Source organism: Juglans microcarpa x Juglans regia, chromosome 4D (assembly GCF_004785595.1).
Source record: "Juglans microcarpa x Juglans regia isolate MS1-56 chromosome 4D, Jm3101_v1.0, whole genome shotgun sequence".
Classification (NCBI taxonomy): domain Eukaryota; kingdom Viridiplantae; phylum Streptophyta; class Magnoliopsida; order Fagales; family Juglandaceae; genus Juglans; species Juglans microcarpa x Juglans regia.
In genome coordinates, this window is record NC_054600.1 from 5,905,809 (window position 1) to 6,049,987 (window position 144,179).

Sequence of the window (144,179 nt, forward strand, 5' to 3'; positions counted from 1 at the left end):
ATTTTTTAATCTCAAATAAGTTAAAAAGTACATTTGATGTTTTTCCTCAAACGTGCTTTTTCGGATAATTAGGAATGTAGTTCAAATTTTAAAAAAATTGTCAATGGGTGAAAATACTCATACAACTTTTGGATAATTACAACTTTTAAACTTTTAAAGATATGATCATAATCTTTAAAAAATCAAATTATCATCATTTCTACCTCATAAAATACTTTTTTTAATTTATTTCTAAATAAATGTAACATACTTGAAAGTACTTTAAATATATAATTACCAAAACAATAAATAACTTTTTAATAATAAGATTTATTACTTATAACTAGTTATAAGTTATAAATTCTAATCATTCTGTCATACTGAAGATCACATAAAACATGATATTTTCTGTTGTTTATCTGTTTGTTTCAATTTGCAATCACAATGATGGAGCATATATATAATATATAATGAATCACATATTAATTAGATAGATGTATGTAATATACAAGACTTTCATGTAAAATTTTTATTAACTTTCAATTGCATCCAAAATACTTTTTAGTCGCAAGATGAATTAATCATGGAAATGATGGATTGAATAATGGAAAATGCATTATCTCAAGTTTAAAACCTTGTAATTATTTAAAAAAAAAGCCTTTTAATTAGTATTACTATAACAAATTACGTAATTATTTGCGATGAGTAATTTCGTTCCATACAGGCATATAGTCTTTTTTTTTTTAAAAAAATAATTATTTGTGATGATTTTATTTCATCGCATATATATCATATATACTTTGCAAATGTTCTGATTATAAATAGTAATATTCTTTGCAACGAGATCTTGTCATTTAAAATGATTTTTTTTTTTTTTTTTTGAAAAATAGTTAGTTTGGACGAAAAATTCCTGCAATTTTAATTCACGTAAAAAGGTAGTCTCGTATATAGAAGAAAGCATCTCAAGTATGAACCAAACTTTGAATTTTATATAGGAAAAAAACACCGTCATGGTTAGTAGGCTCATCAGACGTTACAGGTTAATTAAATATGTAAGATTCTATAACATTTTCAAGTTATTGTCCATCATTTTGCAAAATGTGACATTTTTATTATCATTAAATAATTTTTTATTGAATGATTTTTTATTATTCAATAATAATAAATGTGTTAAATCATACATAATAAAATAAAAGTAAGATAAAAGTGCGATGTATATTATTATTGAGAAATATTATACATTAGTTATTATTTATTTTCATATTTTATATTTATAACTTTTTCTTAAAATATAAGATGTATAAATAGAAATTTTTAATATGAACCCACGACTTATATTATGGTAGTGCAGTCATGCTCAGACGTACTTGGTTGTCCAGCGTTTGGTCCCGATATATAGATATAAACAAAGATGAAAAGTCAAAAGTTAGCATGCTTCATGATTTTTTTTTCCTTATATTTCCTCTTTTTAAATCATAAACTTTGTAAAGATAAAAAAAAAAAAAAAAAAAAAAAAAAAAAAAAAAAAAAAGACTTTGTAAAGAATTATAACTAAAAGTGTTAAAGAATATTTATTCAAAGTGTTATACTCCAAAAGATTTTATAAAAATAAGTTTATGAATATATACGTTGTTTTAATGAAAATGTTAGATCTATTTTATAGTAAAAATAATTTTATAATCTGAAATATCATATTAAATTACGTTAATTTATAAATTTATTTTTTTATTATCACTTTGCGGATGAAACATGCTTGTTAATTATATATGTAATATATATGTCGTGAATTATAATTTAATTGTTCCTTAACGAGAGATGGATATGAAAGATGAAAACAATCAAAAGTTGGGAAGGTTGTTGATTTTTTTTTTTTTTGTTAATATTTCATCTTTCTAGGTCACAAGAACTTGAGCAACATTATAAGATGACGACAATCACGACATGATGCTTGTTGATTATATATATATATATATATATATATATGTGTGTGTGTGTGTGTGTGTGTAATATTTATATTGAATTAAGAAAGAAATCAGACAGAAAAAATGGTGAAAAAGAAGACAAAGGGTAGTAATGTCGGAGGCATCTGGTCATGAACCGGCCTGGTGATGCTCTCTCTCATCAGGACAAACTCATCGCTCCCTCCCCATTCTGTTTACAAAAGGATTCGGCCAGTCTTGGGTCGGACGATTTTTTTTTAGTTATTTAGAATTTGTATTATTAAGAATTTGTATATATACTTCTAAACTTACGCCCCTTAGGTGTTCATTGCTTTGTCCTATGCCTTTATAAAAACTTGGTTCTTGTCTCCTCCACAATGCTCAGCCTTTCTCACTCACTTCCTCTCACTAGATTGTATCAGCCATGGCGGCTTCTGGGTCATTTGTCAGAACCAACCAATCTCTTTATTTCCACCTGAACGCTCCAAGATTAAATCATAGTTGCAAAAACCAGGTGAAAATAAATCCTATATGCTTTTCTTTCCATTTATGTTAGCTATTCTAATTACCAAATGGGCTTAATTTCTTTATGCTCTATAAACATAACAGTGGTTCTCATTTTTCTGTTCTCCTTTTCTTTTTCCTTTCAAAGAAAACACTTTTTGGTTGTTTTTTATTGTGGGTATTATGATCTCGAAACCATGATTATCGGGGTGCAATTGGGTTGATGATGTGTTACAACAGTTATGCTTGAGAGCTACAGCAAGTGGCTTAGATGGTGAGGAAAGGAAGATGATATGGAAAGAAAAAGATGGATGGAAGATCAATTTCTCTGGAGAAAAACCTGCCACACCATTGCTGGACACCATCAATTACCCAGTTCACATGAAGAATCTATCCACACAGGTAAACCATATTGTAGTATGCATTATCGTAGTGATCATATTTTTTTCGTTTTCTGTTGCATGGATTTTTTTTTTTTTTCATTTTGGTTACACAGTAAAGTTCATGAATACAAATAGGTTCTGGTTTCCTTTTACACATCCACAGCCGGCTCAGAGTCTCTGTCTTTTGTTTCTTTCCATAGCAGCTTGTTTTAGGTTTTAATTGTTAAAATTATCTTTCTAGGATCTTGAACAGCTATCTGCTGAGCTTAGAGCAGATATTGTATACTCAGTATCAAAGACAGGTGGGCATCTTAGTTCAAGCTTAGGAGTGGTGGAGTTAGCAGTGGCTCTGCATCATGTGTTCAACACCCCTGAAGACAAAATCATATGGGATGTGGGCCATCAGGTGACCAAACTTTATTTTTTGAACGTGAACAGCTGAAAAATTCGATTCGATTTATATAGAATATTAAATTTCATTTTTCAATGTTCCGAGGTACAGTTTCTGAATGTAAGTTTTGCAGGCATACCCACATAAAATTCTTACAGGAAGAAGGTCAAAGATGCACACCATTAGGAAAACTTCTGGACTTGCAGGGTTTCCTAAAAGGGATGAGAGCATCTATGATGCTTTTGGAGTAGGGCACAGTTCGACAAGCATATCTGCTGGCCTTGGTGTGTTTGGCTCTCTCCTGTTATTTTTCCTTCCTTTTCTACAATAAATGAATGTATACATGAGATATATACAAGAAAATCACTAAGTTTAAGTATTCATTTTTTTATAATAAAAAAATAAAAAACGGCAGGTATGGCTGTTGCAAGGGATCTTTTAGGGAACAAGAACAATGTAATCTCCGTGATTGGAGATGGAGCCATGACTGCAGGCCAAGCATATGAGGCCATGAACAATGCTGGATATCTTGATGCTAACATGATAGTTGTGCTAAATGACAATAAGCAAGTCTCTTTACCCACGGCTACTCTTGATGGCCCTACAACTCCAGTCGGAGCCCTCAGCAGTGCTTTGTCAAAGCTCCAAGCAAGCACTAACTTCCGTAAACTTCGCGAAGCAGCTAAAGTAAACATCTAAGCTTAAATATGTTTTTACCCTGTCCAAATTCATTTAATATTTAGAATATTTTCAAAGATAACGACTAAGATAATATATGTTAAAAGAGCATCACAAAGCAAATTGGAGGGCAAACACACCAAGTTGCTGCCAAAGTTGATGAGTATGCAAGGGGTATGATTAGTGCTTCTGGGTCTACTCTCTTTGAGGAGCTCGGACTGTACTACATTGGTCCTGTGGATGGGCATAATGTTGAAGATTTAGTCACCATTTTCGAAAAAGTAAAAGCAATGCCTGCTCCAGGACCAGTCTTGATCCACATCGTGACAGAGAAAGGGAAGGGCTATCCCCCAGCTGAGGTAGCACCTGATAAAATGCATGGTGAGATGAATTTTCATAATTCATGGTCTTGTTGTATGAGTGCTTTAGAATGTTCTTATTAAGTTTGTTGTTTCAGGGGTTGTCAAGTTTGATCCCAGAACAGGCCAGCAATTTAAGACCAAATCTTCAACACTTACATATACTCAGTACTTCGTTGAATCTCTTATCAAAGAAGCTGAAGTAGACAAAAATATTGTAGCCATCCACGCAGCAATGGGCGGTGGGACTGGTCTCAATTATTTCCACAAGAAGTTTCCAGAGCGCTGCTTTGATGTGGGGATCTCTGAGCAGCATGCTGTCACATTTGCGGCTGGCTTAGCCACAGAGGGACTCAAGCCATTCTGTGCTATCTATTCATCGTTCCTGCAACGCGGGTATGACCAGGTAAGGCAAGAACATTAAAAGTAGATAAAAACAGACAAAGATTGGTTTTCCTTCCAGATTTTACTGCGTTTTCGGATTTTCCTACTAACACTTTAAAATGGTTATGAAGGTAATACATGATGTAGATCTCCAAAAATTACCCGTCCGTTTTGCAATGGATCGAGCTGGTTTGGTAGGTGCTGATGGACCCACCCATTGCGGAGCATTTGATATTACATACATGGCCTGCTTGCCTAACATGGTGGTCATGGCTCCATCTGATGAAGGAGAACTGATGCACATGGTTGCCACAGCAGCAGCCATTGATGACAGACCCAGCTGCTTCAGGTTTCCAAGGGGCAATGGTATTGGAGCGGCTCTTCCTCCTAATAACAAAGGGATTCCTCTTGAGGTTAGCACAACTAACTAGATGTAAAATGCACAACTAGAAGAATATATCGGAAACAAATAGATTAAATGCTTGCCCTCTTTCCAAAAATTGTGTAGATTGGGAAGGGAAAAATACTGTTGGAAGGCTGTAGAGTTGCTCTTTTGGGATATGGTTCAATAGTTCAGCAATGTCTGCAAGCAGCAAGCAAGCTGAAAAGCAGAGACATCTTTGTGACAGTAGCCGATGCAAGATTTTGTAAACCTTTGGATACAGAACTCATAAAACGATTAGCCCATGAGCATGAAATCCTAATCACAGTGGAAGAGGGTTCAATTGGAGGTTTCGGATCTCACGTATCACACTACCTAAGCTTAACCGGTATTCTGGATGGACCCCTCAAGGTAATATAGATGCTTCAAACTCCATTTTTAGGAAAGTTTCCATCTGTTCTTGTCTTTTTTATTCTTTTGTTGTCTTGATTCCTTTTGGAGTTCTCTTTGCAGTTGAGAGCAATGGTGCTTCCTGATAGATACATTGACCATGGATCGCCACTAGATCAGATTGAAGAATCCGGGCTCTCTGCTAGGCACATCTCAGCAACAATCTTATCTCTCTTGGGCAGGCCAAAAGAAGCTCTTCAGTTAAAGTGAGCACATGCATGGGAATCAAGTTCCTGCCTTGAGATAGTTGAAAAAGGCACACGCATCTCCATCTTTGGACCATTTTTCTAGCTACAGGAGCAAGTGAGAATCCAACTCAGAGATGCCTGTTTTGGATACTCCCACAAAGTGATCAATAATCTTCCGAGTAAATCTTCACATTCCCATAATCCAAACATCACTTGTTCACTACTCATAGGGTAAAAAAATGAATCAGCAAAGCCATTATTATTATTATATCAAGTACTGACTAATTCTGTCATGCTGAAGATCACATAAAACATGATATTTTCTGTATCTGTTTGTTTCAATTTGCAATCACAATGATGGAACATATGAAGGTGCTTATGGATTATATATTCTCAAAAGGACTTAGTCAATAGTACAATTAAGTTCTATTGAAATCATTAAAAAGAGAAAAAAGATAACAGTAACTAAGGGCGCATCAAACAAAAAATGTAGGTTGCTCCCTTGTTGAATTTAATTAATAGTTGTGGATGGGACTATAACCTAGCCGAGTTGGAGCGGGTAGTGCCTAGTCAAACTCAACCCGATTAAAAATTTGGGCTTGAGCTCGACTCGAACTCAATTTGAGTTAGACATTCTCATGTTCAAATTCGACTAAAAATTAAATCGAGCACTAAATCGAAAATTCAACTCGACTTGACTTGTATATGATTTTATTAAAAATTGAAATTTAAGAAAATTAAAAATAAAATAGCATAATACTCTTACTCATAATATATTATTAGATACAATTTTTTTTTTCCTTTTAATCACAAATATAATCCAACTCTGATCATAATACTTATATAAGATAACATTTATACAATTCTAATCATAAAATAACGAACTAAACATACACACACATGTACACACATATATACCATACAACATATATTATATGTATTCTTCATAACTACTATGTATACCATATATATAAGGTACATATAATATGATGTATTTTTATGTATTAATATATGTGTGTGCTAATATATGAGCAAGTTAATGAGTCGAACCGAGCTTTTACGTGAGCTTTTTCACTAATATTAATCAAGCCGGACAAGTTCTATACAAGTTTGTATCATTTAATAATGAAATTTAACTTTTTATTCAATAACAACTTATTTAATAATCGAATCAAGTAGAATTCGAGTTTAATCGAGCCGAATTTGAATTGCCTATCGGGTATACTTATTTATTTACTGCCCTACTGGCTAACTACAATATTATATATCAATGGCTAACTAGGGGAAAATCCTTTAACCCAAATGTTTAAGTATTCTACCACATATGTCATATGATTCATAAATCTAAAATATTACTTCTAATTTAAATGGTCAATATTATAAAACCTCATTATTTATTACTTCCACCAACCCAACATTTGTCTTCATATTTATCCTGTTGAGCATTGTTTAGAAGTGAAATATTGATATCGCAAAGTCCCAACCATTTAATTCAAAAGCATATGTTGTTATTTAATTTTACTTGATATAAATATCCACGTTCAATTAACTCAACTGATTTACCAAGTAATCGTCCAACCCTTCAAATCAATGAATAATTTAAATAAAGTCACATGGAGTTACTTAAAATGAGCCGCATGTAGGGGGCGTAACGGGTCCAGTTTTTGACATATTTTATAACCGAACCAGTATATACCGATTTTGAGATTTGAAGAACTGATACCGCACCGGTTACACCATCCCTAAACCGATACTTCTAATTTTATCGGTTCCAATCCGATTCTGTCATGAGTGTGCAAGCGTCGTGTAATCACTTTTAAAAAAGTGAATAAATACAAGACCCACATGAAAAAAAAAAAAATTAATTTTGGACCCCACGCTTTTTCAAAACGATTGCACGACGCTTGCTCACTCCACGACTACATATAACATTACTCAATATAGTATATTATAGTACATAATACTATAATGATAATATATAATTATTTATATAGGATTTTAAAATTTAATATTATATTAATTAGTAATTTATCATATAATATAAAATTATTTACATATAATTATATATAAAAACTATATATCATATAAAAAGTACTTTATACAATATAAAAAATTAAAAAATATATATATGAACCGATCTTGTGTTAGAAAAAAGAAAATCGAAATCAGACTAGTTTTAACCGATTTAAGAAAAATGAAATCGATCGGTAACAGACTAAAGCCACCCGTTCAATCTGATCCGGTACGGTTTGCCGGTTCACCCATTTTTTTTTCACCTTTGGCCACATGCTAACAAAATTCAAGATCAAGAAAATATTGTTCATCCTAATTTTTGTCATCACAATCACACGTACTGATATGACACATTTTAGATAATTATTTATTCACGTAGAAAATCAGTGTGACTGGGGATGACACAATTTATAATAAAGAGCAACATTGCTCTTCTTCTTTAAGAAAAATGTTATTTTATCTCAATCACACCTGATGTTTATTTAAATGAGACATGAAGTAATTTAAAATTTGCCTCCAGTATATCTATAGATAACAAAATTTTAAGATGGAAAAGTAACATTACCCTTCTCCTGCATTGATGTTCTCAAGGATGTTCTCATCGAGAGAAATGTTGTTCTTCATCCTAGTTTTTGTTATCCTTAGTCACACAGACTAATTTCACAGTTTAAATGACTGTTTAATTGTTTAAAATATGCCACATCAACAAGTATGACCAAGAAAAAAAATAGAATGAAGTGTAGCATTGCTCTTTCTCTTGAAACATTATAATATAGGCAGCAGCCATAGAGTAAAAGAACATTGGTAAGGTAATTGAGAAAGGCAACCCAATACAAAAGAGAGCAGGGAAGGAAAAAATTAGTGTTGTAATATGACATAAAGTAAATAAGCCAACGGTAAGCCTGTGATTGCAAGTCCCCTCAAAAGCCCCCAAATATACAGAGAACTAAAGATTACAAACATGTTAAGAAGCGCTCGTATGGGTCTGTACCGAACTTTGTTAGTAAAACTTCAGACAAAAAAATTAGTGATTCTAATACACAAGTAACATGTAACTTTACCTTCGCTTTTAAGCATAGTCTACACAGTAAGTATGTGAAATGCACAAGGACCAGCTCATCCTAAGGACAACTAAAGTGAGTAACAAAAGGGTAGCCATGGGTCAATCAATTATATGGTGTTTTCTTTGCAGATTGTATGAAGGCGTGAAGCAAGCTCTGGGCTGCGAAGGTTTTATCAGGTGTCCCTGATATAACGACCCTCCCTTCTCTTTCGCCAGGACGAGGATCATGCACCTTGACTTTTGCTCCAGAAATCTGATTCAGATTACCAAATGACAAACGATACCATGAATTTCTTTGATCAACTCCAGGACAAAACTGAAAGGATAGCAACTGAATAATTACTGGAGGTAAAAGATTTAACTGACTGCAAAGTTAGCACAATGTATAGGCGTGTTCATGCTTGTATGCATGAGTGCTCGGTTTTTCTATTTCCTCTTCGGATCCTAGTGACTTATTTACAGTACCACCTCTGAAGATAAGGTCGTCTTTGGAAGTCACGTCAGCAACTATCTCCAGCTTAGGTCCATAACTTCCAAATATTCTTCCACTGCTTTTGAGATTACGGGTCAGATAAAAGATCTTTCTTTAAACATTTTTTTTATCGCTAAATAAGATTTTATTGACCATAAGGATAGGCCAGAGCCCAAGATCTTTCTTTAAACATTTAAAGTACTTGTTGAAAATTGAAACCACATAATTTACCTAATAATCATTGCATTAATGAGAAATTAACCTAAGACTGCAACAAAGAATATAAATCAACCCAACATTAACAACTACACATTAGTCTAAAGTTTAGATGTAAAATCACCATCTAAATTTGGAACAAGCACAAGACAGTAAACCTTCTCTAATCATTCTGGATAAGCTACCTATTATAAATATTTTAAACTTCCAACTTTCTTTGGTATGCTAATTCATGATATTATTCGCTTGCCTTTTCAGAAAAAAGAAAATAATAATAATAGCCACCAATCGACCAAACCAAGCTATTCACAAGACAATACAACACAAAACATGAATATAAGTAAAACACAGTTCACAAATGACTTGTTTGATAAGGGCACAGTTCAAAAGTGATAATGCCTTTTTCTATAGGTAATTACCTGTTTTATGCGATCCAAGTTACTCCCATCTTCACCGTAAACAGAGCCAAAAACATGTTCAGAGATCTTAATCTCAACAGTTGTCGCTGTCACAGTAGCAAGTTTCTTTCCGCTGCTCAAAAATAAATACGTCTTTTTTAGAAGCTTTGAGGGAAAATTTGCAGTCTTAAGGAATGTTCGAAATGAATTTTTATCAAAGGTGATTAGTTTTTTTTATAACACTTTACATCATTGATGTATTTTTCATAAAATGAAATACATTTGCATCTACAGAAGTCAGGTTAAGAATCCAACAGTTTCGTCATTCCCATTTCACTTTACTAAGGGATACAAATGCAAGTAGATTCTCAGTATAGGAGTAATACAAATCATTGCAGCCCCCAAATTCTCTTCTTTTTTTCCACCTTGAACAAGTCTTAACATGCCTATCTTCTTTTACTTTTTCCTTTACTAGTTTTTTTATAGGTTGCTTTTTCCTTTAATATTATAGAAAGAGATATAGAAAAATCCTCTATTTTATGTAATCCTCACTCGTCTTTTGTTGGAACATTGTACTTTGTCCCCATCTGCTTTTTGCCTGTATTATTTTCAGACCATCATCCTTTGCATAAGGTAGTTGATAAACAGTACGCTGCTATACCTAGATTATTGGAGTATACTGAGCTCCTGCTCACGCCCTAACCAGCTAGGAATATGAAAATATGAAACTTTGAATATCTCGTACAAAAATGTGCATGCATACCAATCTCACCATTCCCTCATATCACTTACATGAAAACAAAATACAGAAAAGATGATAGACAGGGCAGCTTTCTCAATGTTACACAATACTGACCTCCCAAGCTCTGAATCCCCACTAAAGGTTGTGATGCCTCCTTCACTGTCTGAGATTGCCGTTGTTTGTCCTCTTCCTGCAGTCTGCAATTATAGCCACCCCTAAACACTGAGTCTCTTGGAGTGATTAAACATATTTTAAGAATCTGGAGAAAGAAAAGACAACTGCAAAAGAGGGAATTTTAACCTGCGGCAGCTGAAACTTTGGTGAAGAAGGAGCACTTATGTTATGGGGAACAGGCTCATTTCTCAGAGGGCCCTCACTCAATCTTAAATGAGGGGACTTCACAGTCACTTCCCTGAAAACCCCACTGAGTAATAGATGATCCCTGATACTGCCAGTGACTTGAAACAGAGCATTCTGTACACTTCTAAACTCTCCTGTAATCTGCACCCATTACAAGTTCTCTTTTCAGCATAAATTTGGCTAGCAGGCAGCACCATAAGTTTCTTATCAGTTGTAGTTAGAAACAATGACCCATTGCTCTCCCTAAATGCCTGAAAGGCTGTCTGCCAGTTAGGCAATTGCTTAACATCACATTATAACATTTCATTCTTTACAGAAATTAGACATCCAAATTTTGTTCGTATATGGCGACTTGCCAAAAAATAGACTCCAGAAAACTTGCAAGCCAAAAAGATATCATGAATACAAATTTGTATACACGCATGGGAAGTGTCAGTAATAAACATATAATGTTTTCTCTTTTTTATTCCCTATAGCTGGAATTAAGCATATAGATCACATGAGCAAAAATCTTGCAGAGTTATGCTGAAATTTTGAAAAGAAAAAGGAATTATCAAGTATCAACTGATCATTTAATATCTCAAATAAACTGGGAAGAACCAATATGGAAAAAGAAATTACACAAATATACCCTTCATAAACACAAAAAATAAACAAAATTTTCGCAATATAATCCTCAAGACTGAAGGATAAAATCTCACAAAGATACTCTAGTTCAGTCATGCTGACTAATAATATTAATCCCAAGATCCTTCCTAAATCATAATTGAATTCGAATAAATATGAATGGTAATCGCACCTGTACTACTAAATCACTCATTAAAACACAATTTAGAATGTGCTCCCCTTCCAATATCTGTATATCAGCATCCGTGGCTCTTCTCATTTCGGAAAGTAGCTTACCACCATTCCCACTCAAATGACCAACAAAATCTGATGCAACTAGAAGCTTAGCTGTCACTGCTCGACGGTCACCCAAGCCTGACAGGAATCCCTTTTCAATAAAACCCTCAATGATTCTAGCGAAGACACGACCCACAGCATTTTGTGCAGGAGAGTGTGATGATTCAAGGTTCTACAAGAGCTTAAGTCAACATCAGATCAATGATAAAGATCACACATGTTTGTGTCACCATAAAGATAAAGAGATCGAAGGAAATAAATAGAAAAAGAAAAGAGTAGAATATTTCAGAAAAAAAAATAAAAAAAAATAAAAACTACTCTGCTAGCATCATGTAGCATGACAAACCTCACACGCAGAGATGGTGACCACACGCTCACCAGACTCTGTTAAAGGAGCTGCAAATGATATAGAAGCACCAGCTTCATTCTGCAGCGCTCTGACTATGGCCCCTCTTTTGCCAATCACACACCCAGCTGCATGATTCGAACACAGCATTCTGAACACAACTTCTTGTTCTGTACCCTTTTTGTCCTGGCCAGAAACTACTACATCAGCATGTATCGGCAATGATGTATTGTCATTTAAGGCTCTATTTCCTGAATTTCCAGGCAAAGGTGGTAACGGTGAACTAAGATGTTGTAACAGCTCTGCATGTGGATCAGGAGATCCATAAGAAGAGCCCCCAAGAGATCTGGTTAAAGGGGTTGGGGCTTTGTCTATTGGAGAACAATCATGGAGAGAGATAGAAACCTTATTCAGTGCTTTCTTCATAGCTGAAATGCTGCCTGTAATCTGCCCCCATGGTATCAACAAATCAACAGATGAGAAAAAGCGGCCACAATTTTCCTCTGTTTAGATACAAAATTACATACACCAGATTCACCATGATGTGTTGCTAACCAGATTCTGCTCTATGTTCACATAAAATTTTCCCAATAAAATATAAAATGAAGTTCACTAAAAAAGAAAAATCTCAAGTCAAGGATAATAGTAGGACATTGATCATAATTTAGCATTAAAGATTCAACATGCAGTAATCATAGAGATTAACATACCATTTAAGAAGATATTTATGTCATGGGTATTTTTCCAAAAGAAATAACTTTCAGGTCCATTGCTTTTGAAAGAAGGCATTTACTTTTGGATTCATCTACATATTTTTGAAGGATCTGTAGAAACAACTGCAAAATGAGGAGAGGAGAAGGTGGATTTTCACCTGTGGCAGCTGCAACCTCGGTGGTGAAGATATAGCACCTATGTTGCTGGGAACAGTATCAATTGTAAAAGGGTCTTCACTCACTCTTACATAGGGGTACTTTGCTCTCAATTGATTATCCCTCAGACTATAAGTAACTTGAAACAGAGCATTCTCAACACTCTTGTAATCTCCTGTAATCTGCACAAATTATTTCAACATAATTTTGGCAAGCAGGTGGCAACAAATGTTTCCTACACCACTTCAAGTAAGAAAGGACTAATAACTCTCCCTAAATCCCTTAAAGGTGATCTACAAGTTAGACAATCACCCGTCATCATAAGATATGACATTCCATTCTTTATAGCAAAAACATAGAAACATATAAATCTCTCTATATTTTCTTCTTCTTATTTAGCTGGAACTAATCATATAGATGCTTAGTAGAAAAATCTAGCATTCTAAAAAATTTTCAAAATAAAAAGAGATTATTAAATGAATCGATGGATTGTAATGTCTCAAATGAAACGGATAACAGAAGAAAAATACTGGCACCATAAAATATACGGTCTACTATAATGTACACTTCATAAACACCAATTTTTTTTTAAAAAAATAACAACTTAAACAGCTATTAAAATTAAAATATCACAACATTCGCTACTTCGACTGTGTTAGCTAATAAGTATTCTGTAAAATCCTACATAAACCACAGTTGAATTCAGATATAAATAGGAAAGGTAATCCAACCTGTACTACTGTATCATTCACTGAACCACAAGTCAGAATGTGCTCCCCTTCCACTATCCGTATATCAGCACCAGTGACTTCTCTCAATTCTGTAAGTACCTTACCATCATTGCCACCCAAACAACCAACCAAATCTGATACAACTAGAAGCTTAGCCATTACAGGTCTACCTTCACTAGAGCCTGATAGAGATCCCCTTTCAATGACACCCTCAATCATTCTAGTGAAGACAAGAATTACAGCATTTTGTGCAGGAGACTGTGATGATTCAAGGTTCTACAAGAGATTAAGTCAAGCCCAGATCAATGAAAGAACATTTATACACAAATTACTCCACTAGCATGAGAATTAATGGTATAGGTTCCACGAATTATCGTAACAAGACGAACCTCCCAAGCAGAAATGGTGACCACACGCTCGCCGGACTTATTTGTAGGAGCTGCAAACATTATAGATGCACCAGCTTCATTTTGCAGGGCTTTGACAATGGCCCCTCTTTTGCCAATCACCCACCCAGCCGCATGATAAGAACAGAGCATTCTGAACACAACCTCTTGTTGGGGAGAGCCCTTTTTGTCTTTGCCGGAGACTACTCTTTCGGCATATCTCAGCAAGGACAACGGTGACGTATCGCCGTGCGAAGTACTAGTTCCTGAGTTTTCAGGCAAAGGCGGCGGTAACGATGAACTAACATGTATAAGATGTGCCTGTGATTCGGGAGAGGCTCCGTAGGGAGAATCCTCAAGAGGTCTCGTCTTATGGGTTGTGGCTTTATCAAACGGTGGACAATCTTGGAGACTGCTAGAAACATCAACCAGGGCTTTCTTTACGGCCAAAAGGTCACCCGTAATCTGCCCCCACAGCATAAACAAATCCTCAGATGGAGAAAGGAAAAGCAAATTTTTCAACTGTTCAGTAGATTGGCCATTTTTCATTTTTGACAAGTAAGATTGGCCGTGAATATGATGCTAATCTGATTCTAATTTCAATAAAATAAAATGAGGTTCAAAAGACAAAATAATCGAACACAAAGACAACACATCAGATCAGCATAGGGAAAATCAGCTCCTTTTTGTTCTCCAAAAAAAGAGAAAGAAAAATAGAAAAGAAGCAACTGCTAAAAATTATTCATTTCGTAAAGCATGTTCTCTCGCACTTATGCTTGCGATTCTGCAGTTGTCTTTCCCGAGAAGCAAACAGGTGGCTGAATCCTTTGGCCAGAAGAATTATCTCTCTCATCATCTCTCACCTGAATCAATTCGTCGTCCTCAGCCATCCAATGCGGAGCCGGCAAGATCCTAATCTGAGCACCGGTCTCAGTCCTCACTCTTCTGATGTTTTGCCCTCCTCTCCCCATCACCGCACCAACCTGAGACGTGTGCGCTAGCATTTTCCAACAAACAACGTCCCTGCCCCCATCCCCTACCTTTTCCGAAACGCTCTCGAAAACCCTAAGGACGGCCTCCTGAGCACTCGAAACGTCCCGCCCGTCTCTCGACCCAAATCCAACGACGAGGACGACCCGGAGGTTGGAACCGGGATCGACCGCCTCGCAATGGATTCTGGTGGACGTCTCTCGGCGGATACGGGAGACGACGGCGCCGTTGTTGCAGAGGAGTCGGCCAACGTCAGAGACGTGGATGAGGAAGCGGAAGGCAACCTGGCCCGGTAAGAGTTTGATCTGTAGGCGTTTAGGACGATCCCGGTTGTTGAACGAGGCCTTGCGTTCTAGCGTGGAGGAAACGCCGGCGTTCGGTTGGTCTGAAATTGATGAACAGGGACTCGGATCGTCCATAGGTTTCCGTCCGTTGGGAAAGGGAAAAGGGGGGGGGGGGGGGGGGTGGAAGAGAGGGATACTGGGAGATGCTATGCTTGTACGGCAAGGCACGGCACTGAACTGAAACACCTCAAGTTTGGGTCAGACTTCAGAGAGTGACAAGCGAGATGCCGGGAATGCGAGGTTAACCGGAAGGTGGTCGTGTCGAGCAATTACGAGGTTAACCGGAAGACATACTAAATTTTTAATCATTAAAACAAATTAAAAATATATATAATTTTACTAAAAATCATTATCTTAACCATTAACTAAAATTAAAAATAAAATTAAATAAAGATAATAATAAATAGACAGTAGAAAGATAATAATTCTATCATTTTTCTTATTACCAATAACTTATCCGACTAATAATTCTAATTTATAATATAATAATATACAATATAACTAGTTATATGCATGAAATAATATTAACAGACGATATATTTGAACATATAAATATAAATTAATAATTATTTAAATATAAAAGATAGAAATTATATTTGATAAATTTGACTTTATTAAAAACATAATACTTATAAGAATATTAATTCTCAAAATGATTGCATGCAAAGACATGAAAGAAATTTTACACACAGATTATTTCATAAGTGAGAATTGAGAGAAAATAAGGGTTTTATATGAGATTTTATTGAATTCTCTATTTGTTTTAAAACTTCATTTTATAGACACTAAAACAATAATTTTATACTCAGTAATCTAATAATGGACGTTAATAACGATAGACTATAGAAAATAAAATAAAATATATTGAGAGTTTTGTATTGGTAAGTAATGGAAAATCCATTAGTCAGCCCGTTTATGCTAGAAAGCTTTAAAGATGGTCTCAGTGATATTCCTTCAAGATCTTAATCTACTTGTTCTCTTTGAATATAGGAAATCATTGCTTAAAAAATTATGTCTCAATGAATTCTTTATTCAGATTTGGGATACGTTATTGGTTTAAGAGCCATATTGGCTATTGATATTGTTATATTTTATAATGTTGTTCTGGAATATTATTTTCCTCATAGCATTGGTTATGGTGATTTTTATGATTTAAAATGTATAGATTATAATACAAGGCTGAATTAAAAATAATGATGGATAGAGTAAATGATCTTAATAAAAAAAATTAATGAAATAAGATAAGAAAACAATGATTAACAAATATTTAGTTTTTTAAAGTAGATAGACAATAATAGATGAATGGAATGATCATTACAAATTCTTAAGAAACGAGATTAAAAGAATACAAAATCATTTGAGTATCCTTACTTTACAAAAAATAAAAAAAAAAAATGGAGTAAAACTCACTTATACAAGTTTAGCTCCAGTGAATTTTTCATAAGTTTATAATAGATCCTATATATTACAGTTAAAAGATGTGATCCTTTTATCATATGATATCCACTTGTTTTAATATTTAATGTTAAAGCATGCATAATATGAGTATCAAATAATAAAATATAATAATTACAATAACAATGGAAATAAACTAGGCCTTAGAACAGACAAGATTCTACCATACAAAATAATGAGTCATAAAATTTATAATATATTCCATCTCTTAGATAGCGTAGTACTAGGGTATTTAATCAATTTCTAGTGAATAGTTTAATAGCAATTTGTACTAATTCAATATGTATGAAAGAATATTTATATTCGTTGTAATGTTTAATAGCAGCTTTGGTTAATAATTGTAGTGATTCATAATTATTATTTAAACTAATAGTTTTTTCTACAATTTTAATAGTATAATTAGTAAGAAATAATAATTTTGAAGAAAAATTTGATTGTTTATAGATTTTATTTTTTGGGACATTAGGATTTATCCAATCTTGTAAATTTTTTTCTATGTTTAATATATTATAATCTTCTTAGTTGATGTTACCAGGTTCTATAGGTATACTAGCAGAGGATTTGAATGAATCAGATCTAAATAAAGAATTCATTAAGACAAAATTTTTTAAGTAAGGATTTCCTATATTCAAAGAGAATAAGTAGATTAAGATCTTAAAGAAATACCATTAGGACCACCCTTAAAGCTTTCTAGCATAAACCAGCTAACCAACGGATTTTCCATGGCTTACTAATAAAAGACTCTCAATATATTCTATTTTCTTTTCTATAATCTATCATTGTTAAAAACCTGTATCAATGAATTTTACTTTTTTTTTTTTTTTTTTTATAAATCAGTGATACTCGAATGATTTTGTATTCTTTTAATCTTGTTTCTTAAGAAATTGTAATGATCATTCCATTTATCTATTGCTACCTATCTACTTTGAAAGACTAAATATTTGTTAATCATTACTTTCATATCTTGTTTCATTAATTTTTGTTTTTTGTTAAGATCGTTTATTCTATCCATCATTGTTTTTAATTCAAACCTTATATTATAATCTATATATTTTAAATCCTAAAGATCACGATAAGCAATGTTATGAGGAAAATAATATTCCATAACTACAATATAAAATATAACAGTATTAATAGCCAATAGCTCTATACCAATAACATATCCTAGGAAATAATTCTAATTTATAATATAATAATAAGTGGTATAACAAACCATACGCATGATTATTACGATTACCATTAAGAACATAATGGTAGTTTGATGCCATAATTAATAAAATAAACTTATTAACGTACTTTGATATGATATTTATTTTACAAAAAAAAATTAATATATTATATTAAATTAAGTAAATTAAATAGCGTAAGCCAGGAATTAGTGTAATAATATCTAGTTTAATAATAATACTAAGCGATATAACAAGCCATATACATGAAATAATAAACATGAAAAATGGAAATCATAACTTATCGATAAACTTGATTTATTAAAAACAGAATATTTATAAGAAGATTAATTCTCAGAATGATTGGAGATAAAAGACATTAAGGAAATTTTACACAATGAGATTATTTCGAAAGTGGGGATTGAAAGAAAAGAAGTGCTTCAGATGAGATTTTTCTTATTGCCTTCATTTGTTTACAAATTTCCTTTTAAATTTCCTTCATTTGGATTTAGAGATGAGTTGAGATAGGTTGAAATGGTTTGTGAATAGTAAAATAATAGTTGAATTATTTATTATATTTTGTGTGGGAATTTGAAAAAGTTGTTTTGAAATTTTAGTTGAATTGTTTATTATATTTGTGTGGGAATTTGAGAAAGTTGTAATGATAAGATGAGATGAGTTGAGATGAGTCGATGAGGATTTTGAATGCAAACGAGGCCAACAGTAACTTTCTATACAGTAATCTAATAATGGATGAATGACAACAATAATGCTTTTGAGTGGAGTCAAATAGTAATATGATAATGGATTCCTAAAATTGTTTGTCTTCATGTGTTAACGAATAATGACGTGTCTTGTTGAAATCACATCATAATTTGAGGGTCGTACTCTGAAAGATCCCAATCGAACGGATCTTGAGAGTCCATTAGATGGATAGGATGAATGGATGAGTTGGCCTGAGAATGAGAGGCTTATTGCGCTGATGATGATGTGGCCTGTTGTGATGGAGGTAATTTGACTTGATGAAGTGGTGCCTTCTTCATCATTGCTGTCTGAAACTTGTGGCATTACTTCAATTAATTCCTTCAAATCCTTTTTACTGGTAATGGATGCTAATTGGGCATGAAATCTACTCCATGGACTAGAACTTCAGGAACTTTGGTAATCTTTGAAAACATTTTTACGTGATCATAATTATATTTCTCCCACCATTTGACAGAGATTTGGCCAGATAAGAACATAATGATATTGAAAGGGGGTGAGGTTTGATAATATATTTCTACTTCATAATCTAATTTTATTTTATTTTGAGGAAGAAAAGAAAAAGTAGCTGACAATGTTTTAATGCGGGTGGATAATCATTTTGTGATGAGAAAATCATAAAATTTTTTTTAGAGAGGAATAGGAAGAAGAAGAGGTTCAAGTACATAATAATCCCACCATAGTAAAAACCATCACGAGAGTGTTCTGATCTCCTGTAATTTGTCAAATGGAGGAAGCAAGAGTGGTGCAAATTTATGTTTTGTTTTAAAAATATTTTTATTCATGCCTGCTGATAATCGTAATAATTATAAAGATGAGAAACTTTCATTATCATATTAGGATTTTTCCCCCATTGTTTCAAGGTGTGGAATTGTTTAATGGTAACTTTATAAAAAGCAATAATTGGAGATGTAGGTGGAGAATGTTAAGTTTGAAGAGAGTAAGGAATTTCAAAAATAATAATTGAATTTGTATATACTAATATAAATTCATAAAAATGTTGAGTTTTCTTAATATTTTGGGGAATATAATGCCAATCTGGCAAGAGAAAAAATCACGTAATTTTTGGGAATCAGACAGATGCAGAATCTCAGACTCAATTGGGAAGACTAGATGCTAGTGAGTCTTAATAATAGAGGACACAAAAGGTTGAGATAAAAGTAGAGGATTAATAATCTGAGAAGGAGTAGAAGGAGAAAGAGAAACAATTTTTGAATATGTTAGTAATTTTTTAGAGGCTAATTGTGAGAATGAGTTATAGCATGACCTAATCGGCTGTGGTAATGTTCCCAATATCCTGTATGGTTTTAGAGTTGTAGAAGGATAAGGTGAATGATATGGAGGAGATAGTGACTTAGTGATAAAAGGGAAAAAATGCTATTTTAAGTACTCTTATTACACTTGATTAAATAAGTTTTATTTGCAAAAAGAGTATTTAATTAATAATGCATAATCAGTGGGACTATTGGCATATGTAAAGACTGATTACACAAAAAAAATAGACTTGGGCTCAGTTTTTAATTCTTATTGTGTGTATTGTAGGTTGGGGTCACATTTGCAATAAAACTTACTTTATGCATAACATAGAAAAGCAAGAATGAGGCCCATGTTTGCATCAGACTTACTCACACCAAGGATGAGGCCCACGTCTACTAATAGGAGAATAATAGAAGAGTCTAGAGGGTTACGAAAAGCAGGAGAAAGAAAGAAAAGAAAAAAAATAAAAGAAAGAAGGGAAAAACAACGCAGTTACGAGAGCAACGGAGAAGGGAGATTCCGTGGCCAAGAGAGAGAAATAGCAGCTGGAAATGGGTATAAAGGAAGGGAAAAATGCTAGAGAAAGGGAGTGAGTTAGCTTACAATTTCATTTTCTGTTTTTACATTCCAGAGGTTTTCAAGAAATATTAGGGTTTTTCATTTTGGGGAGATTTGATGTTGATGATGGTAAATTTAGGCTAAATCTGTAGCCTGGGTTGTGATAAAACTTCCTTTGCTTCTTGTGATTGTTGGATTTCTATAGATCTTGATTTATATAATTGACTATATCTGAAACCAAGTCTCTGAGAATGAGTTTCTGTTGGATGCTCTCATTCTTATTCCTGTTCTGTTGTTGACACTAGGCACAGTAGAACCTTGAATCAATTGAGGTGTCTCTCAGCCAAGTGTTAAAGTAAAAATTGGTTGATGATTAGTGATAGATCCTTTTAAAGCCTTGGTACATGATCTCTGAGTTTATGTTTTTCAAATTGCATTTTGTTAATATCTTGATTGGATTAATAAAAGGAGAGTAGTACCTAGAAATCTTGGTGATATGTGGAGTTAAAAGAAAATCTAAAATCGCAACACAGGTGATAGACAGATTGTTTTTACAAAATCTCTAATTACTTTATTGTCTTTTTAATTTTCTTTTACATTAGGTGAAGTTTAAATTTCAGTTGGTTGTCATAAGTCGAATAATTTATTTTATTGAAATTTGAATTACTCTGATTTAGTCTATTTCCTTTCCCAAAAATATTCAAAACCAAGGCACTCTAGAAAATCAACCATACATGTCAATAACAACATATCCTCCTTTGTGCATATAACATTTCCTGATTTGTTTACTTATTTTCATACAAAATCTGTTTCTAAGTGACATATCATTCACACTCTTATCAAATCTGAATCTTTGCAATTTCATACTATTAATTGGCTGTAACTCGTCTTGTCCCTGTGGAGATGACCTTGTATTACAACTAGTTCACTTCTGCACTTGGGAGTAACAGTTTGGAAGCCATCAAATTTTTGGTGCCGTTGTCGGGGACAACTGGTATTTTCAGAACATTATCTTATTGCTAAGAAGGTGTTTGTGGAGCTGTGAACCTCTTCACAGCTTGGGTGATATCTTTTCCTCTCATTCCATTTATTTATTTTTATTTTACTTTATCTTTCATTTTATTTTATTTTGCTAAATTTACATGACTGGTTAGGCTAGAGATAGCACATATAGACTTGCTAGGATTGAATCATCAGCGTCATCTTCGGGTTCATCTGTTTCTCATAATTCAGCATTTAAATTATCATTTGACACTCATAGTAACATGGCTGAAAATGATCAAAATGATAGGGAAATAGTAAATTCTAACAGGACACTTAGAGAATATTTGCAGCCTGTTAGGACTAGCCCACCTTCTTGTATCATTCAACTTTTGAATGCAAATAATTTTAACTTCAAACCCGGGATGATTTCATTCCTACCACATTTTCATGGCATGGAATCAGAAAACCCTTATTTGCACATCAAAGAGTTTAAAGAAGTTTGCTCAACTTTCATGGATAGAACATGCATTGAAGAAATCATTAGGTTAAAATTGTTCCCATTTTCTCTAAAGGACAAAGCTAAAACCTGGTCAAACTCCTTAAGGCCAAGGTCTATTGGGACTTGGCAGGAAATGCAAACTGACTTTTAAAATATTTTTTTCCTATACATAGGACCAATGCCTTAAAAAGACAAATTATGAATTTTGATCAAAAGGATGTAGAAACATTTTACCACTGCTGGGAATGTTTTAAAGACTTATTAAATGCATGTCCTCATCATAGATATGAGAATTGGAGGGTTATAAGTTTTTTTATGAGGGTCTACAACAAAAAATGAGATAATTTGTGGAAACCATGTACAATGGTGAATTTTTTAACAAAGAACCCTGGGAAGCATTTGAGTACTTTGATTATTTGTCTAAAAATGCTCAGTCTTGGGATGTTTATGAAGTATATGACAGATTTGAAAATCAAAAATTTTTAAGTGGGGGTGGAAAGTATCATTTGAAAGAATTTGATGATTTACATGCTAGACTTGCATTACTCTATAAGAAGGTAGACTCTATAGAGTTTAAGAAAGTCAATGAGTTGCAAGTCTTACCATCTACTTCTGAAAAATGTAGCAATTGTGAAGATTCATGGCATGTAACTAGTGCATGCCCAACCATTCCTGCTTTTAAAGAAATCTTACTTGACCAATCTAATGCTGTGAATATGATTTCTAAAAATTTTTCTGGACCATATTTTAACACTTATAATTCAGGTTGGAGAAACCATCCCAATTTTGGTTGGAGAAATGAGTAGCCAGCAGCCCCAGGACCTGCTCAATATGCTTCCTATTCAGCACCAACAGCCCCAGGACCTTCACAGTATGCGAATCACACATCTCCAGTGCAAAAGAAGAACCTGGAAGAGACCATACAGCAGCTGTCCGTGAGCCTCCAGCAGTTCACGCAAAGTCAAAATACAATAAACAATTAGAATTCACAAGCAATAAATGGCATCAAAGGAACACTCACAAGAGTGACCATCTCTCTGAGTGCTCAAGAAAAGGGAGAATTTCCTGCTCAGCCTCAACCCAACCCTCAAGGACAGAATCAGCAAATTCAGAGTAATGCTGAATGTGCCAATGTCGAATCTGTCAAGGTCATCACAACTCTAAGGAGTGGTAAGGTTATTGATATTCCTGCACTTGGTGCAACCAACTCAGGTAAAAATTCTAACCTTGCCAAGATAAAGGTGAGCCAAGCATGCTAGAATCTGAAACAAATACATGCCCCACACCTGCCCCATTCCCACATAGATTACTTTCTTTGCATAAGGAAAAACAACATGCTGAAATTCTAGAAATTCTTAGACATGTCAGGATTAATATCCATATTCTTGATGCTATAAAACAAATTCCTGCTTATGCTAAATTTCTAAAGGATTTATGTACTGTAAAACAGAAGTTAAATGTGCAGAAAGGCCTTTCTCATTGAGCAAGTTAGTGCAATAATTCAAAATCACACACCACCCAAGTATAAAGACTCTGGTTCACCAACTATTTCTTGTGTCATTGAAAATTCAAAAATTGGCCAAGCTTTACTTGACTTGTGTTCAGGGGTTAATTTACTGCCTTTTAGTGTGTATGAACAGCTGGGTTTGGGGGAATTAAAGGCCACTTCTATTATTTTACAGCTTGCTGATAGATCCATCAAAATACCCAAGGGTATTGTTGAGGATGTCTTGGTCTAAGTAGATAAATTCTACTATCCAGTAGATTTTGTGGTACTGGACATGACAATAACTGTTCATTCAAATTCTTCAGCCCCTGTGATTTTAGGGAGACCATTTTTAGTAACTTCCAATGCTATAATTAATTGTAGGAGTAGTGTTTTAAAATTAAGTTTTGGGAACATGACTTTAGAATTGAACATTTTCAATTTGTGCATGCAACCTCAAGAATTTGAGGATCTTCAAGAAGTCAATGCAATGGAGTCTCTTCTTTCTGAAAATTCTCTGCTGAATTATGATTGTAATGAACAATGGGAGGAATTAGAGAACTCCCTTGATTTAGTTGAACCTACTAACATTATGTCATCTATGTGTACTGCAAGAAATTCCACTGAGGTGCAGTGGAAGCTCAAATTTGAGACATTACCAGCACTTCCAGCAGCATTAAAGCCTTCCACAGAAAAGATCCCAATGCTAGAATTAAAGCCCTTGCCTTCAGAACTGAAATATGCTCACTTGGGTCCAAAAAATTCATTTCCAGTGGTAATTTCTTCTCAATTAACTCCTGACCAAGAGAGTAAGTTACTGACCATGCTGAAACAACATAAAGCAGCCATTGGTTGGTCCATTGTTGACATAAAATGTATAAGCCCTCTAACTTGCACTCATAGGATATATTTAGAAGAAGACTCAAGACCTTCTAGGAAGATGCAAAGGAGACTAAATCCTACAATGAAGGAAGTATTACAAGCTGAGGTTTTGAAACTTTTAGACATAGGCATCATATATCCCATTGTAGATAGCAAATGGGTTAGTCCAATCCAAGTAGTTCCAAAAATATCTGGGGTGACTGTGATAGAAAATAACAAGGGGGAGTTAGTGCCTACTAGGGTGACCATAGGCTGGAGAATGTGTGTAGACTATAGGAAACTCAATGCAGCATCTAGGAAAGACCATTTTCCCTTGCCCTTCCTTGACCATATTTTAGAAAAAGTGGCTAGGCATGAGTACTACTGCTTCTTAGATGGGTTTTCTGGATACTATCAAATAGAGATAGCCCTTGAGGACCAAGAGAAAACCACATTTACTTACCCCTTTGGCACTTTTACTTTCAAAAAAATGTCATTTGGGTTATGCAATGCCCTGGCTACTTTTCAAAGATGCATGCTAAGCATCTTTAGTGATTTAATTGAGGACGTTGTAGAAGTATTTATGGATGATTTTTCAGTTTTTGAAAAATCATTTGATGCTTGCCTGGCTAACCTACAAGTTGTTCTAACCAGATGTGAGGAAAATCAGCTGCTGTTAAACTAGGAGAAATGTCATTTTATGGTCCAGTAGGGCATAGTTCTTGGACACATTGTGTCCTCACAAGGCATTGAGGTTGATAAGGCTAAAATAGAATTAATTTCAAACTTGTCTGCACCTAGGAATGTAAAGGATGTTAGGTCTTTTTTAGGCCATGCTGGTTTTTATAGAAAATTTATAAAAAAATTTAGTCATATCTCTAGACCTCTTTGTCAACTTCTCATGCATGATGTCAAGTTTGAATGGACCAATGAATTTCAAAACTGTTTCGAGCAATTAAAATCTTTCCTCACCATTGCACCCATTGTTCAACCCCTAATTGGACACTTCCTTTTGAATTAATGTGTAATACTAGTGACTTTGCTGTAGGAGCTGCACTTGGGCAGCGAAAAAATAAGATGTCACATGTCATCTATTATGCTAGTAAGACCTTGAATGCTGCCCAAAGAAACTACTCTATCACAGAAAAAGAACTCCTAGATGTTGTATTTGCTTTGGATAAATTTAGATCTTATTTGCTTGGCTCTTCTATCTCCATATTTACTGACCATACAACACTTAAATTTCCATTATCCAAAAAGGATACAAAACCAAGGCTAATAAGGTAGATTCTCCTACTGCAGGAATTTGATCTCACAATCAAGGATAAAAAGGGGGTGGAAATGTGGTGGTGGACCATTTGTCTCGACTTACATTTGAACATTTTGAACACTCCCTTTTAATCTCTGATTATTTTCCTGATGAACAATTATTTTCAGTTGAAACTTTACCATGGTATGCTGACCTTGTAAATTTTTTAGTCACAGGAAAAACTCCTCCTCATTGGACTGCACAGGACATCAAGAGGCTGAAATCTAAAACTAAGTATTTTTTCTATAATGATCCATACCTCTTTAAGTACTATTCAGATCAGATTATTAGAAAATGTGTACTCAATTCTGAAATTTCTGGTGTGTTGTCCTTCTTTCATTCAAAAGCTTGTGGTGGGCATTTTTCAGCCCATAAAATAGTAGCTAAAATCCTTCAAAGTGGGTTTTATTGGCCTTCTATGTTTAAAGATGCATATAGCTTTTGTAAGGCCTGTGAACCTTGTCAAAAATTATGAAGTATCACTAGGAGAAATATGATGCCCATGCAACCTATATTAGTGATTGAAATTTTTGACTGTTGGAGGATAGATTTTATGAGTCCATTCCCCTATTTGTATGACTATTTTTATATCTTGCTTGTTGTGGATTATGTTTCTAAGTGGGTTGAGGCAATCCCTTGCAAAAACAATAACTATCAAGTGGTTTTAAAATTTTTAAAGGAAAACATTTTTGTAAGGTTTGGCATACCTAAGGTCATTATCAGTGATAATGGTACCCACTTTTGTAATAAGTATTTTTCTGCCTTAATGAAGAAATATGGCATCCATCATAATGTCTTCATACCTTATCATCCTCAAACCAATGACCAAGCTGAATTAGCTAATAGGGAAATAAAAAATATTTTTGAAAAAACAGTTAGCCCTAACAAAAAGGACTGGTCATTGCGTTTAACTGATACTCTTTGGGCTTACAGGGCAGCCTATAAAACCATTTTGGGCATGTCTCCTCATATAGACTAGTGTATGGGAATGCTTACCATCTACCTGTAGAGTTAGAACACAAGGCATATTGGGCCATTAAAAAATTCAATTTCAACACTGACCAGGCTTGTTTTGTAAGAAAATTGCAGATGGCTGAATTAGATGAGTTTAGAATGGATGCCTACAATAATTCCAAGCTGTCCAAAGAGAGGATGGAGAAATTTCATGATAAACATATCCAACGTAAAACCTTTGAGCCTGACCAACAAGTGTTATTGTATAATTCTTGATTACACTTATTTCCTGGCAAATTAAGGTCTCGGTGGAGTGGTCCATATGTGGTCAAAACTGTCTTTTCCCATGGTGCTGTGGAAATCATGAATCCTCAAAATGGTAATATGTTCAAAGTTAATGGACAAAGACTCAAACCTTTCATTTCTAATTTTTTATATAAAGAGTCTACTTTACATTTGTTGGACCCAAATAATAATCCAGTCATAGAATCAACTTGATTTGGTTTCTTGATCTATCACTTATGTTTTTCTTCTCTTATGTTTTTGTAGTCAATTTTTGTTGTTGTTTTATTTCTTCCTTTGATATTCTCTTCACAACTCAATCAGGTACTGTCTTTCACAACCTCTCTGCCGATTCTCTTTTCCTATTGACATTTCACTTTGTTGCTCAGTTTCTTTTAAGTGTTCTTTCTCTCATGCATCTTTAATTCCTTAATATCATTGATGATAATGCTACAATCTATTGGGGGGGGGGGAAGAGAACTTAATTTTTTTCATGCCTTAGACACATTCTAATCCATCTTTGAAAGTGATGTGAATGAGTAAATAACAGATTAATACCCATGTTTCTGAACATATTGCGCTCTGAGTAGATTTGCTGAGGTTATAGAACATTTAAAATTCAATCATATTCAGAAGTTATGTCAAAAGGGAAGTTTATCTAGCATATTTAGTTGCTTAAATCAAGGGATAGTAGGTAAAATCTTGCTGAACACACACACACACATACTCAGAAGAATTAGACAGACTCCAGTGTGCCATTACTTGTTAATTTATATTCCAGTTGTGTGGGGCTCCAATGAACCATATTCTAATGGCTTAGGAAGAAATTTGATAAATGAGAAAATGGACAAGCCAGGGATCAAGAAGAAGAAACCAAAAAAAAAAAAAAAATCTTATGTATTGGAAAAGGCTGCCTATTACTGGGACCCTCCACAAGAAGATGTGCCTTTTAAAGTGTAATAGCGTGAAAGTCAACAGTACAATGATTTTGAATTAGAGTAAGACCATGTGGTCATCTCAGATCTTCTATTGTGATTAAAACTTCTAATGTCTTTTGGTAGTCGATTCTTGAATTCTGACCTTAGCCCCATGCACTGAAAGAAGCAATACTTTATTGTGCTTATCCCTTTTGGTTGATTTTCTAAACAGTGTATAAACCTTTTTGTTGGCACTAAATTTCTGATCAATTTATTTGCAATGTTCTTAAACTCAATGAGTTTTACTCCGTGGCATGAGTCTTTGAAGTTAGAGGAATAAATAGTTGGTAATCTCTTCTAGACAATGCTAGTCATTTTGTTTGCTAGAGACTAGCAAAAATTCAGTTGGGGGGTGTGATAAAAAGGAAATAATGCTATTTTAAATACTCTTATTACACTTGATTAAATAAGTTTCATTTGCAAAAAGAGTATTTAATTAATAATGCATAATCAATGGGACTATTGGCATATGTAAAGACTGATTACACAAAAAAAATAGACTTGGGCTAAGTTTTTAATTCTTATTGTGTGTATTGTAGGTTGGGGCTCACATTTGCAATAAAACTTACTTTATGCATAACATAGAAAAGCAAGAATGAGGCCCATGTTTGCCTCAAACTTACTCACACCAAGGATGAGGCCCACGTCTTCTAATAGGAGAAGAATAGAAGAGTCTAGAGGGTTACGAAAAGCAGGAGAAAGAAAGAAAAGAAAAGAAAGAAAAGAAAGGAGGAAAAAACAAAGCAGTTATGGGAGCAACGGAGAATGGAGATTCCGTGGCCAAGAGAGAGAAATAGCAGCTGGAAATTGGTATAAAGGAAAAGAAAAATGCCAGAGAAAGGGAGTGAGTTAGCTTACAATTTTCATTTTCTGTTTTTACATTCCAGAGGTTTTCGAGAAATATTATGGTTTTTCATTTTGGTGAGATTTGATGTTGATGATGGTAAATTTAGGCTAAATCTGTAGCCTGGGTTGTGATAAAACTTTCCTTTGCTCCTTATGAGTGTTGGATTTCTATAGATCTTGATTTATATATTTGACTATATCTGAAATCAAGTATCTGAGAATGAGTTTCTGTTGGATACTCTCGTTCTTATTCCTGTTCTGTTGTTGACACTAGGCACAGCAAAACCTTAAATCAATCGAGGTGTCTCTCACCCAAGTGTTAAAGTAAAAATTGGTTGATGATTAGTGATAGATTCTTTTAAAGCCTTGGCACATGATCTCTGAGTTTATGTTCTTCAAATTACATTTTGTTAATACCTTTATTGGATTAATAAAAGGAGAGTAGTATCTAGAAATCTTGGTGATATGTGGAGTTAAAAGAAAGTCTAAAATCGTAACCCAGGTGATAGACAGACTGTTTTTACAAAATTCCTAATTACTTTATTATCCTTTTAATTTTCTTTTACATTAGGGTGAAGTTTAAATTTCAGTTGGTTGTCATAAGTCGAATAGTTTATTTTATTGAAATTTGAATTATTCTGATTTAGTCTATTTCCTTTTCCAAAAATATTCAAAACCAAGGCACTCTAGAAAATCAACCATATATGTCAATAGCAACATATCCTCCTTTGTGAATATAACATTTCCTGATTTGTTTACTTATTTTCATACAAAATCTGTTTCCAAGTGACATATCATGCACACTTATCAAATCTGAATCTTTTCAATTTCATACTGTTAATTGGCTGTAACTCCTCTTGTCCCTATGGAGATGACCTTAGGTGCTACCTTGTATTACAACTGGTTCACTTTTGTACTTGGGAGTAATAGTTTGGAAGCCATCACTTAGCATATGAGGATTTAGGCTGCGTTTGGATGTTGAACTGAGTTGAGTTGAGATGATAAAATATTTTTAGAAAATTATTTTTTAGTATTATTATTATTTTAGAATTTGAAAAAGCTGAATTGTTTATTATATTTTGTGTAGAGATTTTAAAAAGTTGTAATGATGAGTTGAGATGAATTAATATGAGTTTATCATCCAAACGTACCGAGTTTAAAAGTGCAGAAACTCATATATTGGGCCGAAAAATGGGCAGAAACACATACACTGGGCCGAAAAGGACAGAAACACATATACTGGGCCGAAAAATGGCCTAGAAACTATTTTTGAATCATTTCAGGCTTAGAAGTTTCGAAAATACAAACTAGAAAAAAATTAGGGTATTACAATAATACAAATTAACAGTCTGTATACTCCTAAGTCATAACTAATAATCCTAAGTAGGTTATTACAATAACACAAATTAAATTTAAACTATTACAAATTAATCTAAAAAGTATTACAAATTGTCAAATAATTTAGTTGAATAATAATATTATTATTACAAATTTTGGAATTGACTTTGACATTGAAATTTGGGGTGGTCAGTGGTCACAATGGTGGAAAAGTCAGTGAGATGTGTTGTGATACTATGAGATCATAAATCATGAAACATTAATAGGGAAACAAATTAGATTTACAAATAAGAAACAAAGATCATAAATACAAACATAAAATAGATATATAAAAATTATAAATTTTAAAAGTACTAACCAAGATTTGATTGAGGTCAAGATGAGAATGAGATCAGATTATAAAAGCTAAACAAATACAAGAAAAATAATTAGAATTATCAAAATTTAAATAAATACAAAAAATAATTAAGGCACAAATTATACAAACCAATGCCAAATGGCAATGGTGGATCCAATACACATGAAGTCATATTGCAGCTGATGTAGACGTAGCCTTATGTATCGAAACAATTAAATTTGAAATTAATACCATCCAAATGCTATGTAAACCACTAACCCTTTCTCTTGTTTGTCTAATCACTCAACGATCATGCCCCAATTAGTGCTATTGATCTTCCGCCAAGGGTGGCAATAAGCCTACCGGATTACAGTTATATTATAAAGTATGAGGTGTTAAAATGAGAAGGGAAGTTAAGTGGGCAAAATAACATTTTTCTATATTGAATAGTTGTCGAGTGACACTTTTGAGATTTGTATACATTAATAAATCCAAAACCAAAAAAGGTATGGAGCATCCGAATGATTGAATGAACTTACTTTATCAGTGGTCCAACTATCAATAATATTGTGTAGTTGTCACGCCCTCTAACTGGTTGAACCTTTTTAATTTAAAATCCATGAAATATAAAAGTTAGATACAATAATCCTAAAAAATAAGCATCTTAACAAAAATTCCTTATATGAGTCATATAATAATTATAGGTTGTCATAATAGTTAGATTAGTTTTGGTACTCAACACTATTACATGTTCTCTAAAATCTCACCAATCCACTTATATCAGCTGTCACTTATATGAGTTATCTCACCCTTTTTTTTAAATCCTGTCACATACCAACGATTCTATCTGTCACAACCATTAACATCAACTGGAAAAAAAATGCTGGAGATATAGGGATAAGTCTACCACCATAGTAAGTAGCGAACTTATACTAGTGTGTAAACTTGATGAACTAGTTACATAATACAAAACAAAATAAAATTTAAAAAATAACAGAGCGATATTCCATCAACATTTATTTATTATAATAATATAGACAAAAAACATTTGGTATAAGCATAACCTAAATAGCAACATAACAAATGCTATGTTTAACCCTGGTTTGTACTATCCCCGACGGCCAATCCGAGTAGAAATAGAAGTATAATCTCCCCTTTTAAACTCGGCGCGTCGAATTGAAAATACCACTCAGAAAGTCATTTTGTCTCCAAAGTGGGTGCACTCAACCAAAAACGTTGTTACCAATATAGTAACAGAGGCCACATTTTTACATCCGTTGTAAGTTCGAGACAAAAGCAGAAACAAGATGTCACGCTAGCAGGTTTTCAAATACGACATCATATCATAACAGAGTACCAAAACTACTCATGTCTTGGCCAGTGATGACTGAAAATTATTTCATTTCCTTATTCAAATACAAAGGATCGTGCGGAAAATGACTGGGGTTTTTTTCATAATAAAATATGCAAGTTTTTCATAAAATCAACCTTAGCCAGTTTTCAGGCAAAGTCTAAAGTACAGTTTACTTGAACTTTTAACATCTCTGAATTTCCTCACAACAGTATCAATTGAATATCAATAGTCACCTATAAAATAGACATGTAACTTGCATCAATTTCCAATCATACATACATAATAATGACTTGGTTTTTCATAAATCCTAAAACCATCATAACCTTAAAATCACATTAACTCTGTAATATTGACGTTAAAACCGTAAACCTTGTATTCATGAATCCAATTTCAACTTCACGATATCCCGTCAATTATCCTCAATTTAGTCTAACATTCATGGGCACAAACTCTCATAAATCCATATACCCCATCAAACCCATAAAACCTACAACTCAAACCCATAAAAATTACATAGCATGTAACCCAAGCCAGGGAGGGAGACAGATACCAAGAGTTAGAGATAGAGATTCACCAAGAAGAACTTAGCTTGGCTACGTGGTGGTGCTCATCTTCGTGGTGCAACGCGGAGTTATGGTGCAAAGGCTTACTAGCCCTGACAGTGGCCTTGCGGTCGCTAGTCTGTGTGGTACAACCTCGGTACACCATGGAGGAGGGGCGGCAGTGCCTAGGTAGAGCTTCACGGCGTGGGAGAGAATGGCTAGGATGATATGTTTCAATTAAGAAAAACTGGGGGTAAGAGGCACCTTGGTAGGTGTTGAAATTGTATCAAAATTTATTCCAGCTAGAAATGTCGGACTTGAGGCATACCACCTATGATAAATTAGCTCGACAAGGAAGTCAGGAGTATAACGCAAATAGATTGTGATACTTTATCCTGATAAGTGATAACGGTTAGTAGTGTATGGGATTTCATGCACATTGTTTGGTAATGAGAAGTTATTGCTCTTTAAATGCTCCAATAAGACTCCAATTGTATAATTAACTAGTCTTTTTAGAGTATAGGTCATTTGGTTTAGATCTTTCATTGGAGCGTTATAAGCGAGCTGTATGCATCACATTTCATCTTATTATACGTTAATTGGTTCGTATTTGGACCCCGATGGTCCCCAATTTGTTGAATGGCTCATGCTTTGCTCTCACAAAGATGGTTGTACTTATGGTGTCTACACATCAATGGCACCTTACTAAAATAATTACAGAGCAGAAAATCGATGAGACATTGTTTTATGTTATTCGACGAGAATCCTACGAAAAACCTAATAAAAATATGTTTAGATCTACATAAGAGTGAAATAAACTAGCAATATTATATATATATATATATATATATATATATATGAATCATTGATTTATATTATTTTCAGACAAAAAAAAAAAAAAATAGAAAGGCACTAGAGAACACATAATAGAGATCAACAAAATTCGCATTATAAAATTCAAATCGTTGGTGACATGATAAAATTATAACGATCACATAGACATTGTATGGTTAATATTGGAAAATAAATAAACAAATATCAATAACTTCTTAGATTTAGGATATGTATTTTGGATTAATTTTTGCAACAAAATATGAATATTATATGGCAAATAACATTAATGCAAGGCCAAAAACACCAGACATGGTGGATTCGGTGTGATTTGGTTTCATAAACATTTCAAATTATCTCATCTCATTTTATTTCATCTCGACATTTAAACACCATTCAAACATAAACATTTTCAAATTTTTAACATTTTCATCTAATCAATACAACTTTTTCAAATTTTCACACAAAACACAAAAAATAATTCAACTTTTTCAAATCACAAAACAAAAATTATATTAAAAAATTATATTTTAACCTTCTTTTATTTAATTTTTTCTCTCTCATTTTTCAAAACTCCATAAAGCATATTAACTCAAACTATTTCATTACTATTCACAAATTATTTCACTACTATTTACAGATTTCTCATCTCATCTGTGTAACCAAACAAGGTCGTAATCTCATGAAGTGGTGTACTGTTAGTTGTGCGAATGAATGCAAGGAAATTGAAGCGATCAAAATAGTATTTGAAGCTTTTGAGTGAGTTTCATTACTATTAGAAGCAAATGATTGTAACATAAAGTGAATTTACATTGTTGCATATGGCAAGTAGATAGAGACCGTCAAGATGTGTATATTTTAATTTGGAGGCAAGAGAACTCTATTTTAAAAAAGCATCTATCATAGCGCAACTCAATACTAGGTTCTCTTTTTCTACAATATATTTATTATTTTCTTTGTTCACTGGTTTACAAAGCATATTGTAGATGTTATTTATCTTTCTATTTTTCAACCCTATTATGGCACCTCACTCAGTTGCAACATCACAAGGACTTGCTCCTCACTCAATTCAAGGCTCTTCAACTCACTTGACAGAATTAGTGCAACACACTACAACCCTATCAAGTTTGTTATATGTATTCTCTATAAATAGTCTGTTGTAATATGATTTCAGTAAATAGAAAAGGATGAGTATTCAAAGGCATTAATGAATCTGTGTTGTTTTAGACTTTTCCTCAAACATTTCATGTCCTTCTTAATTTTTTAATAACTTAGAATAGTATCAAGAGCCTGTGACTAGCATCACTTTACAAATCCTATAGCCAACTCAGAAAAACCCACCTCTCCACCCATCCCTCCTTTCATTATCTCTTCTTCCACAAACTTTATAAATATCAAACTTACTGTCGATAACTTCTTACTCTGGGAAGCACAACTTGTTCCCTTTTTGAAAGGCCATCAACTTTTTGGCTATGTTGATGGTTCTATTCCGTCTCCCACAACCTTCCTTGATGGTAATTTGAACCTTGCTCATGCTAAATGGGTTGTCCAGGATCAACTCCTTATCTCCATCGTTGACTCTTCTCTATCCGATTCTGTCCTAACACAAGTTCTAGACTGTAATACCTCTCATGAAATCTAGACTACTCTTGAAAATCTTTTTTTAACCAAGTCAAATGCCCATGTCATTCAAGCACAATATCAGCTTACCACTTTTCAAAAATGATTGGAATCAATCACTGATTACTATAACAAAGCCAAAAAACTTTCATCATCCTTAAGTGTTGCAAGTCACACCTTGACTAATCAAATATATCTTCTTGCAGGCCTCAGGACAAAATATGAATCACTTATGACTTCATTAACCACTAGACCCGATCCTCTCTCACCCCACCAAATATATAGTTTTCTCATCAATCATGAATCTCGTCTGGCTCACCAGACTCAGTCATTGCTTTTAGGTACTCTTTTTTCTGCTAATACAACTTCTTCTAGATTTCATACAGGACCCAATACTTCCAACAGAGGAAGTTTCTCTCCATTTCGTGGTGGACGTAGAGACCGCGGCAATTGGTGTCACAACTTCAATGGGGGTGCGGCTCAGGTTCATCTCAAATTTATTTCCAACACTGTGCTAAGACACGTCCACTTTGTCAAGTGTGTCATAAGGCAAGACATCATCAGTACAATCAGGCCTACCGGGCCTTTGCCCCACAATCTGTTGCAGCCAACTTCATGACGCTTCCACTTCACACTCAAGCAACCTCCAGCTAGTTTTCTTACTCGGCTGCCACCCACCATTGCACTGCCGATCTTGCCTCCCTCAACCTGGACTCTATCCTGTATCAATGCTCCGACCAAGTGAGCATCGAAGACGGTTCTTCCCTACCCATCTAGCTTGTTGGCGCTGCCCAACTAAACTCTTCCACTAGCAAATTCTTTTTACGAAATCTTCTTCATGTTCCGTCAATTTCTAGGAATCTATTATCTGTTAGACCGTTTTGTGTTGATAATCGAGTTTTCTTTGAATTTCATTCAATTTTTTTTTTTTTTTTTGTGAAGAATTTGGCTTCTTAGGCGGTGCTTCTCAAGGGTAATGTCGAGGAAGGTCTCTATGTTTTGTCATCTCCAACTCCTTCGTCTACCTTCATTTCTCCTTCACCGCAAGCCTTCTTGAGCTGAAGAACTTCTGTGTAGCAATGACACTCTAGGCTAGGATACCCTTCTTCCCAAGTCACCACATACACTCTTCAAAAGTTCAATCTTCCCACCTCTGACCGTGGGCTAATTTTATGTTCATCGTGTATCTCAGCCAAGGCCCATGCCTTGGCCCATCCCCCCTCTCCTACACAGTCAACTAGGCCTTCTAATTTACTGTTTGGTGATGTATGGGGCCCTGTCTTGATTTTATCTAGTAAATCCAATCGATTTTTCTTCTCTATCCTTAATGATTATTCTAAATATTTGTGATTTTTTCTGCTACAATCCAAATCTAATGTGTCCTTCATTATTGTTACTTGTCTTCAATATGTTAAGAATGTTTTTTTTTTTTCAAAACGTCATCACCATACAAACAGATTGGGGCAGAGAATTCCATCCTCTCAATGCTATTTTCAAGTCACATGGAATTATTCATAGGGTCACTTGTCCCTACTCCCATAAACAAAATGGGAGTGTGGAGAGACGCCACGGGCACATTGTGGAAACGGGCCTCTCTCTACTCTCCCATACATCCATGCCCCGAAAATATTGGGCTGAAGGATTCCAAACTATCAAATTCCTTATCAACCGAATGCCCACTCCTATACTTAACCACAAATCTCCTTATGAAATGTTGATGGGCCGTTCACCTGATTATTTATCTCTTCATGTTTTTAGGTCCTCATGTTGGCTCAATTTGCGGCAATTCAATCAACAAAAACTTGATTTACGATCCAAAATGTGTGCTTTCATGGGCTATAGTCCATATCACAAGGGGTATCTTTGCCTTCACATTCCCATGGGCCATACCTATGTCTCACGTGATGTGGTATTCAATGAATCCATTTTCCCCTTTGCACAATAGCCCAACTCTGATATTTCCACAACTACTACCTCATCTCATACCGTGAGTCCATGGCCCACAGCCCAATCTATTGTCCTTCTCCATGACACCACAATCCCACTCTCACCTTTTCATTCTCAACTCCCCATCACAAGCCCACAATCTGATATTGTCACGACCAACATCAACCCAGGCCCTTAACTGCCTCTTCTCACCCTCAGAACCCTAATTCCCCCTACTCACCCAACGTCTTTCCCGATTCCTCAAACCCTAGCTCTGAGCTCACACTGCTCTCTACTTCACCAGATATCGCCTCATCTTATCCACCTTCTGTCTTACCACCCCGTCATCCCATGGTCACTTGTTCCTGTGTTAATACCCACTGTCCCAAAAAATGCATCGACGGTACAATCCCTTGGCCCCCAGCGCAGCCCTTTGCTTCTTTGACCACCACGATTACCCCTTCTTTCTCCTCTTCGAGTGTTATTCTTGAACAGCCTTCCTTGTTTTCTAAAGTCTTAAAGTATCCCGAATGGAGGTCTGCTATGTAGATTGAATTTCAAGCATTAATTCGAAGTCAAACTTGGGAGCTTGTCCCACCTGCCTCTGATCTTAATATACTGGGTTCCAAATGGATCTTGAAGACCAAGAGGCGTGCTGATGGAACCTTGGAATGCCGTAAAGCACGGCTTGTGGCCAAGGGCTTCCATCAGCAGCCAGGGGTAGATTTCTCTAAAACTTTCAGTTCGGTTGTAAAACCCGTAACCGTGTCTCTTCTTCTTTCTCTTGCAGTATCATCCAATTGGCCTCTTGATCAATTAGACATGCAGAATGCATTCCCCCATGGAGACCTTGAGGAAGCTGTTTTTATGAAACAGCCACCTAGATTCATCAATCCAGATCATCAGCACCATGTGTGTAAGTTGCGAAAATCCTTCTATGGATTAAAACGGGCCCAATGGACCTGGTTTGGAAAGCTTACTGATAAATTTTTAGAATTAGGTTTTCATGGTTCACGCTCATATAGCTATATGTTTATTTTGCATAACAAGTAAGGGTGTAAATTTAAATCGGAAAATCGGTCCGGATCGGACCGGTTGGTCCGGTTTTGAACCGGTATGGTCCGAGACCGGTTCCTATATTATGAAAACCGACTGAATCCAGTTTAGTTTTGGTTCCGTAGTTTCTAGGACGGGACTGGACCGATTGGAAAAAAATATATATAAATTAATTTTATATATTATACAAAATATTTATATATATATAAGTTTTATATATAATATATAATTATATATTAAATTTTATATATGATATATAACTATTTTAATTTATAAATTATAACATAAAATGTTAACTTTAAATATGAACATTTGTAATTTGTTTGATCATATGTTATTAATATAATTATATATAAGATAATGTTATTATAATTTATAAAATAGAAGTTTAATCTTAAAGATAAAAATTTAATTGATCATATGTTTTAAACATAATATATATATTAAATTATTCTAACATTTTATCATAAGAAGTAACATTTTATTATATGTTTTTTACATTTTAAAAAAATCAAAAAATCGAACCGAACCGGACTGGAAACTGGTAAAACCAGAAGTACCGGTTTAGGTGGGTAACCAGGGCATAATTGATTTTGAAAGATTTAAAACCGGTACATACCGGTTCGGTTCTAGATTTTGTCCAAAACCGGACCGAACCAGACCGGTTACACCCTTAATAACAAGTCTGATTGTCTTTATATTTTGATATATGTTGATGACATAATTGTCGCTGGTTCCGGTTCTTTTTTAATTTATGATTTTATAGCTTCCTTGAGTTTATTTTTTCCAGTTAAAAATTTAGGAGAGTTACATTACTTTCTAAGGGTTTAAGTTCATCGTATATCATCGGGTCTTTTTCTTTCTCAATCAAAGTATATAGCTGAACTTCTTTTTGGCACAAATGTGCATAAGTCCAAATTTGTGTCCACCCCAATGACCACTTTTGTTAGACTTATAGCTCTTGATGGATCCACTTTTGAAGACCCACAACCATATCAAAGTATAGTTGGGAGTCTTCAATATTTTTCCTTCACTCATCCCGATATATCCTTTATAGTTAACAAGGTTTGCCAGTATATGCATTTCCCTCATCAGTATCATTGGCAAGGGATCAAGTTTGTTATATGTATTCTTTATAAATAGTCTGTTGTAATATGATTTCAGTAAATAGAAAAGGATGAGTATTCCAAGGCATTACTGAATCTGTGTTGTTTCAGACTTTTCCTCAAACACTTCATGTCCTTCCTAATTTTCTAATGACTTAGCAAACCCATTTTACATTTATTTTTTCTTGAAAACTTATTGACACTAGAAGAAAATAGGTTATTTCTAGCAATTTTAAGATTGCCGTAAAAAAAATGCCACAAAAAGTCATTATTTGCAGCGATTTCTAAGTTGCCGCTGAATTCCATAGCAAAAGTTGGAAATGCTGAGGGAGATTTACTGTTTATTTTTTGTGTGACGAATTTTATACCTATTGCAACGATTGTTTTCGTCACAACAAAATATTGTAACTGTAGCGGCTTATTATTTCCGTTGAATTTTATAATCGCTACAATAGATTCTTTTTGCAGCAAATATTATTGCTGTAAAAATCATATTTGGCCAATTTATACTAGTGCCGGCGAATCAAAAGAGCCGAAAAAACTAATAAAATTTAAATCCCTCGCATTTTCCCTCTGTTACTTAAATTCCCTCCAGCGTCTCCTCCGCCCCTTTAGTCTCCCCCCAATCCCTCTTCTCCCCAAATCCTTACTCTTCATGCCTCCCCCGTTGGCCCACCGTCACCGTCCACCTCCACAGTCGCCGACCAACCCAGCCAAGTCCCTCCTTCGCGGCTTCTCTCTCTCCTGCAGATCTCCCTTGCTATTCTCTCTCGAATCCCTTTCTCCCTCGGATTCCCAGTGCCGTTGCGTCCGCAGCCGCAACACCACCTCTAGCTATTGGCGTAGCTACCCCCCCAAAGGTCCCCAACCCTTCCATCGAAGCTCTCCCTCTCTCTCACTGTCGATCTGCTCTCCCCCTCACGGATCTCACTCAAGCTCCTATACCCACCGTGCGCTGCCTTCCTCTACGGCACAACACTGCAGAAATCGCAACCCATTGTATTTTAGAATCTAGAGATTTCCAAAGCAGAGGCTTGCGGTGCCCAAAGCTTCTATCTTTTCCGCAGTTTGATTCTGCCATAAAAAATGTATTGTCTTTGTTTGGTTTCTAAGAAAATTAAATTTAAAAAATTACAACTATTGCAAGATTTTACTTTTGATACCTCAAACGGCGTTTGGTAATGAAAATAAGACGATGAAAGACTCAAATTTGGTTTGGATTAAGTGTTGCATATAACTAAGTTGGGGTTTAAGTAAGTAAATTTAGTTTTGTTGCTGTTGCTGCGAATTAGAGAACTTTGAAATATAGAAATAGAAGGTTTTGTTCATATATGCCTTTTGTTTTAGAGAAACTAACAGAGAACTAATTGAACATATCAATTTCGATGGGTTTTTTGCACTTGGGTTTGGACAGGGACATAGTTTAATGAAGAGGAAGTTGTCAATGTACTGGTAATGGTTTTTCTGCATCCAAACTTTACAATAGCTAGCATAATTTATTACCAATTCTTTTAATCATTGGTTTTTTTTTTCCCTCCTTGTTTGTGAATACTTAACCGTTGGACTGAAATAATTTTTTCCTTCCCCTTTATGGCCATCTTGATGGGTATTTGAAATATCTTTTAGGAATTTTATATTCTATAGGTTGTATTGTGTACATGATAATGTGGGGTCATGTGTTATTTATGCATTAGTTAAGCTACATAATTTCTGAACTTTATGTATTGTTGGAGGCTGCAGTAGTTGGAAGTTCAATTAGAATCTGATTTCTCTGGTACTCTAGCTGGGAATAATGATGTAAATGTTTTTTCCCAAAACATGTTGAGATATATTTCTTGAATATCTTGATGGTCAATCACATGTTGGTTCATAAGTTTGGTTTGACATGTCAATCCTTCTGTTTTTGTAAACTTGTATATGTTTATGTATCGAAGTACATTTTTTCAAAGTTTGGATTTTGTCCTTTATTTTTCCAATTTGTAAACCAATATCATGGCCATATGCATTGGATCAGTTCTAGTCTATATGCAATGGGAATGTGGTCACTTCCCTTCAAGTCCTATATGAGATGTTATATGCCTCAATATTTTAACTAAGTTATGATTATGTTATAGGAAACTTAGCATGGAAAATGTGTTTGTAAAAATGATTTAAAATTTTTTAGTCAAGAAATTGTTAGTGACTGACTTGAAATGGGGTAATCTTAGTAGTGACTTTTTTGTTTCAGCATAAAAAAAATGCTATTGAAACTGTTTAGACAAATTGTTTTTTACTAGAGTTGATGATGCCCCCACTGTAACAGGAAGAGGCTACTGTTTAGACACTCTCACTGTAACAAGATTAGATGTTTTGGGCATGTGCATGTAAAGGTATCAAGGAGGCTAGACCCCTTTTATTGATTCATTGGTATATGCATTACATATGGAGGTAGAAGATCCTAATATGTTGTAGATGACAACCAATACACTAACAAGTTCATTAAAAAGAGAAACTGTGAAATCTGATATCTCCAACGCTTTAAGGCAGATGCTGAAAATCTTCAAATTCTTGATGTAAATCATTGTCTAGCAGCCTCTAATTATCCTAACCTTTTAAATACCATTTCCCTTGAATGTCGATTCGAAATGTTGAGTTGATGGAAGTTAGCAGAACAGAGTTCATTTTGGATGATACTAATCATATATGTATGGTTTCTTTCTATAATTCATGATCAGCAATACCACATGAAATGGTGTTAGCTAAGTGGTAAACACTAAAATATATAGTTTCATAAATTAACTAGGCTGGTCATCATGAATTGATCCATTGCCACTAGCACAAACTTAATATATATGGATTTGGATCAATTTTTAGACACTGATTTAGAATTGATTTGGGGTTTTGGGAGCTTTATTGAATGTTATTAGTGATATACATCTGAGAGTTCATGAAAGTGGGTTTTATTTTATTTTAGTTAAAATGGGGTTGCTCAAACCCATATTATTAAGTTGGATCCTTTTAATATTAACTATCAAAAAGAAATTTGTTGTGTAAATGCCTGTTGGTTTATGTGAAAAAAATGTTTAATTTTTTTAGGTATTCTTACCTATCAATTTTTTTTTCCAGGAATTCTTGATGGTTGATTTCAACCATCAAGAATAGATGTATGAAAAAAAAAAAATCATACATGTATGTGATCACATACATGCATGTTTTAACAATGGAAAAATATAAGAAAGGCTTATGTTTTGCAAGCTTTTGTAAAAAGAATTATGTCTTTCTGGATGAATGGTTGAAGTCATAGTGCACTTTTCCATTTTTGGTTTGGGTGTGCATGGCGTTTGATCAATTAGCAAGACGTCCATTACCTTTGTTGCTATCTTTTTGGCACAAATATTCACACATAAAAGGTGCTTAATTTGAATATAAATTCATTGTTGTCATACCTCCCTTTTTAAAATGAATGGCATTTCAGTTGTGGACTTGTTTGGCATATATGGATCATTGGAATGATATATGCATAATAGCACCCCAATGTAATCTCTTGAATGTTTGATCATATGTTAGGTCTTGCTTTCTTTGGTTTGCCAACTACTAGTTTAACTGGTTTGTGTTAGTTAGGTCTTTGGGTTTTGATGTCCCTCCAGCTCTGCAAAGTTCAAAATCTGTTGGCGTTGTTGCCGGTTCTAATTACTATTGGCATTGTTTTGTTTTTCTTGGCTCAATCTTAATTAGTTATTTTAGTTCTAATTTTGGCAAAGAAACCGCATACTTTATATGCATCCGTTGTGCTTTTGAAATCAGTTTCTTATTGAGTGATTGTTGTCTTAGGAATCAGATAATGGCAAGAACTTGGTTGGCTCAAAGATTAAGGTTTGTTCCTTGACTATAGTTATTTTAAGTTGCTTTGATCAAGTACCAATAAAGTTTTGGTTTTGATCAACTGTTTTTGTACAATGTTATATAAAAAAATGTGTGTTGATCACACATTTTGTATATGCAATTATGCTAAGCAGTAATTTTGTTGATACATGTTAATAAACATTGAAACCAATACTCTAGCAAAATTTTGATTTAGGATGCTAAGAAATAAATATATCCTTCCATAGAATAACATTTGCAGCTGCCCTTTGTTCTAATTGATTAACAACTATGAAAGTTGAGATTTTGAAACATACAGTAAAAGAAGCACGCATTGGGTTGACAGGTTTTGTGTTCTCTCCCTCTCTTTCTCTTCAGTTTCATGTTCTTGGGTGAAATTTGTGTGAATAATTATCTTGCTTAGTTGCTAAAACTTTGTGAGTTGCAAAAATCTATATGTTGTTTTCGGTCTTTTGTTTACTCCAGTAACTGTTGTTTGGACATTTAGGCTATAAAACTAGACCATAAATGAAGTAAGACCTGGTTCAATCTGGATTTGTGGACTATGAATGAGGAAAATACCATATTACCAAGGTTCAATATTGATTGAGTTCTTGTATTTTATTGATTTCTTTTATCTCCCATAGGATATAAATCGGAAACCATTTATATAATTTATTGTCTTGGAAACTCAATCAATACTTCAATACAAAGCCTTTACAGTATACACTACTAATGCTTTCGCATGGACTTGAATTTCTTGGAGATTATTGGTTATAAGGTCTAACTTGCGAGATTACAATGTGATTATAGTTTGCTAATTCTACGATGTTATAAGGTCTAACTTACATATGTAGATATAAGCATATGGAGCAACTTGCTCACACTTCTATCCTAATTTTCAAAATCTTTTTCTTTTATTTTCTACTTAGGTGTTTATAATGTCTTCATGTCTATTAGAGTAGCACCCCTTCGATTTCAACAAATATCTCAATAACTTTATAAAAAGAAAGTATCTCAAAACTATATGTAATATTTTCAGGTTTTGAATTGTGCGCATCACTTTATCTTTATTGAAGTAGCACCATTTTTCTCTGCAAAACACCTCAGGGTAAGATGTTTAATATCCCATGTGTAGTGGGTTCAGTTTGCAAAAAAAAACTCAATCTTTCGTCGTTAAGTTTGTTCACTTTAAAAAATAATATCATTTAAGTAATATTCTTAAGTTTTAATTGAATGTTATATTTTGTTTTTGAGGTTCTTGTAAGGGGTATGAAATGCAGTGTAATTAGGGGTGTAAATTTAAACCAGAAAACTGGTCCGGTCCGAAACCGATTCCTACATTATGAAAACTGGCCGGATCCGGTCCGGTCTTGGTTCTGTAGTTTCCGGGACCGGACTGGACCAAACGGGACTGGTTGGAAAAAATATACATATAAAAATTAATTTTATATATTATACAAAATATTTATATATATAAGTTTTAATTATATATTAAATTGTTATATATAATATATATAATTATACATCATATATGAAATAGTTTCATATTATAATTTATAAATTATAACATAAAATGTTAATTTTCAATATGAACATTTGTAATTTGTTTGATCATATATTATTAATATAATTATATATAAGATAATGTTATTATAATTTATAAAATAAAAATTTAATCTTAAAGATGAAAATTTAATTCGTCATATGCTTTAAACATAATATATATTAAATTATTAATAACATTTTATCATAAGAAGTAACACTTTATTATATATTTTTTACATTTTTAAAAAACAAGAAAATCGAACCGAAAACCGATCAAATTGGAGGTACCGGTTTAGGAGGGTAACCAGGGCGTAATCGGTTTTGAAAAATGTAAAATCAGTACATACCGGTTCGGTCCTAAATTTTGTCCAAACCCGGACAGGTTACACTCCTAAGTGTAATTCACAAGTATATATTAAATATTGATTATGCAGATCACTTAAAACTCCCATGCAATGAGAAGCTGCCACATTCAGTTCTCATGAGAAGTTGTAAGTTGCAAGTTGTAAGTTACCTGGATGAACAATCAGAACTGAACAGTTCTCTTGAGAAATTGGAAGTTGCAAGTCGTAAGTTCTTGTATTTATTCTGTTAATTTTCAGAACAATGAGAACTTTTTGTTTTTAATAAAAATAAGGGAGAATGTTGTTTCTTAAGGGAGTTTTAGTTTTCTAAAATTGTAAGTTGCCTGGATGAAGTAAAATAGCAATCCAAAATATTTGTTCTGCCAAAAAGATCTCTTTTGTATGTTTTGCTTAGGAAGATCATTTTCTGTTTCTAGGATTGGGATTATCAACATCATATATATATATATATATGGCAACATATTTATATATATGAGAGAGAGCTCAAGTAGGATTTCAAGGGTCGCTAATATGAAGTATAGCTTGGGTATTGTTCATCAGGATTAATGTTGTGGATTTTTTTTTTTTTTTTATTTTGAGAAATATCTTTTATGGCGAGTAAAATTCGCTGGAAATATTTTTTCGCAAATTAAACTTATTTCCGGCACTCGTATATCGTTGCAAACATTGTTACCAGGGATTTTATATTATTTACAGCAAGTGTTATTCGCCGCAAATAGTTTTCCCAACGATTTAATTAGGCCGTTGTAATAGATCTTCTCATTAGAAGCGATTATAAACTTTTTGCAACGACTATAATTCACCACAAAAGTTTTTTAGTAATTTAATAGGCAAACCGAATGGGTATTTGCAGTGGTTTATTTGGAATTTATGGCAAAAAAAATCGCTGAAAAAGACAACCTTTTAGTAGTGATTTTTTGCTTCTGTTGGGATTGTAACACCACGTATTTTAGTGTATTTTTAATTGAAGGATTATTTTTATTAATTTAAAAATTGATTCTCTTGTTTTAAGTTTATCAGATTTTTAGTTGGTTTATTTTTATAATTTATAATTTGTTAAAATTAATTTGATATGTTTCCTCAATATTAATTATTATTATGCATTTAAATTGCTCTTCATTTTGAATTAGTTTATTGTTGGATTTAATTATTTTATTTTTATTTAATCACTACGTTTAAATTGTTTTATTTAATTTGTTATTTTGAAATCTTTTTCGTTGGATCATTTTTGTGACCCAAGATGTGAGGATTGGACCTCATTTCTTTCCCTCACTTTTTTCTTTTTCCTCTTTTTCTTTTCTTTTTCTCCTCTCTCTCTCTTCTCTCCCGCGCGCAGCCCCTCCCTTCTCCCGTCCGTGTGTCGTCTTCCAGCCACTGCCGTCGTGCGCCACCGAGTGCCTCACCGCCCCTCCTGTTTGCTTCCCCTCCGACCGGCGACCTCACCCTCCGATTTCTAGCCCCTCTCGCGCCGCCATTCTCCTCCACGCACGGCATCAAGCCGCGGCCTTCTTTGTGTTCCCAACCGCCGTCATGCCACCTCCGGTCACCATCTCTTCACTACATCTTCCTTGACATCCTAGCAACCCAAACCACTCATCTCCAGCTCCGATCCGCTACCGTTGAAGCCCTACCATCAACATTTCCGTTTTGAACATTTTGGCATTCAACCACCCTCTACGCCGCTACCCACGGCCAACCACCGCCATCACTAACTTCACCGACATCCCTAAGCCATTCCCTAACAATCTCAAGTCTTCGTTTGTCCCCATTCGAAATCTTGCATTTTGAGACCCACAGCCACAGTGCATTTTGCATTGTTACGTTACTGTGCTGCCACCTTTTGCACCTCCTTGATCCTTCAAAAATTATAATAAAGCGCTGTAAGTATTTTTCCAATGATCTTTCGTGATTTAAATGTATTTTTGTACTAACTTATTTTTACTGTGAATTGGTTGGTTATGCCGGACTGAGTCTGAGGAGTAAGGGAGTCGGATGGATTGGAGGATGGAGTTGTTTGTGTGTTTTGGATTGTGTTGTGATTTGCTGGTTGTTGGATAATGCGCCGTTTCATGTACATTGTATATTTGCACGCATGATTATGTTTGTAAATGAAAACTGAGTTTTCGCATAATTGCATACATGTTCATGTGTTTATTTGAAAATTAGATTTTCATGTGAGAAATGATTTTGAATATGTTTATAAATGATTGGATTGACTGGTTTGAGAGAAATGAAAAGAGACTATATGGAAGTAAACAGGGATGGTGGTATAGTCCCATCTGTGATTCTCGCCTATAGTGCATACGGTAGGGATGGTGGTAGAGTTCCGCCTACAGTGCTTTGATAAGTACTTCTTGTTTAAAAAGGAACTGTAGGGATAGTGGTAAGCAAGAATGGTGGTGTAGTCTCGCCTATGATTTCCGCCTACGGTGCACGCGGTAGGAATGGTGGTAAGCAGGAATGGTAGTATAGTCCCGCTTGTGATTCCCACCTACGGTGCATGCGGTAGGGATGGTGGTAAGCAGGGATGATGGAAGAGTCCCACCTGTGATTCTCGCCTACAGTGTCCGATAAATGTTTACATTGTCAGTTTATAATTTAATGGTTACGAGTGCATTTTCTGAAAAAATGACAGATATTATTCATAGCGTGTTTTTTTTCAAATCGGATTTTTGGCGTGCGTTGGAAGATAATAATTTGCGAGGAACATGAGGTTTTTGGTGTCATATTTGTGTTTCGTTATGTACTCATGTGTGTTAGCTGCATTAATACATTTTTATCTATTGGGTTACTTGGTTGATTACTTGTTGAGATTCCTAATCTCACGGTATTTGATATCCTGCGGTACCATTTTATAGTATCACAAATTTTGATGCAGAGGAGGACGAAGAACCTTAGGCTTTGGCTCCGCTGGAGGAGTGATATGGGATTGCTCTCATGTATCGAGATTCGTTTTATTACTCGTTTATGTATTTGCCCTTTGTAAAATATTTTGGGATAACTGTATGATTTTTAAAAGAAAATTTATTTTGGATATTTATATTTAAATTTCTAGTACTTAGTTGGTGACTTTTAATTAACCTCTGCGATCTTTGTTATGCACTTTCGCATGTTGCACACACTTGAGCACATTTCGTTGAGACGCGTGATCCATATTGTCATCATCCCGACGTCACGATTCTTGAGTTTCCGTATGTGGGAGCCAAGGCATCAGAGGGATAGATCACAAGTGGAGGGATAATATCGGTGAACATGTAGCAATGTGTGAATCGCTGGAAAAAGTCAATAGTAGCGATTTATAGGACTTTTCCGAACGAAAATAATCTTTGAAAAAGTGACTTCCCTTGTAGCGTTATTAGTAGAGAAACACATGCAAACTGTAATTTTTCCATCTTCTAGGATGAGATTCTACAAAAGAAACTTTCTGAACATGATATATATATATAGAGTACAGACCCGGCTAAATCTTGTATAACGAGCACTGCATTAGCTTCTTTATTTTAAACTTAAAACCAAAGTACAGAAGCAACATCTTCAACTCAATATTGCAGAAAAATCAGAAACTGAAACAAAACAAAAAAAAAAAAAAAAAAGAAAAAAAGGGAAAAAGTTCTTTATTTACTCCTTAATTAAGGGACTTTGAGGCAAATTTTACTGCACTTAAATCACTTTCTAACGACCCTTGGTATTAGCGATCTCCACAAGCCTGTCCATGATTCTCAAGAAACTCAACGAATTTAACTACATATCGGTCTTGGAGTTGCTTGTCTCCAAAAGTTGTCATCATCTCCTTGGCCTTATCCCGGTAAATCTGTCCCTCTACATCCTTCATCACCAACCTTAACGTTTTGGCCACAGACTCCCTGCTAAACGACCCGTCTTGCTCATTTCTGGGTACGTCTGCTCCTGTCTGCATCTCCTCTAAAAGCTTAGCATTCAGTACTTGGTCCCCAAAAATGGGCAACATAATGAGTGGACGTCCAAACTGGAATGCCTCTGTGACTGAACTCCAACCACAATGTGTAAAGTAACCCCCAACTGAATCGTGACCTAATATCTTAACCTGAGGCGCCCAACCCTTCCAAATAACCCCACGATCTCTGGTTCGTTCCTCAAATCCTTCAGGAATCTGATCATCCAAGTCTTCTCCATTTTCTTGGCTATTTTGCTTTCTTAGAACAAGAAAGAAAGGCAAACCCGATTGCTCTAGCCCTAGAGCCAACTCTTTGAAGTCTTCTTGACTTGGTTTAGTCTCACTTCCAAATGCTACGTAAGCCACTGACCCTTTCTCTGGCTTGTCTAACCACTCGACAATCGTTCCCCAAGTGCTATCGTTGTTATCGTCATGTCCGCCTTGATCTTCCGCCGACGGTGGCAATAAGCCCACTGGAATTATTGGTAAATTATAAAGTTTTCCGACAAGTTTCAACCACTCACCTTCGACCTCCATGCAAGCTTTAACAGCCATGAATTCGGAACCTAACACCGTTTTACTGTAACGAAACCAATCGGAAATACCAGAAGCATTTTCTTCATAGAAGCCAAGCACTAGTTGCTTAGCCATAAATAGCGGAAACGCTACTTTCGTTGGAAAGGGAACCCATTTGGGAGGTACAGTTAAACGCTCGGGCTCCATCCTCATGCCCTTTGGATATATAGCATCTTCCATCACACTCGACTGTGCTGGGGGTCCTAAGAAACCTAGACAGGATGCACTGAAAACACTGAAGAACGCCCGTGAGATGCATAACTTAACAGCAATTGGTGGTAACCAATGGGGAGCGAAGTCATATACAATCCAATCGGGAGTGGAGGTTTCTAAGAAACGAGATAAAGGTTCCTGGAGACTATCGTAAGCTATCTTAAGATATGGAATTATGTGATGTGGTACGTCCATGGTGGCCTCTGCGTTTTCTGGGAGGTTCTCTACATGGGACAAGGGCAGCTTGACAAAAGTTATGAAAGATGCTAAATCTAGAGGGATCTTTGGGAGGCGTTCAATATTTTTAGGAGTAGAAATAAATGAAACATGATGACCCTTTCGAGCTATGTGCTTGCTGAGCTCTAAGAACGGGATTATGTGACCGAAGGCCAGCCATGGGAACATGGCTATGTGAAGCTTCTTAGGCAGATCATCAGCCATGGCGTCCATTTTGGTGGTATTCTCCGAGTTCATTATCTTATCTCTCTCTCTTTAAATACAGTCCAAAATGATTTGACGGTGATTTCTTAATTCTTTTCGTAATCGTCATCACACTTGTAGAAAGCACGGTCATCCACCACCACAAAATCCTATAGTCCTGTCACGTGAATTTTGTACAAATGAATTATTAGGAATAAAGGGGCAGTCCCATGAGTTTTTCAAATTAACTTCACTAATAATTATTTTTTTAATTATTAACAAAATAATAAAGAAAATAAAATACTCAAACGATAATTTTGACAGGATAAACTCATGACATTTGTTTGTTTTTACAGATAAGATGAGATAAGTTGAGATAAAAATTATAAGTTAAATAAAATATTATAAGAATATATATTTTTAATATTATTTTTGTTTTGAAATTTGAAAAAGTTAATTTTTTATTTTATTTTATGTGAAAATTTAAAAAAATTATAATAATTAAATGAGATGAGAATGATTGTAAAATTAAATGAGACTGTGTCAATTTTCTTAAAACTAATCTTTGATACACTTTTAGGTTAAATATATTCCACGTATTTCATTTAAGAACTAAAATTTATCATTAAAATTTTTTTTTACGTAAATCTTGAATTTATCTATTTTTTTTCCAATATAAATACACAAAACTTAGAACTCTAATACTAGAAATATCATTTCTCGAATTATTAGCAATTCGGTGCGATAGTGATTCCTTTATTGATGACTATATATATGTGTGTGTGTATGTATATACATATATATTTATATATGAAAAATTATATTCATAAGCCTCACACACCATACATCACTTTTTTTATTATTTTTTTAATTTTTTTTTCTTATCAAATGTGTGGTATATGGATACTGAGTAAAAGAATTCAATTGTTTTAAGAAGAATAAAACCAAAAGAAAAAATTGTGGTGTATAGTGTGTGGGGCTTATGAATAGCAAATATCATCTTTAAAACCTTAAACTACAAACTCTGTACCCTTTGTTAGGCAGTTCGAATATTCAGAATATTTTAATATATATGTAAATAGTAAGGAAATAATTTGAATAAAAATATTATAAAAAAAATTGTTTGAATATAAGTTTTTGTTTTAAAGTTTGAAAAATTAGTTTTATCTTTTGTGTTTTGTTTGAGAATTTAAAAAAATTATAATGATTATGTAAGGCCCAGCGTTGTGAGGCCGGATCCGTGTGCAAAAGCCCAGCCTTTTCTTGGAGAACTTGAAACGGCGCCGTTTGGGGTAAGTTCTCCTTCTCCCTCAGCTTCCTCCCGATTCTTTCTCCCCCTCTTTCTCTTTCGGTTTTTTTTTTCTTTTCTGGGTTTCCCTCATTCAAACGTCTCTCTCTCTCACACGTTACCCACTTCCCTTCCCATTTCCATCTCTTATTTTCGTTGGGTCAGTGCATGAGTCCGAGTTTAATGCCCTAGCATTTCTCCATTTTTCTTTTCCCTCACATTCGGTTTTTTCTCTCAAATCCGACGCTCTCTCTCTCTTACTCTGTTTTTCTGCATTTTGTTTGGAGTTGCAGGTAGTGCAGATGCGTTTTTAGTTGTTCTTCTTTTTCTTTCTTTCACTGTGTTCCTCTTTAGTCACTCACTCACGCTTGGTTCTCTCTTGCTCTCTTCCGTGTGTGAAGTGGATAATCTCAGTGAGTGACGCCGAGCCTTGTTGAGCGAAGGTAAGATCCTCTTGGTTTCACTAACGTCGTAACATTTTCTGAGTTTATTCTCTCTTTTCCCGTTCTCACACTCTGTAACACCCCGTATTTCAGTGTATTTTTACTGAAAGATTATTTTTGATTGTTCAAAAATTTATCCTCTTATTTTAAAATTGGTTGAATTTTTAGTAAGTTTATTTCTATGATTTTAATTTGGTGAAAATTAATTTTATGTGCTTTCTAAATATTTATTTATTGTTATGCATTTAAATTGCTTTTAATATTTAAATTAATTACTGTGGGATTTAATTATTTCAATTTGACTTTACCATTACGTTTAAATTATTTTATTTAACTTGTGGTTTTAAAATCGTCTCCGTTGGATCTTTTTTGTGACCCAAGTTATGAGGATTGGACCTCATTTCTTTTCCCTCCTTTTTTCTTTCCTTCCTTTTTCTTTTCTTCTTTTCTTTTTTTTTTTCCTTATTTCCTCTCCTCTCCCGCGCGACCTCTCTCTCTCCTCTCCTCCGCCCGTTTCCTTCGTCTCCTCCCAGCGCCGCCGTCGCGCCGCCGTGCGCGACACCGCCCAGCCGACCAGCTCCCCCTCCCTCCGGCGACCTCACCTCCCAAACCTCAGCCCCTACCTCGCCGCCGGTAGCCCACACGCCCCCACGAAGCCGCGGGCCACCTTCACGCCAGCGCCGCCGTGAGCCGGCGGTGGCCCTCACCGCCCAGCCCATTAGCTTCCCCAGCCGCCGGCGACCTCACCCCACCAATCTCACCTCCATCCGTGCCGCCGTTAACCACCAGTAGCTCTTCGAAGCCGCGGCACTCCTTCCGCCGCTGCGCCGCCGTCGCACCACCATTGGCCACCATCTTCCTACCACTTCATCCCCGACCTCTTGGCAACCCATTGGACCCAACCCCACCTCCGATCCGTCACCGGTGAAGCTCCACCAACTACATTTCCGATTTGGGCATTTTGGTCTTCTACCGCCCATTCCGCCGCCACCATTGGCTTCACCGACCTCCCTAGGCCCTACCCTATCAATCTTGGGTCTTCGTTTGTCCTCGTTGAAAAGTTGGTAATTGTGACCCACGGCCACAGTGTATTTTACACTGTGGTGTTGCTCAGAAATCACCACTTGCAACTTCGAGATCCTCCGGAAATTATTATATTGCACTGTAAGTATTTTCCTTAACGAACTTTCGTGATTTAAATATATTTTTGCACTAACGCATATTATCTGTGAATTGGGTTGTTTTGCCGGACTGAGTCCGAGGAGTTTCGGGGGTTGGATGGATTGTGGACGGAGTTGTGTTTGTTTGCATTGTGAATTGTGGTTGTTGGTTATGACTTGTTCACGTACATCGCATATTGCATGCATGATCATGTTTGTAAAGAAAACTGGGTTTTCGTGTATTGCATACATGTTTATGTATTTATTGGATTTGGATTTTCATGTGAGTAAAAGGAAAAGAGACTGTAGGGATGGTGGTAAGCAGGGATGGTGGTTGTGTCCCGCCTGTGATTCCCGCCTACAGTGCTCTGTTAAGTATTTATTGTGTGTAAAGGAACTGTAGGGATGGTGGTAAGCAGGGATGGTGGTAGAGTCCCGCCTGTGATTCCCGCCTACGGTGCACGCGTTAGGGATGGTGGTAAGCAGGGATGGTGGTTGTGTCCCGCCTGTGATTCCCGCCTACGGTGCACGCGGTAGGGATGGTGGTAAGCAGGGACGGTGGTAGAGTCCCGCCTGCGATTCCCGCCTACAGTGTCCGATAACTGGATTGTTTGTGTGAATCATTTTATGGGAAAATGTGTTACGGATATTTTGGGCCAAAATGGGATTTTTGGCGTGTGTTGGAAATAATCATTTTTCTGGGAAAAAATGGTATTTTATGGTTAACTGTATTTTGCTATATTGTTGGTTGCATTAATGTATTTTATCCCGAGAGTTGTTTGGTTTATACTTACCTGTGGTACCATTTTATGGTATCGCAGATTTTGATGCAGATGATGATGACGAGCCTTAGCTTGGCTCCGTTGGAGGAGTGATCTGGGATTGCTCCTGTTTAGTGAGTTATGTGTTTTTATCAGTTTATGTATTCACCTTTTGTATTATATTTGGGATGACTGTATAATTTTTAAAGATAAATTGTTTTAAATATTTGTAATTAAATTCTGGTACTTAGTTGACTATCCGCTGCGTTATTATATTTGTACACTGTTGCATGTACACACACTGGCACTTCGTTGGGATGTGTGACCGTGTTGTCACCATCCTGGCGTCTCGATCCCTGTGTATTTATATAAGGGGGATTGGGGGCGCCACACACTCACTCACCTGCGTGATGTTCTAGCTAATTTCTAGTGCTACGGTGTTGGGTGGAAAACAAATATTTGACTAGTTGCCAAGAGCTTCTTCAGTGGTCCGTGATTTTGGTGGTTTTTCATTCAGTGCACCTTGTGTTTGTTGTAGTGCAGGAGTTCGAAGTTCTACTCGGTTTCACATAAACGTTGAGTCTTCACCGTAAGTTTTTCACTTCGTTGAGTATTTTATAAATTTTGGTTTGTTGGTTTGGTAGTTTAGAAATAATTAGAAGGGAGTTTGTTGGGTGCCGATTAACATCTAGAAGTGTTGAGATTTTTCTGTTGTGGACTTGTGAACGGAGAGAAACATGCGATGTGTAGTGTCGTTTTGGTTAAATTGTTAGCGATTGCTTAGGATTATGAGCTACTGAAATAAGTGTGATTTATTGATGAGTTGAGTTGACATTAGTTTTGATGGTTGTATTGGACAATATTAAGATTAGTATATGGTACGTTGGGTTGAAATGCGGGCTGTCCAGATTACTATATGGTTGTCTTAGTGAGTTGTTTTAGCTATAATATGGTTTGGGATTATGGGTTTTATTTATTTTTTAGATAGAAGTTGTGTCAATTGTCTTTTAACACCTAGTTTATATATTTTATTTTATGAATAGGTGACGAGACTGATAGAGGTCATTTTCAAGGCATATATATTACGCTGCAATAGTCAGGTAAACGAGGTTCCTATGCTAGATTTGCATAAAAAAAAGAAATGAATTGAGGTTGGTTTGTAAAAATGTGCATGTTATTTTAAACGGAAATGTGAAAAACAACCTCAGTAAATATATCTTGCATTTACTCATAAGATACGTATGAAAGAGAAAAGAAATGATTTTGTCATGAAATGTGTAGACATGAGCAATATTTGACAAGATTTTGAAATGTGCAAAAGAGCGATTACGATATCTACGAATTTTTGTACGTATGATATAAAATGATTTGGGTTTGTTTATGATCATATGGAAATGATATGAATATGTTCAACATGTGGTTTGATACGATATTAATATGAAAAAACCTTTGTCATACTTATCTGTTTTATTCTGATTCTGAATATGTTTATGATATGATGATACTGGTTCATGTGATATGGTTGGTACCAACATGATATGATATGATATAAGTGCACCAACTTTGAAAACAAAGTAGTCATTTATGTGTTCTTTCCTCTGTGCACACTCGGGACTCTGAGATTGAAAAATGGAAAATTTCACAATATAATAATGTCTAGTTTGGCCACCGGGGATAGCACAACCCTATTACGGGGGTTAAACATGGTATATGATATGATACGATATGATATGATAAGATGAAGATTTTCAATTATATTATGCCAAAGTGTTCTTGAATATGAAAATGGTTTGTGAATATGAAAAGATTGAAATGTCGCTCTGATTTTTCTGATAATACGTTTTGTGATGGGCATATGAAAATGAAATATTTTGCTTTTGCATACCAAACTCTCTAAAAAAGGCTCATGTTTACACACTAATATAGGCTTTCTGCTTACTGAGTTGTTGATAACTCACTCCTTATTTTTAATATTTTTCAAATGATATTGATGATCCAGCTGGGGGTCAGGAATAGAAATTGGAGCTTGGCTAGATATGGATAGAGGGGCGAGTACCTAAGGGTACCATTGTTAGATTGAGGGTTTAATTTGAGATTTTTTTGAAGTTCTTTGTGTTTTTTAGACCTATTGATACTTAAGGATGTATCAGTTTATTATGTTGGGATTATTGGGATATTGTGGACCCCCCTTTGGATTAATATTAAATTGTTATGATGATTTTTGGGAGTTTATATTATAGTTATTTGGAAAATATGAGATCGTGTACTATTTATGAGATCTTTGGACTTTTTAGATACTTTGGAAGACAGGTTTGTAAGTGACAGGTAATAATTCTCCGACCCATCCGATTATGGGGCGTTACAAATTAAATAAAAAAACTAAAGATTTAAAATTAAATAATATTTAAAAATAGTTGGGCAAGACAACTTAATAAAATAAAGTTATCAAAATAAGGATTGTCCCGATGGATAAAGTTATTTGAGAACTTCAAAACTTTTGAGATTCGTATATGATGTGGGCGCAGGATTAGGACGTCGACGCACGTAGGTTCAAAAGAAGTGTCAAATGGGACACGTAACATATATTATTATGAAGTAATAATATATATACAACAAATTATATAATACATTGTACAATAATAATGTTATAAAAGGGGAGTATTTTTGAAAATTATGTTACTTTTATAAGATATTTTACAAAAGCACTCTTTATTTAAAATATTATTGTACAGTATGTTGCATAAAATATTGTGTGTAGATCATTTTTCTATTATTATTAGAGACAAAAAGTAGTGATTTTGGTTTGATCATATTGGAATGGGGACTTTGTTTTATTGAAGAAATCTTATTAGAGCCATTTTCTTGACTTACAGATTTTCTATCATTTTTCTATAATTAATAGAGATATAAACCTAATCCATTAATTTCATTATATTTAATATTAATATCCATTTTTTTTTTAATTTTGGGGTTGGGATTGCGGCGCACTCTAAGGGTGATACAAGCATATGCTGGGTGGAGTTACCCCTTCCCCACACCCCGCAGATGCGGGAGCAGTGTTTCCACCCCCGCACCCCACCCCCAAGAGGCAGGGGCAAGCATTCCATCCACCTCACCCCCCACTCACTTCAAGGGTATTGAATCATTGATGCCCTATGGGACCTAAAAATTATTTCTACGTTCAAAAATATTTTTTTTACCTAAATTATTATATAATTAAAATTGTAAATTAAAATTTATATATATAACAATCATTTAAAAACTAATAACATAGTTTTATGTTATCATTTTTAAATTTGTTAAACTTGTTCGTAAGAGTGTTAGACTTGTTCACAAGATTGTATATGTATTGCCTTAGTTTCCTACGCTAACCTAATATAGAAGGTCAATGCAATACATGTACAATCTTGTGAACAAGTCTAACAAATTGTAATATATATTTATATATACACAATTTGTAAAATATAAATATATAAGTGGGGGTAGGGTTGGGCCCTGCCCAGTGTTTTAAATTTCGTACCGTACTGGCCGGTACGGTCGAAATTTTTCGTTTCGGCCGTCCTGCCAGTACAGGTACTATACCTGTTCCATACCGGCCAAAATACCGGCCGGTACCGGTCGTACCGGCCTCAATTTCGGCCTGTACCGGCCTATATTTCGGCCGGTACCGGCTGATATTTTGGCCTGTGTTTTTTTTTTTTTTTCGTTTTTTCAAACTACAAGCTTATTTTTTAACTCCCAATTCAGACTAGACTATTTATAATTTATATATATATATGTATTTGTATATAATTTATTTATATATAGACTATTATTTTAGAATATAATTTATATATATATAATCTATTTATAGATCGACTATCCCGAAACGTTATCCCGAAACGCTATCCCGAAACGGTACCGGTACCGAAATATTTCGATCCAGTGCCTTGACCGGTACGGCGTCCGGTACGGTATTCAAAACATTGGCCCTGCCTGCCCCCCCTCCTCGCTAGAGGGCCAGATGCGGGCCACCCCTGCATCTGGCAAATGAGGGGGTTTGCCCCGCCCAAGCTGAGGCAGCCTAAAATTCTTGTGTGAGAATAGGAGGGAGGTGTGTTAAAAAGGAGTTCAAAAGAGGTTTTGTTTGCAAGTAAAGGACTGAGAATTCGATTGATTATGTATGCTACAGTGAGGCCGCAATCATTCCAGTAGATGTTGGGAAGATTAGATTGAATCTTGAGGGCTCGAGCTATATTCAATAGATGTTGATGTTTTCTTTCAATAACCCCATTTTGTTGAGGGATTGCCACACAAGTTCTGTGATGAATGATTCTCTTTTTATTAAAGAAGTCTCTCATTTGAAACTCAAGAGCATTGTTTCTTCTAAGAATTTTGACTTTTGTTCGAAATTGGGATTCTACTAGATTGCAAAATGCCTCTATGCATGGTCTAGTGTTAGATTTAGCTTTGAGCATGTAAATCCAAGTGCTCCTAGAGAAATCATCTGCAATGGTTAAGAAGTATTTGGTGCCATCATATGCTTCTACTGAATTGGGTCCCCAAATGTCATAATGTATAATTTTAAAGATGTTTTTGGTTTTGTGAGTGTTATCTAGAAATGAAAGCTTATGGTGTTTGGTAAGGGGACACACATGACATGGGTTAGTACCAGAAATAGTGGAGACATGATTTTTAATAGATGAATATGTTATTACATGTATCCTTGAAATGGGAGTATGGACCAGTCTACAATGCCAAATATCATAAACTTGATCAACATCTTTGAAAACAACAGAACCAGAAATGGTCTTATGTAAAGAAGAAGAAAAGTAATCAAGGAGAGCTGATGGAGACACTGGCTCTGTAAGTAGATGGTAAAGGTCATTCTTTATCTCACCGATGCCAATCGTGGTCCATGACAAAAGTTTCTAAAGAAAACATATTTGTGAAAGAAATATAAAATAGCAAGAAAGTGAAGTGGTTAGTTGTTTGGCTGAGATTAAATTGAAAGCAAAAGAGGGAACACATAGCACATTATGCAAAATTAAGATAGGAGTAAGATGAGCAGTGCCAATATAAGTGACAGGGGCAGTGTGGCCATTTGGAAGTTTGACAAGAAAAGAAATATGAGAAGTGATAGATGAAAAGAGATAGATGGTATAAATCATGTGGGTGTGTGTTTGTGTGATGTGTTGGAGTGAAAGAAGTGAAACAAAGAGGGTTACCAGTCATAGTAGTGGAAGAGGTACAACCTGCTTGAACATTATTGATTGAATGATTGGCAATAGAGACGTCCTTTGGCAATAGTGAATGGAGTTGCTGGTACTGGTCTTTAGTAAAAGTTAAGTTGTCATTGAATGGACCCTCTAGTTCAAGTGAGGTCATATTGGTAGAGGGAAAGCCATGTTGTTTGGGTTTGCCTTGAAATTTATGCCCAGGTGGATAACCATGCACTTTGTAGCACTTGTCTACTAGGTGTCCTTTCATATGGCAGTGTGTGCAAATTGGGGCTTGAGCATTTCCTGCTTTGAAGCAGTTGTCCAGAGTATGCCCTTGAATTTTGCAGTAAGTGCAAAAAGGTCTATCACGTTTGGGAGGCTGAGTTGGTCTCGAAAATGGCTTATAAAATGGGTATGGTTGTTTCACAACAAGGGCCATTGAATCAGGTGAAGGGTGGCTATGAAGTACTAGATGCTGCATTTATTGCTATTGAATCATAGAAAAAATTTTGTTTATGGGAGGTAAGGGATCTAGTAGCATGATCTGGTCACGGGTAATATTATAAGAATCATTTAAGCCCATAAGGAATTGTATTACCCAATCCCTTTGGTATCTATCAGGTAGTACATCAAGTTTGCCACAAGTACAATAAGGCATGGGATCATAGATGATGAGTTCATCCCAAATAGTTTTAAGTTTACCAAAATAAACACTAATTGAATCAGTGTCTGGTAGCATTAAACTTTGCTCATATACTTGTCCTTGTTTTCCCCGCCCCAGCATTATTATAATTACAATAAAACACCGACCTCATCACAGACAGAAACCAGGTGGTTGAATCTTCTTTAGATTTGCAATAATACAAGCTAGTTTCAATCTTGTATAACAAGCACTGCATTAGCTTCTTTATTTTAAACTTAAAACCAACGTACAGAAGCAGCATCTTCAACTCAATATTCAAGATAAATCAGAAACTGAAACAACAAAAAAAAAATAAGGGAAAAAGTGCTTGTAAACATAATTTACTCCTTAATTAAGGAACTTTGAGGCAAATTTTACTGTACTTTACTCACTTTCTAACGACGCTTGGTATTAGTGATCACCACATGAAGCCTGTCCACGATTCTCAAGAAACTCAACGAATTTGTCTACATATGGGTACTAGAGTTGCTTGTCTCCAAACTTGTCATCATCTCCTTAGTTTATCCCTGTAAATCTATCCCTCTACATCCTTCATCACCAACCTTAGGGTTTTGCCCATAGACTCCCTGCTAAACGGCCCGTCTTGCTCATTTCTGGGTACCTCTGCTCCTGTCTGCATCTCTTCTAAAAGTCTACCATTCAATATTTGGTCCCCAAAAATGAGCAACATAATAAGTGGACGTCCAAACTGGAATGCCTTTGTCACTGAACTCCAACCACAATGTGTAAAGAAACCCCCAACTGAATCAAGACCTAATATCTTAACCTGAGGTGCCCAACCCTTCCAAAGAACCCAATGATCTTTGGTTCGTTCCTCAAATCCTTCAGGAATCTGATCATCCAAGTCTTCTCCATTTTCTTGGCTATTTTGCTCTCTTAGAACAAGAAAGAAAGGCAAACCCGCCAAGAGCCAACTCTTTGAAGTCTTCTTGACTTAGTTTGCTCTCACTTCCAAATGCTACATAAACCATTGACCCTTTCTCTTGCTTGTCTAGCCACTCGACAATGGTTCCCCAAGTGCTATCCTTGTGATCGTCATGTCTACCTTGATCTTCCGCCGATGCAGGGGCGGCTCAAAGGCAAGGCGACTAAGGCACTTGCCTAAGGCGCCAATGTTTTGAATACCGTACTGGAAGCCGTACCGGTCAAGGCACTAGAATGAAATATTTTGGTATCGATATCATTTCGTGTACCGTTTCGGGATAGTCGATATATGAATAAATTATATATATAAATATAAATAAATTATATTCTAAAATAATAGTCTATATATGAATAAATTATATATAAATACATATATCTAAATTATAAATAGCCTAGTCTGAATTAGAGGTCAAAAAATAAGTTTGTAGTTTGAAAAAATGAAAAAAAAATAAAAACAAATTGAAGGCCGAAATATCAGCCAGTACCGATCGAAATATAGGCCTGTACAGGTCGAAATTGAGGCCGGTACGACCGATACCGACTGATATTTGGACCGGTACGAAACGTATATAGTATCTGTACCGGCCCAAAGACTGGTACGGCAAATATCGGCCATACCAGCTAGTACGGTACGAAATTGAAAACAGTGCTAAGGCCCCTACTCCTTAAGTCCCACCAAAAAGCCCCTAATGGCTAATGTGGTTTGTTCAAAAAAAAATTGACACAAGCCATTTATATTCTTTCAAAAAATAAAATTGATAGAAAATAGATATTAAAAAAGGTTAGTATTGTAACGAACACATCTAGTATATTCTTTTAACATTTTGCTATGAGTTGTAAATAAATTAATAAAGCAATATTTCCAATAAACACCTTATAAAATAAAAGCGTAGTTATTTGAGATACACAATAATTAAGAATAAAATGCAAAATTTAGATTTTAATCTCAACTTTAAATAATACTGAAGATCTGAAAAAGAAAAGTTTTATGATTTTTTTTCTTTTTTTCGATTTGGGGGAGGTGGTTTTAAATTCCAGACTTCTATTTTGGAGGCTAGAGGTTATGGCAATCAAGTCACATGTCTTTGGTAAAAAAAAAAAAAAAAAATCTTTTATGATTTTGAAACTTATACAAAGAAAAAAAGAAAAAAAAAAAAAGAAAAATCGTATACTCTAGAATCAGAATGTTTGTTTATTTGTATTATACTTAATTGGAGAGTTAATTGAATTATTATATTCAAAGTTTTTAAAAATAATCTCATCTTAAATTCTTGCCTTAGGCCACCGTGTGCATTGAGCCGCCCCTGCGCCGACGGTGGCAATAAGCCCACCGGAATTATAGGTAAATTATAAAGCTTTCCGAGAAGTTTCAACCACTCACCTTCGACCTCCATGCAAGCTTTAATAGCCATGACTTCGGTGCCTAACACCATTTTACTGTAACGAAACAAATCGGAAATACCAGAAGCATTTTCTTCATAAAAGCCAAGCACTAGTTTCTTTGCCATAAAATGCGGAAACGCTACTTTCGTTGGAAAGGGAACCCATTTGGGAGGTACAGTTAAACGCTCCGGCTCCATCCTCGTGCCCCTTGGATATATAGCATCTTCCATCACACTCGACTCTGCTGGGGATCCTAAGAAACCTAGACATGGTGCAATGAAAACACTGAAGAACGCCCGTGAGATGCATAACTTAATTGCAATTGGTGGTAACCAATGGGGGGCAAAGTCATATACAATCCAATCGGGAGTGAGGTTTCTAAGAAACGAGATAAAGGTTCCTGGAGACTATCGTAAGCTATCTTAAGATAAGGAGTTATGTGATGTGGTACGTCCATGGTGGCCTCTGCGTTTCCTGGGAGGTTCTGTACATGGGGCATGGGCAACTTCACAAAAGTTATGAAAGATGCTAGATCTAGAGGGATCTTAGGGAGGCGTTCAATGTTTCTAGAAGTAGAAATGAATGAGCTCTAAGAACGGGATTATGTGACCGAAGGCCAGCCATGGAAACATGCATGGCTATGTGAAGCTTCTTAGGCAGATCATGATCAGCCATGGCGTCCATTTTGGTGGCCAGTATTGATCCGAGTTCATTATCTTATCTCTCTCTCTCTCTTTAAATACAGTCCAAAATGATTTGACGGTAAATTTTAGTGACGGTTATTTCTTAATTGTTTTTGTAATCGTCATCACACTTGTAGGAAACCACGGGTATCCACCACCAGAAAATCTTATACCACATATATGTAGTTGTCAATAAAAGGAATCACTAATATCACACCGAATTGCTAATAATTCGAGAAATGATATCTCTAGTATTAGAGTTCCAAGTTTTGTGTATTTATATTGGAAAAAATAGATAAATTCAAGATTTACGTCAAAAAAAAAAAATTAATGATCAATTTTATTTTTTTTAAATGAAATAGGTGGAATTCATCCATCTTAAAGTGTATAAAAAATTAGTTTTAAGAAAAATGACAATGTCTCGTTTGTTTTCCCAACCATTCTCATCTCATCTTATCTCATCTAATAATTACAACTTTTTTAAATTTTCACACAAAATAAAATAAACAATTCAACTTTTACAAATCTCAAAATAAAAAAATATATTCTAAAAATATTTATTCAATTTTTAACTTTTATATCAACTCACATCTACGAAAACAAAGAGTCTCATGAGTTTGCCCTATCAAAGTCTTAAAACAAATCTCTAGTCTTAAAATCCTAATATCTACCAGTTTCTTTAAATCTAAACAGAATTGAGAAAATAGATGAGCAAAAGAGACAGAAATTGAAGGCAAATCGATGAATACACACTGTGACGAGGACAATAGAAAACCATACCCACGGTGCAATGGCAATGAAAACGATAGAAAACAATCGAGAAACACACACCCTGAATCAAGAAACATAGACCGCGGCCAAAGAAGATGAAAATCACTCTTCTACTAAGAGGCAAACAATGAAAGCGGTGGGAAAAAAATTCAGAATCTGATAAGAGTGGTGAAAGCTGTGAAAAAAAAAATCAAAATCACAGGAATTGGAGGAAGACAGAACCAAAAGCAATCATACCCATGTGATACGGAGATTCAGAAGGAAAGAAGGAGATTTCGAAGACCTAAAGGATCAAAGGCGGTGAAAAGAAATTAAAAAAAAAATTAGATAAGGGCAAAATTGGAATTGAAAATGTTAGACAAAAATATTGTTCATCCAACATTTGCATTTATATATTTAGTAGATATGAATTTAATTTACACTAGTACACTTGTTCAGATTAAAAAAACATGCATGTCCGACCTTTGTTTTTGGAATAGAAAATACTATGTAGTCCTCTCAAGCAAAGTTACGGTTAGTGTATTTCAATTTTTTAAAAAATATTTTTAAAAAAAATTACTGCTAATGTATTTATATATATCTTTAACATTTAATATTTAGATCATCTTTTACTTTTTAAAGGAAGCTGCTACAGTCATCGAAGTTGGGCACATAAGTTTTTTGCCGAATGACATGTCCCACTTGAGTGGCATGCCACGTGAATTAAAAAAAATCAAAAACAAAAATGAAAACAAACCCAGCTATCCTCCCTGCCATTGTCATTCTCCTCTCATTGTATTACTACAACCTATAGGTGCTGGCCTCACTTTCCCCCTCTATTTTCGACATGGACCTCTGGTTCTAGTCCACCTTCCGCTGGCCTCGTTTTCCCTCTCTTCTGAGCTGTAGTTTTTCCTCCATCTATTTCTCTATTTTTACTCAAATGTTATTTTATCTACAAATGTTAGGGAAAATCAAGTGCTCAAAAACATAAAATCTGTTTGGAAATACAAATTCACCAGGAATTAAATAAGAAAAATGGACAATTTTCTCATTGTTGACAATTGCTGGTGTTAACCCATATACCATTGTTCACCTAATTTGCTTACAGTTTATTATTGTATTATTTTTGTATATTTGTATATATTATTTCCTTTGTATAAATACTTACAAGCATTAATAATGAACTTCAAAAAGTTGGTCCAACTTTTTGTTTGTTTCTCCACTTTTTTGTCATTTTTCTCTTGGGTAAGACGGTAATCCCTATTCGTTTCCTACTGAAAATGACCCATTGCAATTGGCCTATTTCATCATTCTGATTGCATCAAACCATAGCTTTTTCTTGTCAAGAGTTACATGAAAAAAATTTTTATATATTTTGTTGTGTTTAGTGATTTCTGCTTATCATAAATCTCCAATAAAAAATCTCTAAGAATTTGAGCCTTACGTATGGATGTGTTTGCACACAATGGCTTGAGCATTCAACTCAACTATCAATGGATTCAAAAATTTATATGAGAAACTGCTCAAAGGCTATGAATTCCAGCACACTACTTGTTTTTGCTAGTTTGTATGACTTTTTCCCTTTTCATGGCATCAATACATTTCTTAAACTACTCTAATTGATTGGTAAAAATACCCCCTTGAGTGTACTGTTTTCAATACAAAATCAATTGTCAATAATTACAACAAAAACAAATCACACACTTTTCTTTCAAATCCCTTTGATTGTATATGATTTCTTTCAATATTTATGCAACGCCTCGTATTTTAGTGTATTTTTATTGAAGAATTATTTTTATTAATTCAAAAATTTATTCTCTTGTTTTAAAATTATCAGATATTTTTAAATGGTTTATTTTATGATCTTTAAATTGTGAAAATTAAATTTGATATGTTTTCTTAATATTTATTATTGTGATGCATTTAAATTGTTCTTTATTTTAAAAATTATAAATATAAGATGTAGCAGTGAATAGTGATTGATACATACCATTTCTGGGGAGTTTTTTTTTTTTAGAAAAGTATATTACATTCATTAATAATGGATATTACAAACTTAATATGAAACACGCATCACAAGCCAACTACAACATTAATAGTTTCCCATTACACAACCGTGATTGACCTGGTCTAGTCCAAGCTACAAATCTTTACAGACCTAAAGTCTGAGAGACAATACAACTATGTCTAAGACAAAGCTAACCAAACCCCATATTCTGTTTAAGAAGGAGTAGAGGACATACTCTACGCACAAAAGCCCTAAAGACTATGTGTTCTTTTTTAAAGCAAAAAATATTACAGAAAATAAAAATATAGGAGAAAATAACGGATTATATCTTATAAAGATATACTTTATAGATCCCTATTTTGAACCATGGAGGTAGTAAGTCAAATCCGCATTTCTTCGGAGTTAGATGTTTGTACTAGTTGCTCGTACGTTAGTAATTCAGAAAAATAAAAGAGGTAGCAAGTGGCAGATGTAATGTAATTAGGAAAATGATAGCCTTGCTACTGGTTTGCCTCCAATTTACAACGGAACTACGTGGCAATTTATGAATCACACAAAAAAAAAATTGGAAATGCAAGATCTGATTCATCTGAAGCCCAGTGCCCATTGTACACCATTTTACCAAGGAATTTTTAAAGTACCTGTTAGAACGTTGGCAACTCCCGCCCTCCAATGTGCTCCGTTCATCTTAGGTAGGCTTCTCTCTCCCTTCCTCTCTCTAATTTTTGAGTTTCCTCCACACAAAAGTCTTTCTCTCTCCCTCTCAAATGTCTTTTCGTTGGAAAATTATTTCGGGCTTTATCCAAAACCGCATTATCTTCAGCACCAGCATATTAAAGGAAAACAAAAACAAGAGCTAAAATCCATTGTTTTCAGTTTTTTTTGTTTTGTTCAAGAATTGAGTGGCTCTCGCCCCCTCAACTAGTTTCACATTTCAAAAACCTTCGTGCTCACTTCTCTTAAGTTCGCATCCTCCACGGGGCCACATCCCTTTTTCCCTCGACATCGTGCATCTCACCAATTAAATGCCCTCATTCTCACAATCGTTGCCCTCATCAAGTCTCCGAGTAGCATCCATTTGCTGGTAAAATTGAAGTAGAGAGAACGAGAGGCTCGACTTCGCACTGTAGGGATCTGAAGTTGTAGAGCTTTGGCATATTGCAAAATTTTGGACAAGATGATATACAATGGGTACTGGGCTTAAAATTCAAAATTTTTAATCTTTTTAATAAATAACATACCACGTCATGAATTCATTGTAAACAGGTTGTTAACCCATAGGAAGGGTATCATCTAGGTCTGCAACTTGACTAGCCTTAGCCGGGTTTAGACCCGATCCGATCCGCATAGCTGGGGCATGCCAACCCGTTCCGAACCGATCCAGTTTATTCGGATCGAGTCGAACCCATCTTCTTCTTCTTCTTCTTCATACAGTGCTGTGAATCCGTGATGATAGAGTTGGTATTGACTCATGAGAGGCTGTAATGAGGGATCTAAGAAAGTGGAATTCATTTTATATGTGGGAGAAGAGCCTCTTAATGTAGGTTTCTTCATTTTACTTCGTTTTCTGATGAGCCAAACAACTAAAACCACAACAGATTCTAATTCTGAGAAATACCGTTGTGTTGAATCCATTTCATTTTCTTTAGGTCATATTTGCAACATGTATCTACCCTCCACAACACTAGCCCATTTCATTTTATTTACTCAACACCAGAATTCATTTTTTCCTTCGTTTCCTCATGAGCCAAACAACTAAAATCACAATATATTCTATTGAAATAGGGAGAAAAAAACCCACAGATTTCAGAAACTTGAAGACGAATTAAACCAAAAAATTAAAAATAGCCATAAAACTCCAAATCTGTAGAAAAAACCCACGAAAGCCATATCATTTGTCAGATCCATGTAGAAATTTCTTGGGAAAATCAAAACTCAAAGGAAAACAAATGAAAGGAAAGAAAAAGACCAGTGAGATTGCATAATAAAACTTCCAGGTCAAGTGCGTCGACATCGAAGCTAGCTTCCAAGTAGTAATCGAAGTGACAAAGAGAATTGACGTTCTGGAGAGTTGGTGAGCAAGCTATTCTTCATGTTCTGTCGGAGCCAGAGGAATGGGCCGAGAGCTAGGGTTGGAGATGGGAGGGCTATGGCCGAGAGAGTTCTAGAGAGTTGGAGATGGGAGGCTAGGGTAGTGTTCTTGTCTCAAGGGTAGTGTTTTTGGTTTTGACGGATTCGACGGGTTGTGTTTCCTAAAACCCAGTATCATGCATTTAACCCGATGAACCCGTCTTTCATGGGTTAGGGAAGTCGGGTCTTTCAGACGGATCGGGCTTACAGCCCATTATGCACAGCCCTAGTATCATCACTCATGTAATTATTAGCGACAAAAAATGGTAGGGTATGGGAGTAGCTTAGGTCCGATTGGATGGAGATAACAACTGTTGTGGGACATGTGACGCCCGGATGATGACAACACGATCACGCATCCCAACGATAGTGCCAAGTGTGTGTACATGCAACAGTATACAATGAATAATGCAGCGGATAGTTTAAGTAAGTTGATTAAGTACCAGAATTGTTTAATACAAATTTATATAAGTAAAACGTTTTAAAAAAAAGAGTTATACAGTTATCTTGAAAAATATAATACAAAGTCCAAATACATAAACGAGTGATCCCATATCACTCCTCTAGCGGAGCCAAATCCTCAGGCTCAACCTTAGTATCATCTGCATCAAAATCTGCGATACCATAAAACTGTACCGCAGGTAAGTAATAATCCAAACAATCCTCGAGAATAAAAATGCATTAATGCAGCCAACAATTATGCATGCATATGATGAAATATGCATTAGACCCAAAACAACATTTTTCCTACGCACGCCAAAATCTCATTTTTTGCCCGAAATATTTCCATATACATTTTCCCGCCATTTTTTCAGAAAATGACCCAAATCAATAATCTACCATTTTTCCAGAAAATCGCACAATATCCATTTTAACTGTATGCACCATGATCTCCACTCGGATCATTCGCACGCCCTAACTCCCTTCGTCACACCACAGGTAACGATCGTGTGAGTGACTTCGTAAGGAGCGATGTCCAGTTTTATGCCCAGCGCGTTCATGGCCAAGCATCCTCTAAGCCCCGCCAGTAGAGGGGTCACGGAGTCGGCAGAAGAGCGTTACCATCCCGTCTGATCCCGATGTTGCCCAGCGACAACGTAGGGGATGTCACTCAGTATATTCCACTCCCGAATGACCAGATGAGCTCCACCGAGATAATGCCTCATCTCGGCTTGAGGGTTGTGATACACATGCACCCAAAAATCATTTCTCACATGAAAACTCAGTTTTCAAATATATACATGAACATAAATGCAATCATGCAAAAACTTAGTTTTCATTTACAAACATAAACATGCGTGCAAATATGTAATGTATACGATACGACACAATATCCAATAACCAACAGATCACAACATAGACCAGTCACACAACAACTTCATCCTCCAATCCATCCAACCCCCTTACTCCTCTGACTCAGTCCGGTACAACCAACCGAAAATCATAGTAAAAATAAGTTAATATAAAAATACATTTAAATCACGAAAGTTATTTAGAAAAATACTTACAATGTTATAATATAATTTTTGAATGATTATGGAGGTGCTAGAAGTGACGGCACAGCAACATAACAGTGCAAAACGCACTATGGCTGTAGGTATCAAAATGTTAGATTTTGAACAGAGACAAACAAAGACTTGAAATTACTAGGGAAGGGTTTGGGATGTCGGTGAAGCTAATGGTGGTGGTGGTTGGTCGTGGGTGGTGGCGTAGGTAGCGGTTGGAGTCTAAAAAGTCCAAAACGAAAATGGAGATGGATGGACTTCACCGGTGGCGGATCGGAGCTAAGGATGGGTGGGTTAGGTAACTAAGGGTAGCCGGTGATGTGATGAAGAGGTGGTGGCCAATTGCAGGGCGATGGCAACTCACGAGCACAAGAGGTGTCGTGCTTGAAGCCGTGCGTGGGGCTCACGGTTGCACGAGAGGAGCTAGAAATGGAGGGGAGTGGTCGTCGGTCAGTGGGGAAGAGGTTGGGAGGGGCAGTGACGGCCACGACAGCATTGGGTGGAAGACGACGCATGGAGGGGGAGTGAGAGAGGGAATTCGCGCGAGGAAGGAGAGAGAGAGAGGAGAAAAAGAAATGAAAAAGAAAAGAAAAAGAGAAAAAAGGAAAAAGGAAAAAGAAAAAGTGAGGGAAAGAAATGAGGTCCAATGCTTATATCTTGGGTCACACAAATGATCTAACGAAAAATATTTCAAAACACCAAGTTAAATAAAATAATTTAAACGTAGTGATTAAGTGAAAACAAAATAATTAAATCCAACAATAAACTAATTTAAAATAAAGAGCAATTTAAATGCATAACAATAATTAATATTAAGAATGCATATCAAAATAATTTTTCACGAATTAAAAATCATAAAAAAAATAAACTAACGAAAAATCTAATAAATTTAAAATAAGAGAACTAACATTTAAATTAATTAAAATAACCCTTCAATTAAAAATATATTAAAATACGAGGTGTTACAGGACACGTAATATAATTAATGACAGACCCTTTTTTTAAAATAAACATACATTCATTTATTAATGAGTATTCTAATCTCATCCATAAAAAAAATAAAAATAAATAAAAACCTCTTCCATATCAACTCTTATATAATTACTCAATAAAGCATCTTTTACTAATAAATTAATGAGCCAATTAATTGAAATCTATTTTGACATATTGTATCTTCCAAGCAGCTGGACCTCCTGTAAATAAGGGTGTGAGAACACACCAAAATATTGATTGAATCGGATTGGATTGGACCGATTCGATCCGGTTTGGTATGATACCAATTCTTAAAAAAGGCCAAAAACACCAGACATGGTGGATTCGGCCTGATTTGGTTTCACAAACATCTCAAACTATCTCATCTCATCTCATATATCTTATCTTATTTCATCTCAACATTTAAACACCATTCAAATACAAACATTTTTCAATTTCAAATTTTCAAATTTTTAACTTTTTAATCTAATCATTACAACTTTCTCAAATCTTCAAACAAAACACAAAAAATAATTCAACTTTTTCAAATCACAAAACAAAAATTATATTAAAAATTATATTTTAACCCTCTTTTACCTTTATAATTCTTTTATTCAATTTTTTCTCTCTCATTTTTTAAAATTCCATACAAATCTTAACTCAAACCATTTCATTACTATTTACAAATTATCTCACTACTATTCACAGATTTTTCATCTCATCTGTATAACCAAACAAGGCCTACTCTCCTGAAGTGGTGTACTCTTAGTTGTGCGAATGAATGAAAGGAAATTGAAGCGATCGAAATAGTAGTTTGAAGCTTTAGAGTGATATTCAGTACTATTAGAGGCACATGGTTGTAATATAACGTGAATTTACTATAAGAATTTTAGAGAAAAGTAAAAGACAGAGAGGAATTGAGACAAACTTTTGTTCTCATTCAAAAAGAATAAAATTACAATTGTTGCTTTCCTACATATATAGTACTGTGACTTTGCCAAAAACAACTAGCAAAAAAGAATATGTAGCCTACTACCTAGCACACGTCTGTAATGCCCACTACAGAAAATAACAAACGTACTAAAAATACTAAAAGAGACACTATGAATAGAAACTATTTACAAGTGACAAAGACACATGCAAAGGGATCCTTTGGTAAAATGATCTCAGTTGCATCAGAGGCAACATGGATTTCATTTGGAAGCTGCACCTTCACATCAGCACCATTGGGGAGCTCATCCTGATGGTGATGTAATCAAGCACGATCATCATGCTTCAATACCCCCCTCCCCCCCAAGATGGAGAATAGATGTTGGCTATTCTCATCTTGGAGAGATAAGATTGGAACAGATAAGAGGGGAGTGTCTTGGTGAATATGTCAGCCAGTTGAGAGATGGTGGACACATGAGCTGTCCTTATACTGCCTTCTTGAATTTTATCCCTAATTAGATGACAATCAACCTCTATGTGCTTGGTCCTCTCGTGCAAGACAGGATTGGCTGCTATATAAAGTGCAGCTTCATTATCACATAGCAAACTAGCAACTTGGGGATGATTAATAAGGAGATCAGCAAGAAGTTGACGCAGCCATGTGAACTCAATAGTAGCAGAAACCATTGCTCTATACTCTACTTCTGCAAATGAAAGAGAGACAACTGGTTATTTATTTGATTTCCAAGAAATCAGTGAATTTCCTAAGAATAAGCAATAACTAGTTATTGAGCGTCTAGTGTTTGGACATGAGGCCCAATTTGAATCACAGAAGCCTCTTAGTTGAAGAGGTGATGAAGTTGACAGAAAAATTCCTTGGCCAGGAGCTCCTTTCAAATATCTAAGTACCTTGTGTGCTGCTACAAGATGGTAAGTAGTTGTTTCTGCATTAACTGACTCAAAATTTGAATGGGGTAACTAATATCTGGTCTGGTGATGGTTAAGTATAGGAGACAGCCAATTAATCTTCTGTAAATGTTAGGATCAGTCAATAAAGTGCCAGAATCCTTACTGAGCTTGTGGTTTTGAACCGTAGAGTGTTTGAATCAGCTAGAATATCTAAGGTATATTTCCTTTCACAAAGGTGTATGCCATGAGGGGATCGAGCAACCTCAATCCCAAGAAAGTATCTAAGGTGGCCTAGGTCATTAATCTTGAGTTGTTGGTTCAAGAAGGCTTTGAGAGCAGCAATGGATTTTAAAGAGTTGCTTGCTACAACTATGTCATCAACATAGACTAATAAAGCAGTAAAAAAAATCACCTTCAACCCATGTGAACAAGCTGTAATCAGATTTTGATTAAACAAAGCAAAAAAGAATGAGTGAGACAAAAAGCTTTGAATACCACTGCCTTGAAGCTTGCTTCAAGCCATAAAGACTTGAAAGCAACTTGCAAACCTGACCAAGTTTTCCTTTATCATAACTAGGAGGTTTCTTCATGTAAATTTTTTCATTAAGCTCTCCATGAAAGAATGCATTATTCACATCAATTTGATGGAGATGCCTTCCCTTTATAGCTGCCAAAGCCAAGAGAGTTCTAACTGTCACCATCTTAGCCACGGGTGAGAATGTTTCATGGTAATCAACTCTCTCTTGCTGTGTGAATCCCTTAGCAACTAGTCTAGCTTTTTTCCTTTCAACGCTGCCATCTGATCTATATTTTGTCTTGTAAACATACTTACAATCAATAGTGGTTTTCCCAGGTGGCATGTCAGTGACCTCCCATGTGTTGTTCAACTCTAGTGTTTCAAGTTCAACCTCCATTGCCTTACACTAGTCATGGTCCTTAACAGCTTCATTATAGGTGTGTGGATCATTGTGTGATGAAATGTTGAAAAAAAAAAAAAAAAGGCAGGTGACTAGTTGCTATAAGTAAGAGAATTGGATAGAGGGAAGGGAGTACCTGAAGTCTTGGACAGAGATTGAGCATGTTGAAGCGAGGAGGCTTGCTGGCAATGGAAGTATTGCAGGTACCGAGGTGCCCTCCTAATTCTGGTTGACCTTCTGAGATCAGTTTCATTGGAGGGTTGTGATGAGTCATCAGAAATCTATGGAGAAATGAGGTAAGGTGATGCAAGAGGAGCCAGTGAAGGAGGAGAAGCGGTTTCAAACTCTACCAAGGGGAAGAAATGGTGACTGGATCAATGGAAATGTGTGGTGAAATATAAACTAGCATTTGTTAGAGTGCTATTGGAACCTATTGGTGGAGGTGAAATGTGATAGTTTGAATGCTGGAAAGGGAAGATGTGCTCAATGAAACATCACATCTCTAGAAATGAAAATTGTGTTTGTATCAAGATCCAAAAGTTTGTAACACTTGACCCCAAATTGGTAACTAAGAAAAATGCACTTTCTTCAACAATGGTTTAATTTCTTCCTACCTTAAGATAAAGTGACAACAAATAAAGGCAACCTAAAGTCACTGTATGTGAGTAAGTGGGTGGATTTTTTAATAGCAATTCAAAAAGAGTTTTGTTAGACAAAGATGGACTAGGAACTCTGTTGATTATATAGTATGCAATCAAGATACAGTCATTCCAATATTTGATAGAAAGATTAGATTGGATTTTAAGTGCTCGAGCTATGTTAAGGAGGTGTTGATGTTTTCTTTCAGCAATTCAATTTTATTTCTTTTTTTTTTTTAAGATAAACTGATCTCATTAAAAACCAAACTTATAACATCTCAGTAGCTACAATTGATTGAATGCAAAGTGAACATTCTTCAATATCATATAGGTCTACAAAGAAATTGAGAGTTGATTTAGCTAGGCAGTGTGCAGCCATATTAGCCTCTCTACACGCATGTGATGTCGTCCATTAACTAAAAGTGTTCAATATTTGTCTTGCATCTTCAATCATCATTCCCCTTTTGCTCCAGTTGGATCCCTCCTTTTGTAGGAGATCAATGACTTGTTTCGAATCCCCTTCCAATATTAACAGCTTCAAGCCAATTTCCTTGCAAAAGACTTGCTAAAAGAAGACCTTAAGCTTCAGCAACAAAAGGATTTTCTGTGATTACCCGAGATGCCCTGAGTGCACCTATAACCCGACCATTGTGATCTCTAATTATTACTCCCATCCGCAGTCTACCTGTATTAAAACTCAAAGCTGCATCCCAATTTGCTTTAAAGAGGCTTGCTGCTGGTTTTTGCCACTTGAGTTCTTTCTGATTGCTCTGTATTAGATTGGGTTGGTGGGACTGGTTTGCCTCATGGAAAGAAACGACCTCAATTCTTGTTGTTTGGGATATGCTGGTGGGATGCCTGAAACCTTTACCATCAATAAACTCGTTCCTTCTGGTCCATATCCCCTTTAATGTTACAATCACCTCTTCTAATTCATTTTGATCCAATTGCTACACTAGAGACATCCATATATTGAAGAATAAATCATTTTGGTATGACATCTTCTAGACCTTGATGCACCCTTTACTCCACACATCCCTTACAACTAAACATCCCCATAGTGCATGGCCTGATGTTTTAGGTTCTATTCTATATATTGGACAGAGGGGATCTTCAATGACTTTCCTCCTCTTCAAGTTGGCAGAAGTGGGGAGGGCTTCACTGCAGGCTCTCCAAACAAAGAATTTTACAGCAAGGGCAACCTTCATCTTCCATAACCTATTCCACACATCTTTGTCACTATGCTTTCTCGATGCTTCCCCCTCCATTCCTGACTCCACACTCCTCTGGTAGTGGTAACCACTTTTAACTGTATACTATCCATTGTTGGATAATTGCCATGTCATTCTATCTTCTCTTCCTCCTAAGCTAATAGGGATGGTTCTGATGGCTTCAATTTCCTGGGTTGTGAACATCTCCTGCATGAGGACTTCTCCCCATAATTTTAGGTTGGGGTCTATTATGTCACTTACTAATTTATTGCATAAGAAAATTATAAAATTTTGTCAAATCACCGATCACAAGGGTGAGACAATTGGGAAAGTTTTGGAGGCCGCAATAAAGGAGTGGGGGTTGACCCGAGTTGTTACAGTCACAGTTGATAATACCTCGTCTAATGATACCTCATTGGGACATCTGAAGACCTCAAATAAGATAATCATGGGTAGTGAATGTCTGCATATGAGATGTGCGGCACATATTCTAAATCTTATTGTCATTAATGGTTTCAGGGATCTTTATGACTCAATTGCTTGAGTCAGGACTGCTGTGAGATGGGTGAGATCTTCTCCTTCAAGGTTGGAGAAATTCAAGGTTACTACGAGGTCTGCGAGCCTAACATCCAAGAAAGGCCTTTGTACTGATATGCCTACACAATGGAACTCAACATTTTTTATGTTGGAGGCCTCCTAAGAATATAAGCTGACATTTGCATTATTAGGTGATGAAGACATCCAATATGTTAAATATTTTGATGATCACGGGGGATTGGGGAAACCTGTAGATGACGATTGAGAAATTGTATCTATTTTTGTAGAGTTTTTAAGGCTTTTTTACGAGGTCACTACGACGCTATCTGAAACTTTATACCCTACATCCCATCAATTCTGTCAACAAATATGTAGGATAAAAGAAGAATTAGATGACATGATCGCGGGTGGTTACATTAGGCTATGGGAGATGACATTGGTTATGAGGACAAAGTATGACAAGTGTTGGGGAGATTTTACTAGGGCTAATATTTTGTTATATGTAGCTGTCGTCCTTGACCCGAGGATTAAGATGGATGGCATGGTATTTGGATTGGGCCTTACGTACGAGCAAGCATGGGCAGAGCTTATTGTAGTAAGGATTCGAGAAACTTTTAATAGATTATTTGATGAGTTTACCGTCCTGTAGGGTGGTAATATTGCGGCACCCACACCTACCCCCCACAAGTTCCAGTAGTCGAGGTTGGGAAAAGACGTAGATTGAACTGGGGTGAGAGGTTTGAGCAAACCCCCTTCATCTGGAGTTCTGTAGAGGCTCAGTCATAGAGAGACAGATAGTTAGCAATGGAACTTCTACCATTTTCATGAGACTTCGATATATTAAGTTGGTGAAAGGTGAATGTCGTGAAGTATCCCATCCTTGGAGACATAGCCCGCAATCTTTTGGCCATCCCTGTTAACACCATAGCCTCAGAGTTGACCTTTAACACCAAATGGCGTGTATTGGGTTCATTTCGGAGTTCATTAACTCCTTCCAATGTGGAGGCATTGATTTGCACGCAGAATTGGATCAAGAGAACTCCAATTTATGTTCCGGACGTTCTTGAGTATGAGGAAGCCGACGTCAAAGAGGAGGGAGGTGATCAGCCTAGATATGGTATTTATTTTAATTTCATTTTCTAATTTCTTATTAATTTATTTATTTTCATTTAATTGGTATTCATTAATTTCATTTCAAATTTAATTGTTATAATGATACATGAGATGGCGTCTACGACTACCTCCAATGCAATATGACTTTGTATTGGACCCACCATTGCCATGGTTTGTACAATTTGTCCCTTAATTATTTCTTACATTTATAATTTTATATAATATTTAGTATCTAATTATTTTGTTTGTATGTTTTTTAGTTTTTATATTCTCAATATATATGTCGAATTCTAATGACCGGTTTATGTTCATCTGCCTCATCTTCATCCCAAATTCCAATGGCCCAATCTCAATCTCATCTCAATTAGTATTTTGAATATTTTGTATTTTAATTTTTTTAATTTTTGTTTCATCTTTATAACTTTATAATTCTAATTTGTTTTATTTTTATCTTATTAATATTTCAAGTTTTATAACTTTTTAACTTTTATGATCTTGATTTTCAGTCTTACAGCAATCGACACAATTCACCACTCAGTGAACTCACTACCACGGTGCCATCCCAAATTGATCAAATTGAAAAGTTATGATTTTGTTAATTTACAATTAAGTGTAATGTTGCTACAATAATTAATAGTACAATTTGAAATATTTAATATTTTTAGAGATGTTTGTAATATTGTAATAGTTTATTAGTTCTCTAAATTTGTATAAATGTAAATTGTAATAGCTTAGTACCTTAGTGATGATTATTACTTAATTAGTTAATAGTTGAAACTTAGTATATAGTTAATAGTTCTACCTATATTTTTTTTTCAATTTTTAAATATATATATTAGTTAAATTTTGAACCCACAGTGGCCCAAAATGGCCCAAAAATAGATTTTGAGTCATTTAGGGCCCAGATAACTGAGCTGGATTGAAGGCCAAGTAGGGGGCGGGGGGCCGGACGGAGGCCCACCCCCGCACCCCGGCAAGCGGATGGGTACCCCGCCCCCACATGGACTGGGGCAGGATAATGGAAAAAAATTTCCCACCCCTGCCCATATGGGGGCGGGGAAGGGGAAAGGGTGGCCCCGCCCCGTAGTGGGCAGGTAGCACCCCTAGCTATATCAAAGGCAACATGGTGTTTATTATTTTCTTCGTTCGCTGGTTTACAAAGCATATTATAGATATTATTTATTTTTCTATTTTTCAACCCATTTTACATTTTTTTTCTTAAAGAAAACCAATTGATTAGCAGAGAATTACCACATGCAAACTGTAATTTTTTCTTCTTCTAGGCTGAAAATTTACAGAAGAAACTTTCTGAACATGATATGTATAGAGTGGCCTGGCTAAATCTAGTATAACGAGCACTGCATTAATTAGCTTCTTTATTTTAAACTTAAGACCAACGTACAGTAGCAGCATCTTCAACTCAAAATTCCAGAAAAATCAGAAACTGAAACAAAAACAAAAAAAAAAAAAGGCAAATTTGAGGCAAATTTTACTGTACTTTACTCACATTCTAACGACCCTTGGCATTAGCGATCGCCACAAGCCTGTCCATGGTTCTCAAGAAACTCAACGAATTTGTCTACATTTCGGTCTTGGAGTTGCTTGTCTCCAAAAGTTGTCATCATCTCCTTGGCTTTGTCCCTGTAAATCTGTCCCTCTACGTCCTTCATCACCAACCTTAACGTTTTGGCCACAGACTCCCTGCTAAACGACCCGTCTTGCTCATTTCTGGGTACCTCTGCTCCCGTCTGCATCTCTTCTAAAAGTTTACCATTCAGTATTTGGTCCCCAAAAATGGGCAACATAATAAGTGGACGTCCAAACTGGAATGCCTCTGTCACTGAACTCCAACCACAATGTGTAAAGTAACCCCCAACTGAATCGTGACCTAATATCTTAACCTGAGGCGCCCAACCCTTCCAAAGAACCCCACGATCTCTGGTTCGTTCCTCAAATCCTTCAGGAATCTGATCATCCAAGTCTTCCCCATTTTCTTGGCTATTTTGCTTTCTTAGAACAAGAAAGAAAGGCAAACCCGATTGCTCTAGCCCTAGAGCCAACTCTTTGAAGTCTTCTTGACTTGGTTTTGTCTCACTTCCAAATGCTACGTAAACCACTGACCCTTTCTCTTGCTTGTCTAACCACTCGACAATCGTTCCCCAAGTGCTATCCTTGTTATCGCCATGTCCGCCTTGATCTTCCGCCGACGGTGGCAATAAGCCCACGGGAATTATAGGTAAATTATAAAGTTTTCCGATAAGTTTCAACCACTCACCTTCGACCTCCATGCAAGCTTTAACAGCCATGAATTCGGTGCCTAACACCGTTTTACTGTAACGAAACCAATCGGAAATACCAGAAGCATTTTCTTCATAAAAGCCAAGCACTAGTTGCTTTGCCATAAATAGCGGAAACGCTACTTTCGTTGGGAAGGGAACCCATTTGGGAGGTACAGTTAAACGCTCGGGCTCCATCCTCATGCCCTTTGGATATATAGCATCTTCCATCACACTAGACTCTGCTGGGGGTCCTAAGAAACCTAGACATGATGCACTGAAAACACTGAAGAACGCCCGTGAGATGCATAACTTAACAGCAATTCGTGGTAACCAATGGGGAGCGAAGTCATATACAATCCAATCGGGAGTGGAGGTTTCTAAGAAACGAGATAAAGGTTCCTGGAGACTATCGTAAGCTATCTTAAGATATGGAATTATGTGATGTGGTACGTCCATGGTGGCCTCTGCGTTTTCTGGGAGGTTCTCTACATGGGACAAGGGCAACTCGACAAAAGTTATGAAAGATGCTAGATCCAGAGGGATCTTTGGGAGGCGTTCAATGTTTCTAGGAGTAGAAATGAATGAGACATGATGACCCTTTCGAGCTATGTGCTTGCTGAGCTCTAAGAACGGGATTATGTGACCGAAGGCCAGCCATGGGAACATGGCTATGTGAAGCTTCTTAGGCAGATCATCAGCCATGGCGTCCATTTTGGTGGTATTGTCTGAGTTCATTATCTTATCTCTCTCTCTTTAAATACAGTCGAAAATGATTTGACGGTGATTTCTTAATTCTTTTTGTAATATCAGTACACTTGTAGAAACAACGGCCATCCGCCACTAGAAAATCCAATAGTCCTGTCACGTGAATTTTGTACAAATGAATTATTAGGGATAAGGGGCAGTCCCATGAGTTTTTCAAATTAACTTCACTAATAAATATTTTTTTAATTATTAAAAAAATAATAAATAAAATAAAATACTCAAACGATAATTTTGATCAGATAAACTCATGAAACTCGTTTATTTTTAAGATAAGTTAAGATAAAAATTAAAAATTAAAGAAAATATTATTAAAATATATTTTTTTAATATTATTTTTATTTTAAAATTTGAAAAAGTTAATTTTTTATTTTATTTTATGTAAAAATTTAAAAAAATTATAATAATTAAATGATATGAGATAAGATGAGATGAGAATGAGAATAATTGTAAAACTAAACGAGACCGTGTCATTTTTCTTAAAACTAATCTTTAATACACTTTTAGGTTGAATAAATTCCACGTATTTCATTTAAAAAATAAAATTTATCATTAATTTTTCTTTTTACGTAAATCTTGAATTTATCTATTTTTTTCCAATATAAATACACAAAACTTAGAACTCATTCTTGAATTATTAGCAATTCGGTGGGATAGTAATTCCTTTTATTGACGACTACATATATATATATATATATATATATATATCTAAATATCTATATATATTTATATATAAAAAATTATATTTATAAACTTCACACACCACACACCATCTGTTTTATTATTTTTTAATTTTTTTCTCTTATCAAATATGTAGTATATGGATGATAAGTAAAATAATTCAATTGTTTTAAGAAGAATAAAATAAAAAAAAAAATTCTAATATATAGTGTGTGGAGCTTATAAATAGCAAACGTCATATTTAAAACTTTAAACTGCAAACTCAGTACCCTTTGTTAGCGGTTCGAATATTTAGAATATGTTAATATATATATAAACAGTAATGAAATAATTTGAATAAAAAATTAAATAAAAATATTATAAAATAAAAGAATTGTTTAAATATAATTTTTTGTTATAAAGTTTGAAAAATTTTTGTTTTATTCGAGAATTTAAAGAATTATAATGATTAAATAAAAAATTAAAGATTTAAAATTAAATAATATTTAAAAATAGTTGGGCAAGACAACTCACTAAAATAAAGTCCCGATGGAATAAAGTTATCAAAACTTTTGAGATTCGTATATAATGTGGGCGCAGGATTAGGACGTCGAGGCCCGCAGGTTCAAAAGAAGTGTCAGGTGGGACACGTAACATATATAATTATTAGCGACAAAAACTGGTGGGTTTGGTTTGTTCAGATTGGAATGGGGACTTTGTTTTATTGGAGAAATCTTACCAGAGCCATTTTCTTGACTTACAGATTTTCTATCATTTTTCTATAATTAATAGAGATATAAACCTAATCCATTAATTTCATTATATTTAATATTAATATCCATATTTTTTTATTTTAGGGTTGGGATTGAGACGCACTCTAAGGGTGATAATAATAATTTAAAAATTAATAACATAGTTTTATGTTATTATTTTTAAATTTGTTAAACTTGTTCATAAGAGTGCTAGACTTGTTCACAAGATTGTATATGTATTGTCTTGGTATCTGTATTGTTTTGGTATCCTATGCTAATCTTTATATAAGAGATCAAGGTAATACATGTACAATCTTGTGAACAAGTCTAACAAATTATAATATATATTTATATATACATAATTTGTAAAATATAAATATATATAAATATATAAGTGGAGGGCAGGGTTGGGCCCTGCCTACCCCCGCCCTCACTAGGGGCCAAATGCGGGCCACCCCTGCATCTGGCAGACGGGAGGTTTGCCCCGCCCATGCTGAGGCAGCCTAAAATTCTCGTGTGAGAATAGGAGGGAGGTGTGTTAAAAAGGAGTTCAAAAAGGATTTTGTTTGCAAGTAAGGGACTGGGAATTCGATTGATTATGTATACTACAGTGAGAATGCAATCATTCTAGTAGATGTTGGGAAGATTAAATTGAATCTTGAGGGCTCGAGCTATATTCAATAGATGTTGATGTTTTCTTTCAACAACCCATTTTGTTGAGGGATTGCCACACAAGTTCTGTGATGAATGATTCTCTTTTTATTAAAGAAATCCCTCATTTGAAACTCAAGACCATTGTTACTTCTAAGAATTTTGACTTTTATTTGAAATTGGGTTTCTACTAGATTGCAAAATGCCTCTATGCATGGTCTGGTGTTAGATTTAGCTTTGAGCATGTAAATCCAAGTGCTCCTAGAGAAATCATCTGCAATGGTTAAGAAGTATTTGGTGCCATCATATACTTCTACTGAGTTGGGTGAGTGTATAATTTCAAACATGTTTTTGGTTTTATGAGTGTTATCTGGAAATGGAAGCTTATGATGTTTGGCAATGGGACACACATGACATGGGTTAGTATCAGAAATAGTGGAGACATGATTTTTAATAGAGGAATCTGTTATTACATGTATCCTTGAAATGAGAGTATGGCCCAGTATGCAATGCCATATATCAGAAACTTGATCAACATCTTTTAAAACAACAGAAATAGAAACGGTCTTATGTAAAGAAGAAGAAAAGTAATCAAGAAGAGCTGATAGAGACACTGGTTCTGTAAGTAGATGGTAAAGGTCATTCTTCATCTCCCCCATGCCAATCGTGGTCCATGACAAAAGGTCCTGAAGAAAACAGATTTGTGAAAGAAATATAAAATAGCAAGAAAGTTAAGTGGTTAGTTGTTTGGTTGAGATTAAATTGAAAGCAAAAGAAGGAACACATAGCACATTATGCAAAATTAAGGTAGGAGTAAGATGAACAGTGCCAATGTGAGTGACAGGGGCAATGTGGCAATTTGGAAGTTTGATAAGAAAAGAAATATGAGAAGTGATAATGAAAAGAGAGAGGTGGTACAGATTATGTGATCTGTAGCACTAGTGTCAATGATCCAAGGTAGGTGTGTGTTTGTGTGATGTGTTGGAGTGAAAGAAGTGAAACAAAGAGGGTTACCAGCCATAGTAGTAGAAGAGGTATAATCTGCTTGAACACTATTGACTAAATGATTGGCAATAGAGACGTCCTTTGAGGGCAATAATGAAAGGAGTTGCTAGTACTGGTCTTTAGTAAAAGTTCAGTTGTCATTGAATGGACCCTCTAGTTCAAGTGAGGTCATATTGGCAGAGGGAAAGCCAAGTTGTTTGGGTTTGCCCTGAAATTTATGCCCAGATGGATAACCATGCACTTTGTAGCACTTGTCTGCTAGGTGTCCTTTCATATGGCAGTGTGTGCAAATAGGGGCTTGAGCATTTCCTGCTTTGAAGCAGTTGTCCAGAGTATGCCCTTAAATTTTTCAGTAAGTGCAAAAAGGTCTATCACGTTTGGGAGGCTGAGTTGGTCTAGAAAATGGCTTATAATATGGGTATGGTTGTTTCACAACAAGGGCCATTGAATCAGGTGAAGGGTGGCCATGAAGTACTAGATGCTGCATTTATTGCTATTAAATCATAGGAAAAATTTTGTTTATAGGAGGCAAGGGATCTAGTAGCATGATCTGGTCACGGGTAATGTTATAAGAGTCATTTAAGCCCATAGGGAATTGTATTACACAATCTCTTTGGTATCTATCAAGTAGTACAACAAGTTCGCCACAAGTACAATAAGGCATAGGATCATAGATGATGAGTTCATCCCAAATAGTTTTAAGTTTGCCAAAATAAACACTAATTGAATCAGTGTCTTGTTGCAAACCTGTGAGAGCCTTTTTGAGCTGGAAGATTCGATGTCCATTTTGTTGAGTGAATCTATCTTTGAGTTCAGTCCATATTTGCTGTGCATTATCCACCAATGCAATATTGGATTTGAGGGTTGGGTTAATGGAATTGTGGAGCTAGGAGACTACCAAATCATTGCATCTCTCCCAAGCATCATAAAGGGGGTCAGTAAGGTCTGTTGGTTTGGTTAACTTTCCATTAATGAAACCAAGTTTGTTCTTGGCACGAAAAGCTATGCACATAGCTCTTGACCAGGTTGTATAATTCTTTGAGGTGAGGAGGTCAGGGACCAAGGGGATGAAAGGGTTGTCCTCATGATCAAGGCAATAGGGGGATGATGTTTGTAAAATCTAAAAACATGGAATTGTTTATATCAATAGCCATAGTAGAATATTCTCACTTTGTGGCTCTTATACCATGTAAGAATAATAAAAACTGAAGAGAAGAAAAGCAAAAGATGATGAATGAAAAAGAAGTCAGAAATTGAGGAGAAGAAAAGCAAGGAGAAAATGAATGGAAAAGAGATTTCAACTTTATTCCATCGTGCATGTAGATTACTACATGGTGCTGCTGCTTTGTACTAAAGGAGAAAAACAAATCCTAACTAACTAATAGAATATTCCATCAATCTTTGTACAACTATACAACAATTTTACACGAAAGTACGTTACACCTCGGCTGAAGGAAGGGCCTTCTAGTAAATGAATTGAAAAAGTATTATAAGCAGTGTGTTCATTTGATTTGATGATGATTGAGCCTTCATATCAGAGCCCATGTTTTGAATACCGTACCGGGTGGCATACCGGTCAAGGCACTGGAACGAAATATTTCGATACCGATACTGTTTCGTGTACCGTTTCGGGATAGTCGATATGTAAATAAATTATATATATAAATATATACAAATTAAATCCTAAAATAATAGTTTATATATGAATAAACTATATATAAATACATATATATATAAATTATAAATAGCCTAATCTAAATTGGTAGTCAAAAAATAGGCTTGTAGTTTGAAAAAATGAAAAAAAAAATAAAGGCTGAAATATCAGCCGGTACATGCCGAAATATAGGCCGGTACAACCGATATTTAGACCGATATGAAACATATATGATACCTGTACTGGCCACTGGATACGAAAAATATCGATCATACGGCCAGTACGGTACGAGATTAAAAAAAGTGATCAGAACCAATCATGTTGTCAAGAGCAGCTGATTCTTCATCTGGAAATGCGAGGGTGTTGATTTCATGTTGTGTGTATGCTACTCTAATAAATATCCATATTTCTTATTTACTCTCTCTTTTCTTTACTTTAAAAAGAAAAAGGGAAATCTATTACAATGTTAATAAAAAAAGAGGGGTCATTTTTTTTTTATAATTATATCAAGTCTTAGAACAAAGAGTGACTTGTAAGTAACAAATCTCTACAACGAAATAAACTTTTGCAAAGGAAAAATGGAAGAAAGTTGACTCGTGGCACGTGCAGCGGACAATGGAGGGATATTTCCGACTTCAGTGAGAACTACATTAGGCCCCTTCCTCAATCTTCGCCTTATCTTTGACCATACTACCCGGACCATGGAAACTCATATTCTTCATACTCATTTAACTTTATAGCCTTCCAAACTCGTGTTTGGGCAAATGGGTAAAACAAAGCCTGAAATCTCCATGTACAAGCAAATTCGAGACACTGTGAATGGCGCAAGTGAAATCTAATTACAACTCCGATTACCCAATCTTGATGCTCAAGGTTAGGAGACAAATTGAATTAGTTCTGAGTGATAATTTACAGAACAAAAAGGGCGGACCCAAGACATAAGTTAGGTTGTTTCCACTCGCTATCATGAAGCTTGGAGCTTAGCAACCATAAGTGGCCACCAGTAAGGAGCAAGGTCAGAACAGCCCACCCGTGTGGATGGTAAATGCCTAAATATACCTGCCAAGCTATCTGCTTTAGTGGGACATCAGCCTATTTTTTTCTGTATCATGCTTTGATGTAGCATCCCCACCCATCAATTCCTGAAATCCCTCCACCTTCACTGGTGGGGTTCTAACAATGCCCATGTTCCTGCAAGCAAACAAGAAATTCAGCCAAGAATCTCCTGTACTGAAGGCCATTAGCGGAAAACAGTCTTCTTTAGAGTTTTTCTTACTGAGTCTGGATTTGGGGCATTTGAAGGGAAGGGATCTGTCTAAGTTGACTGCCTGGTTGAGCATGGAGATTTGGCATTGCAGCAATTTGTTGTGGCCGGAACTGTATCTGGCCATGCCTGGCACTGATAGAGTTGAAGGTATTACCATCCAATGGTAATTCTGCTGGGTTTTCAATCTTAACTTGAACCATTGGTTTGTCTTGCTCCATATCCATAACAGGGCGAGGAGTGGATGGTTGGCATCTTCGCATTCTATCCAACTGCTGCTGATGTTGAAAAGCCAGATTCTGGGGATCAACAATTTGCTGCATCTGTGGATGCATTTGTCTAGGCATCTATAGGTTCACCAGAAATTGAAATTAAATCAGCGTATTAATTATGTCCCACTGTTCTTAACAAAGTTCGAAGCTGAAAATCTAGTAAGGCTCTGAAACTCTTAACCCTACAGGAGACTTCAAAGCTGACTCTAAATCCAGCCCGCCGTTCATGCAAATGGCTTGTGTTAGAAAACATTGAAGGTAGCACAGGTGCAAAAATATTTAAAAGCACCATTTCTTTCCAGGATCCCTAGGATAAAGAAAAAGAGGGGCAGCAATCTGGTAAAGATCGTCAAGCACTTTTCCCTTTTTCCCAGTTAAGTGGATCTTTTTGTATTCTTCCTTTACTATGTAACACCCTTTAGGAGTATTAATAAAATCTTGTCTTATCAAAAAAATTTGAACCAACTAGCTGAATTTTGGACTCCCATAAACAACTCCAAAACTAAACAACGCACAGAAGCAGCATGCAACTAAAATTAAGAGTAATGGAATGTCAGTGTACAAACTTGCTAGGGAAGTAGAAGGGAACTATGGTGCTGTGACTACAATTGCGGCTGGATTCCCTAATGTTGTTGCGGAGTTTGTTGTACAAAATTCCTGGAGCCATCCTTTACCAGGTCTGCTGAAGACCCTACATTACTGGTGTGTGTGAGTGAGATAGAGAGAATTAGTAAATTCATGTTGCCATTCATATTACAAATGTAAAAGACAAGGCCTGCATATTTGAAACAAATTACACTTAAACAAGGGAAAGATGAATATGGGTTTTTGTGAATATTGATTTGAGCCAAGCTTATGGAAAGCTTAAGCTACATCTTGGCTTATACTCCAAAAGTATAAGACAAGGTTACAATTGGGGCCCTTTAGGACACTATATACTCCAACAGAATATTGAGGCTATCGGTTTCATTATATAGAACGTATTTACAATTGGAAAGTCCTATATAATAGGAAACAAATAACAGAATATATGCAGTTGAAATTATCCTATAAACTAGGAAAGTAAAGATATATACAAGATAAAATCATCTAAGATCAAGGAAAGGATCCGAAGAGGATTCTTCCGTATCAATGGGCAACCTTAAGGTATGAAATTATGTGGTGTGGTACGTCCATGCAGGTGGACTCTGCATTTTCTTGGAGGTTCTCTACATGGGGAAAGGTTCGTTTCACGAAACTCACGAAAGGTGTTAGATCTAGAGGCCAGGATCTTTGGGAGGCGTTCAATGTTTCTAGGAGTGGATATGGACGAAATACGATGACCCTTTCGAGTTATGTGCTTGCTAATAAGCTCTAACAAGTAAGAAGGGGATTATGTGGCCGAAGGCCAGCCATGGGAACATGGCCATGTGAAGCTTCTCCTGCTGATTAGCCATGGCGGCGTTCAATATTGTAGTCATGATATTCTGAGTTTGTGCGATCTTATAATCTCTTCTCCTCTAGTCCAAAATTTTTTGACGTTAATTGTTTTTCTAATCGTCAACTTTATGTCGGAAGACGGAAAGCACGCGCGCGTATCCACCCCCAGAAATTGATGATCATCTTCTACCACACGACATGATTCGATTAATTAAACGAATGAGACGTGATCTCCCGACAATGATAGGATCGAGCAGTACTTATTATGGGATATTGTCTTCCAATATTGTTGATTTATGAATTCAATGAACAATCAATATGTTTTTCATATTTTACAGTACAGTACGTAAATCAACAATATTCTTCGATCTATTTACAATAAATAAAACGATTTTATTGGAAATCAACATTCTATTTGAAAATAAAGACTTTGAGTTGGAAGCCAAAATTCATATTTGGCGTCCAAACGTTTGGTTGCCAAAGATATATTTTACTCAATTAAAATCAGTAGCTCTTTCTCTGTTTTGCCCCGCCTAATTCATTTCTAATCTCTCTCTCGCTTTCTCTCTTCCCGAATGATTTTTGGATGATTAGGCTGGTAAAAAAAATAGTTGGCATAAAACAATTTAATTAAAAATTAAATTATTAATTAATATATTGTCAGTTTAATTATAAAATATGAAACAAAATTAGAAAAAACAATTATTATTATTAAAAAATTATTTTATTATTATTTTATCTAATAGATGAGTAATTCAACGTGAAAATCTCTCTTAAATGGTAAAGACAAAGGTAAACATGTAATTTTTCCTTCTTCTAGGCTGAAAATCTACAAAAGAAACTTTCTGAACAAGATATATATAGAGTACAGGCCCGGCTAAATCTTGTATAACGAGCACTGCATTAATTAGGTTCTTTATTTTAAACTTAAAACCGACGTACAGAAGCAGCACCTTCAACTCAATATTTCAGAAAAATCAGAAACTGAAACCAAAAAAAAAAAAAAAAAAGAAGGGAGAATGTTCATAATTTACTCCTTGATTAAGAGACTTTGAGGCAAACTTTACTGCAGTACTTTACTCCACTTTCTAACGACCCTTGGTATTAGCGATCACCACAAGCCTGTCCATGATTCTCAAGAAACTCAACGAATTTGCCTACATATCGGTACTGGAGTTGCTTGTCTCCAAAACTGGTCATCATCTCCTTAGCTTTATCCCTGTAAATCTGTCCCTCTACATCCTTCATCACCAACCTTAGCGTTTTGGCCACAGACTCCCTGCTAAACGACCCGTCTTGCTCATTTCTGGGTACCTCTGCTCCTGTCTGCATCTCCTCTAAAAGCTTAGCATTCAGTACTTGGTCCCCAAAAATGGGCAACATAATGAGTGGACGTCCAAATTGGAATGCCTCTGCCACTGAACTCCAACCACAATGTGTAAAGTAACCCCCAACTGAATCGTGACCTAATATCTTAACCTGAGGCGCCCAACCCTTCCAAAGAACCCCACGATCTCTGGTTCGTTCCTCAAATCCTTCAGGAATCTGATCATCCAAGTCTTCCCCATTTTCTTGGCTATTTTGCTTTCTTAGAACAAGAAAGAAAGGCAAACCCGATTGCTCCAGCCCTAGAGCCAACTCTTTGAAGTCTTCTTGACTTGGTTTAGTCTCACTTCCAAATGCGACGTAAACCACTGACCCTTTCTCTTGCTTGTCTAACCACTCGACAATCGTTCCCCAAGTGCTATCCTTGTTATCATCATGTCCGCCTTGATCTTCAGCCGACGGTGGCAATAAGCCCACTGGAATTATAGGTAAATTATAAAGTTTTCCGTAAGTTTCAACCACTCACCCTCGACCTCCATGCAAGCTTTAACAGCCATGATTTCGGTGCCTAACATCGTTTTACTGTAACGAAACCAATCGCAAATACCAGAAGCATTTTCTTCATAGAAGCCAAGCACTATTTGCTTTGCCATAAATAGCGGAAACGCCACTTTCGTTGGAAAGGGAACCCATTTGGGAGGTACAGTTAAACGCTCGGGCTCCATCCTCGTGCCCCTTGGATATATAGCATCTTCCATCACACTTGACTCTGCTGGTGGTCCAAAGAAACCTACACACGATGCACTGAAAACACAGAAGAACGCCCGTGAGATGCATAGCTTAATAGCAATTGGTGGTAACCAATGGGGGGCAAAGTCATATACAATCCAATCGGGAGTGGAGGTTTCCAAGAAACGAGACAAAGGTTCCTGGAGACTGTCGAAAGCGATCTTAAGGTATGGAATTATGTGGTGTGGTACATCCATGGTGGCCTCTGCGTTTTCTGGGAGGTTCTCTACATGGGGCAAGGGCAACTTCACAAAATTTATGAAAGATGCTAGATCTAGAGGGGTCTTTGGGAGGCGTTCAATGTTTCTAGGAGTAGAAATGAATGAAATATGATGACCCTTTCGAGCTATGTGCTTGCTGAGCTCTAAGAACGGGATTATGTGACCGAAGGCCAGCCATGGGAACATGGCTATGTGAAGCTTTTTAGGTAGATCATCAGCCATGGCGTCCATTTTGGTGGTATTCTCTGAGTTCATCATATTATCTCTCTCTCCTTGAATACAGTCCAAAATGATTTGACGGTGATTTCTTTTTTCTTTTTGTAATGGTCATCACACTTGTAGAAACCACGGCTATCCGCCACCAGAAAATCTTATATCACATAAATAAATATATAGGAAAAGTCAACTATACCGCCAAAACCATGTCGGTCTGTTTGATTGTTCGGTTTTTTTTTACCAAATGATAAAGAATGTGATTTTAAATATATAGATATTTTTTTTATTTTTTAAAATATTTAAATATATTAAAAAAATATGAATAAAAAAAAATAATTTTACTACTAGCGGTAATAAAGAGCAGTGCTACTCGGATAGTAAAATAGCACCGCTCAAATATATATATATATATGAAAAATTCTATATTCTATACTATCGTCTCATTTTCATATCACTAAGTATGATGTGGAACATTTATTATTATTAAATGATTATTATTACTTATTTTTTTATCATCTAATAGTGATAAATGTGTCACATACTATTTAATATAATCAAAATAATATGTCAATAAAAGGAATCACTATCACACCGAATTGCTAATAATTCGAGAAATGATATTTCTAGCATTAGAGTTCTAAGTTTTGTGTATTTATATTGGAAAAAAATAGATAAATTCAAGATTTCCGTAAAAAAAAATTAATAATAAATTTTATTTTTTAAAATGAAATACATGGAATTTATTCAACCTAAAAGCGTATCAAAGATTAGTTTTAAGAAAAATGACACGTCTCATTTATTTTTACAATTATTCTCATATCATTTTATTTAATTATTATTTTTTTTAACATAAAATAAAATAAATAATTTAAATTTTTTAAATTTTAAAATAAAAATAATATTAAAAAAAATCTTTTAACAATATTTTATTTTTATTTTAACATGTGCATGAGTTTGCCCTATCGAAATCATCATTTGATTAATTTATTTTATTTATATTTTAATAATTAAAAAAATGATTATTAGTAAAGTTATTTTGAAAAGCAAACTCCCCTATATTCCTAATAATTCATTTGTAAAATTCACGTTCCAGCCACTTACCTAACAAACCACTCAAAAACGGTTCTGTCGTTAGATCTAATATTTAAACGAAAATGATACTATCACTATTGGTTTTTGTCAATCGGTGTTATTATTAAAAATTTTTATTTTTTTTTTAATTTTTTTTTTTACTTATTAATTAAAGAAATATTATTTAATAATATTATGATTTTTTTAATTTTTTAGAAAAGTATTAAAAAATATATGTAAAAAAATAACAAAAAAAATAGATTAATTATACCCTCCAAACAGTAGCTGGGAGCAGTATATGTAACACCGCCCATGTTTAAAAGCTAAAACTGCAAACTCTGTACCTTTTCTTAGCCGGTTTGAATATCTAGAATATTTTTTTATACGTAAATAATAATAAAATAATTTAAGAAAAAATTTAATAACATTTTTTCTTAAATTATTTTATTAAATTTTAGTAAATAAAAAACAAAAAATTGAATAAAAATATTATAAAATTAAAAAATTGTTGAAATATAATTTTTTATTTTAAAGTTTAAAAAATTAGTATTATTTTTTATGTTTTGTTTGAAAATTTAGAAAAATTATAATGAGTAGATAAAAAAAATTAAAACTCTAACTTTACCTGCATGGGAGAATTAAAGGAATATTTTATTCGACTATTGGTGATTATGAATTTAATTTACAATCAATGTTATTCAAGTATGACACTTGCCCAGATGATGAAAAACATGCATGCATGTCCGACCGGTGTTTTTGGAATGAGAAATGCGATGGTTTACCGAGCATAGGCACCGATGGCTGCATTTTTTTTTTTATTAAATATTTAGAAATGCATTAAATTATTAATTTTTCTTAAACATTAAAAAATGTTTTAAGATTTCTTAATATTTAAGAAAGAAAAACAAAAAAAAATAATAATTTAATGATAATCGATCCTTCGTTTATATATATGCTATACTTTTATTTTATTATAAAAAATGTGCCACTTTTATCATCTGCAGATTTTTTTTTTAAAAAAGGCTACTCTGCCATCCTAAATGTACGGTTTGATTTGACTGTTCGATAAATTTTTTAATTTTAAACGTATTGATATATATTTTTTTAAAATATTTAAATATATTAAAAAAATAAAAAATTATTTTTACAATTAACAGTAACATCGATTAGTAGTAGGTAGAGTAGAACCACTCTTTATTTTAAAGAAATCAAAGGGTTGACAAACAAATATAACTTCACAATAAGTAAATAAATAAAAAAAAAATGAGATGAACGTGTCCTATTTAGATTGCTTTTGAGATTCGTATATATTGTGGGGGCCGCTCGGATTAGGAAGACGAAAAGAAAAAGAGGTGGCAGGTGGGACACGTAATATATATAATTATTTTACTAGCTACAAAAACTGGTGGGTTAGGTGCATTGGGATGGGAGAGGTGGACTCGATTTGTATTCGTAATTTATTTTAATTCATTTTAATTCATCTTATTATTATTTATTAATTTTAATTCATAAATCTTACTATTATTTATAATTCATTTCACTATTATTCATAACTCATCTCAACTCATCTCAACTCATCTTCAAATCTAAACAACACCTAAACAAATCTTACCACTGAGATAATGGATAATAAATTCTAAACGTTTGAGAGAAGATGGATAAGTATTAATAGAAATTATAGAATAAAGAATACTTATCTCACGTCTTTGCTAGGGATATAACTACATAAATATAACTATATAAATAATTTAAAAAGTAAATAACATGTATGATGTAACTATAAATTATAACAGTCTCATTTATAACGTAATAATAATATGACTCAGTCTTGAAATATAACTACAAAAAAATTAAATACGGATTTCACTCAAATACTTTTTGTTCCATTGGTCATGCCTGAAATGAAAATAGAAAGTAGCAATCAATAGATGAAAAAAAATTGATAATAAAAAATTGAATACGGTAAAAGAATAATTTGATTCTTACCAAGAAATGAGGTTCTCTCAACTCCATCTCAACTCTCAAGTAGCGTCCGTTCCAGACTCTCAATGATCGGTAATTATATTAGGGTTCACAATTAGATCTATAAAATCATAAACAATAGAAGTTAGAAACATTAAAAATAATTAAATCATCATTTAAAAACATATAAACTTACCCGATTCAAGCCTATAGCTCTCGGCATCAACGCCAACAGTATCTAGTCCAATAGGCGTTTCACTTATCCAATTCTGTGTGCAAACGAGGGCCTCCACGGTTGACGGTGACAATGAACTCCGATAAGCATCCAACACGCGACCTCCAGTGCTAAATACCGACTCTGAGGCAAGCGTAGTGACAGGAATAGCTAGTACATCTCGGGCCACACGGGAAAGGACTGGATACTTGGTGGAATTAACTTTCCACCAAGTTAATAACTGAAATATATCACTAGGTGTCTCGACAGCTTCTATAAAATATCGTTCAACCTCAGATATACAATGCATAATATTCCTTGTTGACATGAGTTGATGATACTGCCATATAATAAGATTGCCTCTAACCCCTACAGATCGGTCAGTATCACCTGAGGAAATTGTCAATCCTATCGGCCTCGAATGTGAGGAGCTACCAATTGCGGATGAAGGCTGAGCACTAGTACTATAATGATGATATAAGTCATCAACATCAATTTTTAGCAATCTAATAAACTCTGCAGCCTTCACTGCTCCGAGGACGGAATTTATCCAAAATTCTAGAACGGCCAACTTAACTCGGGGGTCAAGGATCACAGCCACAAATAGCAATCTATTTATCTTCTCAATATTCCTCCAATATTTATCATATTTGATCTTCATCATCGTAGCCATAGCAGATAACAATCCAGTAGAGTCAGTACAACTATTTTCCAACTGGAAGTGAAGCTCCGAGAGCTCGCTGAAAAATGAGTTCGCAGTCGTATATTTAGATTCAGATAGCCGCATGGTTATCTCATAAAAAGTTCTTAAAAATTCAACAAAATAACTCACACTGGTCCAATCATGTGCGTCCGGCGCACCGAGCCCCTGTCATGCTGGCTCCAACAAAACATACCTCAGGCCCCCATCCTCGACCTCCATCCGCTCGAATGCTTTTTGGTACTTCTATGCCACATCCAACATCATATATGTAGAATTCCATCGAGTCGAAACGTCCAAGCACAGCATACTAGAACATTCAATCTTCAGATCTTCTGCTATTGCCTTAAACTTGGCAAGCATTTGAGGGGAACCCCTCACATATTGTACAATGTTGCAAACTCGGATTATGGAATGATGAACCTCTTTTAATCCCTCATCAACTATGAGGTTAATGATATGAGCATTGCATCGAACGTGAATAAACTCGTGGGCCCGAATGACATCATCTCACCGTCGTGTTCCGCTTAAACCAATCAATTGTTGTTTCATTCGCACTGGCATTGTCAACTGTAATACACAGCACTTTTCGAATTCCCCAGTCCTTTAAACAATCATCCATCTTCGCCCCAATGGATGCACCTTTATGATCCACAATTTCTTTAAAATCAATAATTTTTTTATGCAAAATCCACTCACTGTCAATGTAGTGTGCTGTGATACACATGTAGCAGACGTTCTGTATGGAAGTCCATGTGTCAGTCGTAAAAGACACTCTCTGGCCAGTGGTAATAAACGTCTTCCTCATCTTCTCCTTGTCTTTCGCATGCCTCTTCATACAATCTCGCATCACTGTATACCGTGATGGAATGGGAAATCGTGGCTCAACAAAATTTAGAAACTTTAGAAAGCCTCTTTTCTCGACCGTGGTAAATGGCATCTCATCAGTAATTATCATCTCTGCAAGCATGTCCCTCAACATCTTCTCACTGTATTGAGGGATGACCAATTTCTTAGTCTGTGTACCATCAGTGGCTGTAGAAGTTTGGTAACTGAGATTGGTCTGATCAGTGGCTTGCAATCCCTTCGCTACCTTATATCGTTGGCAACCATTTAGATGTGCTATTAATACACTAGTACCTTGCTTCTTCGAATGGCATCTACAAAGTGATCCACAGTAATGGCATCTTGCTACTGGGTTCGCAATTTCACCAGGAATTTTGGTGAAATGCTCCCATGTCCACGACCTCTTTTTAGAAGGTCGTGGTGGTTGATCTTGCTCAATGGGCATCTCCTTCTCTTCGTTGAACATATCCTCATCCTCTATATCAACTGGGAGTGGGAGTCAACTACTCGCACAAGATGTAGCTACTCTAGATGTAGTTGCTCTAGATGTAGCTGCCCTAGATGTGGCTCTAGGGGTAGAAGTACCCACCGGTGTAGGAGTTGTAGCATTGGCATCCGCCACATCCCCTTGTGGACGATCATCTCCATTATGTCTAGGATCCATATCACAACCAATGAAACTGAAAAAATTAAATTAGAAGCAAAAAAATTAGTTTAAAAATAAACTAGGCTATTGTATTATACAATAGGACATATATTATTGTATCGATGTATTATTACATCGAGGTTCGGTTGACGTGCGCTCGACTCAGCGGAACCCATCCAGAGAGGTTCGCTCGACGTGCGCTCGAAGTGGCGCTCGAGTATAACCCATCCAGAGAGGTTCGCTCGACGTGCGCTCGACGTGCGCTCGAGCAGAAACCATCCAGAGAGGTTCGCTCGACATGCGCTCAACGTGGTGCTCAAGCAGAACCCATCCAGAAAGGTTCGCTCGATGTGCGCTCGACGTGGCGCTCGAGCAGAATCTATCCAAAGAGGTTCGCTCGACGTGCGCTCGACGTGGCGCTCGAGCATAATCCATCCAGAGAGGTTCGCTCGACCTACGCTCAACGTGGCGCTCGAGCAGAACTCTTCCAGAGAGGTTCGCTCGACTTCCGCTCGACATATCGCTCGAGCCAATGTTCAATACAACGTGCGCTCGACACCTCGCTCGAGCGCAAGTCTGCAATACAATGTAAAATTCAGGGTTTTGAGCGCCGTGTTGGGACTATATTGAATATTCAATACAACAAATTCACAAGAATCACAACTGTTGGCTCCAATTCATAAGAGACGTGCTCCAAGACGTGAGGACGGCTTCACAGTTCACTGGTTCAGTCACTGGAATGGGAGACGCGAGAGAGAAGGGAGAAGGAAGAAGAACTGAAGAAGAAAGAAGAAGGGGGGGACCGGGGACGTATGAAGAAGGAAGACATATGAAACGACGCCGTTCCATATTAAGTGGAACGGTGTCGTTCAATAATTTTTTTTTAAACCCAGCTGTAAAACGACGTCGTTTTACAGCTGGGTTTAAAAAAAAATTCGGAGTCGGAGTCGGAGCTCCTTGTAGCTCCGACTCCGAATAACTATTCGGAGCTACTCCGAATTCCAACAACTCCGACTCCGTCGGAGTCGGCGTCGGAGCGGATGTCGGACGGAGTCGGAATTCTCAGAATTTTGCACACCCTACTTACCAGAGCCATTTTCTTGACTTACAAAAATCAGATTTTCCATCATTTTTCTATAATTAATAGACATATAAACTTAATCCATTAATTTCATTATATTTAATATTAATATCCATATTTCTTATTTACTCCCTCTTTTCTTTACTTTATTTTTAAATTTAAAAAAAAAACGAAATCTATTACAATGTTAATAAAAAAGAAGTACGTGTTTTATCATTTTTTTTTTTATAATTATTTCAAGTCTTAGAATAAAGAGCGACTTGTAAGTAACAAATCTCTGCAACGAAATAAACTTTTGCAAAGGAAAAATGAAAGGAAGTTGACTCGTAGCACGTGCAGCGGAGACTGGAGGGATATTTCCTACTTCGGTATTGATGCCCATTGGACTTAAAAATTATTTTTAAATTTAGAAATATTTTTTTAACCTAAATTATTATATAATTTAAATTATAAATTAAAATTTATATATATAACAATAACTTAAAAACTGATAACATAGTTTTATATTATCATTCTTAAATTTGTTATACTTGTTTACAAGAGTTACGATTCGTTTAGAACCTCAACTCACCTCAACTAATCTTAACTCATCATTACAAATTTTTCAAATCTTAATACAAAATATAATAAAAAATTCAACTTTTTCAAATCTCAAAATAATAATAATATTAAAAAATAATATTCTAACAATATTTAATCATCTCAACTCAATTCAACATCTAAACGCACCCTTAGACTTGTTCATAAAATTGTACATATATTATCATGGTCTCCTAGACCAACCTTTATATAAGAGGTCAAGATAACATATGTACAATCTTGTGAACAAGTCTAATAAATTATAATATATATTTATATATACACAATTTATAAAATATAAATATTTATATATATATATATATATATATATATATATATATATATAAAAGTGAGGACAGGGTTGGTCCCTGCATGTCCCCCGCCCTCGCTAGGGGGCCGAATGCGGGCCACCCCCGCATCTAGTAGGTGGGGGGTTTGCCCCACCCATACTGAAGAGAGGCAGTAGAGTGCCGGGCCTCACTGCCCATCCTTACTACACACTCTCGTTCTTTACTCTTTTTCTTCAAATAAAAAAACGAAATCTATTACAATTTTAATATAAAAAAAGTACGTGTTTTATCATTTTTTTTTTTAATAATTATATCAAGTCTTAGAATAAGTGACTTGTAAGTAACAAATCTCTACAACGAAACAAACTTTGGCAAAGGAAAAATGGAAGAAAGTTGGCTCGTTGCACGTGCAGCGTAGACTGAGTGGATATTTTAGTGAGAACTACAATAGGCCCCTTCCTAAATCTTCGCCTTATCTTCAGCCGTACTACCCGGACCATGGAAACTCATATTCTTCATACTCATTTAACTTGCAGCCTTTCAAACTCGTGTTTGGGCAAATGGGTAAAACAAACCCCAAAATCTCCATGTACAAGCTTCGAGACACTATGAATGGCAGGTGAAATCTCATTACAACTCTGATTACCCAATCTTGATGCTCAAGCTTAGGAGACAAATTGAATTAGTTCTGAGTGATAATTTACAGAACGAAAAGGGCGGACCCAAGACATAATTTAGGTTGTTTCCACACGCTATCATGAAGCTTGGAGCTTAGCAATCATAAGTGGCCACCAGTAAGGAGCAAGGTCAGAACAGCCCACCCGTGTGGATGGTAATTGTCCAAATATACTTGCCAAGCTATTTGCTTAAGGGGGACATCAGCCTATTTTCTTCTGTATCATGCTTTGATGTAGCATCCCCACCCATCAATTCCTGAAATCCCTCCACCTTCACTGGTGGGGTTCTAACAATGCCCATGTTCCTGCAAGCAAACAAGAAATTCACAGAAATTCAGCCAAGAATCTCCTGTACTGAAGGCCATTAGCGGAAAGTAGTCTTCTTTAGAGTTTTTCTTACTGAGTCTGGATTTGGGGCATTTGAAGGGAAGGGATCTGTCTAAGTTGACTGCCTGGTTGAGCATGGAGATTTGGCATTGCAGCAATTTGTTGTGGCCGGAACTGTATCTGGCCATGCCTGGCACTGATAGAGTTGAAGGTATTACCATCCAATGGTAATTCTGCTGGGTTTTCAATCTTAACTTGAACCATTGGTTTGTCTTTCTCCATATCCATAACAGGGCGAGGAGTGGATGGTTGGCGTCTTCGCATTCTATCCAACTGCTGCTGATGTTGGAAAGCCAGATTCTGGGGATGAACAATTTGCTGCATCTGTGGATGCATTTGTCTAGGCATCTATAGGTTCACCAGAAATTGAAATTAAATCAGCGTATTAATTATGTCCCACTGTTCTTAACAAAGTTCGAAGCTGAAAATCTAGTAAGGCTCTGAAACTCTAAACCCTACAGGAGACTTCAAAGCTGACTCTAAATCCAGCCCGCCAAACTTAGTTCATGCAAATGGCTTGTGTTAGAAAACATTGAAGGTAGCACAGGTGCAAAAATATTTAAAAGCATCATTTCTTTCCAGGATCCCTAGGATAAAGAAAAAGAGGGGCAGCAATCTGGTAAAGATCGTCAAGCACTTTTCCCTTTTTCCCAGTTAAGTGGATCTTTTTGTATTCTTCCTTTACTATGTAACACCCTTTAGGAGTATTAATAAAATCTTATCTTATCAAAAAAATTTGAACCAACTAGCTGAATTTTGGACTCCCATAAACAACTCCAAAACTAAACAACGCACAGAAGCAGCATGCAACTAAAATTAAGCTAATGGAATGTCAGTGTACAAACTTGCTGGGGAAGTAGAAGGGAACTATGGTGCTGTGACTGCAATTGCGGCTGGATTCCCTGATGTTGTTGCGGAGTTTGTTGTACAAAATTCCTGGAGCCATCCTTTACCAGCTCTGCTAAAGACCCTACATTACTGGTGTGTGTGAGTGAGATAGAGAGAATTAGTAAATTCATGTTGCCATTCATATTACAAATGTAAAAGACAAGGCCTGCATATTTGAAACAATTTACACTTAACAAGGGAAAGATGAATATGGGGTTTTTTGTGAATATTGATTTGAGCCAAGCTTATGGAAAGCTTAAGCTACCTCTTGGCTTATACTCCAAAAGTATAAGACAAGGTTACAATTGGGGCCCTTTAGGACACTATAGACCACAAAAACTTCTTCCTCCCAGACAACAATGAGATCTCATTCTCACTACCCTCTGATACTAAATCTGAAGTATTACACGTTCAATAAAATGACGAACCATTTAAAACCATTTGATTTGTCTAATCAGGCCTCCATAAAACCATGAAATCACTTATGAAGCATGTGAGGCCTTCTCAAAACACTTTATCCCTTTGCAACTAAATTCGTATACAAGTTTCTGCAAAGGTGATTGCCGGGAAAGTATGTTGGATAGATATAATTGTAAAAAGGAAATGAAATTGCCTCTTCATCATGTATATACCATATGTTGGGTATGCATGCACACACACGCAAGCGCAACCCCACAAAAACGCACGCACACACACAACTCCAGTCTCCTTATCTATAATGTTTGCCCCAAAAAAATATTGTTTATAAGCAAAAAACAAGGATAATATTCTGGTAGCAAAAAATTAAAACACACACACACACGTTAAGAGAATGTTCTGATAGCAAAATTTGGAAGGGATTTCAACTTTACCTATATCCCAATGTTTTAAGGAACATCTTAAGTAGTTCAGTAGCTGAACACTGCTTTCTGTAACTATCAGCAAGGACCTTCAATATCCGGCCCAATTTACATATATGAGAGCTCAGCAACTGAGAGAAGACTTCCATTGGAACTTCCGAGGAACCACCAAACCCCACACTTGTCAACATGTTTGCTATTACCTTTTGAGACGTTTGTGATGCTTGCTCTGGACCAAGACATTTCCTGTTCCCTTCCGACCCTAGTTTTCCACTATATAAGCTTCCTCCTTGTTCCATACTAATGGACTCAGGCCTGATACCAAGCCTCTCGATCATCACAGGACTCCTGGTCATAACTTGAGGCAAGGTATCTAGAACTCCATAGAACTCCACTTTCCGGTTTTCATCCACTCTCTCTGCAGGGGGGAGTGCACTGTCAGGTACACAGTTCAATGTAAACATCACCTCTGGGAAAAAAGGTGTATCATCTTCAATTGAATTACTTCCATTTAAGACAGAATTCGGATGCATGTTTGATGCATTTTCCAACAAGTGATCATCCATAAATGCTAAACGCCTTTTCTTATGCTTCTCAACAAGTCTCAAATAAGAAGACATCGCTTCAGGTGTACGTTTGTCAAATTCATGGTTTGCAGATGACAACCTATATGGTTTGCTACCTCTATACTTCTCAATGAACTGGTTATACCATGTTTCAGGCAGTTCTTCATTCCTAAATCTCTGTGATACATTGTCAATCTCAGATTCACCATATCTTGACCCAACGCTGAAACTGACCCTTGATTGAATCTGCAAAATTAAGTGATATGTTGACCAACTAATGCAAATATTTTTTGACAAGAGGGGCTATACTATCCATAAGTAAATCTTCTTCACAGAAAAAGTACAGTATAATATGACTCATAACTAATTAACAATCAAACAATGACTCATTACTAATATCAAATATTACTATCTATCACTCGAGTCAAGCCTAAATCTTATCTTCAAATAAACAACACTGCATCCACATTAGGAGAAGACTAGGAATATGAGTGTTCTAGGTGAGCTGACTTGATAAAATATTTTACAACAAACACACCAACACATTGATATGAATATAAAAGGAGGTTGATAGATTGAGAAGGAACCATACAGTATCAATCTTTACACAGAAATCAGACAGGAGTGATATATAGTAGCCCCATTGAGGTGTATCGAGGTTTACTTAGAAACAAAACAGGAAAGATATATTATCCCTATTGAAGCGAGGAAATATGGCTCTCAGCAAGTGTGTACTTTGTACTTTTGATAAAATTGTTTGACCAGAATTTTTTTTATATAAGTAAGAATAAAACTTTTGAATGAACAAGAGTCATAGCCCAAGTACACAGGAAGTATACACGGAAAACCCCTAGCAACCATTAGGAGCAATATATGGATGCAAAGAAATTATGAAAACTAGGCCCATTACAATCGATAACAGAAGCCCAAGAAAACAAGGTGTCAAAGAAGAATCTCTTCAACTTGTCCAACGAAGGCAAGGTGATCAGTTACTGATCGAAGCCCCACTACAATCAATATAAGAGAAGCCCAAGAAAATAAGCCCAATCAATATACATGGTAGAGCGCTCGCTTAGCATGCGAGAGGTACGGGGATCGATACCCCGCATCTCCATTTAGGTTTTAATGGCCTCAATGTACATGATTTTCTTTCTTCTATATCAACCTAGATAGGTCTTATCTATTGTATAACTTTTTGTGTACTTGGGTTATGCCTAATTAATATTACCATTTACTTATAAAAAAAAAAAAAAAAAAAGGTGTCAAAGACAGAAATGGACTATGAGTAACAGAAAATTAATTTAGCTTCATATCAAGGTGAGAAGTTACTGATCAAAAGCTCTGAGAACATGAAAAGCAGCCTCCAAGAGGCCTTATGAGGTAAACATGCAAATAAATGTGCGTTGTAATGTTTCCGTACACATGCATACTTTTCTCTCCGTACACATGCATACTTTTTTCTCCTTGTTGCTTCTTGTAATGTTTCCTTCGTTGTCTATGTTACGTTGATTGTCTCGGAAGTTTTTGAGGATTATGATGGGTCAATATATAGAAGTGGTGATTGAATCTAAATGCTTTATTTTGTCAAAACTTGGGGCTGGTGGTATGCAAGTAACAGAGAGAAGATGGAAAACAGAACACTCGGTGGTGCTGGGTTACTCTTCAATCCAGTGGCTTGGGAGGGTTTTAGAGGAGTGCCTAAGCAAAGGGAAGATGGAGGTTTATTCGGCAACACGAAATGGATTCAGCAGTATTATTGCTCAACGCTGTGTTAATAGGAGAGGGAAATATCTTGAAATTTCAGAGTATAATCAGGAGGGGAGGAGGAATGTTATATGTATTCCTGAGGGAGAAAGTGGATGGGGATGGAGGAAAATGAAGGACATGCTGTTAGAGCAAGGGAAGGATGGCTCGAAAGTGGGTGGTTTGACTGGTGGAGGTTATCGGAGTCACGGCACAGGGGCACTGAGACACCATGCTCGATCATATAAGGAGGCCTTGGATGTGAATGTAAACCTGCGTGATGGTGGTGAGAGAGTTGCTGGTAGAGGGCAAGGGCCAGGCAGCAGGGAAGAAATGTCAAATCCAAAAGGTGTGTCGAGCCACTCCCTTGGCAGAGTCCCTGTAGCGTGTCAGGAGTCATGGGAAGTCAGAAGGAGGTTGTTAGAAATGCAGGGGCAGTTGCGTTCTATGCAGAGGGACGTGGCTGGAATAGTGGCATTTGTTGGTTCATTAAAGGCAAAGGAAGATACGGGGGTTTTAAAAGGGAAATCTAAAGATATGGGTCACGGGCCTGGCAATACCCAAAATGAGGCCCAGCAGAAATTATTAAAGGGGAAGGGATGGGCTGTGTGGAGAAAGAAGGGTGGGGCAAGGCCTTCTAGGCCCAAGTCGCAGAACCCAAATGGGGTTGGGCCGTCTCAGCCCAGGCCCCAAACCCAAAGCAGCAGAAATGAGGCCCTGCCCGTTATGTCTGGCATGAGCCCTAGCCAGATGTTCACACTCGAGCTGCACAGCCTCGGGTTTGGGCTGGACAGCCAACCGATGGCGGTGGGTCAGCCGCCGGTAGCACAGACGGCGCCGACGGTGGTAGAGGAGGCAACCGATGACCTGGCCGGCGATGGGTCTAGCCAGATGTTCCCACCCGAGCTGCACAACCTCGGATTTGTGCCGGATAGCCAACCGACGGCGATGGGTCAGCCGTTGGTAGCACAGACGGCGCCGACGGTGACAGAGGAGGCCGCCGATGATTTGGCCTGCGATGGGTCAGCTTGTTTCTGTGCGCAACAGGCTATGGTGGGCTACGAGGCTCGGTTTTCTCCGCCTAAGGAGGGTAAGAAATCGCCGAAGAAGGGAGGTGGGGTGTTCTTGACTTCGATGGACCTGTCTGTGAAACACTTTGAGGAAGTTGAGGTGGCTGAGGAGGAGGAGGATTCAGATGACTTGATGCACTCAATGGAGGATGAACCTTTCATCCCTGAGGCTTGCAGATTGGAGGAGCTTTCAGTGGGGGGTGGTTTTCAGGAAATGGGGAATCCTATCCCATTGAATTACTATTTTCCAGATCAAGCCTCAGATTGGGTTACACATAAAGCAAGGGAAATTCAACATGTGGTGGGGATTGTTTGTGATGGGTATGAGGAGCAATTCATAGTTTTGTTACCTGCTATGGAAGCTGGACATCGCCAAAATAAGAGGGGGGAATCGAAGAAAAGCCGGGAATTGAAAAGATTGATGTGGTCGATGAACTCGGAGAGTAGCTCTAGTAGGAATAGGGCAAAAGGGAAGGGGCTGACTATTTCCCAATGAAGCCAAAGATTGTATCTTGGAATGTCCGGGGTCTCAACGAGGTAGAGAAACGTATTCGGATTCGGCATTTAATTCGTGAGTGGAAAGAGGACATTGTGTGCCTACAGGAAACGAAGCTGAAAATGATCAGTAGGAAGACGGTGCGGAGTTTATGGAGCAACATGTATGTAGATTGGATATACTTGGCCTCTTCAGGGGCATCGAGAGGAATTGTGGTGATGTGGGATAAGCATGTGGTGCAGAAAGTGGAGGAATACATAGAGAGATATTTGGTAGCATGTTCATTTAAATGTGTATCAGATGGTTTTGTGTGGGCATTTGCAGGTGTGTATGGGCCTAATCAAGATGTTGACAGAAGATTGTTGTGGGACGAGCTTGTAGGGGTGCATAGCTGGTGGGAGCTCCCTTGGTGTATTGGGGGGGACTTCAATGTGGTTCGTTTCCAAAGTGAATGTTCTGGAAGTAGAAGATTGAGGCCAACAAGTTTGGAGTTCTCTGAGTGTATTTTTTACTTGAATTTGATCGACCTTCCACTTGCAGGGGTGTAGCCACATGGTCGAATAATCAGTCCTGGTCCCGTTTGGATCGTTTCTTAATTTCATCTGAGCTGGAAAGCCATTTATCTGATGTCTGGCAAACTCGTTTGGTACGCCTAACATCAGATCATTGGCCTATTTTGCTTGATTGTGGAGGTATTCGCAGCGGTAGAAGGTATTTTAAGTTTGAGAACATGTGGTTGAAGTCTGAAGGTTTTGTGGAAAGAGTCAAACAATGGTGGAGCTCGTATCATTTCGAAGGGACTCCCAGTTTCATTTTTGCAAATAAACGGAAAGCTTTAAAAAGAGACTTAAAGGTGTGGAACCAACAGTCTTTTGACAATATAGAGGATAACAAAAATACTAAGTGGGAGGAAATACAGGAGTTAAAAAGACTACAAGAAGGGAGACCACTTACTGAGGAGGAGCAAGCACAGAAAACTTTGCTGGTTGCAGATCTTGAGAGAATAATTCTACAAGAAGAGATGTCATGGCGCCAGAAATCAAGAGCTCTTTGGCTAAAGGAAGGGGACCGGAGTACAAAGTTTTCCATAAAATTACAAACTCTCATAGAAGAAATAATACCATTGAGATGCTGAAAATTGAGGGGGTCGAGTGTAGAGAAGAAGAGGTAATAAAAGATCACGTGGTTGGTTTCTTTGGAGAGCTCCTCACTAAACAGGTGGGGTGGAGGCCTACTCTGAATGGTTTGGTTTTTGACACTATTGAGTCGGGGGATGTTGCTAGGATGGAGAGGGCTTTCGAAGAGGAAGAGGTTTATGATGTAGTAAGGAAAATGGCAAAAGATAAGGCCCCCGGCCCTGATGGTTTCTCTATGGGTTTTTACCAAGAATGTTGGGAGGTGATAAATGAGGATCTTATGAAGGTGTTTCAGGAGTTTTTCTCGGTAAGGAAATTTGAGAAAAGTCTCAATACCACTTTCCTTGCTTTAATCCCTAAAAAGGTAGGGGCTTTTGAGATTTCTGATTTTCGGCCTATTAGCCTAGTGAATGGTACTTACAAGATCATTGCTAAAGTGCTTGCTAATCGTTTGAGTGGGGTCTTGGGGAAGATTGTTACTAAGCCTCAAAATGCCTTTGTGAAGGATAGACAGATACTTGATGCGACTCTAATTGCTAATGAATGTCTGGACAGTAGATTGAAGGCTGGCAGCTTAGGGCTTATGTGTAAGTTAGATATGGAAAAGGCGTATGATCATGTTAATTGGGATTTTCTGTTATGTTTACTGGGTAGGTGTGGATTTGGAGAAAGATGGAGGTCTTGGATCAGATGGTGTATATCCACGGCAAGATTCTCTGTGTTAATCAACGGCAGCCCAGAGGATTTCTTCCCGAGCTTTCGTGGTTTGAGACAAGGAGATCCATTATCTCCATTACTTTTTGTTATTATTATGGAGGCACTAAGCAGGATGATCTCGACTTTAGTGACTAATGGTTTTATTTGTGGTTTTCAGATTGGATCACCGCATAGGGGTATCACTACCATTTCACATTTGCTGTTTGCAGATGATACACTTATTATGTGCGAAACCGATCCAGATCAGTTGAGGGCTGTGAAGGCATTGCTGCTTTGTTTTGAAGCAGTGTCTGGTCTAAAAGTGAATTATGACAAATTTGAGTTGGTGCCTATTGGAGAAGTTCATAATTTGAGAGAGTTGGCTGGCATATTGGGTTGTAAGATAGCGTCTCTCCCTATGAGCTATTTGGGATTACCACTGGGTATAGCCCCGAGGGCGTGCTCTATTTGGGATACTGTGATTGAAAAAGTAGAGAGAAGACTGGCAGGTTGGAAGAGAATGTATTTGTCAAAAGGGGGCCGGACTACGTTAATTAAAAGTACGCTTTCTAATCTACTCACTTACTTCTTATCCTTATTCCCTATACCGGCAAGTGTGGCAAGTCGTCTTGAGAAGCTATAAAGAGATTTTCTGTGGAGGGGGCTTAGGTGAAGAGTTTAAATTCCATCTAGTTAAGTGGGAGATGGTGTGCCGTCCTATCTCCAATGGTGGTTTGGGTATCAGAAATGTGTGGGTGTTCAATCGGTCATTATTTGGCAAATGGTTGTGGCGATATATCAAGAAACCAGAAGCCTTATGGAAGACTGTGATTGAGAACAAATATGGTGGTTTAGGGGGGGTTGGTGTACTAGAGAAGTTAGAGGGGCCTCTGGAATGGGGCTATGGAAACACATTAGAAGAGGATGGGTGGTTTTCCATCAACACACAAGACTGCAATTGGGTACAGGTTCCAAGATCAGATTTTGGAAGGATGTTTGGTGTACCACTAGCACTCTACAAGACTTGTTTCCCACACTATTTTTTATTGCAAATGCTAAAGATGCCATGGTGGCGGAGGTAATGGAAGTCGTAGGAAGGAACATCCACTGGAATATCAACTTCAATCGGGCAGCACAGGATTGGGAGATGGGGAGTTTTGTAGATTTTTATAGTCTTTTGTATTCTTGTCGCCCAAATACCCAGCATGCAGATGATCTATGGTGGAGACCAATAGGGAAAGGGGTGTTCACTGTTCGCTCTTTTTACAAGGTACTCACACAAGTTACTGAGATACAATTTCCTAGGAGAAAGCTTTGGCGTAATAAGGCTCCTCCCAAAGCTTCCTTCTTTGTGTGGACAGCGTCTTTGGGAAAGATTCTTACTACGGATAATTTGAGGAAAAGAAGCATAATCATAGTAGACTGGTGTTGTATGTGTAAAAAGGGAGGTGAATCGGTGAATCATTTACTTTTACATTGTGGGATAGCCAGGACTATTTGGGATGAGGTGCTCAGCAGAATGGATTTAGCATGGGTTATGCCGAAAATTGTGTTAGATGTTTTGGCTTGCTGGACCTCGATTATAGGTGTGTGACAGATCAAAGCGGTTTGGAAGATGATTCTTATCTGTATTATGTGGTGCTTGTGGCAGGAGCGCAATGAGAGGATTTTTGAAGACAAAGAGAGATCTATGGCGGAGCTAAAAATGTTATTTTTTAGGACCCTTTGTACTTGGGCCATTGCTGTGGACTTTAATGGCATGGACTTTCATGAGTTTTTAGTTTCTAATGCTCCTACATAAGTAGGGCATATTCTGATTTTGTAATTGACAGTTGTTTTGATGAATATATACTTATTTTACTTATCAAAAAAAAAAAGAGGCCTTACGAGGAAAAAGATAAGAGGCATCAGAAAAGCAACATGGCTAGAAGTAGGTCAAGGTGAGACCAGATTATAGGAAAACCAAATAAGAATGTAAGCCTACATGCAAGGAACGTGAGAAGGTACGCCATTGTGAAATGCAACATAATTAATCTTCTTAGCTGTGCACTCGTACTAGCAGAAGTTTAAGAGTGATGCATACTGAGGCAGGACTGAAATTGGCGTTTTCCTATGGGAAAAATAAAGCTCTAGCCAAAGTAGGATAGCGAACCAAATTTCCTGTAGCCACCCTAAATATCTATTGAAGCTTGAAAAGTTCACCAAACCAAATGCGTAAAAAAGAGGAAGCAGCTCTGGAGCACGCAAACTACACTTCGAAGGAAAAGTTTCTAGTCCACTTATCAAGCATAACATGCGAATACACGTAACATCCTTCTGTGGAGTAAGGACTCGTATAACAAATACGAACCACAAGGTCACATCTGCATTCCCCTAACATGTTAGAACTCGCATTCCCAACCCCTATTAGTTACTATAAATTTCTCACATTCGTCAAATTTTCAAGTGGTATTTAATTTTTTTTTTTTTTCTACGTTATTTTCATGTGGAATTCAATGCACCAAAAATTTTGGAAAAAACAAGCAAACAAGTACAGATAAAAGAGGATGAAATTGAGGTACCGAACCTTTGACGACGCCGTATTGGACGAAACACCACCTTCCCGCTGTTGTGCCCCGTCTTGTGCAGAGTTCTCCAACGTGAAGTAAACGTCATCACCGCGCAATCTCAAATCTGCAACAACAGCTTCAATTACAAACCACAACTCGAATCCACAGCCAAAAAAAACACACGCTGAGAATCTAATTGGAGACTCACAACTCGGATTGAGCTTCGAAACTGCAATAGAAGAAGACGCTAGAGACGAAGAAGACGACGGATTCGAGCGGAGGAAGAGAGAGATGTTGGCTTTGTCGAAGAGGAGCGCTCGAACCCGGAGTTGGAGATGGATATGAGCCCTAGAATTGGACTCGTCGGTCCGCATGAAGGCTTCCCATGAGGAAGGCGAGGCGAGGAATTGGACGAAGCCGGCGTATTTGGAGTCACCCAGCCACGGGCGCCACACCCCGCAGGTCTCAAGCTTTCTGGCCAGTTCGTAGCCCCGACCCTCCTCCCCCATTAGAGCCATTGTTCTGTACGAGGGAAAGAACGACGACGTGTTTGCTCGATGCTTCGCGTTTTGCCGTTTTCGATATTAAGGGGCAAGATTTCTCTGCGGGAAGGAGCACAGTTTCATATTTCTTCCTCTACTCTACTTTCACATCCCATGGTGTTCTAATTTTCAGACATTTTAAGTGTTTTTGTTTTTTTTTAGAGGTGTTGTCTTGTATTTATTTTTAGCTAGTAAATGTGTATATATATATATATATTCATTTAAAATGTGTTAAATTAATAATTATGATTGAAAATAATAAAATCTATGATAATAATTATTATTATGAATTTTAATAACTTTCATATTTCTTAAAGGATTTTAAGCATTTTTATTTTTATTGTATCATTTTGCGAGAACGATACAATAATTGTTGGCTTTACTTTACTTATTATTTTTTAGTTTTTGTTATGTGAAAATTGTTCTACAATGTTAAGACCTTCCTCGTTGACTCCCTCTTTTTATATGTTATATTTAATAATAATAATATTATTATCTTGTCTAAAAGAATTTGATATTGGATTTATTTAATTGAACAGAGAATATTTAAATAAAAATATTCAAAGTTTTGGGTAAACATTGAAAATAAATAAATCTTCTATCAAAATAAATAAATAAATCAGATGAAATTGAAAAAAGAAATAATAACTAAAAGAATTTGATATTGGATTTATTTAATTGAAAAGAGAATATTTAAAAAAATATATTTAAAGTTTTGGGTAAACATTGAAAATAAATAAATCTTCTATAAAATTAAATAAATCCAATAAATAATTACGAGTAGTATGACGCGCCAGGTAGGGGTCGAACCTACGACTTTCTGCTTAGGAAACAGACGCTCTATCCACTGAGCTACAGGCGCTTCTTTGCATCCAAAATCTCTGTCAATGTATTAACAAACTCATAAGATCAGCATTTCTCATTACTAAAAAGGACTTCCATTGCAACTGTCTTCTAAAGATTATGATCGTTTTTTAAGCTTTTGGGTCAACCTGATATGTTTTTGTTTTCAGTTATGAATGAAGTTGGAGGTTTCTCGTCCAAATGAATACCAATTAATTAGGGTATAAAATGTAGAGAGTAGGCAAGAGAACCATTTTCAGTGTAGAGGATTTGGTTCAGTCAGGCCTTATCTATAGCACTTAGCCCCATATGGACAGACCTTTTGTTTTTTTCATAACATGTGGGTTTGGGGCTTATGATTAGTCCAAAACACTTGAATTTGTCCCAATGCATCAATAATCACACGTGTTTGCTAAATGTTAGTAAGCAATTCTTCTTTGTTTTTTTAATATGTTGTGGAACATAAGGGTTTGCAACTGGATTTTTTTTTCCTGTCCATTCCGCAACCTGGAAATTCAGGTGCATCCGAGCAGTTATCTGCCCAAACTACACCCGGGCGGGTGAGATGAATCCAGATTCGATTACAGATCTAGTTTCTGTGACTCGATTACAATTAATCAGATCATTTAAAAAAAAAAATGATCAAAGCTTTCCATTATCGTCTTTCCCTTCTAGAGTTATGGGTTTTTCTCTCAAGTCTCTCGATCTCACAAGTTACAGAACACTTTTCCAGTTCAAGTTAAGAGAACAACTGCTAGTCTTCGATTCAATTGGCTTCTCCACTGAGAGGCCAACTGGCCTAATGGGTTGAGAGTGCGAGGTGTCTTTCCGGGAGAAACTACATGGTAAGTCCAATCTCTGTGTGCTCATTGAAGGTAGATGGAAATGGCAAGCTTGCAACTGTGCAAGTGATTCGCTCAATCTATGTCTTGGTGACAGCAATGTAGAACTATAACACTTTAAAGTTTTAAAGTCTTTTAAAAATAAAAAATAAAAACCCAGATTAAATTTGATCATAATCTGGATATTCGGGTTTTAAGTCAAAAATGGAAAAAAAAATTTGGATAACTGGATATCTGTATTGAATCCGGATATCCGTCCGGATTAATCCAGGCGGATAACCGCCCGGTTTTTAGAATCCAGATCCTGATCCGGTTGCACGCCCCTAGTAGAACGTTAACTCATCATCTTTGTTGTTGGGCATACCTTGAGTTAACTAAACCATTACTTCCCTCTTTCTTTTGTTCTGCATCATCTTTTCTGTAATTTTTTTACTTAAATTCTTTCTACAATTTAGAAAAAAATTAAATTTAATTTAGCAAAAACTCTGTAAATTAATAGTTAGGGCTTCAATTTTAAATATGGAATAAAATATTTTAATAAATTATAAAAAAAAATATTGATTATTTCCCTCCAAAACCCTCTCCCTCTCTCATCTCTCTCTCTCTCATGGGTTGGTGGAATTTGGAGCACCAAAACCCGTCTGAAATTGGTTTAAGTGAAAGCTCCATTGAGAGATACATAAAATGCTCTTTCTATAGTTCGAGGGTCCACTCTCTAAAAAACAGTACAAAAAGCCAGCATTAAGGGGACCCTAAAGATCTGGTCTTGTGCTACTTTCTTTATCGAGCCAAGTGGTTTAAGGACGTCAAAGAGAATTCAGTTAAGCGCACTTTTCTACCTGAAGATGGCTTGGTGAGGTTGGTGGATTTGGGTCTTGGGGACTATATATATATATATATATATCTGTGTGTATATGTACCTCTTTAAAAGTCACACTAACGGGTTTAGGGGTTTAGTTCACCCACTAAATTGATTACTCTAATACTCTTCGGTCTTCATCTCCACTCAGTTCACATTTAATAGCACTTGGGTTAATGATTAGGATAGCTAGCAGAAAAAAATGGCTAGCCATGATAACTAACTCTCACCTTTTCCTTCCATGATTGTGACTACTTACAATGACGACCTTCTTGATTTTAGGTCATATATATATGGACACTCTTTTTCAAGTGCATGGAAGTTTTGGTCAGCATGTTTCCATCACCATCCTGTACTTTTTGGTTAATTATAATTGAAAAAATATTTTAACTATAAAGATATTATATAAAAATAATTTATAAATTGAGATGATTTTATAGAATTGGTTAGAGCTATTTTATAATCTAACGTATTATATTAAGTCGCGTCAATTTATAGATTTACTTTTATGTAACCCATTTGTATCTATAGCAATTCTCTCATGATTAAAGATCGAATAAAAACTTCATGATATCAAGTTTCAAGTGTTATAATGGGGTTCAACTCTTTTACGATCCCGTTTGGATACAAAAAGTGTTTCATCTTATCTCATCATTACAATTTTCTCAAATTATTACACAAAATATAATAAACAATTCAATTTTTTCAAATCTTAAAATAATAATAATATTAAAAAATAATATTCTAACAATATTTTATTCAATTTTTAATTTTCATCTTAACCCATCTCATGTCAACTCACTATCCAAATAGCACCGTAATCTTGTTGACTGCTAGTCTAGCTGCCAAATTATTTGCTTGTTTGGAAAAGTACAGTGATGTTTTTCATCTTATATTTTATTAGACAAATGCTTTGGTAACAAAAAAATCACAAAAAAATAAATTTATAAACTACCATGGCTTGGTATGATACGTTAGATTGTAATGTTATTTTTATTATAAAGTAGATATAATATATTATATAAAGTCATATCAATTTATAAATTTACTTTATATGAATCCCTTTGTAGTTGTAATTCTTCTCATTTTATTATCTTCCATTACACATGCTTATGTAGTATTTTATAATAATTTCATGTCTTCCATTACCATATCATTCATACTCTTAAATGTATATAAAAGATAATTTAGATAGATAAATGAATCCATACTTCTCACCGCCAAAAGTATCTTCCACTCGTTTGTCACACGTAGCTTTGTAGTACTTGAATGAGGATGCACGTTAGCTAAGCTAAGCCAACACAACACTCTCATTTGCTTGGAGGTCTTTTATCTGTCTTATAGTCCAATGCAAGACATTAAACTCTGCGTAAGAAGGAAGCATCCTTTGTAATTGCCACTTTTATACCGTCAAGAAGTGCACACTTTTAAGTTGTTAATAGGAATGCAATGCTTCCTTGTCTCTTCTTCCTTCATTATTACTACAAAGACCCCATGTTGGTGCTTTTCTTGTAACCATGCGGCTCATTAATTATGATCTAATATGATCATCAATTGACGACACCATCACATAATTTTGTCTTTAAATTGAAGTAAAATTAGAAAAAAAAATTAAAAAAAAAAGAAGTAGATAAAAGCAAGTCCTTTGTAATTCTAGGTATAAACTCTAAATAGAAAAATTTTGTATAAGTCTTTTGTAAAAATGTAAGTTCTACTAAAAAAACCAAAAACTCTATAGGCAACCGGCCAGAGGAACCGCGAGGGCACTGCATCCCACGTGGCAAAACATTAATTTTTTCCTTACCCCTCATCCCAACATCTTAGTTTCTCTTCTCTGAAAAGTTTCTTTCTTGTTACCCCACTGGTAAGCATCTTCTCTCTTTCTCTCTCTCTCTCCACAACTCCATCATAGGAGCACAATGCCCAAATCAGAAAACCATTATAGAAAAAATACAACTCCCATCATAGAGGCACACAACCACAATAGAGAACCATCACAGCAAATTTGCAACTCTCCCACAAATATTAAATTCACAACTCCTATCATAGAGGTACACGACTACAATAGAGAACCATCACAACAAATTCACACCTCCCCAGTAGTGGCACACAGCCACAACAGATGCACACATAACAAGTTCACAATTCCCAAATCCAACAACTCCCATTAGTGCAAGGTTGTGTTTCAAACAGAAGAATGAAAGGGAAAAGGCTAGCCTGGGTGGGGAGAGAGAGAGAGAGAGTGAAATAGGGAGACCAAGAGAGGAATGACTCATTGTCGCAATGCCGAACGTGAGGGCACAACGAGACGGTGACGTTGGTTGGAAGGAGGAAACGCAGCTTAGATCTTTTGAACCCAAAAATGGTTTAAGTATTACGGGATTAAGAGAGGGAGGAGATCAACGAAACTTACAAATGGCCTTAGGTCAGACGGCAGCATGACGGAAGGGTTGGACAGTGCGACTTGCAAGTGCAAAGAGGGATAGAGAAACGAAATGAGAGAGAGAGAGAGGAACTCTTCTTCTTCTAAAATTTGAATTTTTTCTCCTTCCTGTTTCGTCTTTTTTTTTTTTAATATATCGGCTGACGTCAATTCTCTCAAAGTTTTGTCGCTCGGTTGCTTGTAGTAGAGTTGAAAAAAGAATAAAAATTTTATTTTTTGATATGGGATCCACTCTTTTATTAAGAGACGAGATTTATCTATTTGAAATTTGTAAAAATTATATATATATATATATATTTTTTAAAAAAATCTATAACTACGATATTATCTCACTAAGTAAGATATGATAAATTTATTATTATTGGATGATTATTTATTAGATATTTTTTTATTATTTAATAATGATGAATATATCCGATCTTACATAAAAATAAATAAAAAAATTGAGAATATAATGTATAAAATTACTTTTGCGTGGCATCCGGGTGCGTACGGACATTGGAGCCGTCCAAATCCATTGAAAAACAACAAAAACGATAATGAAGATGAAACGTACATAGTCATGAGCATCACATAAAAAGACGTTCCTTCTCAGTTCCGAAACTGCCCTTAGGAGCTTCAATACTTTACATCAATTGCCCCTCCCTCCATATAGGCTGCGCTTATGAACGTTAGTCACGGCAAAACTCACGAATCATAAGAACCAACGGCCAGGATTGAATCTACTAATACACTTCTCCGAAAAAAAACAAAATCTGTATACATATATATTTGAATAATTCTACTTCATTTCTTGAAATTTCAAATATGAGTCATATCATATATTTTTTAAGTCAAATTGTGATAGGAAAATCCAAGACTTCGAGTCAAAGAAGGAAGAATTTTTTTGATTAGTTATTATTTATTATTTTATATTTTATATTTTATAAAAAATACTTTATATTTTAAAAAAAATTGTCAAATATAAAATGTGAGAATAAATAATAACTGATATATAATAAAGCGTTTTGTTTTACAACCTCTACCACATTCTACATTCTATATTTTTTAAAATTTTTAAAAATTTTAATATTTTTTTATTTTCTTTTGAGTTTATTCTTTTTAAATTATTTTAAATTTTGTATTTATTATTCGTATTTATTCATATAATAAATATTTGAGAAAAGAAAAAAATAATAAAAATTAAAAAAAAATATAAAATATAGAGTACGAAGAAGTTGTGAAGATTTATTTTATAACAAAATCCGTCAAAGAAAAATGTAATGTATATACCTGGATTCTACTTAAAAATGTTTACAAATTGATACTAACATAATACGTATTGGATATTGTTTAAGGTGCTTAAGTTTTGTATATTCTTTTTGAAAAAAAATAAATAAATTCCACTATTAAATTTTTTTTTTTAATTTTTCATTTGTTTCTCAAATTTATCAACTTCTTTCAAATTAAATATACCGTTCTTATACATCTTAAAATTATAAATATTATTTATCTTTATTTTTAAATAAAAATTATTTACAATTTGATCAATGCCATTCAACTACGCCATTTATAAAGAGAACACGTAAACCAAGCATTTATGTTGAATATTAATAATAAGGGTGATGTTTTTGTGTAAAAAGATGAAGAGAGAGTTATCCTCCATACAAGAAGTCCGAATAAATATGGCATTAGATTCCGGTCTTCAGCCAACTGGTTTTCGCTTCCTCTGAACCTTCAAAGAATAACCAACTCCCAAAGATATATACCATTTTTAACTGACTTTTGTCAGTGTCTTCCTCTTTTTCCCTCCCCCTCCTCTGCATCGTCTTGTCCCCACGCTACATCTCTTCGACTCCCCAAATGTAGAAAAGGTTGTTCTTTTGTTTGTTTGGTTTCTTATGTTTTGTTTTTTATGAGGCTCTATCTTTCTCAGGCTCTTTCTTCCTCAGGTTCTTTCTTCCTCTGGCTTATTGGATAATCTGAGAAGACCTCGATATCTTAACCATGTCCGTCGAAGGTGAAAGCTTTTGAAATAGCGTTTAATTTGATTTCTGTTTTTTTTTTTTTCTTGGGAACCAAACAAAAGAGTCTGGGGGTCTCCATTGCTGAAGTTGTTGTTTCCTGCAATGGATTACGCAGAGAGAAGAGGAGAAACAGGGGAAACCCCAGATATACAAACGCCAGAACCTCATATTTCTACCAAGAAGCAGGAAGTTTCCGACGATGACGAGTCGTCCCCGAGAGGTGTGCTGGAAATCCCTGCTTTGGGTGCCACGGACTCGGACCACACAGGGAGCAGCAGTTTCAGCTCGTGTATCTCTCCCACGCAGAAACCGGCGCCTACTCCTCCGCTCCGAGAGAGCCATGGTGGGTCGCAGTGGAAGTCCGTGATCGAGGCCTTGAAGAGGAAATCCATGAGGAGGTTCTCCATCATTCCCTTGCTGTCTGCGAGCCACGAGTTTTCCGCGAAAAATCTGAGCAGGAAGTTGGGTCGGATTCGGAGCGCCGAGGACGGGATTGACAACGATGGGATTCCCAGACCCAAGCCATCTTGGAGGAGCTTTGATTATGCCGAGCTAGCTGCCGCTACGGATAATTTCAGTTCCGGTAATCATAAGCATTTCCTTTTCCTCTGTTTTTTTCTTTTTAAATAATCTTTTCATTAGAAATATAAACATCTGAACCCTCCCAATCATCTTTGATTATCCCCATCAAAATGATATTTACATACAACCGTTCTACCAAACCAAAGGCCACCGGAGGTGCCCAGAAAAAGGCAGAAAAGGCCGCCGGACCACCGGTGGTCCATTTGGCCGACTAACAATGCACACGTCATGTTTATTATCTGCAGCGAATACATACATAACATCGACATGTCATGACTCATGTGACTCATGTTATGTTTTTACTTGCTAGGAAACGAGCAAAATTCAGTTTATTTTATTGCAAAAAATACTGCTAATGAAACTGCACAGTGAGCTCAGGCGTACTTTGTTTGTTGGACTTATCCACCTCAGATATTGATCGGGATAATTCATTCCATGGTTTGATTTAGAGTTAAGTTAAATTAAGTTGAGTTGAGTTGAGTTGAGTTGAATTATTTATAAATAATAATGAATTGAGTTGATGAAATGATTTTTGTGAAATTTATTTAAGATGAGTTTAGATGTACTTAAATATTAAAAAGATTGTGAGTCACGTATAAAATAAATCTTGAATTGAGATGAATTTAATGTTTTAAGAATTAGATATTTAAACGTTAGATTTAATTTAAAACTTTAATTTATCTAATTATAAATTTCAAATGGCCTAATTAGATGCACTTTATTTTCCTGGCTTTATTTTTTGAGTCTAGTCAGACTAGTCTACTCACCACAGAAACTATCAGCTAGTACATTTTTAGTTTAAGATTATGTTTGATTATAAGACTTAATTGAGTTTAATTGAAATCAATTTAATTTTAAATTAATTTAATATTCAATCACTTAATTTTTAAATTATTAAATTTATTTTAATTTAAAATTTTTTTACATAAGAGATTTATAATTTTTTTTAACTTAATACATCTTTATGTGTAGGATTCATAATTTTTTTTAACTTTTGATAAAAAATATTAAACTTATTTTAATATTTAAATATATTTTAAACTCAATTTATATAATTTTTTCTATTATTTAATTTATTATTATTTATAAAGAAAGCTAAACCAGAGTTCAAAATCGAAACAACTGAGCTATTAGGCTCGGCCGCTATTTACCGAGACAGCCCTAGAAACTTTTCTGTAGGGTGCGACCTTTTTGACCGAACTTTATAAATAGAGGGAGGAAAAGAGGAAACATATTGTGGGCCCTGACTGCTTGAGCTGATATGTGCCTAACCTAGGAAAACCTGGCCATGCCGGTGTATTGGGTTGCCCGTGGGTCCAACCGTCCAAGATCTGTTGCGCCATTTCTGGCAGGATGAATAGAGTAGGTTGGGAGAGTAAATGCATGCTGCTTGCTTAGATGTGTTTGCGCTTTCAAACAGCTCGAAAAGGCATTTGCTTTATCAGACAAGTTCAATGCAAAACGCTTTCATCAAAGAGGATGTTGATTGTTTTTACCTGACATTTATGCTTGTATAGTTTTCTTGAATTTTGCATGTTAGTGTTGAATTTGTTGGGTTTAGCTAAAAAAAAATATTCTGATTTGTGTATTTGTGAGTAAAATGTTGGACTTGAAGATTAATTTCCGTTGGCTTTTTTTCGATTTGTGAACCTTCATTATGCATAGCAGGCCAACTTTATGCGCCGAACTATTGGTTTGATGGCTGCAGCCATGGTTGTTGAGGAGCTTTTCTCAGACTGGGACCTCTTTTGCTACCCTTTTCAGACCTTATCTTTGTGGGTTATCATCAATTGTATCAGACCTATCAGTCATAATGTAATTCATCTTAAATTAATTACATAGATCTTAGGTAATTTATTTGAAGTATTTAAGTTATGAAATCATTTTTAAAAGGCTGATTAACTTTTAATAGTTACTTGTTATTAGATTGGTTTATGTTCTAATGTTTGCATAAAACTTTGATAGAGAACATGATTGGGAAAGGCGGGCATGCTGAGGTATACAAAGGATGCTTATCTGATGGTCAAGTTGTAGCAGTAAAAAGGCTAACAAAGAAAAAGAAGGAAGAGGAGGATAGAATTAGTGATTTCTTGTCAGAGCTTGGGATTATTGCACACATAAACCATCCCAATGCTGCTCGATTACTTGGTTTTGGGATAGATGGGGGTCTGCACCTCGTCCTTCAGTTCTCCCCGCATGGCAGCCTTGCTTCTGTGCTATTTGGTGCTGTCTCAATCTCTCTTTTTTTTTTTATTATTTATCTGTTTATTTCTCCTGGTATGATTGTTTGAAGTTCACACAATGAACATACACAGCAGTTTGTATGTTACAAATTTACTCATTCTGCCAAATCAGCTACATCTCTGCTTCACCAATCAGTACTAGAGAGTTTTTATGAGATGGGAATTTCCCACTCAATCACTGGGAATTTAGGTAGTTTGGTGGTAGCGGATGTTTGAGATGAATTGTTTGGTGTACTAGTTCTTGACTAGGCGTCTTATCTTGTATACGTCTTGTGTACTTGGGCTATATCTATTTCCTATTATATTATTTACAGAAGTGTTTAACCAATGATCATAGATTTATTGGGCTGATGAAGAGGCATTCAGCATTTCAGGTTCATCTGAGTGTCTGGAGTGGAAGATAAGGTTTAAGGTGGCTATAGGGGTAGCAGAAGGATTGGATTATCTTCATCACAATTGCCATAGACGCATTATTCACAGAGACATCAAAGCCTCTAATATATTGCTCACCCAAGATTACAATGCTCAGGTATTTTTCTACTCAAAAGAAGAGTATTGAACTTGACATATAGTAAGTGGAGTTTTGTGATTCATCTATAACATGCAGATTTCTGATTTCGGACTCGCAAAGTGGCTGCCAGAAAAATGGGCTCACCATGTTGTCTTTCCAATCGAAGGCACATTCGGGTTAAGCATGCATCTTCAATGATTTATTAGTAGAATTTCTGATTTCAAAAGGTTAAAAGTCATCTGGGCTTATGAATCTTTATATAAATTTCAGGTACCTGGCTCCAGAGTATTTTATGCATGGGATTGTTGATGAGAAAACTGATGTCTTTGCATTCGGGGTACTATTACTGGAGCTCATTACCGGTCGCCGTGCCGTTGATTCAAGTCGACAAAGTCTTGCCATATGGGTATCATTCCATTTTGTGCTACAACTTGTAGATTCTGAACAATGTTTATGCAGATTTAGATTTGGACATGGAATGTTGCTTATAGCTCCTATGTTTTACAGATCATGAAATATTTCTTTCAAATGTAAGAATGACAATTTGGTTCTTCTTCTGTTATGCATAGGCAAAGCCGCTGCTGGACACTTATAATGTCAAGGAATTAGCAGATCCACGATTAGGAGATGCTTACGATCCCAGCGAGATGAAACGTGCCATGTACGCGGCTTCAATGTGTATCCACCACTTATCCTCCATGCGTCCGCAGATGAACGGAGTATGAGTTTTGCTACCTTGCCTTTTCAGTTTCAGGTCAAATTTATCAGAAAAATTCTTCTCATCAGCTACTATTTACCATCTCATATCCCACACCCCACACCATATAAAAAAATCCCCACACCTTGTGAAAAAGCTATAGGATGTAAGAGTGAATAGTGGCTGATGCATAGAATGTGGAGTGTGAGAGTAAATAGTGGCTGATGTATAGCATTCCTCAATTAATCAACTTGTGTCGTAAAGAAGTTGCACAATTGATCATGAATGCAATGCAAAAATGTGTGCAATGCAGGTTGTGCAGATACTCAAGGCAGAAGAAGATGGACCACTTGAACCAAAACCAAAATCAGTGGCAGCAAGATCACTCGTTTTTAATGCTTGTGACCTGGAAGATTATACTTCCACCACTTATCTCAACGACCTCAATCGCCACAGGCAACTTGTGATGATGGAGTAATTCCTTAGCCATATGTTCTGCAGTGTTTTTACTTGTTCCTGTGTAAGTTAGGAAAAAGAAAAAATGGTATGGCCCTGCCGCAGTTGTTTTGTTCCTTCCTGAAAAACACTACAGATCAGAATGGTGAAGCGGCGTTCAAATTTCCATGATCACTGGAAAGAAAACTCGCCCAACCAGACACGGATAATTGTGTACTACATTGTATTGTGTCTGTACTGCTGCAATTATCAAAATTGGAAACCCCATATATATATATATATCTATGTTCCATGTGTTTGGTTTAATATACTGCACAAGAATAAACATTTAAATACGTAAAATCCTCGCACCAAATTTCTCTAGGAAAATTAGCTGGGATTCTTCAAGTCTCGATGATCTTTTCTTATAGTTTATATTTTTGGGTGATTTTTTTTTTTTTTATAAATTAATTTATTTTTAGTAAAAAGTTAATTTAATATGTCCCGGATGAGTTCTGAGTGCATAAACAAACCCCACCATATATACATTGTCAAATCTTAGAGAGAGAACGAAAGGGTTCTGGAGACAGAGATAGCACGCTAATGGCGCCAGAAATTGTTCTTCAATTGGCGCTCCTAACCCTAGCGTTAGCAATGTTCTTCGCGATCCACAGGCTCTCCAAAGGAGCCCTAACCAAGCTCAGAACCAAGCACCGAGCAACCCTCCTGTCCAACCGCCACTTCGTCCAAGGGTCCCATCTTCTGGATCGGGCGCGATCCACACCCCACCGGATCCAATCCTTGACCCACGCCAAGTCAGCTCTGCTCGAAGCCGAGAAGGCCGTCTCGCTCTCCCCGAAGGACCCGGCGCCTCACATCCTCAAAGCCATGGCTCTGGACCTCCTCGGCCACAAGACCTCCGCGCTCAGATCGCTGGACCTAGCCTTGTCCTCCCCGCGCGTGAGGTCAATCGTCGGGAAGGAGCGCGGGGACGCGCTGGTGAAGAGGGCAGAGTTGAAGCTGGGGATGAATCGGAAGCGACGAGTCGACTCGGCGGTGGAGGACCTGGTGGAGGCGGTGAGGTTGAGCGGGAATAGCAACATGAGGGCGTATTGTTTGCTAGGAGAATGTTACGAGTGGAAAGGAAGAAAAGAGGAGGCCAGGGAGGCATTCGAAAACGCCTTAAGGGTCCAGCCTGATTCGGTCGCGGCTCGCCATGCCTTGGATCGTTTGAGTTTGTAGTCTCTACTCTGTCTGCAAATTGGAAGATTTTGCTTTCCTTAACAATGCTAATAGGTTTTCTGAACACTTTTTTTTTTTTTTTTTTGGCTTGTGTGTGTCAAATCTAGCAAAGCCTTGGTGTAGATAGAAATGAATTTAAAGAAGATGGAGTTTTACAATACTAAGGAGAGATGAACTATGCTGATTTTCTTGCTTCAAATGTTACCTTCAATAATATGAATTCCCTATCAAAAAAAATAATATGAACTTCAGCATTAACATACTGAGAATTATATTAAAAACAGTTAGGGTAGATTTGGATAGTGGGTTCAGATAAGATGAGTTAAGATGAAAGTTAAAAATTAAATAAACTATCATTAGAATATCATTTTTTAGTATTATTATTGTTTTGAAATTTAAAAATGTTAAATTATTTATTATATTTTACGTAAAAATTTGAAAAAATTATAATAATTAGATGAGATAAAATGTAATACTTTTTGTATCCAAACCTAGCTTTGAAAAAATAATGAATATGGAATGTTCACTCCCACCTTAAATATAAATTACAAGACTTTGTAAATAAGAGTTAGCATTATGTTTGGATAGTGAGTTGAGTTGAGATGAGAGTTGAAAGTTGAATAAAATATTATTAAAATATTATTTTTGTTTTTGAATTTGAAAAAATTGAATTATTTATTATATTTTGTTTAAAAGTTTGGAAACATTATAATGATTAGATAAGATGAGTTCAAATTAACTCGCAATCCAAACAACCCTAAGAGTAATATTACTCATCTTATTATTATTCTATTATGTTTTACTTGTAGGTCTACTATTTAATATTACATCAAAAAATATTGAGAAAACGGTAATAAAAATATAATAAATAGATTTTTCTTATTGTTAAAGAAGGTAAAATTTAAACATGTTATCCATGGATATTAGAAAACCTAAAATATTTATATCTCTCTAGAAACCCAAACCGAAAATCACCTTAGAGGGGTTAGGAGCTTCGTCCCTCCATACTCCCAGATGTAGTTTTCTCCAAGTATTTAATTTTTCAATACGTGTTTTGGTTTTTTTTTTTTTTTTTTTTTTTGATCAAACCATGGAGAAGTGGTGTTTGATGTTTTTCGATGACCCGCGACTATCACGCGTCCCACCGTGGGGTCTCTAAGGTACTGATCTTATCGAAAGTTTCGTCAAAAGGAGTAGCACGTGATCCACACGCGTGGGTCAAAGTTCGCACGTGGTCTTCACGCGCCACCACACAGTGGGCACTATTGCTGCCACATGCGGCATTTCTGGGGTCAACGATCTCAATAGCTTCAGGATCGACGATCCAACACACTCCTAGTGTGGAACGTGTCCTTCAAGTGCCATTATAGCCTCCTTGCTCAGTGTTTTTTTTTTATTTTCAGTATATTTCAAGTTTCTATTTTGTTGTATTTTTTTTTCAATTTTTCCTATATTTTTTTGTTCTGTTGCTTGTAATAGGTAAAAATAAAAATAAATAAACTATTGGACTTATTGTCTATAGCAGGAGAACCTTCTCCTCCAAAGGAGGATGAAGGATGGTTTTCTCTCTCCTCATTTCGAGGATGGGAGTTGGTTATCTTGTTTTTCTATAGTGTTATATTCTTAGACAAATTAGGATTGAAATATCTGTTCTTACATAGTCTCATATCTTAGAAGGTTTTGTCATTAGAGAGCTTATAGAAGTTAAGACAATATCCATCACAAAGAAATTTATGTGAGAGGAAATCATAAATAAATGAGTAGTTTAGCTTGTAATTTAGATTTTTTTCTGTATTTATCATTCATAACTGTAACTTCGATTTTATTGAATAAAATGAAGTCTATTTTTCATAAAAAAAAATAAATAAATAAAATTTCAAGGGAAGGAGCACTGGAGGGGGTAGATTTACACTTTGTTCTAATACTCCCTTTGAGCTAAACTCCTCATCAATAAGTAAATTCGGCATATATAATATTTAGGTAAACGAGATAAAGTGTTGAGTGAATGTTGAAATCTAATACCATGTGAAAATAACATTTATCCCAAAATTTTGAGAGATTGATTGCAGTCTGACAAGCAGCAACGATTCAAGTTTTTTTTTTTTTTTTAAAAAAAAAAAAAAAAAAAAAAAAAAGCCAACAACGATTGAAAACAAACGAAGCAAATAAATAATTGGGCCAGGCTAGAAAAGACGATCAACCGTGAACACTAGCCTACCAGTACCAGCACAAGCTTATAACATCAACATTATAAAGTCAAAGTGGGCCCATTTACTCCATGAGTTAATCTCACTCTTTACCTTCTCTCGGTATATATTCGCGAAGGCTAGTGATAGGGTTATTATCTATTTATTATTTATGTACAGTTTAAGTTTTTTTATTTTTTTTATCATTTTTTAAAATATTTTTTAATATCTTTAATCACTAAAAAAATTAAAAATATATATAATTTTACTAATACCCATTTCCTTAATTATTAAGTAAAATTAAAAATTAAAAAAAAAATCAAATATAAATTAGATAGTAAATGAATAGTAATAAGATAGTAACCTTATTATTATCCATTCGGGAAATATGTTTACGCCAGTTTTTTTTTTATACACATTAATGTGGTAAAATCTTACCTTAATAAAAAGTTAACTGAGGTTTAATCGATGAGAGAACTGACTAACACAGTAGCGTATAAAATCACATTTATGAAAAGTGATACAGAGATAAAAGAGATTATATAAAAGTAAATTTATAATAAATTTATATGTTTTCAAACAATTCATTAGATCTATTTTATAATAAAAATAATTTTACAACCTGATATATTGTATTCCTGATATATTGTATCGAACACGTCAATATGTGAATTTATTTTTATATAATTCTTTTTTGACTGAAGTATATAGCAAAAGCATATCGTCGTGGCTAATAAAGATCAGATCGACCGGTAGAATCTCTAATCGCATTTGACCTGCTCACGCAGCTCTACGGCACGTGCTTGCAGCCCCTTGAGTTAAATGCAACTGGCTGAGATAATTTTCCCTATGTAACCCTTTGTAAATCCCATATTTAGCCAAAATAATTACTTTTTGTACCGAGATTTATGATAATTTGGTTAGCTACAAATCTTTGTTGAGAAGTACGTTTTTATTTTTACAAAAGAAATGAGATAAAGGCAAAATGAGTCTTTCTTTTTTTTTTTTAATGGGATCCAATATAAGAAGGTTTTTTTGGGGAACAAAAACCTTTATTTTATTTTTTTTTTAACATTTTGGGGAACAAAATGAGTTTTTTTTTGTTTTTTTTGTTTATGACATATTTTGAATCTTAACAAGAGAATGCACAAGATTTCATTTTTCATTTTTCTTTTTATTAAATGCAATCTCTAGAAATAATAGGTTGGATTGACATTGTAAGAAAATTCAGCAATTACAATCGGTGTATAAACAAAAGTTCAAAACATCAATAGTTTTTTTATGATAGCTGATGTAGAAGCCTTTCACATGAATACCGTGTTGAGTATCTCAATAAAGAGAGTTGCAATTAAATTTTTTTTTTCTTTTTTCTAAGAAAGTGACACTTGGTATATTTTTCCAAAAGTTAAAAGAAATAAAAGAATACTTGCTAGCTTAACCTTCAATAGCAGAGCATGCATAGACAGACCCACTAGGACCAAGACAAAAGAAGATCGATCATGGATGTAGTTCGAGTCCTCCACAAGAATTATGGACCCCCTTCATTTCGTTGTTTGTACTAACCGAACTCTCACTACTAGACCAAAACTATAGCCAACAATCAGTTAGTTCAAAGTGCAGTAGAGGAATTGAACTACACCATTCAATACTTTTGAGCCGTGAAGGAATTGTTGCTTCCTCGCCAGGGTAATACATTCTCTGCGTCTAAATTCCTAAACGCTCCCTAAATTTTTAGTTCCACAAGAACAAAGTCTTTTGGTGCCACAAAATTTAAGAAAAATCTGACTAGCTAGTAAACTATTTCATTTAAACCCAGTTAAAATATAAATAGAAAAAGTTGTATTTACATACATGAAATGCCGGAGTCACAAAAGCAACCGTGCTAGTCATCGTCAGAGGAGAGCTTCTGCTTCTTCCACTTATAGGCGGCTTCTAGTATCTTAAGATTTGTGGTCTGGTTTTCTTCGGGGAATAGATAGTCAATGTACTCCTCATACCTGCCACATCAAATTTGTTAGCATTCACAAAAAACGAAAGGCTAAAAATGGAATAAAACATAATATAATCAAAACTGCAGCCCGCACTGGTTGATTGAGAAATCAATTTATGGACCAACTTGAAACAAAATAATAATCTAATGTCTATTCTTGATTACAATTGTGCGCTTGTCTATTCTTACACGTGGGACCCACAACTTTTTTCAACTTAAAACATCTTTATATGTGAGACCCACAACCTTTTTCAATTTCTCATAAAAAGTATTCAACTCATCTTAACATCCAAACACACTTTAAACTCAATTTAGATGGACCTCACATAACTCCATCCACTACTCAACTCACTACTATTAATAAAGAACTCAACTCAGTTCAGCTCAACATCCAAACGCAGCCTAAGACATCTGATTCAGCACCTCTGTAAATATCAAGCGAGGTATGCGATGACTCCTAAAATCGGCTATTGTTGATGGTAAACTTGCCAATAAAAAGTATTGGGCTCCTGTCTCATGCACAAAACTTTATCCTGTGTCCAAATTTTAGTAATTGAATCCTAACCTAAAAGTTCACTAAGCATGTCAAAATGATATGGTTAGTGTTCAACTCTTTGCGTGCTGCTGCCGGTGACTTTTTACGACACTGTAACATCAAAATCTTATGAAGAAAGACTAGTAAATTTAGTTATACATACCCAGCAGGACCGTCCTCGGCTACAATAGGCCTCCTCTTTTTGAGCTTCTTTGGCAGCTTAGCCTGGACTAAACCAACATCACCAAGCTCACCAAAACTGCTCTCCATGGTCAACCACTCCTCTAACAGCATTGCTCTCTCTTCTTTTAGCTCAGGTGCAGATGTTCTTAAGTAGTTGATAGCCTTCTCAAAAACCCCTGATTCATTTGGGGGAAGGGGATGGAAGAAAATAGAATTTTAATGTTTGTTTTATTTGGTAATAATTGAGAAAACTAAACAATAGGATTTTGCGAGAAATTGCTTACTTCTAGCACGCTGAATGCATTGTTTCTTTTGTTCATAGCGATTTTCTTGGATGCTATCTTCTGCCAAATCCAAGCCCCCAGCATCCTCCTCCATAGCAGATGCCTCAAATTTTGCATAGCTTATCCACACCTTCAGGTGCTTTGTTCTGTCTAGAAGTCTCTCATAGAGCTCTCTGGTCCTTTCGAACTCACCCTCAGATATTTCAAAATCAATATACGTCTGTCATGAAATGAATCAACGTATTATTACCCATAATCTCAAAAGCAAGATTACCAAAAAGCATTAAAATTTTCTTAAAATAAAGTTAATCTTCTATATTAGAGATCAAAAGAGCGATCACCACATCCAGAGAAAATTGTTATATCAAATGGAAAAACACTTCAAATAAGACAATAAGATGAAATTTATGAGTCAAAAAAGTAAAAAAGATTCAAAAGAAAGAACTTTACCTATTTTATCTGCAATTAAAAAAGGTATAAACAAGAAGAAGGTGCCTTTATGTTGGCCTCTTTCTCCTTATTTCGTGCAAAGCAATTTTAAGAATCAAGAAACAATAACAGACTACGGAAAACAGTAAAGAAGAATAATAGACTTTTTTTAACCATATTTTAGCTTTTGACTAAAATGAGGAATGCCTAAATATGTACCTTCCACAATAACTCCGGCATATCCAGTGCTGGTTGGGCAATTGCAAGCTCAAAAATAGCCCTAGCTCGCTCAGTCTCAGACAAAGATCTCTCCAACTCCGCGTACTTGCTCCATGCATAACAGTTTTCTGGTGACCACTCTAAATACTTCTCATAGATTTTACGGCAACGATCTATATTTCCAAGCTGCAGCTCTATCTCAATATACTTCTTGAATATCTATTTTTCAAAAAAGCACAGTTGCAATTGTTAGACTGTACTCCCTTACTTTTAGAGTATATAAAAAGACTTGGTATCAATCTGTAAATTACCTTATCTTTAGGAGCTTTCCCAATTGCATTTCCTAGGACTTGTCGTGCAGCCTTGAGATTCCGCTGCCGGATCTCAAACTGGGCAGCTAGAAGCCATATTTTTGCAAAAGAGAATTTCTCATGAGGAATCAACTTAAGACACTCACTGGAAGAATTAATGGCAAAAGAACAAGACAACATATTAGTATGTCATTTAATTGGCATGAACAGTTGTCTAAGAAATTTACTGCAGGTGTAATGAGATTTCAATTTTTCATGGTCATTAACAACCAATTAAGTGTATAGCATAAAAATTTCCTGGAAAATTGAAAAATTAAAATAACCTCTCACAGTGTTAATGAACCATAAAATAATTACTTGCAAAACATATACGCTACCGTACTCAAAATGTATGGTAACATTTTCTTTTCTATGAACATTTGAACATTCATCCATATAAAGTACAATATTTTCCCTAGGTATCAAGAGTGGAGAGAAAATCAGAAATAGTTTCTTCATATTTAGCCTCAGTATCTAGCCTACAAAGTATGGGAAGAAGAAACAAAGAAATAATTGTCTCGCTCCCATTTCTTTTATCTAACTTTTGTCTAGGTAAGTACCAGTACAGCTTTATTAAGACGAAAAAGGAAGCGATAAGAAATCATGGCATGTGGTTGGTGAGTGTTTAAAATATGAATTGACTTGGAATGAGTCCTCTCCTCTTGTGAGGGTGGGGTAGTTTTTCTCTCTTGGTTCCGAGTGAACAAAGAGCTTTGTCTCTTGAGCAGAATGTCTGAAGAGTCACAGAAAATGAACAATGAAATCTCTAGTCTCTGTGAGGGGCTTAGGTTGACTGATGAAGAGCGACAGGAAGTAGTAGTGAAGGAAGAGGAGGTACTGCTGTCAGTAGCCAAAAGCAAAAAATGCTTGGTTGCACACATTGCTGCAGATAAAGAGGTTAACAAAGGCGCCTTCATATCAACAATGTCAAAGATGTGGCATACTGAGGGCCGGATAATGTTTAAAGAAGTGGGATGGAACAGATTTCTGATTTGAGTTTCAAGGAGAAAAAGAAAACAATCGTGTCATGCAGGCACGTCCATGGTCTTTTGATAAATTCCTTGTGTGTTTAAAGGACTGTAATGGTGAGTCTACTCCAAAGGATATTCAGTTCAATTATGAACCATTCTGGCTTCAACTTCATGATATGCCATTCACGGGAATGAACAAAAGTATGAGGGGTCTTGGAGAAACTGTAGGGAAAGTGATTATGGTTGATATGGATGGAAGTGGCACGGGGGGGAAAATTCTTACGTGTGAAATTTTTGGTAGATATTACAAAACCTTTGGCTAGAGGTTGCATTCTCAACATTGGAGATAAAAGGTTTTGGATAACTTTCAAGTACGAGAGGCTGCCAATTTCTGTTGTCATTGTGGTGTAATCAAACCCACTAATCGAAGGTGCTCTGGCTAGTTTGGGTAGTAGAATATTCTCAAAATACCTGGGAATATTCTACTACTATTCATTATTTTATTATTACTTTTCACCTACTTTTCACTACTATTCAATATTCTATCATTACTTTTTCATTATTTTTTCACTACTATTCACAAAATATCTGAAATCACCTCACTACCCAAACGCAACCGACATGGGGAGAACTCAGGGTGAAGATTACCAGATTCAGTATGGCAGTTGGTTGAGAGCTAGTAACCAGAAAGCTCCCACTGGTTAGCATAGAAAGGAAGAGGATGATCGACTAAAGGATCTCACTGGAAGAGTCCGGCAAGGTAGTTCTGGCAAAGGGCTCTCAGGTAGTGGTAAACAATTCAAAAAGGAAGGTGGAAAATTCTCAGTTAGTTGAAACTGATAAAAGCAACTCCATGATTTCAGGAAGCAGGGTGGAAATCAAATCCTCTTCTTGTGCCACACATGTGGTTCATTCTCCTAATAGCAGCCAGGTTGGTCTTTCATTTCTTTATTTTAATGATAAGGTTGTTAGTAAGGAAAGCACTAGATCTCGTTTGCATTCAAAACCCACCTCAACTCATCTCATCTCATCATTACAACTTTCTCAAATTTTCACACAAAATATAATAAACAATTCAACTTTTTCAAATTCCAAAACAACTTTCTCAAATTCCCACACAAAATATAATAAATAATTCAACTTTTATTCTACTATTTACAAACCATCTCAACCCATCTCTAAATCCAAACCACTCCTAAGACTTCGTCTAACTGGAAAAGGAGAGCTAGAGAAGGTATTTCATAGAAGGTTGCAGGGTTGAATGAATCCCCCATGAACCTGGACGTGTTTGATTTTTTTAAGAAAAGAAATTTAGAGGTTGAAGCCGATAAGTTGACTACTAAAAGAGCTAAAATACAAAATTGTGTGGTAGGTAAATAACATTATGAACTGGCAGAGGCTGCAATCATCATGAATCTCATTTGCTGGAACTGCCGAGGGCTTGGGAACCCTCAAACAGTTCGTGAGCTTCATCTTTTGATGAAGGAAAAGTTCCCAAGTGTGGTTTTTTAAATTGAAACCATGTGTAATAGAAAAAAAGTTGAAAGGTTCGAAATAGGCTGCGGTATGATCATAGTTTTGTGGTGGACAGTAGTATGGGTCAAAGTGGTGGTTTAGCAGCTCTGTGGAAAAAGGATATACTTGCTGAGTTTTTCTCTTACTCTCAGAGCCATATCTCTTTGACTATCACTAATTCCGAGGATGGTAAGAAATGGATGCTGACAGGCTTCTATGGCAATCCAGTGGCAGCTAAAAGAGAGGGCAGTTGGCAATTGTTGAGACTTCTTAAACCCAATCAGCAGTTGCCTTGGTTATGTATGGGGGACTTTAATGAAATTATTTCCCCGGATGAGAAGTCAGGTGCTGCTACTAGACCTTATAAACAAATGGAATCATTCAGAGAAGCTCTTGAGGATTGTGATTTTAAGTGACCTGGGTTTTATAGTCCCCAAATTTACATGGTGTAACAATAGGGAAGGAAGGGAATTCACTAAAGAAGGTTTAGATGGAGTGCTGGGAAACAGTAACTGGAACTAGCTATTTGGCCTCACAGAGATACATGTTCTTCGTGTTCTAAGTTCTGATCACTGCCCTCTCTTTGTTTCTTGTCTGAGAGATAAAAGGGAGTTCCATCAACAGAGGAAAATTTTTAGATATGGAGCTAGTTGGGCTAACAAAGAAGATTGCAAAAATCTTATTAAGATATATATAAATATCAGTAGCACAAACTTGGATATGTTCTTCCTGTGCTAAGTTCTGTTCTAAGTTTGTGCTTAGAAAGTAGCACAAACTTGGATCGCAATCCAACATAAGAGGGTACTAAGAAAGAAAGACTTGAGCTCCAGCACCGATCTCTCGCAATCCATGAAAACAATAATTCCTTTCTCTTCAAGATGCCACAATGACACAACAGGTCACTCTCTACCAAAATAAACTACACTGGAGAACATTTGAATTTAGCTTTGATATCTATACATAAACTATACGTGAAAGCTTGCAAAGAGAACTACATCAAAATAATATCAACATAGCAACCTCTTGTGCAGGCCAAATCAGAAGTACTGACTCTTAAAACTTTCAGTTTGATGTGATGCACAGCAGTACATACAAGAAAAGAAGCAACAAGATACGCCAAAAGAAGAAGAAGAAGATGATGATGATGAAAAGAACAGGGAAAAAAACATCCGATCAAAACAACAAATATGTAAGTTCTAATTTACCAGGTTTCTAAGTCGAAACAGAACATTAATTTTAGAGAGTCTTTATTTTCTTTTCTTTTACTCCTTTTCGCAATCATAAACGTACCGATACACTTCTCTCGTTCGTTCCATGTCTCCAGCATCAAGCTCTTCGTACAGGGCATAATTAATCCTAACATTACACATTCAACAAATAATCAACCATCAACACATTACAAAACAAAACAAAGAAAGCTACAAGTTTTCGAAATCCAAATTCTCAACCACGAAAATGCACCTACCACAAATAAATGTACCGCTGCCAGTATCGCTTCTCCTCGGCGGGAGGAACGTTCGCAATGGCCCTTTCATAAACCTCCCTAATCCTTTCCTTATTTCCCACGCTCTCTTCCAACCGAATGTAATCAAACCAAGAGTCGTAATTCAGCGGATTCTTCCTCACCTCTTCCTCATACTGAAACCTCCGTTTCCCTACTATCGCATCTTCAATCCCCTCTCTATCCCCATACTGCTTTTCAAACGCCACAAACTTCCTATACAAGTCCTCAGCTCGCCCTTTCGGTATATGGTCGAGAGCAAACTTGTAGATACACCTCGCACGCTCTGTCTCCTTGCACCGCTCCTCGAACTCGGCAAATGCAACGAACAACTGCTCAGCCTCCTCATCGTCAGCAAGCTTCTCTACCGCCCTCTCGTACACGTTCCTCGACCTAGCAACCTCGCCGTTCTTCATCTCAAACTTGGCGAACCGAATCCAAGCACCGACCTTGGGGTGGCATTGAACAAACCGCTCAAAAATCTGCCTAGCGCGCTCGACCTCGTTGTAGCGTAGCTCGAACTTGATGTACGAGAGCCAGCCCTGCTGGTCCGGCATCCAATTCATCCATCTCTCAAAGACCTGCCTCGCGCCAGCGACATTGCCGAGCATCTCTTCCATGTGAATGTACTTGTACCACAACTGGTCCACTCTCGGCAAAAGCGCCACCGCACGGTCCCATACGTTACGGGCGTGGTTGATGAACTTGTTCTTCATCTCTACCTCGGCGTACTTGAGCCACAGCGTGTGGTTCCGGTAATCGACCTCGAGAGCGCGTTCCCATACGGAACGTGCGCGATTGAAGTCCTTCTGCGACTCCTCCCACTGCGCGTACTTGATCCAGACGCTGATGTTCCATCGGACCCGGCGGATGAGGTCCTCGAACTCTTTGCGCTTGCGGAGGCGGTAGTCGGCAAGTTCGGCGGCATCGGTAATTTTCTGCTTCGGCGGTCGGATCTCGGCTTCTTGGCGCTCCCTGGCCTCCCGGAGGATCTGCTCGGCGGTGATTTGGATAGGAGCCGGTGTTTTGTTCTTGACTCTAGTCGGCCGCGGGAGCTTAACCTCCGTATCCTTTCGCGTTAGGTAGCCAAGACTGGGATCGGCATCTTTCGCCGCCATCGTCGATCGATTGAGAAGGAAAAGCGTCTCGATTCTGGATATCTAATCTAGGATGCCCCCAAACTCTCCGTAACCTAAATGAATTTCATTTAACAGCGATACCCAAACACACGTACAAATTTAAAATGAAGATTTTTTTTTTTTTTTTTTTTTTTTTTTTTTTTTTTTACAGTAAAATGAGGATATTGATATTTAGGAGAGTGATGTTATTTGTTTTATAAAAGGTACGTGCTATACAGAACCTTTATATTTTTGTACAATACTTAAAAAATATAATTTTATTTTTTTATTTTCACACTTCATATTTCATATTTTATATAAAAAAAAATTTTATTATAAAATTGTCTCTTATTTATGACGTAATTGTGTAAAATTCTCTCTTTTTTTTTTTAGAATAATGTTTGATCATCTTAATTTTTATTATCTTCACATTATTTTATAATATAATATTAAATAATTAGAGATTATTCATTATATTTTATTTGTAAACTTATCATCTAATATACATCATAAAATAATAAAAAAAATAGATGATAAATATATATATATTTTTTTATCATTTTTAAAACACTAAAATATTTGTAAAATTTTGGACCAACTCAACCGAAACGATAATTTTTATTTCTAAGGAAACATATTATAGATCTTCTTAAATATAAGGAAAATTATTTATTGCAGCCTATTGTGTACTGCAGCTGCAGCACATTCTGTGCTGTATTTAAAAAAAAAATTACGTGTGGAGTGTGCGGAGAGCAAGACTAATGTATAGCCGCACTCTAAATATAAAGTCACCTATCTAAAGGTGGATACTGGATAGTATATTTTGTTTGATGGATAAAATTACATTTTTATCTTTGGATTTGACGAAGAATGTTTTACTTTTTTTTTTTTTTTTTTTTTTTTGTGACTCTTTTATCTTCTCATTTAGTTAAAATTACTTCTCCTTAAAGGTTTTCAATTAGATAATTGACGTCTCTTATTTTGTTTTTTTATCTTTTCTTTAATATCTATTTTACCTTAATTAAGTTGCATTATCTCTTAAATAAAACTATATTTTTATCCTTGAGATTTTTTAGACCAAAATTTAATCATTTTGGTCATCCCTTGTGCTATGACTGGATAAGGATCAGGAACCTATGCAATTTTTTTAGGAATAACAAGTATGGTACGAGTTATTTAGAAATTAGATCATCCAATAATTTTTCAGTCTATTAATATCTACAAAAAATACGTAATTCAATCACACAAGTAAAAGTATTAAAGGATGTCAAAGCTAACGATATATTCCTAGTCTCTTATATTTTGCATTATTGTTAGTTTAATTCAAAACATTAAACCTTTAAAATTATCTTCATATATGCAAGTAATATAAGACTAACCCATCTCATAAAACCAATTCTATAAGAGATAATGTTCATTCCTTATAAACATGTCCAATATATTATCTACAGATAATGTGAGATTATTCCTCAACACCTTCCCTCATGTACATGCCAATATTTTTCCTGATCCTTGTTACAAGATAAGTAGTATGGGCTCCATTCGTCCTATGGCAGACTCTGATACCATAAAAAAATTCATAAGTCTAACTCATCTCATAAAATCAATTTTACAGAAGAAGATTGCTCATTCCTTATAAATATGTTCAAGATTTTGTCTATAAATAATATGAGATTATTCATCAACACTAGGCACGAGACTTTGTTGTAAAGTAAAAACTATACATGATGCCATATCAAGCCCAGGTAAGCATTTATTTGAGAACTGGCGAGAATGGGCATTTGGCCCAAAAAATGAAGAAAACCAGATTCCAACCGATTCCTTGGGAGCCTTCTTTGATGGTTTACGCACGTATGCTCGTTTCAGTAGTTTTGAAGCATGTGAGTTTTGACCGGGATGATGATTATTTTGCTGCTGCTGGAATATCAAAGAAAATAAAGATATTTGAATTTAATGCACTCTTTAACAAGATGAGTATGGGAGGTTTCTTGATTTCTTTTAGACATATCTTCAATTGGGTTATGCTAGCAACTAGATGCATGTATGCAATCGTTCATTGATGATCATTAATTACTATGTATTTCTGAAAATTGATAGTTGATACTACAATATATACATCATTATTAGTTAATCCATGATATTACAAGTTAATTTCGAACACTGGAGGTTTCTTATGGGCTTTTCCCTGCTGCGTGGTGTTTTGTTTTAACCTGCAGGCATATACCTTGCTTTGACATTTACTAAATTTCCTCGTTGCTCATGATCACATGATTTGCTTGGATTGAGTTACAGTTCTGGGATGTGAGTACCGGTCAAGGGGTTTCTCAGTTCAAAGAGCGTGAAAAGAGGGCGTGGTCTGTTGACTTGTCTCGATTATATCCCACAAAACTGGCCAGTGGAACTGATGATTGTACGTTCAGTGAAACTGTAGAGCGTTAATTGCTCTATCTGTTCTTTTACAGCCCTAACGTCAACTATCAGTACTGGATTGTAGTCTGACCAAAAGAAAAGTAGATGGCTCCCCCATATTTTTTTCGAGTCCAGCCTAAGATTCTACTCTGACCAACAAGAATATGGGAGCAACAACTCAAAAAGGATCATAAAAATAAACCAGCATATATGGAAGAAAATACTTTAAAAAACTTTTGCAGTTAGATGGATGCCCCGTTCAAAAGTATTCATCCCAGTACCGTAACTTCTAACGAGACTGAACCAAAGTTACTTACAAAATCCAGATTCCTAAAGGAAACTTGGAACTTTTAAAGCCTTCAGACAAAAAACCTCCTGCCTTTGCTCGCCCCAGGTTGAGAGGTGAATTAGAGTGAAACTGTGAAAAAGGGTCAAATCGATGTGAGTCAGCTTAGGACAGTGCCCACAACAAGAGCTTCCGGTAATGTTAGCCGACTTATTTGGGGGCACCGTCGGCAATGAAGTGAGAACTTCCGGGTCACATATCAGTAGGGCTGGTGCTGGTGAGGCCATAAGAAGAACTCAGCTGGTGGTGGAAACATATTAGTAGTTGAAGCAGTAATGGTTGAAGAGCCAGGAGAGTCAGAAGTACTGGTGTTATTAGGTTGAAGGTGCTGGAAAAAGTGGTGATGATACAGTGCAGCCGCTGCATCAATCGGAATACCAGATGGAATGGCATGAAGGGGCTGAATTGAAGTGAAATTGATACTGTTGCTGCCATTGCCTGTTGGGGGTGGTTGCTGGGTATGGTTTAGTGATGGCTTTTGCTCAGATTCTAGTGAGAGTTTCAGGCGTTTAGCCGCTCCGCCAATGGGTAGAGAACTCTTGGAAATGGCTTCCACATCATATCTGTTCATCTCAAAATTGGTCACAGCATTTGCACCTCTAAACTTTATTGCTGCAATATCATATGCCTCTGCTGCCTCCTCTTCAGTGGCTGCCACCATTCAACCACAAACAATGTGTCAAGTCATCCATTTTTCATGTATCTTTCACCGAACAGTTCTTGCTATGAATAGGAAAAATTTAACAAGAATCGATGACAGAAAAATGATTGACCAAATTTCATTTACAAATACAAGGTGAGTTTGAACAAACCAGGGAATCACCACTTCTATTCTAGCAGCAATATCACTGAAGCCACCCAAATATATTTGCTTACCAAAGGTTCCAAGGTACAGGTCTTTGTTTCCGGCAACACGGCCAATTCTCGCTTGCCAACGACCCTGTTGATGATGCCTGGAGCACCAAAATAATACATGTGACTGATGAACAGAAATGAAAGCATTGAAGAACAAAAATCTCAAAAATTCCAAAACAGAAACAGGAATGATAATGGTAATATAATCAAAGGCAAAAGAGCTTCAATTGGCATATAAATATCCAGACCTTGTCACACCCCTATATATGGAGGCTCCCCTTGAAAAACCGCTACTTTTCCTGAAAGGAATACAGGAAATCAGATCAACTTCTTAATTAATAAAAAAAATATCAATAAATAACAGATGGCACAAAGCTTAATTACCTCCTCAGAGATGCAATGAATTCCTGCTTGGTCACAAGTTTCATCTCTTCCAGTTCTTTGGTGTAATTCGAAACCTTAAAAAGGGAAAGCCAAAATGAATTGCTGGGTACTGATTCAAGTTCCATGATAAAGGCCACGTAGTTTTTCATGCAGAAACAAAGACATCATAGCATAAAATAAAATAAGCTGAGAGCATTAGAAATGTGAATATGATCTTACGGGAAAGTTCGTGGTTGCAGTGGGGCCCCAGTATTTCAGGGCTGCTAAATCATAAGCTCTAGCTGCCTTTTCTTCCTTGTCGTATCCACCTGATCATATAAATAATAAATATTACATAAATTTCTTATTCCAGAATTAGATAAAACGTAAATTCAAAAGAAAATCCTGAAAAAGGAAACAGGGAAAACCACTTACCCAGGTACACTGTAGAACAAATTCAAAGTAGCAAAAGCCCGATCATTATCACATATGCAAGGTCCCACGTTACATGCATTAAAGAAAAGGAGTAGGAACGTGAGTGTTATATGATAATAATTATATAAAATGGTCAAAATTTACTGCAGAAATATTATTTCTCGAGACAAATAAAAAATATAAAAACAAACAACGTGATTTGCATGCCATAGCTATAGCATATGCTCAAAAGATATAAATAATACACATATACATGAACCATACTTATTTAATGTTGTCCGAAACATTTATACAAGCGACAATAAATAATATAGGACCCATCTTATGTGCCATCTCTTTTCCACATTCTGAACTCAAATTTATAGGTTACAAAAGTAATTAGTAAGAGATTTAATTAATGTGAAATTCCCAAAAACTTGAACTAATGGAAAGATAAAAATTTCATTATTTATTTTATATCTTAACACTCCTCCTCATGCGTGGGTCAGACTCACCCTTAATGAATAGCCAAATACGTGGAATATTTAATTAAATTATGTAGAGTATAAAGTCATAGTTCAGGACCTCTGCTTAATACTATGTAAAATCATCATTTGTTTCAAAAATTTAATACGAGAGAAAGAGGTAGATTTTATTATTTATTTTATTTATTATTAAAATAATTAAACAGCAATCTCATTCTGCAATTGTTTTCAAGTTCGTTCCATCTCTCTACCTAGAAAAGATGAACCAGAACTGAGCAAATATATCACTAGATACCACCGCTAAACACGAGATCACCCACTACAAAACAATTTCAGCGACAACAGCGGGGGCTTTTCGAAGGTGGATATTATATATTTTTTTTGGTTTTAGTTTTGGTTCATAAGGGTGGTGTGGTCAAAGCTTGGTCCATGATGCATGAAAGCAAAAGCAAAAAGTGAAAGGTAAACTCAGAAAATATCAGACAAGTGCTCAGAGATACATTATTGAAGAGTGTAACGTCTTGTGAATGGTTGGTGGGTGGGGGTCGCATCAACTCAAAACAACAACAGCCTTGCTCAATGAATACGGACCCCAGCCAGCCTCGTTTTGTGCCTTTGAGTGAGAAAATCTAATGAGCAAAATGGCGGCACCAGAGATCAAATCAATATGAAAGAAAGAAATGAAAAGAAAATTCAGAACAGCGTAAGCAGAAATGTCTGTGCATGTATGTATATATGCCATCAGTCAGTCAGTCATAAAAAGACAGATGGGAAAGAAGTGCAAGTTGGCATGATATACAAAATGTAATAAATAGAGAGAGAGAAAAGAGAGAGAGAGGACCTTGACGCCCTTTTCTAGCCTGACCCTCTCTCCTACAGCTGTTATCCCATAGATGCGCTTCATATCTACCCGTCCACCTGTGTCTGCAAGATCAATGCCACATACAATACAAAATTCAGAAAACTTTAGAAATCATTCTGATGATCGGTTCAAATTCAAGCATCTTTTATTTCTTCATCATTTTAAACTATTACTCGCAGGACCCCTAGATTCCTACTATGTATACATATATATATATATATATATAAACTCTTCCATCTCTAATGTCAAAACATGAGATTTACAAGGAATCATTTTACTTTAGTATTCATTCTAATTTCAAATCAACTTGGACAATATGGTATTCTTTTTGGCTATGTTCTCTCTACCTAACTTGACACAAACAAAAAATCAACGACAATAACATCGATACTGAGGATTAAACAAAAGAACAAAACAAAAGATTATGGTACACTATTGAATGGTTTATACCTAGTGACCCCTCTGTAGATTGAAGTTCTCTGACCAAAGGTGTCAGCAAGCTTCTTAGTTCTATCAGACTCAGCCGAGACAATGGCCTTTTCATGGCTCTGAGCAACCCCAAGTGAGAGAGCACCCTTGGCATTGCCACTGTTTGTGAAACCCAACTCTTTTCCAGATGAGTCAATCGATTGAGTCGCATACTCGGCACAAGTGACCTGCTGAGTTCTAGCCATGGACGCTGAGTCATCCACTTCAGAGCCTGAGTTGGTAGAGAAAGCTTGAAACCCAGCTAGCGCTTTCAGATCTTGCTGCTCGTTGAAGTATGCCGAACCCTGGTGGTCGTAGATTTGAGTCAGGGACGAGTCCTGAGTCTCGGTCTGGCTGTCAGAGTACCGAACCATCGACGATGAATCGCCGAGAAAGTCTTCGAGCTTTGGAATTGGCTGGTTTTGGGTTTGTGGATCAATGAAACTCGTGAAAAAGGATGAATCCGCTAGGCAGCTTTGGGCTTGAGCTTCTTTGGCTTCTTGGTTATCTTCTCCTTCAGTGTAGAAGATTTGGGACCTCGGGGTTGTCCAGCCTACACGAAAAACGTAAAAGATGACTCAGTGACTTTTCTAGGTCAACATAGCCATATCGATTCAGTTGCAGAGAAAAAGAAAATGGAGGATATAATTACTTAGATTTCTTTCATGGTACTTAGATTTATCGATATAAGGACTCTGACAAAACAACATCATTGATTTAAGGGAGCCTAATGCAATCAATCCATTTCTATGCCTCGGTTTTTGTCAGGCACTGCCGTAGAGCACCTTTCAATTTTGAAAACCGGGAAAAACACAGAACACACAGATTCAAAACGTATTGTACACTGTTTCTCTCAGTTTTCTCAGCAGCCAAACAAATCTGTGGAAAGAGGGGGGGTTGGTTTTCACCGTGATTTGCGGATCATTACAAATATAGTGAGCTTTAGAAATTATAATGGTGTTGACTGCTAAGAAAATGAAAGTAACAACACTTTGAAAGCCAATAACCCAGTATTGTTTTCCATTGGTACTTTTGACAAAATACCAGCATATACTTTTTTTTTCCCGTAATTTCTAAGCAGCCAAACAGGACCTAAGCGTTTTACACTCGGAGAAAAAAGTTCGGTGTACCGTTTGCATAGAAGGTATCGATCAAGTAATGGGGAGAGGCAGTGGAGGAACTCTCATAGGTCATCAACTGAGACTCGGAGGACCTCAGCATTTCCAGCGGGGACAGCGAGAACGATAACCAGTTAGTTGTAGGAGCCATTATTTCTTTTTGCTTTTCTCTGCTAGCTTCCTTTCTCCAAAATCTGAAGAAGAACCAAACAAGATTATTTTCCATATATAAAACAGACTCTCAGGAAACAAACAAACAAAATAAAACCAACTTTTAACCCCAAAACCGAAATTACCCCAGCCGTTACTAAAAAACCATCATCTGGGATAATCAAAACACGCTTGAGCAGACGCACGATAATCACGATGCTATTACAGTCAAAAACAAGTTGACGTCGAGACTGACAAAGCTCCAAACGTTAAAATATAACGAGTACGGAAAATTAATGGTCCTAGCTAGCAAGACAATGCATGCAAACCCAAATCCATTTTGTGCGAGGATTGAAAGACCGCGTCAAAAACTGCAACTTTCACTCAAGAAAGAGAAGTAGAAACAGGTGTACACTTCCAAATAGGACTGTGTCGTACGGTTTCAGCTGCCAAACGGCGTAAAACCAGAGAGAGAGAGAGAGAGAGGGTTTCTTTCAAAAGTGAGGAGGACCTGAGAAAGTGATGAGTTTCAGAAAGAGAGCGAGAGAGATGAATAAACATATAAACATGGATAGATAGAATGGTAAAGATTAAAAAATGGGGCAAGTGACTTTTGGCTCTGCACAGAAGAAAATTTGTCTGAAACAAGGTCGCGAGAGATCCGGGCTGGCGGAAATTGTAGACTTCCTAGCTAGCTACTACTATATACTAATTTATTTTTTCGGCTAATTGGTTTCCTGTTCTTTTAATTATGCACACTACACACTTGTCTTACATGCAGCTTTCCTACTTGGACTGTTCGTGGGTCGGAGTTCGATGTGACGTGGATCCGATGAGTGGAAACATTCATATCCAAAGAATTGCATTCTGATTTCTACACTTGGGTAGCAACGTGTTTGAGATTTTGAGTGGACAAAAATATTTACAAGAATTATATAATTATTTATAATTATTTTAAAAAAATAAATAAAATATAGCATCTACATTTAATTTTTTAATAATAAATCTCATTATTTTTTAAAACGATTACACGATATTTACGTACTTCACGGTTGTATGTAGAATTACTAGAACCAAACATTCATGACTTTAAGGTTTCGTTTGGGTTTAAAAAGTGTTTCATCTCATCTTATTATTACAATTTTTTCAAATTTACACACAAAATATAATAAACAATTCAATTTTTTCAAATTAATCTCAATTTAATTTTTTCAAATTACAAAAATAATATTCTAATAATATTTTTTTCAACTTTTATTTTTCATCTAAAACCATCTCATCTTATCTCTGAATCTAAACCAGCCCAAGATTCATTTGGATAGTGAAATGAAATGAGATGATTTTATATGAATTAAATAAAATATTGTCATAATATTATTTTTTAAAATATTATTATTGTTTTAGAATGTGAAAAGGTTGACTAGTTTATTATATTTTATATGAAAATTTAAAAAAATTGTAATAATGAGATGAGATGAATTGAGAATATTTATATATTTAAACGAGATCTAAATATACAATAAATTAAAAAAAGATAAGATATAATGAGATGAGACTTTATTTTAGGGTTTGGGACTCAAAGCCAGGCTTGAATGAATAGTTCGAATTCATCAACTTTGGAGTACTATCGACGTCATTATTGGAGCCCTTTTGTTTTTCCCTAATAAATCAATCTTCGACGTTCAAAACAGGATTACTAGTTTATCTCCTGATGAATATTGACTGCTCATCATGACCAACTCATGATAACTCAAATCCTTTTTATTTTCTACGTACTTATGAGTAGGGTTGTTTTTCTTTTTCTTTTTCTTTTTTTTTTTCAATTGTTTCAAGATCTTTGGCACTTTCAAATTAATCCGGCCAGTGAAATAATTGAGACCAAACTGTTAAAAAAAAAAAAAATCGACCTTTCCCTCACATGAGTTCCTTAACTTCCTTTTCTCTTTAAGTTCTGTAGCCAGAGAAAGCGAAAGCTGAGATTTACCGACACTTTTCAAAGCAAAGAATTAAAAAGGAGAGAAAAGGCTAATACACAGAGGAAATACTCATGACCTGCGCTTAATTATTCAAGTGAAAGGCACAAAGCAGCAGTGAAATACCTAGTAAAAACATAAAATATAGTCCTTAAAAGAATGCAAAACTCAAGGCCAAAAAAAGCTTTTCAGCCATGAGAGAGCTAGCTAGCCATGGGAGTGCGAGACCAGTAACCGGAAAAAAATGGGAAACAGTGAGCCCGATGATCAGGCGGCGAATTTCCTCGGCGATTTGGGGTCCCCTACTTTCATGGATTTTCATGTGATTTGAGAACCATAACGTATATGTATATGCTACCATATCTAGACCGGCATGCAAGACCTATATATGCAGACAGTAGTTGATTAAATTCTGCAGCATCCTATGTTATCTTTAATTAATAAACTATTAACATTAATCTTTTCCAACTGTTTTGTTGGGTTTATATATCATGTGGCTAAACATTTCAAATTATATATGTGGTATCATGTGTGACAAAGTCTAAGCAATATTAATAACTATATGTATAAAAGTTCACAAGACATGATGGAATATCGAATTCATGAAACTGAATATATATGCTCATGTTTTGATCTTAATTCGTAAAATCAATTTTTTTTTTTTCTCAAATTAGTAACGCAGAATTTGACCATTCAATTCGATAATTAGCGGTGAATTAATATTAATGCATATATGAACAATGGTTGATCTAAATTTACCCTTTCTCCATTAATAGTTTTCTTTATATATAATGTTATGGCCTGAGTAGTACTTGATGATCAGATTCAAAACTTCAAATAAATAAGTTCATCAGGATATGACATTAGATGATAAGTTCATAAATGAAATATAATAAATAGCCTCCAATCATCTGATGCCACATCATGAGATGATGAATAGCATTACTCTTTTTAATAACTCGTTTCTTATCATTATAACATGAACAAAAATAATATGTGCCGGAGCAATATTTCTCATCATAGCTCGATCAGCAATTGTTGTTGCCACTTGATGATCGTCATCAAGAAAATGAGATCAGCTAACCACCAATTCAAGGAAACTAGAATTTTTGTATATATATATATATATATATATATATATATATATATAATATACATACACACACATGACAAACACAAGCACACTGCACGTAGAGTAGAATTGATTCGTTGGGACTTCGGCGGAACTAAATAATGTAAGCAAAGAGCGTACGTAGCAGTAGGTTTTCCCTTGACGTTCGTTTCGATCTGTTCGTTTTCGCATGAACATACGGGGTCCCAGCTGATTTTGCATGAGACGTGCGTGGCTTCACGTTGCGTTAATTGATAGGGGCACCTGCTTGTGAAGTTATGGCTGCCTGCCTCACTACTTCACTTCAATATTATATATTCTTGCTAGCTTCTTCTTCATTTACGTACTCATCATCTGCTTCTCACTGCCAGCAATTAAGCAGGCCTTGAATAATATTCTTCCTCACCCGCTCGATCGCCGCCATTAATCTCTCTCCCTCGTGCACGATTTGTAAATTACTAACAAGAATGAAAAACCTAGAAGTCTATCGAATTCAAGAAGCAACCCGAAACTGTCTAAAAATTAGTCTGAATGTAAAGAGTATAAGTATTTATACAAAGAAGAAATGGATTAGTTTGCCCTTACTAGGAGCTAAAGACTAAAATGTCCTAAAGAAAACTATATGATATAAAATACCAATAACATAATTGTACACGTGTAAAAAAATAATTTTACAACTAATTTAATAACTTTACAACTTAATACCCCATTCAAGATAGAGAGTAAATGGAATGAACTCTCATTATGAAAATCACAAACTGAAATTGTTGAGAGTCCAAAGGCTTGGTTAATACATCGGCGAGCTAATATTGAGATGGAAGATGGAATGTTTTGATGATCCCAGCTTGGAGTTTGTCTTGAATGAAATAACAGTAGAGCTCAATGTGTTTAGTCCTTTCGTGAAAAAGGGGATTGGCAGCGATGTGAAGTGCAGCTTGACTGTCACAAAAAAGATGAGTACTATAAGTATGAGGAATATGAAAATAAGATAGAAGGGTTAAAAGTCAAACTATTTCACAAGTAGTGGATGTCATGGCCCTATATTCAACTTCAACTGAAGAACGAGAAACAGTCTGTTGTTTCTTAGTCTTCCAAGAAATCTAAGAGTCACCAAGAAAACACAGAAACCAGTAATTGATCTACTGCTATCGGGACAAGAGGCTCAATCTGAATCTGCAAAAGCCTTGAGAGTTAGAGAATTATGAGTTGAAAAAAAAAAAGACTAAGACTAGGAGCGATTCTTATATATTGTAAAATCCTATGAGCTGCAGTCAGATGAGGCAATTTAGGATGATCCATAAACTGACTAAGTCTCTGAACAGAGTAAGATAAATCTGGTCTTGTAAGAGTAAGGTAGAGAAGTCTACAAATC

The 144,179-nt window shown here is 35.9% G+C and overlaps 9 protein-coding genes, 2 long non-coding RNA genes, 2 other non-coding genes and 1 pseudogene across 22 annotated transcripts; 3 read left to right on the top strand and 11 right to left on the bottom strand.

The window, feature by feature from the left end:
• The first annotated feature begins 2,315 nt into the window (after nt 1-2,315).
• LOC121259089 (probable 1-deoxy-D-xylulose-5-phosphate synthase 2, chloroplastic) lies at nt 2,316-5,975 on the top strand. Its single transcript, XM_041160582.1, has 10 exons — nt 2,316-2,433; nt 2,664-2,825; nt 3,048-3,212; nt 3,331-3,481; nt 3,613-3,884; nt 3,983-4,256; nt 4,333-4,640; nt 4,750-5,031; nt 5,127-5,411; nt 5,514-5,975. The coding sequence occupies exons 1-10, from the start codon at nt 2,344-2,346 to the stop codon at nt 5,658-5,660; spliced, it is 2,136 nt and encodes a 711-aa protein (XP_041016516.1). The 5' UTR covers nt 2,316-2,343; the 3' UTR covers nt 5,661-5,975.
• A 1,307-nt stretch (nt 5,976-7,282) lies between these two features.
• Nucleotides 7,283-27,268, bottom strand: LOC121259738. The gene is made up of 3 exons (XR_005939628.1): nt 27,257-27,268; nt 17,459-17,464; nt 7,283-7,394 (listed from the first exon to the last, which is right to left on the bottom strand). It is a non-coding gene; the product is annotated as an uncharacterized LOC121259738 (long non-coding RNA).
• LOC121259737 (KH domain-containing protein HEN4-like) lies at nt 8,499-15,761 on the bottom strand. Of its 2 annotated transcripts, none has more exons than XM_041161463.1 (10): nt 15,001-15,761; nt 14,141-14,602; nt 13,752-14,027; nt 13,023-13,202; nt 12,152-12,598; nt 11,702-11,977; nt 10,882-11,043; nt 10,657-10,739; nt 9,822-9,933; nt 8,499-8,967 (listed from the first exon to the last, which is right to left on the bottom strand). In XM_041161463.1, the coding sequence occupies exons 1-10, from the start codon at nt 15,544-15,546 to the stop codon at nt 8,818-8,820; spliced, it is 2,694 nt and encodes an 897-aa protein (XP_041017397.1). In that variant the 5' UTR covers nt 15,547-15,761; the 3' UTR covers nt 8,499-8,817. The 2 variants fall into 2 exon arrangements, with proteins under 2 accessions (XP_041017397.1, XP_041017396.1); XM_041161462.1 differs by having other exon boundaries at nt 10,843-11,043.
• On the bottom strand, nt 22,332-22,439 carry LOC121261772. The gene has a single exon (XR_005939992.1). It is a non-coding gene; the product is annotated as a small nucleolar RNA R71 (small nucleolar RNA).
• Nucleotides 27,269-48,101: 20,833 nt separating the features above from the next.
• Nucleotides 48,102-50,005, bottom strand: LOC121258992 (putative UDP-rhamnose:rhamnosyltransferase 1). Its single transcript, XM_041160459.1, has 2 exons — nt 48,327-50,005; nt 48,102-48,275 (listed from the first exon to the last, which is right to left on the bottom strand). Exon 1 carries the CDS (start codon nt 49,904-49,906, stop codon nt 48,419-48,421), a length of 1,488 nt encoding a protein of 495 aa, XP_041016393.1. The 5' UTR covers nt 49,907-50,005; the 3' UTR covers nt 48,102-48,275; nt 48,327-48,418.
• A 694-nt stretch (nt 50,006-50,699) lies between these two features.
• Nucleotides 50,700-56,341, bottom strand: LOC121260769. The gene is made up of 3 exons (XR_005939777.1): nt 56,330-56,341; nt 56,203-56,209; nt 50,700-50,861 (listed from the first exon to the last, which is right to left on the bottom strand). It is a non-coding gene; the product is annotated as an uncharacterized LOC121260769 (long non-coding RNA).
• Nucleotides 56,342-59,722: 3,381 nt separating this feature from the next.
• Nucleotides 59,723-79,076, bottom strand: LOC121261605 (putative UDP-rhamnose:rhamnosyltransferase 1). Its single transcript, XM_041164050.1, has 2 exons — nt 77,562-79,076; nt 59,723-59,812 (listed from the first exon to the last, which is right to left on the bottom strand). Exons 1-2 carry the CDS (start codon nt 79,033-79,035, stop codon nt 59,799-59,801), a joined length of 1,488 nt encoding a protein of 495 aa, XP_041019984.1. The 5' UTR covers nt 79,036-79,076; the 3' UTR covers nt 59,723-59,798.
• Nucleotides 79,077-84,539: 5,463 nt separating this feature from the next.
• LOC121260945 lies at nt 84,540-108,320 on the bottom strand. 6 transcript variants are annotated; one of them, XM_041163047.1, is made up of 7 exons: nt 107,936-108,310; nt 107,745-107,863; nt 99,484-100,283; nt 98,590-98,722; nt 97,758-98,092; nt 97,531-97,662; nt 84,540-84,651 (listed from the first exon to the last, which is right to left on the bottom strand). In XM_041163047.1, the coding sequence occupies exons 1-6, from the start codon at nt 108,243-108,245 to the stop codon at nt 97,539-97,541; spliced, it is 1,821 nt and encodes a 606-aa protein (XP_041018981.1). In that variant the 5' UTR covers nt 108,246-108,310; the 3' UTR covers nt 84,540-84,651; nt 97,531-97,538. The 6 variants fall into 6 exon arrangements, with proteins under 6 accessions (XP_041018981.1, XP_041018982.1, XP_041018980.1 ...); XM_041163046.1 differs by lacking the exon at nt 84,540-84,651 and adding an exon at nt 97,294-97,338; XM_041163048.1 differs by lacking the exons at nt 97,531-97,662; nt 97,758-98,092 and adding an exon at nt 85,061-85,395 and having other exon boundaries at nt 84,594-84,975; nt 107,936-108,320.
• Nucleotides 87,781-89,439, bottom strand: LOC121260947 (annotated as a pseudogene).
• Nucleotides 108,321-109,058: 738 nt separating the features above from the next.
• Nucleotides 109,059-109,131, bottom strand: TRNAR-CCU. Its single transcript has one exon. It is a non-coding gene; the product is annotated as a tRNA-Arg (tRNA).
• Nucleotides 109,132-114,911: 5,780 nt separating this feature from the next.
• Nucleotides 114,912-120,093, top strand: LOC121260948 (receptor-like cytosolic serine/threonine-protein kinase RBK1). Of its 3 annotated transcripts, none has more exons than XM_041163052.1 (9): nt 114,912-115,109; nt 115,188-115,255; nt 115,378-115,845; nt 117,810-118,067; nt 118,462-118,616; nt 118,695-118,774; nt 118,869-119,004; nt 119,168-119,363; nt 119,438-119,656. In XM_041163052.1, exons 2-8 carry the CDS (start codon nt 115,243-115,245, stop codon nt 119,321-119,323), a joined length of 1,266 nt encoding a protein of 421 aa, XP_041018986.1. In that variant the 5' UTR covers nt 114,912-115,109; nt 115,188-115,242; the 3' UTR covers nt 119,324-119,363; nt 119,438-119,656. The 3 variants fall into 3 exon arrangements, with proteins under 3 accessions (XP_041018986.1, XP_041018987.1, XP_041018985.1); XM_041163051.1 differs by having other exon boundaries at nt 114,915-115,109; nt 119,168-119,317; nt 119,609-120,093; XM_041163053.1 differs by lacking the exon at nt 117,810-118,067 and having other exon boundaries at nt 119,168-119,317; nt 119,609-120,093.
• Nucleotides 120,094-120,188: 95 nt separating this feature from the next.
• Nucleotides 120,189-122,350, top strand: LOC121260949. The gene is made up of 2 exons (XM_041163054.1): nt 120,189-120,965; nt 122,062-122,350. The coding sequence occupies exons 1-2, from the start codon at nt 120,334-120,336 to the stop codon at nt 122,129-122,131; spliced, it is 702 nt and encodes a 233-aa protein (XP_041018988.1). The 5' UTR covers nt 120,189-120,333; the 3' UTR covers nt 122,132-122,350.
• Nucleotides 122,351-124,817: 2,467 nt separating this feature from the next.
• On the bottom strand, nt 124,818-132,349 carry LOC121259501 (crooked neck-like protein 1). Its single transcript, XM_041161107.1, has 7 exons — nt 131,100-132,349; nt 130,925-130,990; nt 127,110-127,254; nt 126,799-127,017; nt 126,151-126,370; nt 125,847-126,042; nt 124,818-125,155 (listed from the first exon to the last, which is right to left on the bottom strand). Exons 1-7 carry the CDS (start codon nt 132,251-132,253, stop codon nt 125,041-125,043), a joined length of 2,115 nt encoding a protein of 704 aa, XP_041017041.1. The 5' UTR covers nt 132,254-132,349; the 3' UTR covers nt 124,818-125,040.
• A 2,522-nt stretch (nt 132,350-134,871) lies between these two features.
• On the bottom strand, nt 134,872-140,405 carry LOC121259502 (AP2-like ethylene-responsive transcription factor AIL6). 2 transcript variants are annotated; one of them, XM_041161109.1, is made up of 10 exons: nt 139,930-140,405; nt 139,586-139,767; nt 138,438-139,008; nt 137,967-138,049; nt 136,662-136,670; nt 136,467-136,555; nt 136,248-136,321; nt 136,112-136,162; nt 135,885-135,961; nt 134,872-135,659 (listed from the first exon to the last, which is right to left on the bottom strand). In XM_041161109.1, the coding sequence occupies exons 2-10, from the start codon at nt 139,722-139,724 to the stop codon at nt 135,208-135,210; spliced, it is 1,545 nt and encodes a 514-aa protein (XP_041017043.1). In that variant the 5' UTR covers nt 139,725-139,767; nt 139,930-140,405; the 3' UTR covers nt 134,872-135,207. The 2 variants fall into 2 exon arrangements, with proteins under 2 accessions (XP_041017043.1, XP_041017042.1); XM_041161108.1 differs by having other exon boundaries at nt 139,870-140,405.
• Between the last annotated feature and the right edge of the window lie 3,774 nt (nt 140,406-144,179).

Coding starts and splice junctions, on each gene's coding strand:
- LOC121261605 (XM_041164050.1), bottom strand. CDS start 79,035: ATGAACTCAGACAATACCACCAAAATGGACGCCATGGCTGATGATCTG.
- LOC121260949 (XM_041163054.1), top strand. CDS start 120,334: ATGGCGCCAGAAATTGTTCTTCAATTGGCGCTCCTAACCCTAGCGTTA. Junction 120,966..122,061: donor CATGCCTTGGATCGTTTGAG/TTTGTAGTCTCT, acceptor TTTTGATCAAAC/CATGGAGAAGTGGTGTTTGA.
- LOC121258992 (XM_041160459.1), bottom strand. CDS start 49,906: ATGAACTCGGAGAATACCACCAAAATGGACGCCATGGCTGATGATCTG.
- LOC121260948 (XM_041163051.1), top strand. Junction 115,846..117,809: donor TACGGATAATTTCAGTTCCG/GTAATCATAAGC, acceptor AAACTTTGATAG/AGAACATGATTGGGAAAGGC. Junction 119,005..119,167: donor GACAAAGTCTTGCCATATGG/GTATCATTCCAT, acceptor TGTTATGCATAG/GCAAAGCCGCTGCTGGACAC.
- LOC121260945 (XM_041163047.1), bottom strand. CDS start 108,245: ATGGCTCTAATGGGGGAGGAGGGTCGGGGCTACGAACTGGCCAGAAAG. Junction 98,723..99,483: donor CTTAAAACATTGGGATATAG/GTAAAGTTGAAA, acceptor CACACACACCAG/TAATGTAGGGTCTTTAGCAG. Junction 98,093..98,589: donor CCCTTCTACTTCCCCAGCAA/GTTTGTACACTG, acceptor GTGAACCTATAG/ATGCCTAGACAAATGCATCC.
- LOC121259502 (XM_041161109.1), bottom strand. CDS start 139,724: ATGGCTCCTACAACTAACTGGTTATCGTTCTCGCTGTCCCCGCTGGAA. Junction 139,009..139,585: donor CGATACCTTCTATGCAAACG/GTACACCGAACT, acceptor TTTTTCGTGTAG/GCTGGACAACCCCGAGGTCC. Junction 135,962..136,111: donor ATATATAGGGGTGTGACAAG/GTCTGGATATTT, acceptor TTGGTGCTCCAG/GCATCATCAACAGGGTCGTT.
- LOC121259089 (XM_041160582.1), top strand. CDS start 2,344: ATGGCGGCTTCTGGGTCATTTGTCAGAACCAACCAATCTCTTTATTTC. Junction 4,257..4,332: donor AGCACCTGATAAAATGCATG/GTGAGATGAATT, acceptor TTGTTGTTTCAG/GGGTTGTCAAGTTTGATCCC. Junction 5,032..5,126: donor ACAAAGGGATTCCTCTTGAG/GTTAGCACAACT, acceptor AAAATTGTGTAG/ATTGGGAAGGGAAAAATACT.
- LOC121259501 (XM_041161107.1), bottom strand. CDS start 132,253: ATGGCGGCGAAAGATGCCGATCCCAGTCTTGGCTACCTAACGCGAAAG. Junction 126,371..126,798: donor TGCCGGAGTTATTGTGGAAG/GTACATATTTAG, acceptor ATTTCATGACAG/ACGTATATTGATTTTGAAAT. Junction 126,043..126,150: donor ATGCATTCAGCGTGCTAGAA/GTAAGCAATTTC, acceptor CAAATGAATCAG/GGGTTTTTGAGAAGGCTATC.
- LOC121259737 (XM_041161462.1), bottom strand. CDS start 15,546: ATGGACGATCCGAGTCCCTGTTCATCAATTTCAGACCAACCGAACGCC. Junction 10,740..10,842: donor CAAAGTTTCAGCTGCCGCAG/GTTAAAATTCCC, acceptor CTATAATTGCAG/ACTGCAGGAAGAGGACAAAC. Junction 8,968..9,821: donor ACTTGGATCGCATAAAACAG/GTAATTACCTAT, acceptor AATCTGAATCAG/ATTTCTGGAGCAAAAGTCAA.